This window comes from Scyliorhinus canicula, chromosome 22 (genome assembly GCF_902713615.1).
Source record: "Scyliorhinus canicula chromosome 22, sScyCan1.1, whole genome shotgun sequence".
Lineage (NCBI taxonomy): Eukaryota > Metazoa > Chordata > Chondrichthyes > Carcharhiniformes > Scyliorhinidae > Scyliorhinus > Scyliorhinus canicula.
The window spans coordinates 22,791,763-22,919,679 of NC_052167.1; the positions used below are offsets into that span (position 1 = coordinate 22,791,763).

The following is a 127,917-nucleotide window of genomic DNA, read 5'->3' on the forward strand; positions in this document are numbered from 1 at the left end:
AGTTCGGCACAACATCGTGGGCCGAAGGGCCTGTTCTGTGCTGTATTTCTCTATGTTCTATGTGTCAATCCCTAGATCTCTTCCTCTCCGCCTTTTAAAAACCCTCAGAAAAATAAACTCTTTAACCAAGCTCTCAGTCACCCCCCATAATTTATTTTTGGCTGTTTTGGAAGGAAAGTCGTCTTATGATAAAGACACAGGAAGTGACCATAGTCCCAGATGACCATAGGCTGCTTTCCTCTTTGAGGGGGAGAGCTGACTGGTGGTGATTTAACCTGAGGGTCACCACACCTCAGGCGAGGTTGTGAAGTCAGGGCCTTCATGGTCACCTCAGCTGGTACATAAGTCACTGTAATTCTGTAATAAAGGTATATCACCTTCCAATTAGGCACTTTACAACCTCCTCGGTGTCTTCGGGAATGAAAGAATCCCCAGGAACAAGCAAACCCCCGAGCCATAAACAAGGTGGACATTAAAGTCTGACTGTCTATCTATTCCCCTGATCATCTTATAAACCTCTATCAAGTCGCCCCTCATCCTTCTCACCAGTTTGACTTTTTATTTGCCAAGTGCTTGTCTGCATCTGATTTTCATGTTTATTTGTCCAGACAATCCTTTATTCTGCCATTAACACTTAGTCTTTGCTACAACCATTGGGCAGAGAGTCAGTTCTGAGAGAGTCATATTGGACCTTTGTTCCATGGCATCTTTGCCATTTAATATGTCCCGTCCTCTATCCTATCCGTAGAATTCCGACAGTGCAGAAGGCCATTCAGTCCATCGGGTCTGCACAGAAAGAGCACCTGGTCCACTCCCCTATCTTTTCCCCGTCACCCCCGCGGATTGATCGTGGCCAATCCACCTAACCTATACCCTTGGACGCGAAGGGGCAATTTAGCACGACCAATCCACTTAACCCGCACATCTTTGGACTGTGAGAGGCGGAGCACCCAGAGGAAACCCACGCAGACACGGGGTAGGGTGTGCAAACTCCAAACAGCCAGGTCACCCAAGGCCGGAATTGAACCCAGGTCCCTGGTGCCATGAGGCGGCACCGCTAACCGACCGCTGTGTCGCCCTGGCTTTCCCTTTTGTCTTACCCGCCCCTCCACATTTTTCATCAGCGTAAAGACCCATCATATTTATACCTATCTTCACTTCGGAAGAGCGATCTTCGACTTGACTGTTCCTCCCTCTGGCAACACATGTTGCCAGACCTGCTGAGTTTATCCGGCATTTACTCTTTTAATTGCGGTCAGCGCAGAATGTGGACATACGACAGACCAGGTGCTTAAAAATCAGAATAATCCTAATGTATCACACATCGGCCAAAGAAATTGGACGAGACTGTCTTTTGGAAGAGTCTTTATTGCGTTAGAAACTTTCCCGGAAACCGGTGAGGGAGCACATTCTGGTTGAAGACACTAAACCCAGAGTGTTTCACACTCCCCCACTCCAATCGGAACAATTGAGCGACTGAATCAGTCATTTCCTCAATATTCTTCACTCTGTCTCCGTCAGGAAATAAAGTTTCACGTTCTCAAACAGCTCCCATCAGTGGAGAATTCCTTTTTCTTTTACCTCGGCTGAGCTCAGCCCTTGAGACGCTGCAGCGTCAAAATATCATTTTCGATCGTATCGAATGGTGTATCAATGTCATATCTACACACAAAAGAGACCGAAAGGGTGATTGGTACCTGGGAGTCCAGAACAAGAAAATTAAAAACCAAACTGGTCGCACAAAATTCAGTGGAAATCTGGAACCTCTACCCACCTCCACGGAGAAACTGGTTGACAATGGGTGTTCAAAACTGAGGTTGCTGTTGGGTTAAGTCTGGTGGTGTTAAAGGGTTAAGGGCGGACGGGCAGGATCTCCAAGGGTCATGTGACCCATAGGGCCAATTGGACCGGAGCACGAGAATCCTGGGGCTGAGCGTGTGTTTTACTGTCAGGAGTTTTGGGTCGTGGAGTATGGTAGCCTTTATCTCACGCTCCGAAAATAATTATTTGCCTTTTAATAGAACCTATTATTCGTTCACCTACTTGGGGATCGTCAGTGTTTCTAGATACTGTACTCAAGATAGACTTTTGAAAATTCATTCATGGGGTGTGGGTGTCGCTGGTTAGGTCAGCATTTATCGCCCATCCCCAGTTGCCCTTCAGAAGGTGGTGACTTCTTGAGCCGCTGCAGTCCATGTGGTATAGGTACACCCACAGTGCTGTTAGGGAGGGAGTTCCAGGATATTGCCTCAGTGACAGTGAAGGAACGATCAATATATTTCCAAGTCAAGATGGTGGGTGATTGCAGGGGCAATGTGCAGGTGGCAAGGTATCTGCTGCCCTTGTCCTTCTTAGCGTCCAAGGTTACAGGTTAGGTGGATTGGCCACGATCAATCCACGATGGTTCCCAGGTATCTGCTGCTCTTGTCCTTCTAGATGGTGGAGGTCGTGGGTTTAGAAGGTGCTGCCTGAGGAAGTTTGGTGAGTTGCTGCAGTGCATCTTGTAGATGGTACACACAGCTGCCACTGTGCATTGGCGATGGAGGGTATGAATGTTTGTGGAAGGGGCGCCAATCAAGCGGGCTGCTTTGTCCTGGATGGCATCGAGCTTTTTGAGTGTTGTTGGAGCTGCACTCATCCAGGCAAGTGGAGAGTATTCCATCACACTCCTGACCTCTGCCTTGTAGATGGTGGACAGGCTTTGGGGAGTCTGGAGGTGAGTTAGTCACTGCGGGATTCACAGCCTCTGACCTGCTCTGGTAGCCACAGTATTAATATGGCTGTGTCCAGTTCAGTTTCTGATCAATTACAACCCCCAGGATATCGATATTAGGGTCTAGGAATGATGCAAATCAGCCATGATCTAATTGAATGGTGACATAGACTCAAGGGGGTGAATGGCTTCCTCCTGCCTCGGAAATGCATCACAACATAATCATAAGTAAGTGGCTTGAATTCTGAAGGAGTAACGGAGATTAGCCGATCTCTTACAATTTGCCAACACAGAGGATTCCTTTCCGTAAACCCTGTGACAATTGATGCTGGTAAATGGCGCCACCGAGTGGCCGTGTCACAGATATCAGTCTGGACGGTGAGTGGGGAAATAGAAACACACAATGTTCAACTGCAGGTGGGTAAGCATCAGGGCTGAGATTGGCCTCCCTTTCTGAACTAACATCCGTTTAAAGAGAAAGCACATGCATTTATATAGCACCGTTCATGAGCACAGGGCACCCCCCCCCCCCCCCAAGTATTTTCCAGCCAATTCTGAGGTTTAGCCACCGTTGCGATGCAGGAAACGCAGCAGCCAATTTGTACACAGCAGGATCCCACACACAGCCATGTGTTTTTCGGATTATGCTGGGTTGAGGGGTGGTTTGTTGGTCTGGGCACGAGGATGAACTCTTCGACTTGTTGAAATCGTGCCATGGGGTCTGAGAGGTCAGGTGGGGCCTCAGCTTAACATCTCCACAGAAAGACAGCATCGTTAACACTGCGGCACTGCCTGGGTACCGCACCGGAGTGTCTCAGTGTACCCTCCAGCAGTGAGTGTCACACCGTGACCCTGAGCGAGAGACCTGGTCGATTTTAATTTTCCCTCCACTGTTTCGGGGACCAGGGGCCAGTTTATTTGTGTCCACTGATACCAGATGAGTCAGCACAGATCAGGGGCTGGATTCTCCGCCGACGGGATGCGCCATTTTGCCGGCAGCCGGGGGGGGGGTTCCCCGATGCCGTGGGGCTGCCCCACAATGGGAAACCCCATTGACCAGCCGGCGAAACGGAGCATCCCACCGGCGGGCTGAAACAGAAATGTGGTGCGGCGGAGCAGGAAAACCCAGCCCTCGAAATCCAACGTGCAAATTTGTATTCTGCCCGGCTCCAGGCCGGTGCTACGCTGATTTACCATCTCCATTAATTACTACGATGAGGGGACCTTTTGTAATGCATCCAGGCTTGGTGACAATACAAAGTTAGCTGGGAAAGCTAAGCTGAGGGGAAGACAGAGAGGCTGTGAGGGGGAGACAGAGAGAGACTGAGAGAGGGAGACAGAGAGAGACTGAGAGGGGGAGACAGAGACTGTGAGGGGGCGACAGAGACTGTGAGGGGGAGACAGAGAGACCTGGAAAATATCCAGGCTTGTGTTGACAAGTGGCAAGTTACATTCGTGGCACACAAGTGCCAGTCAATGACCATCTCCTCCTACAAGGGACGATCTCACCATTGCCTCTTGACATTCAATGGCATTACCATCACCGAATCCCCCACAATCAACACTCTGAGGGTTACCATTGATCAGAAACTGAACTGGGCTAGCCACGTTAATACTGTGGCTACCAGGGCAGGTCAAAAGCTAGGAACCCTACGGTGAGTAACTCACTTCCTGACCCCCCAAAGTCTGGTCCACCATCTACAAGGCACAAGTCAGGAGTGTAATGGAATACTCTCCACTTGCCTGGATGAGCGCAGCTCCAACAACACTCAAAAAGCTCAACACCATCCAGGACAAAGCAGCCCTGCTTGATCGTCACCTGATTCACGAACGTTCATCCCCTCCACCACCGACAAACAATGGCAGTGCCGTTGGTGTACCTCCATCTCAGGGGCTGCAGCAGTTCAACAAGGCAGCTCACCACCACCTTCTGAAGGGCAATTAGGGATGGGCAAAAAAGTGCTGGCCAGGGCAGCACGGTGACGCAGTGGGTTAGCACTGCTGCCTCACGGCGCCGAGGTCCCAGGTTCGATCCCGGCTCTGGGTCACTGTCCGTGTAGAGTTTGTACATTCTCCCCGTGTTTGCGTGGGTTTTTCCCCCACCACCCAAAGATGTGCAGGGTAGGTGGATTGGCCACGCTAAATTGCTCCTTAATTGGAAAAAATAGAATTGGGTACTCTAAATTTAGGGAAAAAATGAAAAGGACGAGAGAGAGGCCGTAAGAAAACGTGGACAGTTTTAATGGTCAAGAACATGGCAGATGGAATTTAATGTGGAGAAATATGAATTGATCCACTTTGGGCGAACAAATTGAAAAGCAGAGTATTTTCTAATGGTGGTTGAGTGGAGAATTTGGTACTCAGCGGGCCCAGGTACAGCGAGCAATTAGGGAGGAAAATGACATGTCAGCTATCAATGCATAGATACATAGAAGATAGGAGCAGGAGGAGGCCTTTTGGCCCTTCGAGCCTGCTCCGCCATTCATCACGATCATGGCTGATCATTCAACTCAATAGCCTAATCCTGCTTTCTCCCCATAGCCTTTGATCCCATTCTCCCCAAGTGCAATATCCAGCTGCCTCTTTCATAGAATCTGCAGTACAGAAGGAGGCCATTCGGCCCAGCGAGTCTGCACCGGCTCTTGGAAAGAGCACCCTACCCAAGCCCACACCTCCACCCTATCCCCATAACCCAGTAACCCCACCCAACACTAAGGGCAATTTTGGATACTAAGGGCAATTTAGCATGGCCAATGTGCCTAACCTGCACATCTTTGGACTGTGGGAGGAAACCGGAGCACCCGGAGGAAACCCACGCACACATGGGGAGAACGTGCAGACTCCACACAGACAGTGACCCAAGCGGGGAATCGAACCTGGGACCCTGGAGCTGTGAAGCAATTGTGCTAACCACTATGCTACTGTGCTGCTCTTGAATACATTCAAAGTTTTAGCATCAACGGCTTCCTGTAGTAATGAATTCCACAGGCTCACCACTCTTCGGGTGAAGAAATGTCTCCTTATCTCTGTCCGAAATGGTTTACCCTGAATCCTCAGACTGTGACCCCTGGTTCTGGACACACCCATCATTGGCAACATCTTCCCTGCATCTACCATGTCTAGTCCTGTTAGAATTTTATAAGTCTCTAAGAGATCCCTCCTCATCCTTCTGAACTCCAGCGAGAACAATGCCAACCTAGTCAATCTCACCTCAGATGACAGTCCCACCATCCCTGGAATCAGTCTGGTAAACCTTCGCTGCACTCCCTCGAGAGCAAGAACATCCTTCCTCAGAGAAGGAGACCAAAATTGCGCACAATACTCCAGGTGTGGCCTCACCAAGGCCCTGTACAATTGCAGCAACACATCCCTGCTTCTATACTCGAAAGCTCTCGCAATGAAGGCCAACGAACCATTAGCCGTCTTTACCGCCTGCTGTACCTGCATGCTTACCTTCAGCGAATGGTGCACAAGGACACCCAGGTCCCGCTACACACTCCCCTCTCCTAATTTACAACCATTCAGGTAGTAATCTGCCTTCTTGTTTTTGCTTCCAAAGTGAATAACCTCACACTTATCAAAATTATACTGTATCTGTCATTGATTTGCCCACTCGCCCAACCTGTCCAGATCATGCTGTAGGATTTCTGCATCCTCGTCACAATTCACCCTCCCACCTAATTTGGTATCATCTGCAAACTTTGAGATGTTACATTTTGTTCCCTCATCCAAATCATTAATATATATTGTGAATAGCTGGGGTCCCACCACCGATCCCTGTGGTACCCTGTGGCTACTGCCTGCCAATTTGAAAAGGACCCATTAATCCCTACTCTTTGTTTCCTCTTGACCAACCAGTTTTCTATCCACCTCCATACATTTCCCCCAATCCCATGCCCTTTAATTTTGCTCAATAATCTCTTATGCGGGACTTTGTCAAACGCCTCCTAAAAGTCCAAATATACCACATCGACTGGCTCCCCCTTGTCGACTGTACCGGTTGCCTCTTCAAAGAATTCCAACAGATTTGTCAAGCATGATTTTCCCTTCATAAATCCATGCTGACTGACTGATCCTGCCACTGCTTTCTAAATGTTCCGCTATAAAGTCCTTGATAATGGATTCAAGCATTTTCCCCACTACCGATGTTAGGCTTACTGGTCTACAATTCCCTGCTTTCTCTCTACCCCCCTTTTTGAATATCGGAGTGATGTGAGCTACCCTCCAATCTGCAGGGGCAGTTCCAGAGTCTACAGAATCCCGGAAGATGATCACCAATGAATGAAAATCGCTTATTGTCACGAGTAGGCTTCAAATGAAGTTACTGAGGAAAGCCCCTAGTCGCCACATTCCGGCGCCTGTTCGGGGAGGCTGGTACGGGAATTGAACCGTGCTGCTGGCCTGCCTGGTCTGCTTTCAAAGCCAGCGATTTAGTCCAGTGCTAAACCAGCCCCTAAATGCATCAGCTATTACCAGAGCCACCTCCTTAAGCACTCTGGGATGCAGATTCTCAGGCCCTGGGGATTTATCCACCTTCAATTCCATCAGTTTTCCCAGCACAATTTCTCTACTAATGTTGATCTCCCTCAGTTCTTCCCTCTCACTAAACCTTTCATTCTCCAACATTTCTGGGATCTGATTTGTGTCCTCATTTGTGGAGACAGAACCAAAGTATGTATTTAATTGCTCAGCCATTTCATTGTCCCTTATTGTGCATTCCCCTGTTTCTGTCTCTAGTGGCCCTACATTTCTCTTTACCAATCTCTTTCTCTTCACATATCTGTAGAAACTCTTAGTTTCAGTCTTTATGTTCCCTGCAAGCTTCCTTTCGTACTGTACTTTCCCCTTCTTAATCAATCTCTTCGTCCTTCTTTGCTGAATTCTAAACTGCTCCCAATCTTCAGACCTATTATTTTTCTTGGCCAATCTGTATGCTTCTTCCTTGTATCGGATACTATTTCTAATTTCCTTTGTGAGCCATGGATTGTCCCTCTTACCCACTTTGCTTTGTGCCAGACAGGAATGAACAGTTGCTGTAGTTTCTCCATGCGTTCCTTGAATGTTTGCCATTGTCTATCCACTGTCATTCCTTTAAGTAACTCTCCCCAATCTATCAAGGCCAACTCACGCCTCATATCCTCATAGTTCCCTTTATTAAGATTCAGCACCCAAGTCTCCGAATCAACTACTTCACTCTCCATCTTGATAAAAAATTCTATCATGTTATGGTCGCTCATCCCTAAGAGGCCTTGTACAGCCAGATTGGCAATGATTCCCTTCTCACTTCACAGTACCCAGCCTAAGATGGCCTGCTCTCTAGTTGGTTCCTCCACATATTGGTCAAGAAAACCATCCTGTATACACTCCAGGAATTCCTCCGCTACGGCATTGTGACTAATTTGATTTGCCCAATCTATGTGAAGATTAAAATCACCCATGATCATCGATATTCCCTTATTACATGCAAAGGGATTGGCTATAAGAGGAAAGGATTTAGAGACCTGACCTGGAATACTGTCCATAGTTTTAGTGTCGTTTTCCAAGGAGGAATAAACTTGTCTGTGAAGGAGTGCAACAATAGTCACTGGATTGACTCCTCAGATAAGGGAATTGCCCCATGATGAGAGATTGAGTACACTTCTTGTCTTGAGTTTGGAAGAATGAGAGGCAATCTTGTGGAAATCTATTGAAATTCTTAAGGGCTTGGCAGGGTACTTATTCTGACTGAGAGAGGGCTCCACGTTCTGGGGCGATCACTCTCTCTCGGTTCCGAACGCATGATCCGTCAACTGAAGGGCTCGGCCATCTTTATGAGAAAAATCCTCACGCGGAGGGTTTGTGAAACTTTGGAATTCTCCACCTCAGAGGGCATGGAAGCCCAGGCGGTGAGTTTGTTGAAGGACGAGATCGATGGATCTTAGGACAATGAGGGATATAAGGAACATGGAGATCTGGCGGGAAGGTGGAGTTGAGCTGGAGATCTGCCATGATCGTACTGAATGACAGAAAAGGTCAGCGGTCCGAATGTTCTACTTCTGTTCCGATGTTCTTTTTTGTCATAAATTTAAAGTACCCAATTAATTTTTTCCAATTAAGGGGCAATTTAGCATGGCCAATCCATCTACCCTGCACATCAGGGCACACACAGGGCAGCAGGGTAGCATGGTGGTTAGCATAAATGCTTCACAGCTCCAGGGTCCCAGGTTCGATTCCTGGCTGGGTCACTGTCTGTGTGGAGTCTGCACGTCCTCCCCCTGTGTGCGTGGGTTTCCTCCGGGTGCTCCGGTTTCCTCCCACAGTCCAAAGATGTGCGGGTTAGGTGGATTGGCCATGCTAAATTGCCCGTAGTGTCCTATAGTAAGGTTAAGGGGGGGAGTTGTTGCGTATAGGGTATAGGGTGGATACGTGGGTTTGCGTAGAGTGATCATGGCTCAGCACAACATTGAGGGCCGAAGGGCCTGTTCTGTGCTGTACTGTTCTATGTTCTATCTTTGGGTTGTGGGGGTGAAACCCGCGCAAACACGGGGAGAATGTGCAAACTCCACTGTTCCGATGTTCTACGAGGCACTTGTACATTGAATAGATTTTCACGGTGGCGCAATGTTTAGCACTGCTGCTTCACGCGCCGAGGTCTCAGGTTCGATCCTGGCCCCGGGTCACTGTCTGTGTGGAGTTTGCACATTCTCCCCATGTCTGCATGGGTTTCGCCCCCACAACCCAAAGATGTGCAGGGTAGGTGGATTGGCCATGCTAAGTTACCCCTTAATCGGGGAAAAAAGAATTGGGCACTCTAAAAAAAAAAATTTTAAATTGAATATATTTTCAACCCTGATTTTTCTTTTCACAGAAATGGAGTTCATAGAATTCCATAGAGTTCCTACAGTGCAGAAGGAGGCCATTTGGCCCATCGACTGCACCGACCCTCTGAAAGGGCATCCTACCTAAGGTCAATCCCCCACCACCCCACCCAACCTTTGCACACTAAGGGGCAATTTAGCGTGACCAATCTACCTAACCTGCACATCTTTGGACTGTGGGAGGAAACCGGAGCACCCGGAGGAAATCCACGCAGACACGGGGAGAACGTGCAGACTCCGCACAGTGACCCAAGCCGGGAATCGAACCTGGGACCCTGGAACTCTGAGGCAGCAGTGCTAACCACTGTGCCACCATGTGGTGTCTTGGCTCCGTTACTTCAGCAGTTAGACTAAGTGTAAAATATCTCTGTTTCCCACTGACACTAACGTGTGTGCTTTACCTTCTCAATGGTTGTCCATCCACATCAACCAAGAACTTCTCAAAGTTCCAGCGAACATCACTCACTTTCAAGGGAGACCAGTGCAACCTCGCTCCGTCCCCAATCATCGGGTTCACAAAGGGGCATGAAACCTGTTGGAAAAAAAGAGAGAAGTTCCAATTTGACACTATGTGTGTGTGTGTGTGTGTACATAGTGTGTGTGTATGAGTGTGTGTGTGTGTTTGTGTGTGAATTTATATGTGTGTGCGCATGTTTTAGAACAGTACAGCACAGAACAGGCCCTTCGGCCCTCAATGTTGTGCCGAGCAATGATCACCCTACTCAAACCCACGTATCCACCCTATACCCGTAACCCAACACCCCCTCCCTCCCCCCCTCCCTCCCCTCCCCTCCCCCCCTCCTTCCCCCTCCTCCCTCCCCCTCCTCCCTCCCCCCCTTCTCCCTCCTCCCTCTCCCTTTCCCCCTCCCCCCCTGAGTGTGAGTGAGCGTGTCAGTGAATGAGTGTGTGTGAATGAGTGAGTGTGTGCGAGTGAGTGTGTAAGTGAATGAGTGTGTGCGTGTGTGTGTAAGTGAGAGAGAGAGTGTGAGTGAGTGTGTGTGTTGTGGAATTGTGCATGAGTGTGAATGAGTGTGTGCATGTGTGTGAGTGTCTGAGTGTGTGCATATGTGTGTGTGTCAGTGAGTGTTGTGTGTGAGTGTGTGAATGAGTGAGTGAGTTGTGTGTGTGAGTGTGTGTTGCGTAATTGTGCATGAGTATGAATGTGAGTGTGTAAGTGAGTGAGTGTGTGTGAGTGAATCTGTTTGTAAGTGTGTGTGAGTGAGTGTGTGTGTGTGTGAGTGAGTGTGTGAGTGTGCGTCTTTCACAATCTCAGGATGTGCCCATTTGCTTTCCAACCAATGGAGCAGTTCTGAAAGGTAGTCACTGCTGTGATGTAGGAGGGTCAACTTGTGCACAGCAAGCTCCCACTAACATCAGTGAGGTAACGGTCAGTTTAGTGATGCTGATTGAGGGAGAAACAAGACACCGAGGAGAGCTGCCCTCCTCTCCTTCAGGAGAGCGGCGGGGGATAACTCGGTCCTCCTGAGGGGGCAGTTTTAATGTCTCATTCGGAAGATGGCTCCTCTGACCGTGCAGCACCCCCTCAGCACAACGCTGACGTGTCAGCCTAGATTCTGTGTCCCTGGACCCGGGCCTTCTGACTCTGTGCTCCCCGTGCTCGGCTGTGGAGGGAAAGGGGGGTCACGATTTTCTTCCGGGGCACTCAGTTAAGTGTTTCTCGGCACCGAATTAGGACTGAGTGGCCCTGTGTGGGGAGAGTTTGAACAGGTGCAGTGTTGTAAGTAACTGAGGGAATCATGGCCTACTCTACACCTCCGAAAGACAGCCTCTGTGAGCTGCTTTGCTACAAGGTGGGTTTGTGTCACGTTAGCTTGGCATCCCAATGTAGGATGACTTCGCATGGCCATAGCACAAACATGCACGATTTTGTACACTTGGCAAGAACCCCGACAGGCCACGGGCTGCCTGAGGAGTGAGTTTAGGGAGAGACTTTCCTCCTTACTGGCGCCATCCTCAACAGTACGCATGGGGGAGCGAATGGAGACACGACGTGACTGCAACAAGGTGAGAGACCCCGATCATTAGTGATACTGAACATGGGGTGTCACGGTGGCAGTGGGGCAAGCACTGCTGCCTCACAGCGCCAGGGTCCCGGGGTCGATTCAGGCCTTGGGTGACCGTCCGTGTGGAGTTTGCACATTCTCCTGCGTGGGTTCCCTCCGGGTGCTCCGGTTTCCTCCCACAGTCCAGAAATATGCAGGTGAGGTGGATTGGCCAAAAGCAATTGCCCCTGAGCGAGCAGGGATGTGCAGGTTAGGTGGGGGTTGCGGGGATAGGGCAGGGGAGTGGGCCTCGGTAGGGTGCTATTTCAGAGGGTTGGTGCAGACTCAATGGGCTGAATGGCCTCCTTCTGCACTGTCGGGATCCCATCATTCTATCCTATGACTCTTGATGTCTCATTAATTATCCACAACATGGCGCCGACCATCACTGAGAAAACTCGGAGAGTAACCGTCAGGAAGTTGTTCCATACCTCCTGACCCTCTGTGGCTCAGCAACAACAACTTTTATTTACATGGACCTTTAAAGGCCCCAAGGCTTTTGACGGGAATATTACAGAGCAAGGTCTGACACCGACGCCCTACTGGGCAATATTGGAGAGGAAGCGCAAAAGTCTGGTCAAAGACATAGGTTTTAAGAAGCATCTTTGTGGTGAATGTAACTCCGTAATTCACACTGTATTGTATATACATGAGACCATGCATTGATAAGCGCAGCTGCGTTGCCCGACCACTAGGGTGAGCAGCGCTGGGAATGCTTAGGAGTTTGTACAGGGCTCCACCCTTGGCTCCGCCCACGACTCCTCCCCCTGGACTGCTGTATAAATACCAATGCTCAGAGCCAGTCGTTCAGTTCATCGAGAGTTCAACGTGGAACAGGCTGGCTCTGTTGTAAGTAGATTAAAACCACTGTTCATATCTTAAAGCACGTGTCTAGTGAATTGATGGTTCCATCAATCTTAAAGAAGGAAAACAAGAATGGAATGGTCACCAGCAGTGAGGTGTTTTTTTAATGTATTCGTTCACAGGACGTGGGTTTCTGTGCCTCTCTCTCTTGGGGCAGCTGACAGTGATTTTGACAATCAATGATAGCTTTCTGAGATGAGGTTCATACTTCGATTTTAACTCATTGAATTTAAATTCCCCCAGCTGTGGTGAGATTTCAGCCCACGTCACCAGATCATTAACCCGGGTCTCTGGATTAATGATCTCTGGCCTCACTAAAATTGGCTCTCATAAAGCCAGAATTAGAGGGAGGCAGAGGTCCGTGGATCTGGAGGAGATCACAGAGATCGGGAGGGACGAGGCCATGGAGGGATTTGAAAACATGGATGAGAATTTAAAAATCGAGAGTGTTTTTTAAAATAAATTTTAGAGCACCCAATTCATTTTTTCCAATTAAGGGGCAATTTAGCGTAGCCAATCCACCTAGCCTGCACATCTTTGGGTTGTGGGGGCGAAACCCAAGCAGACACGGGGAGAATGTGCAAACTCCACACGGACAGTGACCCAGAGCCGGGATCGAACCCGGGTCATCAGCGCCATAGGCAGCAATGCTAACCACTGCGCCGCCGTGCTGCCCTATTGAGAGCCTGTTTGACAGGGAGCCGGTATCAGTGAAAACGGGGGAAATGAGACTCTGTGTTTCACCTTCTGTTTCCTTGTTCGCCCCCCCCCCCCTCCCCCTCCTTGGCAGGGGACAGGGTTGCGGAGTTTGTGAAGATTCCCGAATGGGAGAGATATCTGCAGTATTGGCAGTGAATATTCTTTGTGAATAGCTTGTTTTCTGGAGTTACTCTCTCCCTTGAAGATTGATACGGCTTTGATACCCACATTTCCAAGCTTTGTACAGTCCATGTGCTTCAATCTCACGTTCCATCATGGCTTGATGGACCAACTAATCCATTCCTGCCTCTCATTTAAAAAAAATAAATTTAGAGTACCGAATTAAAGAAGATGAACCACAGAGTCCCTTCCGATAACGCCGTCCCATTTCCCCCGTCCCAATCCATCTACCCTGCACATCTTTTTGGGTTGTGGGGGTGAGACCTACACAGATACGGGGAGAATGTGCAAACTCCACACGGACAGTGAGCTGGGGTCGGAATCGAACCCGGGTCCTCAGCGCCATGACGCAGCAGTGCTAACCACTGCACCACGGTGCCGTCCCATTCCTGCCTGTCATTAATGTACATTTTAACACGTAGAAAACATGCTCACAGAGAGATCACCAAGCGTCGAGCGTAAGCAACACTGATCACGAGAAACATACAGGGTGCATGGTCAATGATACTGACGATCATGAAATGGCCGACTGTTCCTAACTCCGACGCAACGTCCAGGGCGAAGTCTCGATCAGACTGACCTTCAGAAATGTGTAGAGAGGATGCTCTTTTTCCCCGTTCACTTCGATCTTGCCAAATACAGGGAACCGAGGGACAAAGTCCCCGCCTGGACGGACAAACTTGAGGACATTCAGAGTTTCATGGTCTTTCTCTAAGGAGAAATATTTCAGCACAAAGGTGATGCTTTAGGTGGAACGTCAACAGCTGAAGGCAAAGGCTTTCAATGACCGATAAGATGATGTGTTAAAAGTACGTGTTCAAAGTACAAGACACCTTGGTTAGAAGCTGAAATGTGATTCTGGTATTGGGTTGCGCTAAGCAGTCCTTACGCATGGTGGTTAGCATAAATGCTTCACAGCTCCAGGGTCCCAGGTTCGATTCCCGGCTGGGTCACTGTCTGTGTGGAGTCTGCACGTCCTCCCCCTGTGTGCGTGGGTTTCCTCCGAGTGCTCCGGTTTCCTCCCACAGTCCAAAGATGTGCGGGTTAGGTGGATTGGCCATGCTAAATTGCCCGTAGTGTCCTAATAAAAGTAAGGTTTGGGGGGGGGGGGGGTGTTGTGGGGTTACGGGTATGGGGTGGATACGTGGGTTTGAGTAGGGTGATCATGGCTCGGCACAACATTGAGGGCCGAAGGGCCTGTTCTGTGCTGTACTGTTCTATGTTCTATGAGTGCTCTTATCTCACCAATCTGCTCATTATAAAGCCAATAATGTTGAGCACAATGCATGATCGTTGCTGAAACGGAACTGCAAGACTAAGAGACTAAATGTTAAATGAGCTCAGGTCACTCGGAGATGAATTGTGAGACTCTGCGGACTAGAATAGTCTTGCCGACTTCTGTCTGGCGGTGGGAAGCACCCAGAAATTATGGGCTGGATTCTCCGGTTACACCAGCCGCATATTTCTCGGTAGCACTGGAGGCGGGATTCTCTACTCCCAGATTTCCCCACACCGGGGTCCACTGCCGCCGGGAACAGAGAATTCCGGCCTTTAAGGACTGAACTGAATTTGCCCGCCACATAACCTTTACAATACTGTATATCTAAGGATTTGAAAATGTTGTGTGGAGTATTTACTGCCGTTGCAATTCCATGTTGGGATGAGGCCATTGCTGGCATTTATTACCCATCCCTAGTTACCCTGGGAAGGTGATGGGACACCTCGAACCACTGAAAGTGCTTTTTAGTGAACCTTGTAGTCTTGAGTATGTTAACAGCAAGTCTTAATGAACAACTCATAACTATACACATATAAGCGATAGAGGGCATGAGGTTAACTTAGTCTCTACACGTCTCTGTCCATCTCTAGGCTGACCCCTGGGCTCTGGATCCTGTGCTTTCTTACCTCATTTTGTGAGGCGGTTCTCTGCTCAGTCTCACGTTAACCCTTTGTGCACAAGACCCCACGATTACAGCTTAGATGCGGATGAGTGACTTAATCGGCCATTTCAGAGGGCAGTTATGAGTCAGCCCCCTCGATGCGGGACTGGAGTCACATATCGGCCAGTCTGGGTAAGGGGGGGCGGGGGTTTCTTCCGAATGAACGCTCGACCTCAGCACATTCCCCTGCTCTATCCCCGTCACCCCCGCCCAGCTTTTGGACACTGAGGGGCAATTTATCATGGCCAATCCGCCTCGCCTGCACATCTTTGGACTGCGGGAGGAAACCGGAGCGCCCGGAGGAAACCCACGCAGACACGGGGAGAACGTGCAGACTCCGTGCAGACAGTCACCCAAGATCGGAATCGAACCCGGGTCCCTGGCGCTGTGAGGCAGCAGTGCCAACCACTGCGCCGCCGTGACGTCCCAGTAGATGGATGGAATGTTAAAAAGAATAGAGAGGGGGTGTGATGCACTATCAATTACGACGAGACGAGAGTAGAGAGTAATCGAGGCTTTATTAAGCAGAGATGTGTAGCCTCCTGCAGCTGCTGCCGAAATGGCTGCAGCTCGGTGAGCACACACATTTATACTCCGCCTACTGGGCGGAGCCAGCAGGCAGGGTCAGTACCCCCCGTACCTGTAGTACAGGAGCCTTACCGTATCACCTCTCATATATGTATTATACAAACAGTGGTGACTACCACAGGGTGTGTAAGATGGAGGAAAAATATCTTTTGATCCTGGTTTTTATCTCCGGTTAGGTGCAAGCGGACCTGCCGGAATTTCCCAGCTTCCTCTGTTCCTGCTCCAGATTCCAGCTTCATTTTAGATTTATGCCCCAATCTGATTGCTGCATGGTTGCTCTTCCTGGGAATATATTTGTTCAAAACTCAATGCAGTTTCTCAAATGGCACATGCGAGACTGAACCAATTCACTGTATGAGATGTCCAACAACATTAAAAAAAAATTTGCAATTATGTAGCACCTAACGGTTGGACATCTCGAAGTGCTTCGCAGCCAATTAGGTGCTTCGCAAGTTAGTTGTTGTAATACTAAAAAAGCAACAGCCAATTTGTGCACAGCGAGATTGCCTGCTTTTGTGATGTGGATTGAGGGATGAATGTTGGCCCGGACATCAGGGAGCACTCCCCTGCTCGTCTTCAATATAGTATCACGGTGCCTTTCACATCCCTGTGGTCGGCAGATGGGGGTCTCAATTTAACTTCTCAATGAAAAGACAGCACCTCCGACAGTGCAGCACTCCCTCAGTACTGACCCTCCGACAGTGCAGCACTCACTCAGTACTGACCCTCTGACAGTGCAGCACTCCCTCAGTACTGACCCTCTGACAGTGCAGCACTCCCTCAGTACTGACCCTCTGAGAGTGCAGCACTCCCTCAGTACTGACCCTCTGACAGTGCGGCACTCCCTCAGTACTGACCCTCTGACAGTGCAGCACTCCCTCAGTACTGACTCTCTGACAGTGCAGTACTCCCTCAGTACTGACCCACTGACAGTGCTGCACTCCCTCAGTACTGGCCCTCGAACAGTGCAGCACTCCCTCAGTACTGACCCTCTGACAGTACAGTACTCACTCAGTACTGACCCTCTGACAGTACAGTACTCACTCAGTACTGACGCTGTGTCAGTGCAGCACTCCCTCAGTACTGACTCTCTGACAGTGCAGTACTCCTTCAGTACTGACCCTCTGACAGTGCAGCACTCCCTGAATACTGACCCTCTGACAGTGCAGTACTCCCTCAGTACTGACCCTCTGACAGTGCAGCACTCCCTCAGTACTGACCCTCTGAGAGTGCAGCACTCTCTCAGTACTGACCCTCCAACAGTGCAGTACTCCCTCAGTACTGACCCTCCCACAGTGCAGCATTCCCTCAGTACTGATCTTCTGACAGTGCAGCACTCCCTCAGTACTGACCCTCCGACAGTGCAGCACTCCCTCAGTACTGACCCTCTGACAGTGCAGCACTCCCTCAGAACTGACCCTCTGACAGTGTAGTACTCCCTCAGTACTGACCCTCTGACAGTACAGTACTCACTCAGTACTGACGCTATGTCAGTGCAGCACTCCCTCAGTGCTGACCCTCTGACAGTGCAGCACTCCCTCAGTGCTGACCCTCTGACAGTGCAGCACTCCCTCAGTACTGACCCGTACTGACCCTCTGACTGTGCAGCACTCCCTCAGTACTGACCCTCTGACAGTGCAGCACTCCCTCAGTGCTGACCCTCTGACAGTGCAGCACTCCCTCAGTACTGACCCTCTGACAGTGCAGCACTCCCTCAGTGCTGACCCTCTGACAGTGCGGCACTCCCTCAGTACTGACCCTCTGACAGTGCAGCACTCCCTCAATACTGACCCTCCGACAGTGCAGCACTCCCTCAGTACTGACCCTCTGACAGTGCGGCACTCCCTCAATACTGACCCTCTGACAGTGCAGCACTCCCTCAGTACTGACCCTCTGACAGTGCAGCACTCCCTCAGTACTGACCCTCTGACAGTGCAGCACTCCCTCAATACTGACCCTCCGACAGTGCAGCACTCCCTCAGTACTGACCCTCTGACAGTGCGGCACTCCCTCAATACTGACCCTCTGACAGTGCAGCACTCCCTCAGTACTGACCCTCTGACAGTGCGGCACTCCCTCAGTACTGACCCTCTGACAGTGCAGAACTCCCTCAGTACTGACCCTCTGACAGTGCGGCACTCCCTCAGTACTGACCCTCGAACAGTGCAGCACTCCCTCAATACTGACCCTCTGACAGTGCAGTGCTCCCTCCGTACTGCACAGGAGTCTCAACCTCGATTAACCACCAAGTTACCAATGCATGCTACCTATTCTAAAACGTTATTACCTGCTCTTATGATATTTAGCTGTGTTTCTGTGGTGAAAATTACCATTGAACTTTCCTATGTCAACAGTCACAACATGGCCGCAGGCTCTGACCACTTTGGTAGTATTTTGGCGCAAGTTGCCAGATACCTTCCTGGCGGCTAAGTCACTGGGGGAGGGGGGGGGGGACCTCAGATACATCAGCTGACTGCTGGCAGAGACATCGGCAATTCACAAATAAATACACGGACGTTGTGCCCACGTGGTATTGGAGAACGTGTTTTCCTTCTTACCTGGATCCTCTCGTCCAAACTGGTTACAGGGGAAAGCTAAAACAGTGAATGAGGAATGGCAGAGTTTATCCATCAGGGCATTCAGTTTGTGGAACTGTTGAATAAAGAGGAAGAGGAATAGAATCCGGAGTTAGAACTTGTCCAAACCTATCCAGATAAAATAGACCAAAGCTATGGCCTTGATGCCATAACAGTCCTAGATCCAGCTATATACTCATCTGTGTATCACTCATCCAAACATTACTTAACAGGTGAGGACATTCTCTTAGCGCCAATAGTTTGAAGAATAGACAGTTATGTAGTGTTAATGTCATAGAATCCCTACAGTGCAGAGGAAGGCCATTCGGCCCATCGAGTCTATAGCGATCCACCAAAAGAGCACCCTACCCAGGCCCACTCCCTCACCTGTCCCTGTTTCCCCACCTAACCTTTGGACACTAAGGGGCAATTTATCGTGGCTAATCCACCTAAGCTGCACATCTTTGGACAGGGAGGAAACCGGAGCACCCGGAAGAAACCCACGCCCACACGGGGAGAAGGTGCAATCTCCTCGCAGACCGACACCCGTGGCCGGAATTGAACCCGGGTCCCTGGCGCTGTGAGGCAGCAGTGCTAACCACCGTCCCGCCCGCTGTCACTGGGCTAGTGACCCAAAGGCCCAGGCTAACACCCTGGGGACATGAGTTCAAACCCCACCATGGCAGTTGGAGGAATTTAAATGGACTCAATAAGCCTGGAATATAAAGCTGGTGTCAGTAATGGCGATCATGAAACTTACCTGGTTCTCTGATATTTCGGGAAGGAAATCTGCCAACCTTACCTGGCCTGGCCTACATGGGACTCCAGACCCACAGCAGGGTAGTTGGCTCTGAAATGATCGAACAAACCTCTCAGTTCAAGGGCAATTAAGGATGGGTAACAAACGCGAGGCATCGCATAAAAGGATCAAAAATAACATTAGGTATTTGGATTCACTAAGAGAGATGCTCACTTGGAGAGATAGTGCAGGAATGATGGGCTGAATGGCCTCCTTGTCTGCTGTACAGATTCTGAAACCTCAGAATGTAGCTTTATTCCTAAACCTTGACTCAACGTTCTATTGAAGTAATGATCCTCAATACTGACCATTGGAGATGTTCCTTACCTGAGGTATCGTTGACCCTCAAAATGCGGCCACGTTGGTGACCAGCAGAATCTTCCCCCGATACTGTCGCAGAGACAGGGTTGCCCCGTCCAGCGTCCTCACTGTAAAATCATGCACCGAATCAGCTGGTTCTTCCTGGGCAGAAAGCGGCAGAGAAACGTCCAACAGAGACATCATCAGCAGTAAGAATAACTCCCCGGACGTTTCTGTCTCTCTCTCTCTCTCCCTCCCGCTCCTGTTCCCTGCCCCCTCCTGGACCACCATCCCCCACTTCCCCAGCGTCTGATTATTCTGCCTCAGTGACTCCATAGATCTGCTATTGTGCTGTGATTGACTGGGCTTCCTGCACACTCATCACTCTGTCAGATGTGTACATTTCAATGAACAATCTTTGGATCTTGTATAAACCTATTTATGCGAGTCGGCAAGAGAGAGATTGATTAAAAAAAAGAGAGGGAAAGAAAAACACAGTCAGGGACTTGCAGGTTAGAGGCTAGGAATCCTGTGGTAAGTAACTCACCTCTTGACTCCTCAAAGCCAGTCCACCATCTACAAGGCACAAGTCAGAAGTGTACAGGAATACTCTCCACTTGCCTGGATGACTGCAGCTCCAACAATACTCAAGAAGCTCGACACCATCCAGGGCAAAGCAGCCCCGCTTGCTTGCTCCCCCTTCCACAAACATTCACTCCCTCCAACTCCAATGAACAATGGCAGTCGTATGGACCATCTACAAGATGCACTGCAGTAACTTGCCAAGGTCCCTGAGTCAGCACCTTCCAAACCCACGGCCGCTACCATCTAGAAGGTCAAGGGTAGCAGATACCTGGGAATACCACCACCTGGAGGTTCCCCTCCAAGTCACTCACCACCCTGATTTGGAAATATATCGGCCGTTCCTTCACTGTCGCTGGGTCAAAATCCTGGAACTCTCTCCCTAACAGCACTGTGGGTGTACCTACACCTCAAGGACTGCAGCGGCTCAAGTATTCAGCACGGTGACGCAGTGGCTAGCACTGCTGCCTCACGGTGCCGAGGTCCCAGGTTCGATCCCGGCTCTGGGTCACTGACCGTGTGGAGTTTGCACATTCTCCCCGTGTTTGCGTGGGTTTCGCCCCCACAACCCAAAAGATGTGCAGGCTAGGTGAATTGGCCACGCTAAAGTGCCCCTTAATTGGAAAAAATGAATTGGGTAGATTCATAGATTCATAGAATTTACAGTGCAGAAGGCGGCCATTCGGCCCATCGAGTCTGCACCGGCTCTTGGAAAGAGCACTCTACCCAACCGCACACCTCCACCCTATCCCCATAACCCAGTTACCCCACCCAACACTAAGGGCAATTTATCACGGCCAATCCACCTGACCTGCACAACTTTGGACTGTGGGAGGAAACCGGAGCACCCGGAGGAAACCCACGCACATTAAATTTATACTCTAAATTTATTTATTTTTTTTAAATTCAGCCCACCACCACCTTCTCAAGGGCACTTAGAGATGGGCAGTAAATGCTGACCTAGCCAGCGACTTCATATCCCATAGATAAATAAAACATTTCCAAAGCACATCTTGGAAATGGCCAAAGCCTATACCACGTCCAATGAGCTACCTTGAAATGCAAACACTGCTGCCATGTCAGTAACTGTAGCAGGCGGATTGTGTGGCAATATCAGCCGCCAACTGCAAGAAGGTGAATGAGAGAAGCCGGTTCCGGCTTGCTGATGTTGCTCGCAGTGGGGAAGAGTTGGCAGCGACGAGAGAACTCCTTCCAACAATGCCACGGGACCCTTTACCATCCATCACAAACAGCCAGAGAGGGCACACCCCAAACCCGGCAAGGCGGCATCCTCGGGGCCTCACGATAGCATGGTGGTTAGCATCAATGCTACACAGCTCCAGGGTCCCAGGTTCGATTCTCGGCTGGGTCACTGTCTGTGTGGAGTCTGCACGTCCTCCCCGTGTGTGCGTGGGTTTCCTCCGGGTGCTCCGGTTTCCTCCCACAGTCCAAAGATGTGCGGGTTAGGTGGATTGGCCATGCTAAATTGCCCGTAGTGTAAGGTTAATGGGGGGATTGTATACGGGTTACGTGGGTTTAAGTAGGGTGATCATTGTTCGGCACAACATCGAGGGCCGAAGGGCCTGTTCTGTGCTGTACTGTTCTATGTTCTATGTCTAAGGGCCAGCATTCACCCGGTGCGTGACCTTTGTTGTCGGGGTCATCGATGTGAGGGTTGCATTGCCGGCCGATGAGAATCCCCTCCAGGTCAAATAGCCTGTAAACATTCAATTGCTCACAGTGGGGAAATAGCTGAGGCAACAGGCAGTTAATTGACGGGAATAAATCCCGTGCAAAGAATCAGAGTTGGGAACCCTCCCAAAACGGGAGTGACTTTGAGTTTATTTTCAACAGTCAACCATTAAGATGTGGACGATCAAAGACTTATGAGAAAAACACCGAAACAGCAAACCACTGACCTCCTCGTGGACAATAAGTTGCTGATGTGTTTTGGAATCGATTCATCTTGTTTAAAACAAAAAAAAAAAAATCATTAGAAACGCAAGTTTGCCTCCAGACCTGTTTCTACCTATCGAAGCGATTCATCTTGCCTTAGTCAGGATTTGCAGTCTGGGACAATAAAACCTGGAATCTGATGGTTTGTGAAGCTCGTGCACCCGTTTCCTGCTGAGTTTGCAGCTTCTGTGTCTCTGAAATCAACCATCGCTGTCAATTCACAGCGTGCCCCAGAATATTCCACCTCTTTTGTTCGTAGAAACTGCTGCCTTGGGCTTTCTCTCTGCTGCTCGCTCAGCACATTCACTGTCGGTTGGCATACATTTTACTCATTAGCTGTGCTTGCCCTCTCTCCCGATTGATGCGCTAACAATTGCACACAAAGGCACGAATCGGTACAAGAGAGGCTTTATTACCGTGAGATGTTATTCCCTCGACTGCAGCTGGTAGAATGGCAGCTCAGGAGAGCTCATGAATATTTATACTGCTCCCTGTGGGCGGAGCTAGCCAGCAAGGGCTTACCGACAAACCTGTAATACAGGTACTGTTGTACATCCCCTAATACAGGCACACACACATATATACAGTGGTAGATTACCACATTCACCCCCTGTTAAGAATGAGTCCGGCGGGGGTGAAGTGAAACTATTATACATAAGCAGTGATTTATTTACAGAGGGGGGGGGGGAGAAAAAAATCAAGTGTCCATCTTGCAATCCGGTGCCCGTCATAGGTTGAGTCTGTCCGGTGGTCTGACGGTTCGTTGAGAGCGACGCAGCAGCGGTGGCGACCTCTGCACAGGCGATGTCGGCGTCGACGGCATCGGCGGTGGCGGTGTTGGTGCTGGCCAGATGCTGGACGACTCCGGGAGCGTGCCACAATCTTCCATGTCCTCTCGTGTGGGCAGGGGAACGAGGGATGGACCTGGTGGGGCTGATTTGGGGGCGCCGGGGAAAGGGATGGTGGGGCGTGGGATCGGCACTCGAGGGAGCCAGGTCCCTGAGCGAGACAGTATCCTGGCGGCCGTCGGGGAACTCCACATAGGCATTCATAGAATTTACAGTGCAGAAGGAGGCCATTCGGCCCATCGAGTCTGCACCGGCTCTTGGAAAGAGCAACCCTACCCAAGGTCAACACCTCCACCCTATCCCCATAAACCAGTAACCCCACCCAACACTAAGGGCAATTTTGGACACTAAGGGGCAATTTAGCATAGCCAATCCGCCTAACCCGCACATCTTTGGACTATGGGAGGAAACCGGAGCACCCGGAGGAAACCCACGCACACACGGGGAGGATGTGCAGACTCCGCACAGACAGTGACCCAAAACGGAATCGAACCTGGGACCCTGGAGCTGTGAAGCATTTGTGCTATCCACAATGCTACCGTGCTGCCCTACCCATACTGGGGGTTCGCGTGGAGCAGGCGTACCCTGTCCACCAGAGGGTCTGCCTTGTGGGCACTGATATGCCTACGAAGTACAAAGAACAAAGGAATTTACAGCACAGGAACAGGCCCTTCGGCCCTCCCAGCCTGCACCAATCCAGATCCTTTATCTAAACCTGTCTCCTATTTTCCAAGGATCTACTTCCCTCTGTTGCCGCCCGTTCATATACCTGTCTAGATGCCTCTTAAATGATGCTATTGTGCCCGCCTCTACCACCTCCGCTGGTAAAGCACAAGTAGGACCGGCCCTGGAGCTGCGAGCCACATCGGGAGCGACACGCCGGATGTAGACTTCCTAGGGAAGGTAAAAACACGTTCATGGGGTGTGTTGTTAGTCGCGGTGCACAGCAGTGACCAAATGGAGTGGAGTGCATCAGGGAGGACCTGCTGCCAGCGAGCGGCTGGGAGGTTCCTGGACCGTAGGGCCAGCTGGACGGCCCTCCATACCGTCCCTTTCTCCCTCTCTACCTGCCCGTTTTCCCGGGGGTTGTAGCTGGTCGTCCTGCTGGAGGCGATACCCCTGCTGAGCAGGAACTGACGCAGCTCATCGCTCATGAACGAGGATCCCCTGTCGCTGTGGATGTAGTCGGGGAAACCGAACAGAGCGAATATGGAATCAAGGGCCTTGATGACGGTGGCAGACGTCATATCCAGGCATGGGATGGCGAAGGGGAACCTAGAGAATTCATCGACCACACTAAGGATGTAGGTGTTGCAGTCGGTGGAGGGAAGGGGCCCTTTGAAGTCCACGCTGAGGTGTTCAAAGGAGCGGGACGCTTTCACCAGGCGGGCGCGGTCTGGCCGGTAGAAGTGCGGCTTGCACTCCGCACAGATCTGGCAGTCTCTGGTGACTGTCCGTACTTCCTCGACGGAGTAGGGCAGATTGCGGGCTTTGATTAGGTAGTACAACCGAGTGACCCCCGGATGGCAAAGGCTCTCATGCAACGCACGGAGCTGGTTCACTTGTGCGCTGGCACATGTACCTCGGGAGAGGGAGTCTGTGGGCTCATTGAGCTTGCCGGGGCGATACAAAATCTCGTAATTATAGGTGGAGAGCTCGATTCTCCACCGCAAGATTTTGTCGTTTTTGATCTTGCCCCGCTGCGTGTTGTTGAACATGAAGGCTACCGACCGTTGGTCAGTGAGGAGGGTGAACCTCCTGCCGGCCAGGTAATGCCTCCAGTGCCGCACCGCTTCAACGATTGCCTGGGCCTCCTTTTCAACAGAGGAATGTCGAATTTCGGAGGCGTGGAGGGTCCGGGAAAAGAATGCCACGGGTCTGCCTGCCTGGTTTAGAGTGGCGGCAAGGGCGACATCTGAAGCGTCGCTCTCTACTTGGAAGGGCAGTGACTCGTCTACTGCGTGCATACCAGCCTTGGCTATGTCAGGGCGAATATGGGCGAAGGCCTATTGTGCCTCGGCCGTGAGGGGAAATTGCGTGGACGGGATCAGTGGGCGGGCCTTGTCCGCGTATTGCGGGACCCACTGGGCGTAGTAAGAAAAGAACCCCAGGCATCGTTTGAGAGCGGGGCAGTGGGGGAGGGGAAGCTCCATGAGGGGGCGCATGCGGTCGGGGTAGGGCCCCAGTAGTCCGTTTTGGACTACGTAGCCGAGGATGGCTAAGCGGTCTGTGCTGAACACGCACTTCTCCTTGTTATAAGTGAGGTTGAGGAGAGATGCGGTGTGGAGAAATTTGGCAAGGTTGGCGTCATGGCCCTGCTGGTCGTGGCTGCAGATGGTGACATTGTCTAAGTACAGAAACGTGGCCCGCAGTCCGTACCGGTCAACCATTCGGTCCATTTCTCGTTGAAATACCGAGACCCCGTTAGTGACGCCGAAGGGAACCCTAAGAAATTGATAGAGCCGACTGTTCGCCTCGAAGGCAGTGTAGGGACGGTCCGATTTACGGATGGGGAGCTGGTGGTCGGCGGATAATACCCTCCCGAAGCAGCCGCTGGACTTCGGACCTGATGAAGGTCTTGTCCTGGTTGCTGTACCGTCTGCTCCTGGTGGCGATGGGCTTGCAATCTGCAGTCAGATTGGCAAAGAGGGAGGGAGGGTCAACGTTGAGGGTCGTGAGGCCGCAAATGGTGAGTGGGGGTAGGGGTCCGCTGAATTTGAGGGTGAGGCTCTGGAGGTTACATTGGAAGTCCAGGCCCAGTAAAAGTGTCGCACAGAGGTTGGGGAGAACGTACAGGCGGAAACGGCTGAATTCCACTCCTTGCACAGTGAGTTTGACCAGACAGAAACCCCGGATCGGGACAGAGTGGGATCCGGACGCCAGGGAGATCCGCTGGTTGGCGGGATGGACCGCGAGGGAGCAGTGCCTTACCGTGTCCGGATGGATGAAGCTATCGGTGCTCCCGCAGTCAAGTAGGCAGTAGGTCGTGTGGCCGTTGATGAGCACCGTCGTTGAAGCGGTAGCCAGGTTGCGAGGACAGGATTGGTCGAGCGTCATGGAGGCGAGTAGCGGACGATCGACCGAAGAGTCCGAAGAGTAGCGGCAGCGACCCGGGTCCCGTGGTCCAGTCCCGAGGGGAGGACAAAATGGCGGTGTCCGAAGTACCTGCGGGGAAGAAGATGGCGGCGCCCATGCAGCGCACGTGGCGGGACGGGGCAAGATGGCGGCGGCCACTGGTCACACGTGGAGTCGGGGAGGAAGATGGCGGCGCCCATGGTGCGCACATTGCGGGGGCGGCGAAAGATGACGGCGACCATTGATCGCACGTGGACCTGGGGGAAGAAGATGGCGGCACCCACTGGTCGCACATGGCCCTGGGAGCAGCGGACGGCTGGGCCCATTGCGCGATCGGCTAGGGAGAGGGGGAGAGGTCAGGCGCAATTGCGGCAACTGTGCAGGGCTAACGCACTGCTGCAAAGTGGCCTTTCTTGCCACAGGATTTGCAGGCCGTGGCGCGGGCCGGGCAGCGCTGGCGGGGTTGCTTCTGCTGGCCGCAGAAGTAGCAGTGGGGGCCCCCAGGGTGCGCGGTGTGGCGAGCAGTGCAGGCATACTGCGTGGGAGCGGCCCCGATCGGGGGGGGTCGGTTGCGGGGTTCACGAGGGGTAGGATGGGTGGGCCGCGCGATAGGATGTGTGGGTGTGGTAGGATTGCACGTTACGGGAAGCGACCGTCATAGAGAGCGCTAAAGTCTAGATCGAGCGCGGCCCCTTCCAGCAGTCGTTGCCGGATGGGGTCCGATGAAATACCCGTCACAAAGGCATCTCGCATGAGGAGGTTGGAATGTTCCGTGGCTGTGACGGCCTGGCACTCGCAGTCCCGTACTAGAGGGATAAGGGCCCGCCAGAAGTCCTCAATCGACTCACCCGGTTGCTGGACGCGAGTGGAGTACATGCCTCGCAAACAGAGTGTTCGACGACTGGACGTAATTTTCTTTGAGCAGTTCCATAGCACGGGCGTAGTTCGGCGCGTCCTGTATCAGCGGGAACACGCTGGAGCTCAACCTTGAGTAGAGCAGTTGAACTTTCTGAGCTTCCGATGGTGTAGGGTCCGCTGAAGTGATGTAGGCCTCGAAGACAGCCAGCCAGTGGTTAAAGTCTTTCCTGGCATTCGGCGATTGCGGATCCAGCTGCAGGCGGTCGGGTTTAATTCGGATGTCCATGATGTGGGAAATCTCACGGTAATAAATTGATGCGCTAACAATTGCACACAAAGATACGAATCGGTACAAGAGAGGCTTTATTATCGTGAGATGTTATTCCCTCGACTGCAGCTGTAGAATGGCAGCTCAGGAGAGCTCATGAATATTTATACTGCTCCCTGTGGGCGGAGCTAGCCGGCAGGGGCTTACCGACAAACCTGTAATAGAGGTACTCTTGTACATCCCCTAATACAGGCACACACATATATATATATACAGTGGTGGATCACCACACCGATGTTCTAACCAGCAACATGTCACCCGGTAGCACTGCTTCACCTGTTGTGAGTTCAGATCCCACTCCAGAGTCTTGCGCAGAGGTGCGCAGTACTGAGGGAGTGCCGCGCTGCTAAAGGTGCTGCTTTTTGGATCAGATGGGGCAACACAGTAGCATGGTGGTTAGCATAAATGCTTCACAGCTCCAGGGTCCCAGGTTCGATTCCCGGCTGGGTCACTGTCTGTGTGGAGTCTGCACGTTCTCCCCGTGTCTGCGTGGGTTTCCTCCGGGTGCTCCGGTTTCCTCCCACAGTCCAAAGATGTGCGGGTTAGGTGGATTGGCCATGATAAATTGCCCGTAGTGTCCTTAAAAGTAAGGTTAAGGGGGGGGGGGGGGGGTTGTTGGGTTACGGGTATAGGGTGGATACGTGGGTTTGAGTAGGGTGATCATTGCTCGGCCCAACATCGAGGGCCGAAGGGCCTGTTCTGTGCTGTACTGTTCTATGTTCTATGTAGATGTTTGTTGAATCCGCAATAAGCAGAACGCACAGTCGAAGGCAGAAATTAAAGAACAGGTTTATTCCAATACTCCTCCACTCCCCTAAGGGTCTCCGTCCCCGACCTGCAGCTAGGCCGGGATTTTTATACAACTGGGGCTCTCCTGGTAAAGGGGTAACCCCACCCCCTTAAACGGGAAGTCCTGCCTGCCAAAGGGCCAGTTCATATTCCGGGGAGGTCATGGGAAATCGTATGGTCCTGATTCCTGGACCTCCATTGGGGTTATAACAATGTTAAACCCGGGGCCTCGTCTGTCCTCTCGGGCGCGTATAGAAGCTCCTGTGCCCTCTGTTCCGTAGACGGCCAGGGAAGTTCCGAGGTGTGTGTTTTGAGTACAGCCAAGGAGCTACATCTGAATCCGTCTAAACTTAGGAAATGGGACAGCCTGCCTACGCACAGCAAGACTCCACACGCAGCGATCTGACTTTGGTGGTGCTGGTGGAAGGGCATGAATGTTGGTTGAACGCAAGAGCGAGGAGGCTACGTTAAGTTGGTACAAAATACTGGTTCAGCCTTAACTGGAGTATTACATCCCAGCTCCGGGCACCACGCCTTTACAAAGATGGTAAGAAGTCTTACAACACCAGGTTAAAGTCCAACAGGTTTGTTTAAAACACGAGCTTTCGGAGCGCAGCTCCTTCCTCAGGTGAATGCTCATTCACCTGAGGAAGGAGCTGCGCTCCGAAAGCTAGTGTTTGAAACAAACCTGTTGGACTTTAACCTGGTGTTGTAAGACTTCTTACTGTGCCCACCCCAGTCCAACGCCGGCATCTTCACATCTTTACAAAGATGTGAAGGCGTTGGAAGAGAGCACAGTAAGACGTCTTACACTAGGTTAAAGTCCAACAGTTTGTTTCGAATCACTAGCTTTCGGAGCACAGCTCCTTCATTAGGTTGGAAGAGAGTGCAGAGAAGATTCACAGGAATGATTACAGGGATGAAGACCTTTGGTTATGTATGTGGAGTGGAGAAGTTCGGACTGTTTACCGTGGAGAAGAACATAGAATCCCTACAGTGCAGAAAGAGGCCATTCAGCCCATCGGGTCTGCACTGACCCTCTGAAAGAGCACCTTACATCCCCGCCCTATGCCTGTAACCCTGCCCAACCTTTTTGTTTGGTCACTAAGGGCAATTTATCACGGCCAATCCACCTAACAGCACATCTTTCGGGACTTGTGGGAGGAACCCGGAGCGCCCGGAGGAAGCCCACGCACACACGGGGAGAACGTGCAGACTCCGCACAGACACTGACCCAGCGGGGAATCGAACCTGGGACCCTGGCGCTGTGGGGCAGCAGGGTGAGAGGTGATGTGGGTGACAGATTTCCCCCCCCCAGGCCTGGGCCACACATACTGGGCGGTCCCTGGCGCTCAGACTCGGGGCTGCGGCTGTTCCACCGCGCGGCCACCAGAGAGCGCACCGACCCTGCAGGGGAGCCGGGGGCGGGGAAGCTGAGAGCGGTGACACCGAGCGGAAGTGATGGCGGGGGACCCGGGGCGCGGTGACACCGGGCGGAAGTGATGCCGGGGCGCGGAGCCACCGGGCGGAAGTGGTGGCGGGGTGAGTGTCATGGAGACAGGTGAGAGCAGCAGGTGAGGAGAAGCCAGCGCTGCACCGACTGACAGGACTGGGCCTGAGGGGGAGGAGGTGTCCCACCCCCTAAACCCTCTCCCTGGGGGGGCGGGGGGTGTCCCACCCTCTAAACCATCCCCGTGGGGCAGGTGTCCCACCCTCTAAACCATCCCCCTGGGGCAGGTGTCCCACCCTCTAAACCATCCCCCTGGGGCAGGTGTCCCACCCCCTAAACCCTCCCCCTGGGGCAGGTGTCCCACCCCCTAAACCCGTCCCCTGGGGGGGTGTCCCACCCCCTAAACCCTCCCCCTGGGGCAGGTGTCCCATCCCCTAAACCCTCCCCCTGGGAGGGGTGTCCCACCCCCTAAACCCTCCCCTTAGGGCAGGTGTCCCACCCCCTAAGTCAGGTGTCCCAACCCCGAAACCCTCCCCTTGGGGCAGGTGTCCCACCCCTTAAACCCTCCCCCTGGGTGGGGGGGGAGAGTAGGTGTCCCACCCCCTAAACCCTCCCCCTAAGGCAGGTGTCCCACCCCACGGTTAATAGAGATAGGGAAAAGGCCCGTTGATTCATCAAGCTGCCTACTCTCATGGTGGCAGGGTACCGTAATCCAGACATTTCTACCCTTCCTCCTCCACCTCCCCTCTTCCCGGAACCAGGTAGCCTGGGCAAGGTGTAAGTGCATGAGCAACAGGGAGAAGGGGAGAGGTTGTGTGGGGGTGGGGGGCGTGTCCATAAAACTCTCCTCGGATTTCACGCGTGAGAGATGTTAACAGTGAAGATTTTAAGCAGGCTTCCCACACGAGTGCCAGGATTAAACACCTTCCTCAACGGCGGATGCCAGGAATCTGAAAAGAACTCAGCGGGTCTGGCAGCGACTGTGGAGAGAGAAACAGGAGCGAAGGTTCCGGGTTCGCGAGACGTCTTCAGAGCTGAAGAGAGGGAGAAACGTGATTTTGGGCCACGGACAAACAAAGATTCTGTGGTCGGGGTGGGGGACTAAGCTTGTCACCGATGAAAATAAACCGAACGTGTGAACAACGAATGTTTTGCAAATCGTGTAGAGAGAAATGGACTTTTGATATCTGATCTATATTGTATTTCCGGAGAGACTGATTGTTTTTCATTTGTTCATGGTATGTGGCCATTACTGGAGAGGCAAGCTTTGTTGCCCATTCCTAATTGCCCTTGAGAGCAGGTCAGAGTCTTGGAATTGCTGTGCGTCTGGAGTCACGTGTAGGCCAGACCGGGTAAGGATGGCAGATTTCCTCCCCTACAGGGACATTAGTGAACCAGATGGGTTTTTACAACAATCGATGATAGTTTCACGGACGCCATTATTGAGACTAGCTCCACATTCAAGATTTTAATAACTGAATTTAAATTCCACCAGCTGCTGTGGAGGGACTAGAACCAGCAACCCCAGAACGTTAGCCTGGGCTGCTGGATTACTATAATCCAGTGACATTACCACTACGCCAGCATGCCCCAGCCTAACTATCAACATTTTAAACAAAAGCCCTTCCAGCTTTCTCAAACATCCCATGCTGCTGTCCCTCCTCCCTCTTAATCAGCTCAATTTATAAAGCAGATGGGCAGCAAGGTGGCCCAGTGGGTTAGCACCGCTGCCTCACGGCACTGAGGTCCCAGGTTCAATCCCGGCCCTGGGTCACTGTCCGTGTGGAGTTTGCACATTCTTCCCCGTGCTTGCGTAGGTTTCGCCTCCACAACCCAAAGATGTGCAGGGTAGGTGGATTGGCCACGCTAAACTGCCCCTTGATTGGACAAAATGAATTAGGCACTCTAAATTTATTTTAAAAAACATAAAGCTCATTGTTGTTTGTGGGATCTTGCTGTGTGTAATGTTGGCTGCTGTGAGTGGACTTTTGAAGCAGTAATTAATTGGTTGTGAAGGCCTTTGAGCCATCCCATGGACATGCTGTACATGAATGTAAGTGCTTCCTCGATTGGATTCCAGCCAGGAACCCGAGCTCAGTCTGGCCCTCCCTCCCTCCCTCCCTCTGCCTGTTTTCACTCTTCAGCTTCTTCTCTTTCTTTCGCCCTAGGTGCCAGCTTCTGGAGCTGCCCTGGGAGGATGTTCTGGTTCCCCACATCCTGTGCCACCTCCCACTGTGCCAGCTGGTCTGCCTACAGCGGGTCAGCAAACAGTTCCACACATTGATCCAGCTCTACCTGGCCAACTGCCACACTCTGGACACCTCGCAGGTAACTCGCCATGGGGCCATCACGCCTCCCTCCACAACCCATGGGGGGAGCGGTGGGAAGAAGCAAAATCAGTCGTAATTTTCAAAAAGGAATTGAAAAGGGAATAAAAAACTTGCAGGACCATGGCAAGGAGTGGTGGGGGACTGTATGGGGGGCTGTTTCACAGAGCTAGCATGGGTACAATGGGCCGAATCGTCTCCTTTTGTTGCTGTACGGCTCTCCAATTTCAGAACCAGGCCTGTGCTACTTGGGACGGGTGGGATATTCTCACTTGAAGACACGTCGGGCTTTTCTTGTCCCCGGTCATCCGCTCTTTGGTGTCTGGTGACAACTTTAGTCCTCCGGATGATTGGAGTCGAGGTGGAGGGGTCAAGGGTTAGAGTTCACAAGGTGAGAGTCTGCCTCTGTCAAGGTCCATGCGAGAGCGAGTCACCTCTGTTGTTAGTTTTGCTTCGGAGTGAGGGAATAGTGAGAGATGTTTTGACAGGCACACTTTCCCACTCTGGAGAACCCGTCAATCTCAGCTAGCCAGGGATTATTGTGTGAGACGACAGCCTGGACTGACTGAGCGATGCAGAACAGTCAACATCCAAACCATTGTGCTGCCCAACGCAAGAGCACTGTAACTGCAAATGATAACAGTCGGAGTGCAGAAGTTGAAAGAATTGCAAAGTAATTAATAGAAATAACAGATACCCAGGGAAATGTATACACTTAAGAATTGGCATTTGAATCATAGAATCATTACAGTGCAGAAGGAGGCCATTCGGCCCATCGAGTCTGCACCAACCCTCTGAAAGAGCACCCTACTTAGGCCCATCCCCCGTTTGACCCCAATAACCCATTAACCTAATCAATGGGTGGCACAGTCGCACAGTGGTTAGCACTGTTGCTTCACAACGCCAAGGACCTGGGTTCAATTCCCGGCTTGTGTCATTGTGCGGACTCTGCACGTTCTCCCCGTGTCTGCGTGGGTTTCCTCCGGGTGCTCCGGTTTCCTCCCACAAGTCCCGAAAGACGTACTGTTAGGTGAATTGGACATTCTGAATTCTCCCTCTGTGTTCTCGAACAGGCGACTAGGGGATTTTCACAGTAACTTCATTGCAGTGTTAATGTAAGCCTACTTGTGACACTAATAAAGATTATTATTATTACACATCTTTGGACACTGAGGGACAATTTATCATGACAAATCCACCTAACCTGCACATCTTTGGCCTGTAGGAGGAAACCGGAGGAAACCCACGGAGAAACGGGGAGAACGTGCAGACTGCGCATAGACAGTCAACCAAAGCTGGAATTTAACCCGGGTCCCTGGCGATGTGAGGCAGCAGTGCTAACCACTGTGCCGCCCTGTGGTTGTCTGTTAATTCTCTTGCACAACGGGGTGGCAGCCTTACCAAGGCAGCCTAGTGTTTTGCGTCTTACCGAGATGAAACAGCGCACGTTAACCCTTGTGAATACAAATGTTATTTGGAACTTGTAGCTTTAACTGTTAAAAAATGATTGAGCCTCTGCTTTCCACGGCTAGTTGTAGATGGGAGCAGGTGGAGAGTGCTGTGTGGGTATAAAAAGGCTGCCAATTGTGGATTGTGTGGCACCAGAGGGGGGAATGTCCTGGGTTTTACCGGTACTGCAGATGTGGCAAAAGGTGGCAGAGGGGATCTATAGCCATTCGAGGGGGAAGCTGGGTGCATACACGAGGGAGTAAACAGAAGGATATACCGATCGGGTGAGGTGAAGTGGTGTGGGAGGAGGGGGCTCATATGGTTGTTGCTAGCATTGATCACATGTCCATCACCGTGGCTAATCAGTGGCTAACTGGCGGGGTTGGGTCCAGAATGGAGTGCTCCATAGAGACAGGGAGGTGAGAAGTTTGAGCATTGGAGATGTTAATGCATGTTCTGTCCTCCTCTGATTTGATTTCAGGTCGGAGCTGTCGTTCCCCAACACGCCTTCTGCCGAATGCTGAGAGGCAACACGGTGCTGCACCACCTGCTTGTAGGGAGCTGCTCCGATTGGCTGACAGACAACGAGCTCTTGCCGGTGATTGGCCAGAACCATCACCTGGCGAAGGTTGACATCACAGGCTGCCGAGGCCTGAGCCGACAGTCGCTGGTGGCCTTGTCCCTCAGCTGCGCCAACCTGCAGCACCTCTCCCTCAGGCAGTGCGACTGGGTGGACCCCCTGTCCCTGCGCAGCCTGGCGGACCGCTGCGGCCGGCTGCTGTCAGTCGACCTGACCGCCTGCAAGCAGCTGAACGACGAAGCCGTCTGTTACCTGGTCCGCAAGTGCCGAAGGATCCAGTCACTTTCCCTGGCGGTCAACGCAAACCTCAGCGACAGCTCGGTGCAGGAGGTGGCGAGACAGTGCGCTGAGCTCGAACACTTGGATCTGACCGGCTGTCTCCGCCTCCGGAACGAGTGCATGAGGTAAAGAGCAAAGGGCTTCGACTGTCAAACATTCCTGCTCCCTTCTGGTTTTAAAACCTGTCCCTTATAAACGGTTTAGGGCCTGCAGGACACTCCTGCTGGGGATGGTGATGGAGTGGTTAAGTTACTGGACTGGGTATCTCACACTGGATTCATAATCAGGAGAAATTAATTCAAATCCTGTTTTGGCCATCCCAAACGAGTTTAAAACAATTTGGAAATTGTGTCGATACAGAGTGACCTGTGAAGCTGTTACATTGCCGTAAAAATCAAACTCGTTCACTATTGTCCCTCAGGGGAGGCAATCTGCCATTCTTCCCCGGTCTGACCTACATGTATAATAATAACATAAGAACATAAGAACTAGGAGCAGGAGTAGGCCATCTGGCCCCTCGAGCCTGCTCCGCCATTCAATTAGATCATGGCTGATCTTTTGTGGACTCAGCTCCACTTTCCGGCCTGAACACCATAACCCTTAATCCCTTTATTCTTCAAAAAACTATCTATCTTTACCTTAAAAACATGTAATGAAGGAGCCTCAACTGCTTCACTGGGCAAGGAATTCCATAGTTTAACAACCCTTTGGGTGAAGAAGTTCCTCCTAAACTCAGTCCTAAATCTACTTCCCCTTATTTTGAGGCTATGTCCCCTAGTTCTGCTGTCACCCGCCAGTGGAAACAACCTGCCCGCATCTATCCTATCTATTCCCTTCATAATTTTAAATGTTTTTATAAGATCCCCCCTCATCCTTCTAAATTCCAACGGGTACAGTCCAAGTCTACTCAACCTCTCCTCATAATCCAACCCCTTCAGCTCTGGGATTAACCTAGTGAATCTCCTCTGCACACCCTCCAGCACCAGTACGTCCTTTCTCAAGGAAGGAGACCAAAACTGAACACAATACTCCAGGTGTGGCCGCACTAACACCTTATACAATTGCAACATAACCTCCCTAGTCTTAAACTCCATCCCTCTAGCAATGAAGGACAAAATTCCATTTGCCTTCTTAATCACCTGTTGCACTTGTAAACCAACCTTCTGTGACTCATGCACTAGCACACCCAAGTCTCTCTGAACAGCGGCATGCTTTAATATTTTATCGTTTAAATAATAATCCCGTTTGCTGTTATTCCTACCAAAATGGATAACCTCACATTTGTCAACATTGTATTCCATCTGCCAGACCCTAGCCCATTCACTTAACCTATCCAAATCCCTCTGCAGACTTCCAGTATCCTCTGCACTTTTCGCTTTACCACTCATCTTAGTGTCATCTGCAAACTTGGACACATTGCCCTTGGTCTCCAACTCCAAATCATCTATGTAAATTGTGAACAATTGTGGGCCCAACACGGATCCCTGAGGGACACCACTAGCTACTGATTGCCAACCAGAGAAACACCCATTTATCCCAACTCTTTGCTTTCTATTAATTAACCAATCCTCTATCCATGCTACTACTTTACCCTTAATGCCATGCATCTTTATCTTATGCAGCAACCTTTTGTGTGGCACCTTGTCAAAGGCTTTCTGGAAATCCAGATATACCACATCCATCGGCTCCCCGTTATCTACTGCACTGGTAATGTCCTCAAAAAATTCCACTAAATTAGTTAGGCATGACTTGCCCTTTACGAACCCATGCTGCGTCTGCCCAATGGGACAATTTCTATCCAGATGCCTCGCAATTTCTTCCTTGATGATAGATTCCAGCATCTTCCCTATTACCGAAGTTAAACTCACTGGCCTATAATTTCCTGCTTTCTGCCTACCTCCTTTTTTAAACAGTGGCGTCACGTTTGCTAATTTCCAATACACCGGGACCACCCCAGAGTCTAGTGAATTTCGGTAAATTATCACTAGTGCATCTGCAATTTCCCTAGCCATCTCTTTTAGCACTCTGGGATGCATTCCATCAGGGCCAGGAGACCTGTCTACCTTTAGCCCCATTAGCTTGCCCATCACTCCCTCCTTAGTGATAACAATCCTCTCAAGGTCCTCACCTGTCGTAGCCTCATTTCTATCAGTCGCTGGCATGTTATTTGTGTCTTCCACTGTGAAGACCGACCCAAAAAACCTGTTCAGTTCCTCAGCCATTTCCTCATTTCCCATTATTAAAACTCCCTTCTCATCCTCTAAAGGACCAATATTTACCTTAGCCACTCTTTTTTGTCTTGTATATTTGTAAAAACTTTTACTGTCTGTTTTTATATTCTGAGCAAGTTTACTCTCATACTCTATCTTACTCTTCTTTATAGCTTTTTTAGTAGCTTTCTGTTGCCCCCTAAAGATTTCCCAGTCCTCTAATCTCCCAGCAATCTTTGCCACTTTATATGCTTTTTCCTTCAATTTGATACTCTCCCTTATTTCCTTAGATATCCACGGTCGATTTTCCCTCTTTCTTCCGTCCTTCCTTTTTGTTGGTATAAACCTTTGCTGAGCACTGTGAAAAATCGCTTGGAAGGTTCTCCACTGTTCCTCAACTGTTCCACCATAAAGTCTTCATTGTCTTATTTTCTTAAATTTAGAATGTCCAATTTGTTTTTCCATTTAAGGGGCAATTTAGCATGGCCAATCCACCTACCCTGTACATGAATGTAAAATGAAATGAAAATCGCTTATTGTCACAAGTAGGCTTCAAATGAAGTTACTGTGAAAAGCCCCTAGTCGCCACATTCCGGCGCCTGTTCGGAAAGGCTGTTACGGGAATCGAACCGTGCTGCTGGCCTGCTTGGTCTGCTTTCAAAGCCAGCGATTTAGCCCTGTGGTAAACAGCCCCAGCAGCATCTTTGGGTTGTGGAGGCAAAACCCACACAAACATGGGGAGAGTGTGTAAACTCCACACGGACAGTGTTCCAGAGCCAGGATCGAACCTGGGATCTCGGCGCCGTGAGGCAGCAAGGCTAACCCACTGCACCACCATTCTGCCCAGTAATCTTCATTGTCACAAGTGGGCTTACATTAACACTGCAATGAAGTTACTGTGAAAAACCCCTAGTCGCCACACACCGGCATCTGTTCGGGTATACAGAGGGAGAATTCAGAATGTCCAATCCACCTAACAGCACGTCTTTCGGGACTTGTGGGAGGAAACCGGAGCACCCGAAGGAAACCCACGCAGATACGGGGAGAACGTGCAGACTCCACACAGACAGTGACCCAACCCGGGACCCTGGAGCTATGAAGCAACAGTGCTAACCACTGTGTCACCATGTGACCCCAGTCCCACACCAGTGTCGTTGAGTCTCATCTGCTCTCTGAAATGGCCAACAAGCCACTCGGCTGTGTTAAACCGCTGCTTTCCCAGTCAAGCTAGCTTGAATACCCCATTATTTATTTTGAAATGAAGCTCAGCCTACACAATGGGTTCAGGATGAATGTCACGTGGTATTAAGGCGCTCGGAGTGTGGAGATTCCAGGCTTGATCCGATGGTGTCAGCCTGTATGGGGCAATGATAGGTCTCCTTATAATGTATGTGAAATAATTCATTGTTTGTCTTGTCCGTCATCCGCCCTCATTCCGAGGGTGGGCCGCACTGTGAACTATTTTTCTTCACTGATTTCTATTCTCTGTTGCCCTCACTGCCTCTCCCATAGAGAGGCCAGTCCACATTGTGTCATTATCCATCCACAGCACCGTGGCTCTTCCTTGTGCATTTTTTCCAGGTGTTTTGCCTTACCCCTCTCCCCAAACAACAATGAAAGTGATTAAATAGTTCTTGGCCCTGGGTCTGGAGAGCAAAAAGAGAAAAGCTCCCACTGATGCGGAAAGTTACCCAGTAACTCCCAGTGGAAATGGCTCCAGGGTGGTATCAGGCCCGATCGCAGTGCTTAGGGATTCCAGTCCCGTGGGAATTGTGTAGCATCACAAGGGGGCTCCTCCTAATCCTGCATAAATGAAGGCAAGGCAGATGTTTCCGCATGACATTTATTCAGTGTTTTCAGGATCCAGTAAAAGACACAAGTGCTTGCAAATGACTCGCGCTTAGATACGGGAAAGACTTTTCCTGTGTCTCTTTGTTACAGCAGTGACTGTGTTTCAGAAGAATCTCAGTGCCTGCCTTTTCTTTAGCGGTTTGTAGTTCACGTCAGCGACACGGTGGATCGTGCACGAGAAAAAGAACTCTCGAATCTTTTGTGTTTTCCAGGACAGTAGCAGAATATTGCACGAAGCTGCACTCGCTGAAAGTGAATCACTGTCACAACATCACTGAAGGGAGTTTGGAGGTTCTGCGCAAGAAGGGAGTGGACATTGACGTGCAGCCGCCCCTCCAGCGAGCACTTGTCCTCCTGCAGGATGTCGTGGGCTTTGCTCCATTTATCAACCTCCAGATTTGAACAGGACTCTTTGGGTGAACTGGTTCTTCGCCCCCCTTTCCACCCCACCCCACCCCCAACTCCCCAACACGCACACGACACTTATGGTGCTTATGTAAACTTAGATTAAAGTAGATGGTATAATACTTCAGCAGCAAACTGCTGATACTTTGTCAAACTTGCAACCATTCATAGCAATATTGGAATGAATCAAGACCAGTAACTGATAGGCCGAGTCCCTTTGTAAATGGTATTTGATATAGTGAGCTGATGAGAGTGGCTATGCTGTGCAGTGGTGGGGGCGAGGCAGTGTTACGATTGTGTACCCACATTGTCGATTCCTTTTCTTAAAGAAAAATTATTTTTATCCGGCCATGTATACTTTGAATATTAATCCTAAACTCACCAGAATCAAGAAATATTTCACTATTTAGACTTAGTTTTAAGTTTGTAAGAACTGACCCCGGGTAATATTCGATTAAATCCACACTGTACCTGCTCTGGGGTCACCGTTTCTGGATACACAGCCACTCGCAACGTTGGCTTAGCCCAGAAATGATGCAGATACAACACCAAGCAACTCCCCGAGACCAATTTTGTTATCATTTCTTTGAATGTCCTCAGAGAATCTATACAGGAGGCTGTCATTCGGCTCATTGTATGTATACTGGCCCAATTGAAAGAATTAGTGGCACTCTCACATGCTCCTGAGCCCACTGTCCTGCATTGTTCTTTTTCAAACCTGTATCCAATTCCCTAATGCATCTATACCCAGCACCCCTTCAGGTAGTGCTTTCGAGATCATGTAAAAAAGAAAAGAAATGCTTCTCAATCTCCTTCCTGGTTCTTTAAGATAATTATCTCCAATCTGTCTCCCCTAGTTACTAATAATAATTTCACATTTACTCTTTGAAGACCTCGCAATTTTGAATTAAATCTCCCCTAATTCCATCTGCTCGGAGAACAGTCCCAGCTTCTCTCGTCTCTCTCTGGTACCATTCTTGCCAGCCTTCCACCCCAGCCTCAGTGGAAGACCCAGCTCTGATTGGCAGACGTACATGCAGTGGCTTTGCCATGCCCGTCTCCCAGCTTAACATACGTATTGCCGAGTTATTTTAAACACTAAAGCGGCCAAACCTATTTATTTTATTTCTCTCAGTTTTCCGTCTCCACACAGGGGGTTGTGCGTCCAAACGCCGTTCCAGTACTTAGAAGGACCATCTAGGCTGGAACCTCAGTGCAATATTGAAGGGGTGCTACACGGTCAGTGATGCTGCCTTTCAGGTGAGACATTAACCTGAGACGTGATCTGGTGGACGTTAAAGATCCTATTTCAAAAGAGTAGGAACACCATCCCAGGCCTCCTTACCAATACGGGTAGGAAGAGTTCTTCAGGTGATCTGGCCAACCTTCGTTCCTCAAAGCTGGTCAACTGGTCATGGAAGGAACACTGATGTGTACAAATTGGCTGTTTCGTTTGGCAATAAATAATTGATTCGAAAAGAAGTGTAGTTGGCAATGAATCGCTCTGGAATAATGGGAAAATGAAAGAGGTATAAAGTTTTTATTTTCCTGCCTGAACAATTAAGCAGCGTTTAGAACTACTCGCCAACACCTTTCCCCGATCAAGTGCGCAGATTTGAACCCGTTATGGTTTTCTCAGCTGGGGTGATAGCATCAAGGCCACTGGGTGTCCTTGCTGTTTGCAGACTAGTATGGCTTGCTACTGGGCTGCGTTGGAAGGCCAACAGATAGTCGGGGCCTGGAGAAACATGTTACACCACACTGGGAAGGCTCTTTTGCTTGATGAACGTCAAACATTTCGAACAACAAACAGCAAAAATATTAAAACCCATTTTATTGTTCAGAAGCAACGTAGCAAATTTACAGAATGTAAACAGTAGTATCACAGGACGTAATATCTCACACACATTGCAAACAGCAGGGAACAGACTATTATAAAAACAAGGACGTTTAGTTTACATTACAGATTGCTTAAATTATTTCACAGACAAGTACAGTGATTTTAATAAAAGACCCTACCTCAGGCCTCAACTCATCCCCCTGAAGTTCAACATTGTGTACTTGGCTGACTTGATGTTATGAATCATCACATGCCACGTCGATGTCATTTAGTAGCATATATTAACCAAATTTCAGCTGGTGATGGACAACAGAGAAGTTAGTCGAGCCACATTTACAGAGGAAGCTTTCACCCTTGTTAGCTCGTGCATCGGTTAGGAGGCTAACAATATATTCAAACTTCCTTGCTACCATTATTTCACTGATCGTTACAAGTCTAGTAACAAACCAAAAACTTTAGCTCTATTAATACAAAATAAAATAATTTAAAAATTCCACCCGATAATTTTTTTTTCCTGATTGCAAAGTAGAAATCCAGTCTTTAAACGCGATGTGGCAAATAATTAATCCCGTTTGAGCCAACTCAAAGAAAGCTCAAAGTGACCACGTATGTACACAGTTTCAACTTGAGGCAATATTATAAAATGCTGTGATTTCCCTTTAAGGATCACAGCTGGTCACACAAATATCGGAGGACACTGTCAGTGCACAGAATATATTCAGTAGACCCACTGAAAAATGTTAATTACATTAAGTGGTCTGGCGATGCGTCTCCTGCTCGACCAGCGTGTAGACTTCGAGAGGGACAATCTATATTTTTTTTAAGTACTTACAGTTCAAACTCGCGCTAGAGGGATAAACTCGGAGTGGTGGGAGGGGTATTGTACAATTTACAGTGCTGGAGGCCATTCGGCCCATTGAATCTGCACCGGCCCTTGGAAAGAGCACCCTATTTAGGCCCACCTCATCCCTGTAACTACACCTAACCTTTTTGGACACTGAGGGACAATTTAGCGTGGCCCATCCACCTAACCTGCACATCTTTGGACAGTGGGAGGAAACCCACGCCAACAGGGGGAGAACATGCAGACTCCACACAGACAGTGATTAAGCTGCGGTGGTTAGCACTGCTGCCTCACAGCTCTGAGGTTAGATCCCGGCTCTGGGCCACTGTCCGTGTGGAGTTTGCACATTCTCCCCGTGTTTGCGTGGGTTTCGCCCCCACAACCCAAAAGATGTGCAGGGTAGGTGGATTGGCCAGGCTAAATTGCCCCATAATTGGAAAAAATGAATTGGGTACACTAAATTTACGTTTAAAAAATAGAAAGAAAAGACTAAGCTGGGAATCAAAAACAGACTACTGAATTTTTATTCTATTATAATTGCAAAGCCCTTAATCCATCTCATTGCTCGCTCCAAAAACAAATTGAAATGGAATCCAATTCATGGTCTCCACAAGAGACACACACAAGATCCAAATGACAAGAAAAGGCTAAGCACCTCATCCTGGGCTGGATGTTAGCCAGAAGGCCCAGAGGTTAACATTAAGACCACATTTAGATAATGTTCTGAAGCACGTCAGTGAATTCAGCTGTATAATATTACTGCATATTGGATGCTACAAGATGCAGTGCCTACAGACTGCAACAGCTCAGTGTACAGGCTAACAATACATAACAAAAAAATATTATTGCCGGGGGCGCATTCAAATCATGGTTTACAGTGGTAGTGTAGACCCCCTTCATCATCAGACAGGGTACGAGCATGTGCTTTGAACTCTCGCGACCACACGAGTGTCCAGTTCAGGAAGGAACTTGAGCTGTGTTGGGTGGTGGGTGAATCGAAGTTAACCAATACTGGGGCCCATGGATTGACCCGTGAAGCGCCCAATCGGCATCTCAGTGGAACCTGTATTTTCTGGAAGGTTTCAGATTGATGTAGGTTTTCTTAATCTCATCGCCTTCCGTTTTCTTCACTTCAGTGTACCGCTCACCCTTTGTGCTCACCACCTGGTTGTCTATGTATCGAATAAGCTTCTTGGGAGCCTGGTAGGGAGCAGAGGACACAGTTCCATCAATCATAAGTCAATCTGATTGTGCCCATTTATCACCACCTCAATTGTCGGCGATGGAAAATTTACATGGGTGAATTTGGGGTGTTGTGGCAGTGATTAAGACTGAATCCAGGGTCGAGACTAGAGCCAGCCTTATTTTACCTTAAGTGTAAGCTGGCCTGTCTAGAGTGTGTGCTTGGTGGGGCAAAGGTGAATCTTCAACTTGGCTGAATTGGTAATAAATCCCATTCACGTCCATTGTCTATTTGGGCAGCATGGTAGCACAAGTGGATAGCACTGTGGCTTCACAGCGCCAGGGTCCCAGGTTCGATTTCCCGCTGGGTCACTGTGCGGAGTCTGCACGTTCTCCCCGTGTCTGCGTGGGTTGTCTACATGGGTTTCCTACGGGTGCTCCGCTTAACTCCCACAGTCCAAAGACATGCAGGTTAGTTGGATTGGCCATGAAAAAATGCCCTTAGTGTCCAAAAAGGTTAGGAGGGGTTATTGGGTTATGGGGATAGGGTGGAAGTGAGGGCTTAATGTAGGTCGATGCAGACTCAATGGGCCGAATGGCACTGTGTTCTATGTTCAATGTACCCTTCCTGCTCAAACTTGACCACCTGGCAGAAAAAAAATAAAGCTGGTTAATGTTACCCGACCACCTTCAGTGCCGAATCTGGGGTAGGCCTGCAAAGACCTCAGGTTTGCATTGCTGAATAAAACAAGCATAGCAGGAAGATTGTGAAACTATTGACTGTTACTAAACACAGACGATGATAACTGCTCGTTTAACTTTCACTTCACCGTTAAGAGACTGCTCTATTCAGTGATTTGGACCACTGTCCAAGTTTGAATTCAGTCCAGATTAAGATGAGGGTCTTGTTACTGGCTATAATAATAATCTTTATTAGTGTCACAAGTAGACTTGCATTAATGCTGCAATGAAGTTACTGTGAAAATCCCCGAGTCGCCACATTCCGGCGCCTGTTCGAGAACACAGAGGGAGAATTCAGAATGTCCAATTCACCTAACAGCACATCTTTCAGGACTTGCGGGAGGAAACCGGATCACCCGGTTTGAGGGCAGCACGGTAGCATTGTGGATAGCACAATCACTTCACAGCTCCAGGGTCCCAGGTTCGATTCCAGCTTGGGTCACTGTCTGTGCGGAGTCTGCACATCCTCCCCGTGTGTGCGTGGGTTTCCTCCGGGTTCTCCGGTTTCCTCCCACAGTCACAAAGATGTGCAGGTTAGGTGGATTGGCCATGATAAATTGCCCTTAGTGACCAAAATTGCCCTTAGTGTTGGGTGGGGTTACTGGGTTGTGGGGATGGGGTGGAGGTGTTGACCTTGGGTAGGGTGATCTTTCCAAGAGCCGGTGCAGACTCGATGGGCCGAATGGCCTCCTTCTGCACTGTAAATTCTATGATTCACCCGGAGGAAACCCACGCAGGCACAGGGAGAACGTGCAGACTCCGCACAGATAGTGACCCAAGCCGGGAATTGAACCTGGGACCCTGGCGCAGTGAGGCAACACAACAACTGTGCTACCGTGCCGCCCACTACAGATGTCCTTAGTGATATTGGATCATTTAATTTGGGTTCAAGCCAGAAAGGCGCATAATGCTATCTGGAGGGCCAAGCTCAGTGAGAAATAAAAAACTGGCACTGTGGTTGGGGTCCTTATTGAAGGCAGAGGGGGCAAGGCATATTGTATCAGACTGACGTCACCCCAAGCTAATGATGCTTAATGGGTACAAGAAGCATCAGTCTGTTAACTGTACCTGAGCTTCGTATTTCACACTGTGCAGATCTGGCCATGTTACATCAGGCACGGGAAAAAGTACCAAACATGCCAGATTAACCAAATGTGGAAGGGTACCCGTTATAGCGCAGCGGGAACACTCGTGATCTCTGAACCTGGATTGTGGAGCGACTCCTGCTGTGCCATTTGCCAGGCCTCACCTTCCCGTGAGAAGGCTGGCTACCTTTGACCTTTCAGAATGGGCGATCACAGCTGATATCTAGTACTGGCTGATTCTCTCTCTTTCCCTTCCCCCCCGCCCCCCCGACAGCAGAGAGGAATGCCCCTGCAGGAAGCCTCGGCATCCTAAAAGGTCAGTTTCTGCAGTCGCCTAGTCATCTGCTCCGATCTTTGGAGCGGCGGGCCAGTTGTCACGGCACCCTGGGCTAGTGCGCGATCAATTCCAACCCCACTTGATCCAGTTTCGCAATGCAAGTGAAATTAGAAGTTATTTTAAAATACTCGAGCGCCTTGGCTGCAGTAACCAGGTCTGTGAACAGATATAACCTTTTATTAATTAACAGCATTATAATTAAACTGACAAAAATGTAACCAACTACTTAAAACCCCTTTACCAACTTACCCCCCTTTTCCAAGTCGGCCACTCTATATCTAAATATATAATATATATCACGCACACACACACTAGGTTGGCTTCCAGTTAAAGTCTTTCAGGAGTTCATGCTTTTGTTTCGATACTTATTCCTTCCATGCTTGAGATAGTTTCCCCTGGCAAGGCGTCTACTTTCTGTAGTTTCAAGATCATTTCAAATATATAGTAAAGATGTGCCAATAAAGCACTTCGAATCATAGAATCTCGACAGTGCAGGAGGCCATTTGGCCCATCGGGAAGGCACCTACCCCCTGAAAGAGCCCCATAACCCCACCTAACCTGTATGTCCTGGACACTAAGGGCAATTTAGCATTGGCCAATCTACCTCACCTGCACATCTTTGGGTTGTGGGAGGAAATTGATGCAGACGGGGGAAATGTGTAAAGTCCACACAGCCAGTTACCCAAGGCCAGAATTGAACCTAGGGCCCTGGCGCTGTGAGGCAGTGGTGCTTTTTAAAAATATATATAAATTTAGAATACCCAATTCATTTTTTCCAATTAAGGGGCAATTTAGCGTGGCCAATTCAACTACCCTGCACATCTTTTGGGTTGTGGGGACAAGACCCACGCAGACACGGGGAGAATGTGCAAACTCCACACAGACAGTAACCCAGAGCCGGGATTCGAACCTGGGACCTCGGCGCTGCGAGGCTGGAGTGCTAACCCACTGCGCCACCGTGCTGCCCTTTTGAGGAAGTAGTGCTAACCACCAGGTTGCCCCTTCAGCAGAGAGAGAGAGAGAGAGTTCCTTCTTCAACCACTTCTGCCTAGCTCACTCAGAGGCATCATGCAGGAACCAATCACTGACTGTGGTCAGTCAGAACACTGTCCCTGGCCGACCCACAGGTTGTCAACCAGCCAATCGAACCAACTTCCTCCAAAGCTGGTTTTAAAAATTCCCCCGGCGCCAACAAGTCTGTTTCTCCTCTCCAAAAATTAAAACCTATCCCTGATTAGTAGGCTGCCTCAGCTCAAGTCCACTGCTTAAAAGGCAAATTCCAATTATGCATCCATGGACCAAATGTAATTAAATAAATGGGAACAAAGGAAATAACAGGCAGGATTCTGACACAGTAAAGAGACCAACTGGGTCTGAAGAGAGCTCCCCCTTCTCTGTCTCACCCCACACACGTTATTTGGATTATTCCTAACAAACAGCACACAAGGAGGCCATTTGTACCTGCGCCCATTGCCCCAGCTTCTCAAAACTCCACATATCTCCTCAACCCAGGTAATCTTTCTATGCACCCTCTCCAAGGCCTCGACATTCTACCTAAAGTGTGGTGCCTAAAACTATACTCAATACACCAAAGATTTATAAAGGCATATTCTATTTATGATTTGGAGTTGGGGACCAAGGGCAATGTGTCCAAATTTGCAGACGACACTAAGATGAGTGGTAAAGCAAAAAGTGCAGAGGATACCGGAAGTCTACAGAGGGATTTGGATAGGTTAAGTGAATGGGCTAGGGTCTGGCAGATGGAATACAATGTTGACAAATGTTAGGTTATCCATTTTAGTAGGAATAACAGCAAAAGGGATTATTATTTAAATGATAAAATATTAAAGCATGCCGCTGTGCAGAGACCTGGGTGTGCATGGTTTTTGCATGAGTCGCAAAAAGTTGGTTAACAGGTGATTAAGAAAGCGAATGGAATTTTGTCCTTCATTGCTAGAGGGATGGAGTTTAAGACTAGGGAGCTTATGCTGCAATTGTATAAGGTGAGGCCACACCTGGAGTATTGTGTTCAGTTTTGGTCTCCTTACCCGAGAAAGGACGTACTGGCGCTGGAGGGTGTGCAGAGGAGATTTACTAGCTTAATCCCAGAACTGAAGGGGTTGGATTACGAGGAGAGGTTGAGTAGACTGGGACTGTACTCGTTGGAATTTAGAAGGATGAGGGGGGATCTTATAGAAACATATAAAATTATGAAGGGAATAGATAGGATAGATGCGGGCAGGTTGTTTCCACTGGCGGGTGAAAGCAGAACTAGGGGGCATAGCCTCAAAATAAGGGGAAATAGATTTAGGACTGAGTTTAGGAGGAACTTCTTCACCCAAAGGGTTGTGAATCTATGGAATTCCTTGCCCAGTGAAGCAGTTGAGGCTCCTTCATTAAATGTTTTTAAGATAAAGATAGATAAGGTGTTCGGGCCGGAAAGTGGAGATGAGTCCACAAAAGATCAGCCATGATCTCATTGAATGGAGGAGCAGGCTCGAGGGGTCATATGGCCTACTCCTATTCCTAGTTCTTATGCTCTTATAACTTCCTTGTTTTTGAATAGAGCATACATTAACACTGCAGAGGTTACTGTGAAAATTCCCTCGTTGCCACACTCCGGCGCCTGTTCGTAAACACGGAAGGAGAATTCAGAATGTCCAATTCACCTAACAAGCACATCTTTCGGGACTGGGGGAGGGGGGGGGGGGAAAGAGAAGAGGGATCGGAGCTATACTGCCCGAAAACATTCAATTGCAACCTTCAAAAGGGAATTCAGTATATACTTGAAAAGGAAAAATCTGCGGAGTCATGGGAGCGCCAGGCAAGTGGAGATAACACCGGCAAGATGGGTTGAATGGCCTTGACCTGCACTTTAGGATGGAGTGGGGTCATCGACGGATTTTGAAAGATACATCAGGTGGGCGGGGGGAATAAAGCTCAATGTGGGCAGTGCTGCCAATTCAATTCCGATACAATATTTATATTCTAGACAGCTTCTTACCTCTTTGGGTGCAATAGGCTTGTGCGTTTTGACATCGTCCTCATTATCCACCATCATATATCTGGAATCACACAGTAAAAAGCATGTTTTAAACAGGAAGAATATCACAGTATGCAGCAGTCTAGCAAGACATTCAAAACTTAGGATTTGTTTGATTGGTAGTGTGTATTTTCATAACTAAATATAAAATAACATTTTCCACATCAAATGTCTGGTTAAATTGTAACAAATATGGAATTTCTACAGTGCAGGGGGCGGCCATTCGGCCCATCAAGTCTGCACCGACCCTCTGAAAGACCACCCCACCCATTCCCCAACCCTAACCCCACCTAACCTGCACACCAAGGGGGAAATTTAGCACGGCCAATCCACCTAACCTGCACATCTTTGGACTGTGGGAGGAAACCGGAGCACCCGGAGGAAACCCACGCACACACGGGGAGAACGTGCAGATAGTCACACGAGGCCGAAATTGAACCCGGGCCTCTGGCGCTGTGAGGCAGCAGTGCTAACCACAGAATTAGAAAAGAGCTCTGATATTTGAGCCGTCTCCATCAATTGGGCTCAGATACTAAACTGCAAGAGTAAATTTTGACCACGTCGGTATGACAAGAGTCCTGAAATTGGGTTGCAGCTGTCAGTTCAATTGGAGACATGAAGATGCCCTGGAGAAACAAGTTCAGAAGCACGGGAGGGATTTAATATATTTTTGCAAACACTGGAAATTGTGAAACTAGAAATGGCTACAAAAGGGCAATTAGGGATGGGCATCAAATGCTGGCTTTGCCAGTGTCGCTCATCACCCATCAAATCATTGTTTCTTTTAAAATCCCACCATAACCCTCTCTGCTGCTGTAACATGTCAGAGCGTGTGTCCCCCGGCCCGCGTCTCAGCGTGTCCCCCCGGCCCGCGTCTCAGCGTGTCCCCCCGGCCCGCGTCTCAGCGTGTCCCCCCGGCCCGCGTCTCAGCGTGTCCCCCCGGCCCGCGTCTCAGCGTGTCCTCCGGCCCGCGTCTCAGCATGTCCCCCCGGCCCGCGTCTCAGCGTGTCCCCCCGGCCCGCGTCTCAGCGTGTCCCCCCGGCCCATGTCAGAGCGTGTCCCCGGCCCATGTCAGAGCGTGTCCCCGGCCCATGTCAGAGCGTGTCCCCCGGCCCATGTCAGAGCGTGTCCCCCGACCCATGTCAGAGCGTGTCCCCCGGCCCATGTCAGAGCGTGTCCCCGGCCCATGTCAGAGCGTGTCCCCCGGCCCATGTCAGAGCGTGTCCCCCGGCCCATATCAGAGCGTGTCCCCCGGCCCATGTCAGAGCGTGTCCCCCGGCCCATGTCAGAGCGTGTCCCCCGGCCCATGTCAGAGCGTGTCCCCCGGCCCGCGTCGCAGCGTGTCCCCCGGCCCGCGTCGCAGCGTTTCCCCCGGCCCGCGTCACAGCGTTTCCCCCGGCCCTCCTCACAGCGTTTCCCCCGGCCCTCCTCACAGCGTTTCCCCGGCCCATGTCAGAGCGTGTCCCCCGACCCATGTCAGAGCGTGTCCCCCGACCCATGTCAGAGCGTGTCCCCCGACCCATGTCAGAGCGTGTCCCCCGACCCATGTCAGAGCGTGTCCCCCGACCCATGTCAGAGCGTATCCCCCGGCCCGCGTCACAGCGTATCCCCCGGCCCACGTCCCAGCGTGTCCCCCGGCCCACGTCAGAGCGTGTCCCCCGGCCCACGTCAGAGCGTGTCCCCCGGCCCATGTTACAGCGTGTCCCCCGGCCCATGTTACAGCGTATCCCCCGGCCCACGTCCCAGCGTGTCCCCCGGCCCACGTCCCAGCGTGTCCCCCGGCCCACGTCAGAGCGTTTCCCCCAGGCCATGTTACAGCGTGTCCCCCGGCCCATGTCACAGCGTGTTCCCTGGCCCATGTCAGAGCGTGTCCCCACAGGCCATGTCAGAGCGTGTTCCCCGGCCCATGTTACAGCGTGTCCCCCAGCCCATGTCACAGCGTGTTCCCCGGCCCATGTTACAGCGTGTCCCCCAGCCCATGTCACAGCGTGTTCCCCGGCCCATGTCAGAGCGTGTTCCCTGGCCCATGTCACAGCGTGTCCCCACAGGCCATGTCACAGCGTGTCCCCCAGGCCATGTCAGAGTGTGTCTCCCAGCCCATGTCACAGCGTGTCCCCACAGGCCATGTTACAGCGTGTCCCCACAGGCCATGTTACAGCGTGTGTCCCCAGGCCATGTCAGAGTGTGTCTCCCAGCCCATGTCACAGCGTGTTCCCCAGCCCAACAACGGTGTTTGACCGGTCAGTCACTGTCCTCTGGAAAGGAGTAACGCCCTCCCTAGTTCTAAAAAAAAATTCTTCTAAACCTTGCTCGCTGTGTCTTTGCTTTTCCCGCTACGTAAACGTTGATCTTTTTAAGGTCCGCTTGGCATAAATGTTTTCCTTGTGGCCTATAAATGGTTTAGAGACGTGGCCTTGTACACAGGAAACGCTACAGAAATGTGATTGGTCGCATGTTCCCTTCCTCCCCAGCCAAAGAAAGGCATTGTGAGCTGTCCGCAGTCGGAATACTCACTTCTCCAGGATGCTGGCTTTGATCTTCTTATCCGTTTTCGGATTGGCTTCCTGAAAAGCAAACGCAAAGCATCGTACAGGTGAATGGAGTTTGCAGCATTGTTCATCACCCACCCCGTTGTTTCCACTGACTAATGGCTTATCTGGGGCCAGAGCGAAGCAGCTAAAGGATCGTTGTCAGTGATTCCGGAGTCCTGGATTACTTGGTCAGTACTGAGGCAGTCAGTGAGATTAACATCACTCAGAATTGTGAGTGTGGGCGTGGTGCGACAGGTGATGTGGAGGGGATTTGGGGTGGGGGTGGGGGGGCAGATAGCTGCCGTACACCTGGATACAAAGCAGGACACAGGACCAGTCACTTGGCTCAGTTTTAAACCACGGCACAGGCCTCGCTGCATTATGAAACATGGTGGTCAAGGAAGAAACAGCCAGATGTCCCCTGTTCGCATCACACATATAGACAGCACCCAGGCAAACAAAACATGACCCAAATATCAACTATGTTAGTGGGTCAAAGTTTCCACGTCACGTATAAATACAACCCTGAAGTTGAACTTATCAATCAGAGAATTTACATCGCAAACGGAGGCCATTTGGCCCATCGAGTCTGCACCAGCCCTTGGAAAAGCACCCCACTTAAGCCCACACCTCCACCCTATCCCAGTAACCCCACCTATGGGGTTACTTATGGAGAACCGTCATTCAACCACTACAAGTGTAGGACAAGTAGCGGCCCGGATATTCAGGTTGATGGCTGTCCCTCAACTTTTTTTTTAAAAATAATTTTTATTAAGATTTACACAAAATATAAACAAAACAATATTAACAAAACAACCATAGTAAAAACCAAAGAACAAAAACCAACCCCCCGCCCCCAGCAACTACAAAAACAAAACAGAAAACAACAAAAAGGAAAGTGATAACACCCGCCACATCCAACAAACCCATGTACACAATTCTCCCTCCCACTGAACCCATCCCCCCCCCCCCCCCCCCACCCCCCCGGGTTGCTGCTGCTGCCGGCCTATTTCCCTACCGTTGCGCCAGGAAGTCCAGAAAAGGCTGCCACCGCCTAAAGAACCCTTGCACCGACCCTCTCAGGGCGAATTTCACCCTCTCCAATTTGTGAACCCCGCCATGTCATTAACCCAGGCCTCCACGTTTGGGGGCCTCGCATCCTTCCACTCAAGCAAAATTCTACGCCGGGCTACTAGGAACGCAAAGGCCAGAACACCGGCCTCTTTCGCCTCCTGCACTCCCGGCTCCACTGCTAACCCAAATATCACGAGTCCCCAGCCTGGCTGCTGTCCCTCAACTTGAGGTGACATTGAGAGTTGCGGGTTTCTGCGAGGGATCTTCACGTGACTGAACAGGACGATTCTTGACCTGCAGATCCTTGGAATTCAAGAGTACAGAATTCACTTCCTCCCCTTTGCTGCGGATCTGCCTCAGCATTAAGACGCTGTGACTCAAGGTGTGACGCAGTTTGATGGACAAGTTGTCACCCTTCTGAACGATTGGCAGCAGGCTCCTCCCAGTTATCAATGTCAATGCTGCTGTGCTTCAAACAGAGAATCAGACCGTCTCTGAAGTGCTGTCTTTATCCTCCCTTGAAACGTTGGCCGTTTGAGATTCAGGAAACGGGACTTGGCGAGGGAGATAGCTTTCGGCCGTCCAGGCACCGTGTCCAGTCCATCAAAGTTGATCTTGCAGGAGTTTTGTCTGTGGAACTAGCTTCGGGAAGAACACTAGCCTTTGTTCGATGGCCCGCCCATTGAACGCAGAGGATGCGGCACGAGGAATTTCCCTAGCGCCCCTATGTGCCGCTGACGTTCAGTCCAAGTCTCAATGCAGTACATTGTGGTGATAACAAGCGGTCTGTGCGTTCAGACTTTTGTTGACTTGCGTGGGTCTTTGTTGTCAAATGCTGTAGTTCACAGAAGACAGTGATAGGGCAGCTGAGCCGGTGTGGGATCTCCTTGTCAATGACGACCTTTTGATAGGGCGGCTGGTGATGGTTTGGAAGTTCCCAACAGTCGCAATATATGTATATCAATGATTTGGATGTGGGGACCAAATATAATATTTCCAAGTTCAAGGATGACACAAAGATGGGTGGGAATGTGTGTTGTGAGTAAGATGCAAAGCATTTCAAGGGGATTGGGACAGACTTGGTTGTCAAGATCTTCCAGTCTCGTCTTCTGCCAGGATCTTGTAATCCCGCTAAAGTCAATGGACATTTAGGTTGACCCGTTACATCCCCCATGGCAGCGTTCCCTCGCTACTGCACCTTGCTGCAGTGCAGCTTTCCCTCGGTACTGCCCCTTGCTGCAGTGCAGCTTTCCCTCGGTACTGCCCCTTGCTGCAGTGCAGTGCTCCCTCAGTACTGCCCCCTGCTGCAGTGCAGCGCTTCCTCAGTACTGCCCCCTGCTGCAGTGCAGCGCTCCCTCAGTACTGCCCCTTGCTGCAGTGCAGCGCTCCCTCGGTACTGCCCCCTGCTGCAGTGCAGCGCTCCCTCGATACTGCCCCCTGCTGCAGTGCAGCGCTCCCTCGATACTGCCTCCTGCTGCACTGCAGCGCATCCTCGGTACTGCACCTTGCTGCAGTGCAGCGCTCCCTCGGTACTGCCCCTTGCTGCAGTGTAGTGCTCCCTCAGTACTGCCCCTTGCTGCAGTGCAGCGCTCCCTCGGTACTGTCCCTTGCTGCAGTGTAGCGCTCCCTCGCTACTGCAGTGCAGCGCTCCCTCAGTACTGTCCCTTGCTGCAGTGTAGTGCTCCCTCAGTACTGCCCCTTGCTGCAGTGCAGCGCTCCCTCAGCACTGCCCCTTGCTGCAGTGCAGCGCTCCCTCAGCACTGCCCCTTGCTGCAGTGCAGCGCTTCCTCAGTGCTGCTCCTTGCTGCAGTGCAGCGCTCCCTCAGCACTGTCCCTTGCTGCAGTGCAGCGCTCCCTCAGTACTGCCCCTTGCTGCAGTGCAACGCTCCCTCAGCACTGTCCCTTGCTGCAGTGCAGTGCTCCCTCAGCACTGTCCCTTGCTGCAGTGCAGTGCTCCCTCAGTACTGCCCCCTGCTGCAGTGCAGCGCTTCCTCAGTACTGCCCCCTGCTGCAGTGCAGCGCTCCCTCGGTACTGCCCCCTGCTGCAGTGCAGCGCTCCCTCGATACTGCCCCCTGCTGCAGTGCAGCGCTCCCTCGATACTGCCTCCTGCTGCACTGCAGCGCATCCTCGGTACTGCACCTTGCTGCAGTGCAGCGCTCCCTCGGTACTGCCCCTTGCTGCAGTGTAGTGCTCCCTCAGTACTGCCCCTTGCTGCAGTGCAGCGCTCCCTCGGTACTGTCCCTTGCTGCAGTGTAGCGCTCCCTCGCTACTGCAGTGCAGCGCTCCCTCAGTACTGTCCCTTGCTGCAGTGCAGCGCTCCCTCAGTACTGTCCCTTGCTGCAGTGCAGCGCTCCCTCGCTACTGCAGTGCAGCGCTCCCTCAGTACTGCCCCTTGCTGCAGTGCAGCGCTCCCTCAGCACTGCCCCTTGCTGCAGTGCAGCGCTTCCTCAGTGCTGCTCCTTGCTGCAGTGCAGCGCTCCCTCAGCACTGTCCCTTGCTGCAGTGCAGCGCTCCCTCAGTACTGCCCCTTGCTGCAGTGCAACGCTCCCTCAGCACTGTCCCTTGCTGCAGTGCAGTGCTCCCTCAGCACTGTCCCTTGCTGCAGTGTAGTGCTCCCTCAGTACTGTCCCTTGCTGCAGTGCAGCGCTCCCTCGCTACTGCAGTACAGCGCTCCCTCAGTACTGCCCCTTGCTGCAGTGCAGCGCTCCCTCAGCACTGCCCCTTGCTGCAGTGCAGCGCTTCCTCAGTGCTGCTCCTTGCTGCAGTGCAGCGCTCCCTCAGCACTGTCCCTTGCTGCAGTGCAGCGCTCCCTCAGTACTGCCCCTTGCTGCAGTGCAACGCTCCCTCAGCACTGTCCCTTGCTGCAGTGCAGTGCTCCCTCAGTACTGCCCCTTGCTGCAGTGCAACGCTCCCTCAGTGCTGCTCCTTGCTGCAGTGCAGCGCTCCCTCAGCACTCTCCCCTGCTGCAGTGCAGCGCTCCCTCGGCACTGCCCCCTGCTGCAGTGCAGCGCTCCCTCAGCTCTGTCCCTTGCTGCAGTGCAGCGCTCCCTCAGCACTGTCCCTTGCTGCAGTGCAGCGCTCCCTCAGCACTGTCCCTTGCTGCAGTGCAGCGCTCCCTCAGCACTGTCCCTTGCTGCAGTGCAGCGCTCCCTCAGTGCTGCCCCTTGCTGCAGTGCAGCGCTCCCTCGGCACTGCCCCCTGCTGCAGTGCAGCGCTCCCCCAGCACTGTCCCTTGCTGCAGTGCAGTGCTCCCTCAGTACTGCCCCTTGCTGCAGTGCAGCGCTCCCTCAGTACTGCCCCTTGCTGCAGTGCAGCGCTCCCTCAGCACTGTCCCTTGCTGCAGTGCAGCGCTCCCTCAGCACTGTCCCTTGCTGCAGTGCAGCGCTCCCTCAGTGCTGCCCCGTCATTATCAGATATACATATCGGTGAGATCATTTCCAGTTGAAAGCATTTTAAAAACATTGGGAGCAATGACTAAAATAGTAATTCAACATTAATTAGAATAACACCAGCACAGACATTGTTTCGATCTCTTGCTCGAACGCCTAGACCTACCTCCGGAGTCGCAGTGTTGTGTTGTTGCACTGCCCCCTCCATTATTAACTGCACAGCGTAATCCAAGTTGCCTTTAGTCAAAAACAGAACTTGGCGCACGACCGCCAGACTGCAGGAGGGAAACATCTCGACAAGCAGCTGGACTCCATCCTCCTCCGTGGCAAAACCTACCTAAAAACAACAGAAAAAGCCAAGCAAAGCACCACAATGTTAGATCCAGAACAGATGTAGCTCAGGAACATTGGCCAAGACATTCCTCAAAAAAAAAATCGTCAAATACCATCAAAAAAATCATTCCCGAGAGAAGAATATGGATAGGAGCGAGCTCCACTGAGTGACTGGGTCGCCACACTAAAACGTTAGGTTACCTAAACGATATAGATAGGAAGGTCAGAAGGTGGTGGGCTGTGATTGCAAGAATTCAACGAGTAATCAAGGCTGGCACTTATAGGACTGAGGGAAGAGCTGCCTTTCTAAAGAGAAATTAAACTTGCCCGACTTCCGAGGGGGATGTAAACGATCGAAAGGCATAGGAATTAAGAGCTGAAGTCAGGAATTCAGCCCCTCGAGCCTGCTGCACCATTCAATCAGATCATGGCTGAACTCTCCTGGTCTCAAAACCACCTCCCCACCTGTTCCCCGTATCCCTTCAACCCATTTTTAAAAATCAGAAATATATCCATCTCCCTCTTGAAGCCATTTAATGACTCAGACTCCACTGCACCATGGGGCAGAGAGTTCCACAAATTCATCACCCTCTACGAGAAGTAGTTCCTCCTCATCTCAGTTCTCAATCGACCGCCTCACAACCTATATCCGTGACCTCTTGTTCTAGATTTCCCCACTAAGGGGGGGGGGGACATTTGGTCTACATTTACTTTAGTAATCCCTTTTAGTATTTTATACACCTCGATCAGATTCCCTCTCATCCTTCTGAACTCCAGCGAGTATAATCTCTCCTCATACGTCAATCCCTTCATCCCCAGAATCAATCTGGTGAACCTCCTCTGAACTGCCTCCAATGCCACCACATCCTTCCTCAAATAAGGAGACCGAAACTGGACACAATACCCCACATGTGGTTTCACCAACAACCCTGTACAATTGCAACAATACTTCTTTACTTTTATACTCCACCACCCCATGGCACCCGAAGCAATGCTGAAGCTTGGAGGCAAATAGCGAGCTCAGTCAGGAATCTACCTGGAATATATCACGAGGGGGAAATCGCTCAACTTTATCCACAGCCCAAGCAGAATAACCGTTAAGCAAAGAACAAAATAAATGCCAACACAAAGTATCAACACAACGTTTTCCATCGTTTAGCGTGTGTAACTTCATTTGAATTTGATTCCTGCTGTTCCTAATTCAAGTACCAATCTGTTGTGAGGAGGTGAGAGGAGGGGGTCAATTGGCTCCTCTCTATTCAACCTCCTGGTTGGTTACAAAAAGGTTTGAGGTTCTTTTTCACGAGAATATGCCTTTTCCAAATCAGAATGTGTTTTAGCAAGAAAGGGCCAATCAAACAATTCTCGGAGTTCAGGAGAAAATTTATTAAACCCAGAGGAAAAATTAATAAAAACACAATGTCACACAGGTATCAAAAATAAGGGAATAGACAGTTAAAAGAACATATTGTTAAACATTTATGTATTGTTCTCTGCTTTACTTTACCCTCATGGTTTGATCCGTAGTGTTGATCCAAAGAACGAGTCTTGTTGACAAACAAAACTATTTTATTAACACTATTATCCCCAAGAATCAAACAGTCGATTAATAGCACAAACTATTCTTCTCTACATCTCACTCACTACCAGATTAAACTATTATCTATCTCTCTCTATCTTCACTCTTTAGCTAACTCCTCACTCCTGTTCCTACCACCTTCTCCAACCTTCTGTCCCACAAGGCTCAGCATCATCCCTTATATAGTTATGGGACTAGCTCCCTCTAGTGGCTGTCTGTAACCATTTCATTAACCCTCGCATCACCTTCATGTATGATAATACCACAGGTTAAGTGTCCTTTGATTGTCCTGGTGGCTCAGAATTTTATCAGTTGCAGCCGATTTGGATTTTACACAGAATTTACAGTGCAGAAGGAGGCCATTCGGCCCATCGAGTCTGCACCGGCTCTTGGAAAGAGCACCCTACCCCCTATCCAAGGTCAACGCCTCCACCCTATCCCCATTACCCAGTAACCCTACCCAACACTAAGGGCAATTTTGGACACCAAGGGCAATTTATCATGGCCAATCGACCTAACCCGCACATCTTTGGACTGTGGGAGGAAACCGGAGCACCCGGAGGAAACCCACGCACACACGGGGAGGATGTGCAGACTCCGCACAGACAGTGACCCAAGCCGGAATCGAACCTGGGACCCTGGAGCTGTGAAGCGATTGTGCTATCCACAGTGCTACCGTGCTGCCCTGTAGCTGGATTCTGGAGTGTGGTCGTATGTAGATGTTGCAATTATTGTGAGATCTCGGCTCACTGGCAGATTTCTAACCAAGTTTGCTTCCGACCCGATTTAATACACTTGTTTCAAAAGAGGGAGAGAGCCCAGCTTTCCGCCTGGTGCTTTTGCTGGAAACTGTCTTGCAATGTCTCTGTAGCGGCTGCTGCCTGGCCTGTGAAAATTCACCCAGTGTGTACTTCCAAGGGGTTTGGGATGAGACGGTCTGTGGCAGCCATTGTTTTAATATCCAGCCCCTTGCATTCTTTAGACAGTAACACATTCCGACTAGTCTCGAATAATAGCAAATGGCTCTCTCTTCACACTCCCCACGAGGGAGAGGTGTTTGGTTCATGACCCTTCACTTTGGAAAGTGGCCTTGCAATTTGTTGGTTTGTTCTGCCACATTTCAATTTGCAAAATTACTCGTCAGTTGAAAGCTGAAGTCATATTTTCAAAGACAAAGGGGCAGAGCCTCGTGACAATACCAAAAATAGATCAACCCTTATTCAACTCAAAACTCTTGAGTGACAAAAGATTCAATTCCAATTGACAGAACAACGCAATTGCCATTTTCTCAATTTGAGCTTCTTACAGCTAATGGCAACTAGGGACGGTAGAAAACCCGTTTTGATGGGGCCGACATTTACAAAATGTTCCTTTCTTGGATTATAAATAGTCAAGACTGCGTGACTGACATAATTTCCTCCAATTAAACATTGGGGAAATAAAAGCCACCGACTTCGGACTCCCTGCCATAAATTCTGCTCCTTATCCACCAAATCCCATTCCTCTCTCTCTGGCTGAACAAGACTGTTTGCAACCCTGGTGTCATACCTGTCCCGAAAATCAGTCCCTATCCCATATCCAGGCCATCAGTTCTCACTGACCTACAGTCTGGCGGTTAAGCAATGGCTCAATTGTAGAATTCTCCTCCTTGTTCTCAAATCTGCTCATTGACCCATCCCTCCTTATCTCTTTAGTCTCAAGCCCTACAACCCCCCCCCCCCCTCCCCTCCCCAAGATATCTGCGCTCCAACAATGCTGGCTTCTTCCACATCCCCAATTGCCATGCTCCAACATTGCTGGCCCAACACTTCAGCTGCTAGGGCCCCAAAGCTCAGGAATTCTCTGCATGATTCTCTCTCCTGCTTTAAGAAACATCTTAACCTGCCATTCGTCCAAAAATCTCCTTATGAGGCTTGGTGTTAAATTCTGTTTGATAAAACGTCCTGTTTTGCTACCTAGGAATGATACTGTGTTAAGAGGTGCTCCATGATTGCAGCCACTTGGTGTTTTTACTTCGGCATCACTATGCCAGTAGATGGAGCTATTGAACCACAAAACTATCTCATCACGGGTTCGCCTAGTGCAATGCAGTGGTTAGCACGGCTGCCCCTCAGCGCCAGAGACCCGGGTTCGATTCCAGCCTCGGGCGACTGTGTGTGGAGTTTGCACTTTTTACCCCCCGTGTCTGCATGAGATTCCTCCGGGTGCTCCAGTTTCCTCTTACAGTCTACAGATGTGCAGGTTAGGTGGGGTTACGGGGATAGGGTAGGGGGAGTGGGCCAAGGTAGGGTGCTCTTTCGGAGGCTCGGTGCAGACTGGATGGGCCGAATGGCCTCCTTCTGCACTGTAGGAGTTCTGTAGAACATCAGATTTTAAAAAAAAACATTTTTTAAAAATGCAGCATTTGTGTGTGAGATAAATAAACACATGCACACACCTTTCTAAAGAGCATTCTCCCGGCTTCCCTCGCAGTCCCACGAAAAGCCACGGTAAAAAATAGCCAGATCACCTATTCCGGATTATGAACCAGTGACCCAAAAGTAAAATGCTGCTGATGCTGGAACTGTGAAATAAACATAGAAAATGCTGGAATCGCTCAGCAGATCTGGTAGCAGGTGTGGCGAGCGGAACAGAGTTAGGGTTTCACGTCGATGAATTTGCATCAACCTGGAATGTTAACTGTTCCGCTCTCCACAGATGCTGACGTATCTGCCGAGTGTTTCCAGCATTTTCTGTTGTTGCTAACAACCAGTGACTCTGGCTGGAAGATGTGTGAACATGAAAGGGAGGACCAGGCTCAGCTATAATGCATTCAGTTGAACAGGATGCCAACAGACGCCGGCAACGTGAAATGCATTTGAATGGCTGATGGAATATCCTCTGAAGGGGATGCTCATTTTGCCTGTTACAAGATTCTGACACAGCTCCAGTTACGTGAATCAGTTGGGTTCGGTTACATTCTCTAAACTCTGGCATTAATCACACTGCAACGTAGTCAGGCCAGGTCGTTTATAATGTGTATAATGACAGAAATTCTCCAACCAGGAGTGCGGAGACCTGATCAACAGAGCAAGCTGCAATCATCATTGTTTGAGCAGAGTCCATATATAGCATGGGTAAGGCAAGAGATACAGGAGTCAGAAAAATCCGAGGGACTCCTTCCCCATCAAGTGCTTTCAGGAATAAGGATGCCTGCCCCTTTAAGAGCAAAATTTGCACCGTCTGTCTTTGACGATCTCCTTCTTGAACCACCTTATAATTAGAAGAATCGAGAGGACAGTGGCACAGTGGTTAACACTGCCGTTTTACGCCACTGAGGACCCAGATTCGATCCCCGTCCCGGGTCACTGTCCGTGTGGAATTTGCACGTTCTCCCCGTGTCTGCGTGGGTCTTAACCCACCCCCCCACAACCCAAAGTTGCGCAGTGTAGGTGGATTGGCCACGCTAAATTGCCCCAGTTGGAAAAAAAGAATTGGGTACTCGAAATTTATTTGAAAATAATTAGAAGCATCTCATCATAACATCCTGTTAAAAAAATCCACTGATCTTCTTCGCTAAGTTTATTATTCAGGTTATACATGGGGCAGAAACATACCAGATGCAGTTTTCCAGAGGTTATTTATAAGCCAGTTGATGCCATTTGAAAAGCTGGATATTTTAGTGCTACACGGTCAAAGGGCAATAAGCTCGGGTTCAACATAAAGGCCGGGCTGGAGCTGGTGCTTGTTCAATTCAACTCATCCAAGACCATAAGACAAAGGAGCAGAATTAGGCCATATAGCCCATCGGTTCTGCTCCACCATTCAATCATGGCTGATATGTTTCTCATCCCCATTCTCCTGCCTTATTCCCTGATCCCCTTATTAATCAAGAACCTATCTATCTCTGTCTTAAAGACACTCAGTGATTTGGCCTTCACAGCCTTCTGCAGCAAAGAGTTCCACAGATTCACCATCCTCTGGCTGAAGAAATTCTCCTCGTCTCTAGGGCAGCACGGTAGCATGGTGGTTAGCATAAATGCTTCACAGCGCCAGGGTCCCAGGTTCGGTTCCCGGCTGGGTCACTGTCGGTGCGGAGTCTGCACGTCCTCCCCCTGTGTGCGTGGGTTTCCCCCGGGTGCTCCGTTTTCCTCCCACAGTCCAAAGATGTGCGGGTTAGGTGGATTGGCCATGATAAATTGCCCGTAGTGTCCTAATAAAAGTAAGGTTAAGGGTGGGGTTGTTGGGTTACGGGTATAGGGTGGATACGTGGGTTTGAGTAGGGTGATCATGGCTCGGCACAACATCGAGGGCCGAAGGGCCTGTTCTGTGCTGTACTGTTCTATGTTCTCTGTTTTAAAGGATCGCCCTTTAATCTGAGATTGTGTCCTCTGGTTCTAGTCTCTTCTATCAGTGGAAACATCCTCTCCACATCCACTCTCAGGCCTATTTTTAAGGTTTCAGCCTTGGTGACACCAGCTCTTCACACAGTCCTCTCGTCCGACCCACGACTCTGACCATTTTGTTACTTCTTTACACCATCTGCTTCGGTGGCCTCCTGCAGCAGTTACCCGTTGGAGACAAAAGCCATGTTGCATCTCTTCACCCTCCCGTCTTACTGATATTAAATGTAGTCTCCCCCCCCCCCCCCCCCCCCCCCCCCCCCCCTCGCCGGTATTTGAAGCTCTCAGCAGTGGTGGTAATTGGCTTGGGTCATTACAAGCAGCTCCTTTCATAATCTGGAGAGCGGCCTAACCTTTGCGCTGGCTCCCTCTCCGGCCACCAAATTCTTTTCCGGCTCTGTTGATTCCGGCTCCTCCCGGTCGCTTCCCTGCTCCTCCGACGACGACGACGACTTGCTGGCTTGAGGGGAAGCCAGGGGAGGAAGATTTTCTGAAAAGATGCAAAGAAAAGTGTAATGAGATGGTACCATTCATTCGCCCACCTATTTTTTTTAAAATTTAGATTACCCAATTCATTCTTTAAGACAGAGATAGATAGGTTTTTGATCAATAAGGGAATCAGGGGTTATAGGGAGAAGGCAGGAGAATGGGGATGAGAAAAATATCAGCCATGATTGAATGGCGGACCAGACTCGATGGGGCGAGTGGCCTAATTCTGCTCCTGTGTCTCCTAGAGTGGTCAAGAAGGCATACAGCATGCTTGCCTTCATTGGACGGGGTATTAAGTACAAGAGTCGGCAGGTCATGTTACAATTGTATATGACTTTGGTTAGGCCACATTTGAAATACTGCGTGCAGTTCTGGTCACCATATTACCAGAAGGATGTGGATGCTTTAGAGAGGGTGCAGAGGAGGTTCACCAGGATGTTGCCTGGTGTGGAGGGTGCTAGCTATGAAGAAAGGTTGAGTAGATTAGGATTGTTTTCGTTGGAAAGACGGAGGTTGAGGGGGGACCTGATTGAGGTCGACAAAATTATGACAGGGGGGATAGCAACAAGCTTTTTCCAAGAGTGGGGGTGTCAATTACAAGGGATCACGATTTCAAGGTGAGAGGGGGAAAGTTTAAGGGAGATGTGCGTGGGAAGTTTTTTACGCAGAGGGTGGTGGGTGCCTGGAATGCATTGCCAGCGGAGGTAGAGGCGGGCACGATAGCATCATTTAAGATGCATCTGGACAGATACATGAACGGGCAGGGAACAGAGGGAAGTAGATCCTTGGAAAATAGGAGACAGGTTTAGATAAAGGATCTGGATCAGCGCAGGCTGGGAGGGTCGAAGGGCCTGTTCCTGTGCTGTAAATTTTCTTTGTTCTATGTCTTATTTTTTCCAATTAAGGGGCAATTCAGCATGGGCAAACCACCTACCCTGCACATGTTTGGGTTGTGGGGGCGAGACCCATGCAAACATGGGGAGAATGTGCAAACTCCACACGGACAGTGACCCAGAGCCGGGATCGAACCGGAGGCCTCGGCACCGTGAGGTTGCAGTGCTAACCACTGCGTCGCCGTGCTGCCCATCTGCCCACCTATTTAAGCCTTTCATTTGCACACATATTCAGGGGTGTGAACTAGGAACAGCCACACTGGCACACTCCCTCACAGGCTACACTGAATGTCTCAACCACAACAGGCAGGGAAACTACCAATCGCTGAGCAGCTAACATCACAAAGCCGACCAATAAGATCGTTAGAACTTATTTGTAAGAGTAGCCATCTTGACACTGACGTTGTCCCGAGGATGACCCCGCCCCCCGCCCACACCCCCCCACCTCGCAGGGTTTGTGGACACTTTATCCACAGGAAGGATTTACATGTAATTCACACAAATGTATGAAAGTAGGGAGATGAGAAAAAGGGTTAAATAGCTGAAGAGAAAAGCATTTAAATTGTCTCCCCCAAGACTAAAAACAGAAATAAATGTGTTCCCTGTCTCAGTAATCAACAAAGGTCTCGCCCATTATGTCCCCAGTCCCAGGGGCTTGGGGCGAGGCTGCATAATCCCTTCCCTTCCGATTTGGAGCGAAAGCAGTTAGGACAGAAGCACTCCGGCATTTAACCAGAAGCTCGGGGCTGGCCTTTGACATTCTCAGAATCTCAACATTAAAGACAGTAAAAATACTTGCATTTATATAGCACCTTTTATGATCCAGAGCAGAGTGGCGCAGCGGAAGCGTGCTGGGCCCATAACCCAGAGGTAGATGGCTCTAAACCATTCTCTGTTAGTTACTTTTAGGGGCTGGTTTAGCACACTGGGCTAAATCGCTGGCTTTTAAAGCTGACCAAGGCAGGCCAGCAGCACGGTTCGATTCCCGTACCAGCCTCCCCGAACAGTCGCCGGAATGTGGCGACGAGGGGCTTTTCACAGTAACTTCATTTGAAGCCTACTCGTGACAATAAGCGATTTTCATTTCATTTTCATCCTCGGACTTGCTGAAGTCCTTGGAAGCCATTTAATTACATTTGAAGCGGAGTCACTGATGTGATGTAGGACACGCAGTAATAATAATAATATTTATTAGTGTCACAAGTAGGTTTACATTAACACTGCAATGAAGTTACTGTGAAAAGCCCCTAGTCACCACATTCCGGCGCCTGTTCGTGTACACGGAGGAAGAATTCAGATTGTCCAATTCACCTATCAAGCACGTCTTTCGGGACTTGTGGGAGGAAACCGGAGCACCCGGAGGAAATGCAGACACTGGGAGAACATGCAGACTCCGCACCGACAGTGACCCAAGCCGGGAATCAAACCCGGGACCCTGGCAATGTGAAGCAGCAGTGATAACCACTGTGCTACCGCACCGCCTATCAGCAATTTGCAAACAGCATATCACAAGGGGTAGCTGAGGTGAATAGCAAAGATACAGAAGCTGGGTAAATACCTGAGGGAGAAATCACTACAAGGGTATATTGATAGGGTGAGATGACGTAGGGTGGGAGGAAGCATAAATGCCAGTACAGTCACTGGACTAGTGGGGCTGAATGCCCCACTGTCAACATCCTGGGGGATATCATTGATCAGAAACTGAACTGGACCCAGCCATATAAATACTGTGGCTACAAGAGCAGAGATTGGGAATCCTGGGGCAAGTAACTCACCTCCTGGCTCCCCAAAACCTGTCCACCATCTACAAGGCACAAGTCAGGAGTGTGATGGAATACTCTCCACTTGCCTGGATGAGTGCAGCTCCAACAACACTCAAGAAGCTCCACACCATCCAGGGCAAAGCAGCCCCGCTTGATTGGCACCCCATCCACAAACATCAACACCCTCCACCACCGACGCACAGTGGCAATCGTGTGTACCATCTGCAGGAATTCACCAAAGATCTTTCGACAGCACCTTCCAATCCCGCAACGTGTGTCATGTAGGAGGACAAGGGCAGCAGATGCGTGGGAACACCGCTAACAGCTGCAAATTCCCCTCCGAGTCACACGTCATTCAGACTTGGAAATATATCGGCCGTTCCTTCACTGTTCCTGGGTCAAAATCCTGAGACTCCCTCCCTAACAGCACAATGGGTGTACCTACACCACATGGACCTCAGCGGTTCGAGAACGTGGCTTAGCGCCACCTCCTCAAGGGACAGTCAGGGTTGGGCAATAGATGTTGGGCCCAGCCAGTGACGCCCATGTGCAGTGAATGAACATTACCTAGCAATAGCCCTTCTCCATCCTCCTAAAGGTTGAGGCGGTAGAGGGGAAGATATAAAGGAGGAAGAGAGGAGAAATTATCGCCCTCCTATTCCCTTCTGAGGAAGAGGCAGGCGAGCAACGGCCAATGCTCCCAAGGGAGAGGGTAGTTACCATCTCTCCCATTGCCCACGCATTCCCGTGACTGTCAGCAAGCTGTGGCTTTGTTGGATTCTGAGCTGGTCAATTTTGTGCAGAGGGACCCACGGACAATAATGAGGTTACTGACCAGCCATCCCGTTCTAGTGGAGAGCTCCTTTGCCGATGTGGAGACCGGTCTGACGTCAACTTTCTAAATAGTGTCCATTATATACAAAAACACCTTTGCCCAATTTGATACAATTGTCACGCACAAATCAGCTCTGTGTTTAAACCCACATGTTGATGTAAAACTTGGTCATGTAAGCATTGCTGAATGTAGGTCACCCAGAACTTACAAGATTGTTAAGTCGTGAGTAACGGGGATTTTAAAAATGTAGCCTTTTGAATACACCCACATTTGGCTTCATAAACATTCCTTTCATTTTTGCTGTCACAGGAAAAGCATTCATTTTAAATGTCACCATACTCTCACTTCCATACGAATCCATTCATGTGATAAAGCAGGCCATAAACATGACTGATGGTAAAACTGCTTTGAGTAATTACGGTTGGCGTTTACACCCCTGCGTACAAACCATGTTTACCACCGCCTTTCTGTCTGCCTCTCCTCCCCCGCCCTCTCTGCACGCACGCAAGCACCTGCCCTCACAGGAATGGGATCCAGAATATAACATCTCCCATTCTCCGGCACAGAGGCGCTGGTGTAATAGCGTCACCTTGTCACGATTAGCTGAACCCAGTCCAGGGATTGAAATCTTGAGCTTCTGGCCTGCTGAACTTAACCTGTATCACAGAATTTGTGTGATGCAGGAGGTCAGTTGGCCCATCACGTCGGCGCCAGCTCTCCAAACGAGCATCAACTTGCTGCCATTCTCCTGCCTTTTCCTCAAAGCCCTGCGCATTGTTTCTATCCCAGTCACCTTCTTGCTCGCTCCTGATCGTCTCGATCGAACCTGCCTCCACCGTACTCCCAGGCCGCGCATCCCAGACCCCAGCCACCCACCCTCTGTGTGAAAACACTTTCCCCTCGCATCACATTTGCTTCTTTTGCAAATCACTTTGCGCCCTCTCGTTGTCGATCCTTTTACGGGCGGGAACCGTTTCCCCCTGTCCACTCTGTCCACCCCCCCTCATGGTTTTGAACATCTCTATCAAATCTCTCCCCCACCCCCCCACCCCCCAACAACCAAGGGGAACAATCCCAACCTGTACAGTCACGTTTCTACGGCAACCCCATCCGACACCCTTGTCTTACCTTTGTTACGAGCTTCTATCAAACGCGCTGCCAAATCAAACATCATCTCGCAGATGGTGACACTGAAAAATAGAGGGGTCCTTTTTAATCTGCTGTCGGTTCAGAAAGGTACTAATTCTTCTTTGTGAACGACTTGCCCCGGTGATCACTTTTATCATCCAAATGGCTGAGCGATACACACAGCAGCAAGCCTCCCGGTTTGATCGCTGTGCAGACAAATGACGGCCAGGTATCAATAAACGTCACAGAATAAGCCAGTATAGACAAGGTGTGCAGGGGTACCAACTCAGAGTGGGGTAGCAACCAACCCCACCGGGAGACCAGGAACCGAAGAGCATCCTGACAGATGCCAAAAAGGAGGGTGAGTGAGACAAATTATAATGGAAAAACGTGGTGTTGCAGTACTGGTTGCTCTATATCATCTGCTCGGCAAAGGGATTAAAATTTAGGTCAATGGTCTAGATGAAGCCAAGACGACATCTTGTACAAAGACAGCAGAATTCGTTGCTCTGTCGGATGAATACATGCTTTCTGGAGACCTATTAGATCTGGAACCATTCCCCATCACGTCTGGATTGGACATAGTTGCTTTTAATCTCACCCAATCACAGACTTTGTCATCCTGAATATGTCAACAGTTCCCACCAATACCTTTGATTCGATCATGAATAAATTGTGAGTAGCAATCATCCCTAAATTATAGAATTTACAGTGCAGAAGGAGGCCATTCGGCCCATCGAGTGTGCACCGGCTCTTGGAAAGAGCACCCCACCCACGGTCAACACCTCCACCCTATCCCCATAACCCAGTAACCCCACCCAACACTAAGGGCAATTTTGGACACTCAGGGCAATTTATCCTGGCCAATCTACCTAACCTGCACATCTTTGGACTGTGGGAGGAAACCGGAGCACCCGGAGTAAACCCACGCAGACACGGGGAGGACGTGCAGACTCCGCACAGACAGTGACCCAAGCCGGAATCGAACCTGGGACCCTGGAGCTGTGAAGCGATTGTGCTATCCACAATGCTACCGTGCTGCCGTCAAGTCCTCCCACAAGTCCCGAAAGATGTGCTTGTCAGGTGAATTGTGCATTCTGAATTCTCCCTCTGTGTACCTGAACAGGCGCCGGAATGTGGCGACTAGGGGATTTTCACTATAACTTCATTGCAGTGTTAATGTAAGCCTACTTGTGACAATAAAGATTATTATTATTAATTGCAATCTTCTGTCTGCAAGGCAGTCACCCATTCTTCATTTGACACAAGGTATTTCTCTCAATTTCTCTCTCTCATTAGGTGTGTGGAACTGGACTAACGCTATCCACAAAGCTAGTCATTTTCTCAAAAAAGTACACCAGGTTCAAGAGACGTGACTGTCTTTTTTGGGAGCCGTGTTAAAGGGTGTTTTATAACCCCTTCCCCGTTTGGATTGTCCATCCTGGACAGGATGGACTACACCCCAGGGTCCTAAAAGAGATAGCTGAGGAAATTGTGGAGGCATTAGTGATGATTTTTCAGGAATCGCTGGAGGCAGGAAGGGTCCCAGAGGACTGGAAGGTGGCTAATGTAACACCGCTGTTTAAGAAGGGAGGGAGACAGAAGACGGGAAGTTATAGGCCGGTTAGCCTGACTTCGGTCATTGGTAAGATTTTAGAGTCTGTTATTAAAGATGAGATCGCGAAGCACTTGGAAGTGCATGGCAAAATAGGACTGAGTCAGCACGGCTTTGTCAAAGGGAGGTCGTGGCTGACAAATCTGTTAAGAGTTCTTTGAGGAGGTAACAAGCAAGTTAGATAAAGGAGAATCAGTGGACGTGATTTATTTAGATTTCCAGAAGGCCTTTGACAAGGTGTTGCATAGTAGACTGTTAAATAAGTTAAAAGCCCATGGTGTTAATGGTAAGATCCTGGCATGGATAGAGGATTGGCTGAGAAGGCAAAGAGTTGAGATAAAGAAGTCTTTTTCAGGATGACAGCCAGTGACTAGTGGTGTGCCTCAGGGGTCTGTGTTGGAACCACAACTTTTCACAATATACATTAATGATCTGGAAGAAGGTCCTGAAGGCACTGTTGCTAAGTTTGCAGATGGTACAAAGATCTGTAGAGGGACAGGTAGTATTGAGGAAGCAAGGGGGCTGCAGAAGGACTTGGACAAGCTAGGAGAGTGGGCAATGAAGTGGCAAATGAAATACAATGTGAAAAAGTGTGAGGTTATGCACTTTGGAAGGAGGAATCTAGCCATAGACTATTTTCTAAATGGGGAAATGCTTCGGAAAGCAGGAGCACAAAGGGACTTGGGAGTCTTTGTTCACGATTCTCTTAAGGTTAATGTGTAGGTTCAGTCAGCAGTTAAGAAGGCAAATGCAATGTTAGCATTCATGTCAAGAGGGCTTGAATACAAGATCAGTGATGTACTTCTGAGGCTGTATAAGGCTCTTGTCAGACCCTATTTGGAGTATTGTGAGCAGTTTTGGGCCCCATATCCAAGGAAGGATATGCTGGCCTTGGAAAGGGTCCAGAGGAGGCTCACATGAATGATCTCTGGAATGAAGAACTTGTCGTATGAGGAACATAGAACATAGAACGATACAGCGCAGTACAGGCCCTTCGGCCCTCGATGTTGCACCGACATGGAAAAAAATCTAAAGGCCATCTAACCTACACTATGCCCTTATCATCCATATGCTTATCCAATAAATTTTTAAATGCCCTCAATGTTGGCATGTTCACTACTGTTGCAGGTAGGGCATTCCACGGCCTCACCACTCTTTGCGTAAAAAACCCACCTCTGACCTCTGTCCTATATCTATTACCCCTCAATTTAAGGCTATGTCCCCTCGTGCTAGCCACCTCCATCCGCGGGAGAAGGCTCTCGCTGTCCACCCTATCTAACCCTCTGATCATTTTGTATGCCTCTATTAAGTCACCTCTTAACCTTCTTCTCTCTAACGAAAACAACCTCAAGTCCATCAGCCTTTCCTCATAAGATTTTCCCTCCATACCAGGCAACATCCTGGTAAATCTCCTCTGCACCCGTTCCAAAGCTTCCACGTCCTTCCTATAATGAGGCGACCAGAACTGTACGCAATACTCCAAATGCGGCCGTACTAGAGTTTTGTACAACTGCAACATGACCTCATGGCTCCGGAACTCAATCCCTCTACCAATAAAGGCCAACACACCATAGGCCTTCTTCACAACCCTATCAACCTGGGTGGCAACTTTCAGGGATCTATGTACATGGACACCGAGATCCCTCTGCTCATCCACACTACCAAGAATTTTACCATTAGCCAAATATTCCGCATTTCTGTTATTCTTTCCAAAGTGAATCACCTCACACTTCTCCACATTAAACTCCATTTGCCACCTCTCAGCCCAGCTCTGCAGCTTATCTATGTCCCTCTGTAACCTGCAACATCCTTCCGCACTGTCTACAACTCCACCGACTTTAGTGTCGTCTGCAAATTTACTCACCCATCCTTCTGCGCCCTCCTCTAGGTCATTTATAAAAATGACAAACAGCAACGGCCCCAGAACAGATCCTTGTGGTACGCCACTCGTAACTGAACTCCATTCTGAACATTTCCCATCAACTACCACTCTCTGTCTTCTTTCAACTAGCCAATTTCTGATCCACATCTCTAAATCACCCTCAATCCCCAGCCTCCGTATTTTCTGCAATAGACGACCGTGGGGAACCTTATCAAACGCTTTACTGAAATCCATATACACCACATCAACTGCTCTACCCTCGTCTACCTGTTCAGTCACCTTCTCAAAGAACTCGATAAGGTTTGTGAGGCATGACCTACCCTTCACAAAACCATGCTGACTGTCCCTAATCATATTATTCCTATCTAGATGATTATAAATCGTATCTTTTATAATCCTCTCCAAGACTTTACCCACCACAGACGTTAGGCTCACCGGCCTATAGTTACCGGGGTTATCTCTACTCCCCTTCTTGAACAAAGGGACCACATTTGCTATCCTCCAGTCCTCTGGCACTATTCCTGTAGCCAATGATGACCTAAAAATCAAAGCCAAAGGCTCAGCAATCTCTTCCCTGGCTTCCCAGAGAATCCTAGGATAAATCCCATCCGGCCCCGGGGACTTATCTATTTTCACCTTGTCCAGAATTGCCAACACTTCTTCCCTACGCACCTCAATGCCATCTATTCTAATAGCCTGGGTCTCAGCATTCTCCTCCACAATATTATCTTTTTCTTGAGTGAATACTGACGAAAAGTATTCATTTAGTATCTCGCTTATCTCCTCAGCCTCCACACACAACTTCCCACCACTGTCCTTGACTGGCCCTACTCTTACCCTAGTCATTCTATTATTCCTGACATACCTATAGAAAGCTTTTGGGTTTTCCTTGATCCTACCTGCCAAAGACTTCTCATGTCCCCTCCTTGCTCGTCTCAGCTCTCTCTTTAGATCCTTCCTCGCTTCCTTGTAAATATCAAGCGCCCCAACTGAAACTTCACGCCTCATCTTCACATAGGCCTCCTTCTTCCTCTTAACAAGAGATTCCACTTCTTTGGTAAACCACGGTTCCCTCGCTCGACCCCTTCCTCCCTGCCTGACTGGTACGTACTTATCAAGAACATGCAATAGCTGTTCCTTGAACAAGCTCCACATATCCAGTGTGCCCAACCCTTGCAGCCTACTTCTCCAACCAACACATCCTAAGTCATGTCTAATGGCATCATAATTGCCCTTCCCCCAGCTATAACTCCTGCCCTGCGGGGTATACTTATCCCTTTCCATCACTAACGTAAAGGTCACCGAATTGTGGTCACTGTTTCCAAAGTGCTCACCTACCTCCAGATCTAACACCTGGCCTGGTTCATTACCCAAAACCAAATCCAATGTGGCCTCGCCTCTTGTTGGCCTGTCAACATATTGTGTCAGGAAACCCTCCTGCACACATTGTACAAAGAATGACCCATCTAATGTACTCGAACTATATCTTTTCCAGTCAATATTTGGAAAGTTAAAGTCTCCCATAACAACTACCCTGTTACTTTCGCTCTTTTCCAGAATCATCTTCGCCATCCTTTCCTCTACATCCTACGTTTGAGGACTCTGGGTCTGTACTCGTTGGAGTTTAGAAGGATGAGAGGGAATCTTACTGAAATGTACAAGATACTGCGAGGCCTGGATAGAGTGGACGTGGAGAGGATGTTTCCACATATCGAAAACACTAGAACCAGAGGACACCATCTCAGATTAAAGGGACGATCCTTTAAAACAGAGATGAGAATTTCTTTCAGCCAGAGGGTGGTGAATCTGTGGAACTCTTTGCTGCAGAAGGCTGTGGAGGCCAATTCACCGAGTGTCTTTAAGACAGAGATACTGTAGCTAGGCACTTGAATAATAAGGGGATCAGGGGTTATGGAGAGAAGGCAGGAGAATGGGGATGAGAAAATATCCCTATGATTGAATGGCGGAGCAGACTCGATGGGCCAAGTGGCCTAATTCTGCTCCCAGGGGCTGGTTTAGCTCACTGGGCTAAATCGCTGGCTTTTAAAGCAGACCAAGCAGGCCAGCAGCACGGTTCGATTCCCGTACCAGCCTCCCCGGACAGGCGCCGGAATGTGGTGACTAGGGGCTTTTCACAGTAACTTCATTGAAGCCTACTCGTGACAATAAGCGATTTTCAATCTTTTTCAATGTCTTATGGTCATACATTGGGAGTATCTCCCAATGATCCATTCTAGTTACATGCCTATATGAAAAATGAAAAATCGCTTATTGTCACGAGTAGGCTTCAATGAAGTTACTGTGAAAAGCCCCTAGTCGCCACATTCCGGCGCCTGTCCGGGGAGGCTGGTACGGGAACTGAACGGTACCCTCGTACGGGTACGAGGCTGGTATGGTAACTGAAGTCAAACTGCCGGGCTTATAATTTACAGGTACAAACTTGCTGTTTGTTTTCAATATTGATCCACTGTTTCTCAGGCAAGGGTGCTGTACATTCTTAATGCTTCCCTCGCTGCTTGGTGGACAAAGGCATTATCTCTTCTGGTACGAGGGTAAATGTGCCAGAAGGTTAAAAAGTTGCATTTTGTTTCATGACGAGTTCATCATTCCAGCCAGTGGTCAGTGCAGGGCAAAAATAAATCCCTGTCTACAGTACTGTAGAGCGGCCATTGGAAAATGCCTGTCCACGGGATGGTTTTGGCTGTGAGGGTAAGTTGCCAAAACATGCTGCTGGCATATGAAGAACGAGCACGGTCATTCCAAATATCAAAACGTTAACATAGACATCGCCGCTTTACATCCCTGAGATCTTTCAGTATGAAATATTAGACAATTCAGCTTTTCATCCCATTAATACTACTACCATCTAGAAGGACAAGAGCAGCAGATACCTGGGAACACCACCATCTGGAGGTCCCCATCCAAGTCACTCACCATCCTGACTTGGAAATATATCGGCCGTTCCTTCACTGTCGCCGGGGCAAAATCCTGGAACTCCCTCCCTAACAGCACTGTGGGTGTACCTACATCTCAGGGACTGCAGCGAATTAAGGCGCCGGCTCATCACCACCTTTTCGCAAGGGCAACAAGGGATGGGCAATAAATATTGGCCTAACCCGCGAAACTCCCATCCCGTAAATTCACTTTGAAAAAAGAGGTTCTACAGGATTCCTCCCAAATGCCAGCATTTTTAGCACATCACCCAACTACCTGCAAGTGCAAGAAATTTCCCACCTGCTTATCTCTGCAAAGCCTGGGATGTAGGCCGCCATCATTTCCACAAACATTTCCACGTCGAAGTTCTCCTCGGATGAGTCTGAAGATCCAAGTTCCTCCAGTACACTGGTGATATAGGAGAGAATCACCTCATCCATCACGCTGTAGGGGCAGAAACACGACATTGACAGAATTGTCCTACCCCGACACAACAGGAAGTCCAAAATATTGTGGATAACTGAATATACAAGATATTTTCCAGTAACTTGACAGTGTTGTTCTGTCAGATCATTTGAACACCCTCACCTTGATTATAAAGTACAAGTGTCCGAAGCCTTTCAGACACTAACTTAATTCTGAGATTATAAAACTCACCAACAGCCATTGATTCCCTCACACTTGAAGCTAAATTATTTATTACATAGGTTTATAGTTTAAACATTTAAAAAAAAAATTTTTTTTTTTTAAAAAAGAGTACCCAATTTTTTTTTTCCCCAATTAAGGAGCAATTTAGCGTGGCCAATCCACCTAACCTGCACACCTTTGGGCTGTGGGGGTGAAACCCACGCACACACAGGAAGAATGTGCAAAACCCACACGGACAGTGACCCAGGGCTGAGATTTGAACCCGGGACCTCCCTGGAAAATAGAAAACCATTCAGATCTGGAGGATATCTCCTACCCTCATTCAGTGTCCGCAATCAAAAACAACTCCAGGACCAAGCAGTCCACTTGATCGGCACCCCACCCACCACCTTTAACATTCACTCCCTTCCCCACCGACGCATGGAAATTTGAATTCAATAAAACATCTGGAATTCAAATCTAATGATGACCATGAAACCGTTGTCGATTGTCGTAAAAACCCATCTGGTTCACTAATGTCCTTCAGGGCAGGAAATCTGCCACATGGTCTGGCCTACACGTGACTCCAGACCCACAGCAATGTGGTTGACTCTTAACTGTCCCCTCAAGGGGCAATTAAGGATGGGCAATAAACGCTGGCACAGCCAGCGGCGTCCATGTCCCAGGAACAAATACAAAAAAAAAGAGCGGTTAGCCATGTGATTGGAAGATAGTTGAAGCCTCTACCATCACCATCCACAGCTCCATACTGCAACACACACGTTGTTGCAGCAACTCAGTCTGAACCATAGTAAACACCATGTTCAGCAATAGCAATTAGCCAGTCGACAGGCACAAATCATCAACTGAAACTGGACGACACTTGACTCGAGTCTAAAGATCACAGGTTCAAGCTCCACTTGGGGGGGGGGGGTTTGAGCACATGGCTCAAGCTGACACTCCAGTGCAGTATTGATGGAGTGCCGCACTGTCACAGGTGACGTCCTTCAGATGAGACGCTAAACCCAGTCTTCCCTATTAGATCGCTGTCCAAAAAAAGTCCATGGCACTTTGCGAAGAGCAGGGGAGTTATCCTTACTCCCGACGTCTTCACTCACCTGACTTACAAAACATCACCTGGTCATTCTCACTGATGCCTGTGGGACCTCGCTCCGTGTGAATTGGCTGCTCTGTGTCCCTCTAATTTGCAACCGTAACTAACACTTCAGAAGGACATTGCCCAAGGTTGTGATTGCCCAAGGTTGTGATTGCCCAAGGTTGTGAAAGGTGAGAGATAAATCACCCACCTGAGGTCAGCATCGGGGACGTGCAAGTGAACAAACTGGAACAGAGAGTCTTGAATAATTTTCTCCAACGCCATGGTACCGACGCTCAAAAGGTAACAAGGTCCCACCTGCAGAAAGAAGGCCTGTCAATGGGTTTCACACTGAAAATGAAATGGTTAAAACCACAGAAGCCCCCATTTTAATGCAAATCGTCATCACTAAAGTAATGTTTTTCCTCTTTTAAATTCATTTATGGGATGTGGGTGTTGCTGGTTTGGCCCAGCATTTATTGCCCACCCCTAGTTGCAAAGAACAAGGAAAAGTACAGCACAGGAACAGGCCCTTTGGTCCTCCAAGCCTGCGCCCACCATGCTGCCCGTCTAAACTAAAATCTTCTACACTCCCGGGGTCCGTATCTATTCCCATTCTATTCATGTATTTGTCAAGATGCCCCGTAAACGTCACTATCGTCCCTGCTTCCACCACCTCCTCAGGCAGCGAGTTCCAGGCATCCACTACCCTCTGTGTAAAAAACTTGCCTCGCACATCTCCTCTAAAGCTTTCCCCTCGCACCTTAAACCTATGCCCCCTAGTAATTGACCCCTCTACCCTTTGAAAAAGTCTCTGACTATCCACTCTGTCTATGCCTCTCATAATTTTGTCGACCTCTATCGCCCTTCACCTCCTTCGTTCCAGTGAAAATAAACCAAGTTTATTCAAACTCTCCTCATAGCTAATTCCCTCCATACCAGGCAACATCCTGGTCAATTTCTTCTGCAACCTCTCTAAAGCCTCCACATCCTTCTGATAGTGTGGCGACTATACTCCAAGTGTGGCCTAACTAAGGTTCTATACAGCTGCAACATGACATGCCAATTCTTATACTCAATGCCCCAGCCAATGAAGGCAAGCATGCCGTCTGCCTTCTTGACTACCTTCTCCACCTGTGTTGCCCCTTTCAGTAACCTGTGGACCTGTACACCAAGATCTCTCTGACTGTCAATACTCTTGAGGGTTCTCTACCTGCATATTCCCTACCTGCATTAGACCTTCCAAAATGCATCACCTCACATTTGTCCGGATTAAATTCCATCTGCCATCTCGCCACCCAAGTCTCCAAACGATCTAAATCCTGCTGTATCCTCTGACAGTCCTCATCGCTATCCGCAATTCCACCAACCTTTGTGTCATCCGCAAGCTTACTAATCAGACCAGTTACATTTTCCTCCAAATCATTTACATTTATATATACTACAAACAGCAAAGGTCCCAGCACTGATCCCTGCAGTTGCCCTTCAGAAGGTGGTGGTGAACTGCCTTCTTGAACTGCTGCAGTCCCTGAAGTGTAGGCACGCCCACTGTGCTGTTAGGCAGTGGGGGGATGCCAGGATTTTGACCCAGCGATAGTGAAGGAGCGGCAACATATAAAAGTCAGGATGATGAGTGACTTGGAGGAGAACCTTTGTGGTGGGGTTCCCAGGTATATGCTGCCCTTGTTTGAGATAGTAATGATAGTGGGTCTGCAAGGTGCTGCCTAAGGAACCTTTGTGAGTTACTGCAGTGCATCTTGTAAATGGTGCACACAGCTGCTGCTGTTCGTCAGTAGAGGGATTGAGTGTTTGTGGAAGGGGAGTAATCAAGCGGGGCTGCTTTGTCCTGGATGGTGTCGAGCTTCTTGAGTGTTGTTGGAGCTGCACTCATCCAGGCAAGTGGAGAGTATTCCATCACACTCCTGACTTGTGGGTCTGCCAGCGGTGACTGGTTGGCACCCTGGAGTAAGATTACCCAGGACGAGAAATAGATTCCAATACCACTGTCCCACTGGGAAAGAAGGAGCTGGAATATACAATCACCAAGACCTTCATAAGTCGCTTGACTCAACCCCTCAGCTCATCCTTCGCTGAAACACTTTGTTGCTCGTTCTGGGCGAGTGTGTTTAACACTCAATTTGGCTCTGTTTCGATACTTAGCTCTGGAGTCGCCAGAGCTCCAGTAACGGTATCGTTAAGATACCGCCACAAGTTTCAAGGTCAAGTTCAAAGCAATAAAACCATACACCAATTAGTAAGTTCAAACAACTGAGTTTATTATAATACAATTATAATACTACTCATGCACACGCTAAGAGGATTAAACTATTCCTACCACTAAATGAACCAATACTTATCTCAAAGGGAACTGCCGGATCAGGGGACAAGGCCTCTTGCTCTGCTCTGGTCTGCAGACTTCAGGTTGGTACGGGTTAAAAAGGGGTCAGGAGTGTCTATCTCTGGTAGCGATCGTTGCGAGACACTTACTTGCTGGCAGCTGCTGTCCCAAACCTCTCCTCTCTCTCGTTCAAGGTCTTCTTTGGCAAAAGCTGGTCGAGATGGTGGTCCAGAGAGGAGGGCGGGTTAAGAAGAACAAACTAAGTGTGGGACCTGTCTTTTATAGGTCCTAGGGCTCCGCGCCCTTTTGGGCGGACCCTTTACCTCCTGGGAATCGATTGGGTCTCTTCCCAATCGATTTGTTTGAATCCCCCCAATACTGAGGCTATCTCTCGGCTACTGGGCGGGCCTTCAGGTGCTTTGTTTTCGAACCCCGCTGGTGCCGGGGTGCCTGGTTTCCCATACACTGTTGCAATCACTTCTCTATTTGTGTCCATTGTCCCTGGGATCGTTCCATTGCTATGTTAACTATCCCGGATATTGCCTCATTAGTATGCAGAATGTTCGTTTCGGTGCTGTCTGCTCTCTTAGCAGAATACACATTGGCTTTTTGCAGCCTGCTTGTGCTGCAAACATTGTCCATTGTTAAACCTGCAAGCTTTGCGTTCCTCCATTATGTATTTAGGGAATGGCCAACTCGGTGGCTACAACCTATTAGCTTTGCACTTCATGCTATCTCAGCTCACTCCTGACCAGCATCCCCAATTCTATCCTCGATGCTGGAGGTCATCTAAATCTCTGCTGTCCATATCCTAATTTGCGTCATTCTCCAAATGTTTGCTACCTACATTGGGCAGCACGGTAGCACAGTGGTTAGCACAATTGCCTCACAGCTCCAGGGTCCCAGGTTCGATTCCCTGCTTGGGTCACTGTCTGTGCGGAGTCTGCACGTTCTCCCCGTGTCTGCGTGGGTTTCCTCCGGGTGCTCCGGTTTCCTCCCACAGTCCAAAGATGTGTAGGTTAGGTGGACTGGCCATGCTAAATTGCCCTTAGTGTTGGGTGGGGTTGCTGAGTTATGGGGGATAGGGTGGAGGTGTTGACCTTGGGTAGGGTGCTCTTTCCAAGAGCCGGTGCAGACTCGATGGGCCAAATGGCCTCCTTCTGCACTGTAAATTCTATGAACGGCAAGCAACGTCTCAATTTGAAAATTCTCATCCCCGTTCTCAAATCCAACCATGACTTTGCCCCTCCCCATCTGCGAAATCTCCAACAACTCCCACCGCCCCCCCCCCCCCCCCCCCCCCCCCGAGATATCTGCTCTCCCTGATTTGAAGCACTACATCACTAGTGGTTGTGCCCACAGCTACCTGGGCCCAAAGCACTGGGACTCCTTCCCTAAACCGCTCAACCTCTCTTTAATTCTTTAAGATGCACCTCAAGATCTCTCTCTCGTTGACCTAATATCTCCCACATGGCTCGGTGCCCGACTCTGATGTTCTTAGGGGGCAACAGATGTTGATAAGTCTGCCAACTGTGAATAAATATATTCCTGGAGTTTTCATCACATGATTTCCCCCCTTGCTCTTGCCATTACTTGGCCAACACCTCCATGCCTTCCTAAGCCAATGGGAAGCAAAAACACTCATTAACCAATGGGATTATGTTTCACTATTAGCCAATGAGCCTTTTCTTCGTCACTTCCAACATTTTTATGTCTGGTAAAGAGAACCGTTCAAAGAAAAGTACAAAAAAATATATTTTTTAATGTCCCGATGGTTTCGCCCCAGGGTAGTGCACAGAATCGGAGAATCATAGAATCCCTACAGTGCAGAAGGAGGCCATTCGGCCCATAGAGTCTGCACCAGCCCATGGAAAGAGCATCCCAGCCCTATCCCCACAACCCTATAATCCCACCCAACCTTTGGACAGTAAGGGGGCAATTCTATCATGGCCAATTCACCTAACCCGCACATCTCCGGAGCACCCGGGAGGAAACCCACGCAGACACGGGGAGAACGTGCAAACTTCACACAGTCCACCCAAGTCTGGGATTGAACCCGAGTGCTTGGTGTTATGAGACAGCAGTGCTAACCACTGTGCCGCCGTAATATTCCAGATTTATTGGATACAAATTCAACCAGCTGCCCACATCTCCAAAGCATATGCCTGGTCCAGATTACTGATCCAGTGACATTACCATCACCACCCCCAGATAATCAATCCTACTCCAGTTAATCAATGAGTAGTTCCTACTCGGTGTCAGATTTATTTCTTCGGTTGAATTTCTTACAGGGGAATATGAGCGGGCAGCAGAGTACTCACATCTGATTGGTAACCACTTGCTGGATAATACATTAAGTCACCTGGTCCACCAATCAGATTGCTGGAAGCAGACAGACACAGGCTCAATTTACTTCTTATAAAACATAACTGCAATGCGCAAACAATCTCGGGTCACTGGACTTAGATCCATTGCTCATTGAGTATGTTCAAGGCCGAGATAGACAGATTTTTAATCTGAGGATATTGAGGGTTATGGAGATAAAGCGGGAAAGAGGAGTTGAGGATTATCACATCAGATCAGTCACAATCTCATTGAATGGCAGAGCAGACTCGATGGGCCGAATGGCCTACGTCTGCCCCTACGTCTGATGGTGTCAGGCTGGAAAAGACCCAGGGTTAATTCAGCTAGCTCCTGTGTCTCGGAAATAACAATGGGACAGCTCTCAATCCCACCCATTTGTCGTCTCCCCCCCCCCCCCCTTCTGCCCGCTGTTGAGTCCATGTCCACTTGTAAATTACGTGGCCATTTTTACACATATGGATGCCTCCCTCACCTACAGGCTGTAAAGATTTCAATTCCCCCTTCAATTTCTTCAGTCAGGTGTGGCTTAGTTGGTAATGTTTTCGCTTCTGAATCACAAGGTTCTGGGTTTGAGTCCCACGGCTGGGGTAGAGTACAAAAATCAAGGTTAACCCTCCCCTGAGGTGCTGTCATCGTACTGTTATGGGCCAGGGCTTAGAAACTCCAAAGTGTATTATGAAGTTCACCTGACCTATAACTTTTATGGTGAACTTGGCTAGGGTGAGCACAAAGCTTTTACTACAGTGTGATTCATCGGACTTCCTTGACATTTTAATCAAAACAAGGTTTATCCTAAGAATGTAGTTATATACGCAGCAAGAATTATCAATTATAAACATAAAGACACCACACAGCTACAGTAATCTATGTACATGACACTTAATGAATTCCCCCTTAGCTGTTCCAATTCAATAACAAAATCCAATTAAACCAAACCCCCTTTTCAAGAGCTTGGCCCGGCACACTGTATTCTAAAAACAGGGGAAAACACTGCTCTCTCCTTCTCCAGTCCAAAGCAGTCAAACTGAAACCCCTCTCACCTCACAGCCCAATGTGCTACAAGTCACACGATAAGAGACTAAACCTTTCTCAAAAGGGCCACTCACATGACAGTACCAAGATGTTTTGTAGAAGGTCCCCTGGCAAAGAAGGGGGCAGTTCTCCCAATACCTAACCTTCAATCTACATCACACAAAATAAAACAGATTCTCTGGTCATTATCACACTGATGTTGTGGTGTCTTTGTTGTGTTTATATTGGCTCCCGTGGGTTGCTACATTACAACAGCTGCTACACTTTGTTCGCTGCCAAGTGCGACATGAATGCAACATATGCATGTTGTTACAGAGGATTCTCCAGCTTTTCCATGCAATGAGACGCACAACTACGGTTCTGCATAGTTCAGTAATGATGGGTTTAGCTTCCAATTTCTCTATGATGAATAACATAACTAGCTGTCGAGGTTCATATAGGAGCAATGAGCAGACATTAGAGCACACCCCAGTCATGTATTAAACGCTGCCACTTAATGACAGATGTGCCCAGCCCCGCTAAATTATCAATTGTGTTTGTACATCCATCACTGCAGTCTTAAGGTCTACCTTATTCATTTCTTAAAATCGTACAGCCAGGACGTCACTGAACCCCTTGCACCTGTTGCATCTCTTGTTCTTTTAGCAATTATTTAAAATTGTCTCCTCTGGTCACCAACCCCACTGCTAGATGACAGTGTTGCTGATCTCCAGGAGTGTCCGTGGAGGAGTGTGCATCAGGCTGGTGAGGCACTGGTATCCCACAAGCGTTTTCCCCTACAGGGCATTGGCTACCATTCTTCTGTCAAGTCCATCATCACCCTTCTGTGGTTCGCACATGGAGAACTCATAGGTGTGGGAGCTGATGCTTAATTTGCATCATCAAAGGACACCCCCAAAAATCTTAGTCCTCTCTCTTTCCCTCCACCAGCCTGGGAGCCAGACAGTTGCAAGTTCGATTCCCACTCCAGAGGCTTGAGCTGAAACATTCAAACTGACACTCCAGTGCAGCACAGAGGGAGTGTTGCATTGTAAGAGGGGAGAGGCTAAATTGAGTCCCACTCTGCCCTCAGGGGTGGATGTAAAGATCCAATGGCTCTATTGCAAAGAGCAGTGAAACTCTAACCAGCATCTGGGCAAAGATTTGCCCCACTCCCTGTGGTGATATGAATCACTGTAAATACACAAGGAGTTATTGTAAATACACTAAGCCTAAGTAAACACTAGAGGGAGCACCAAGGAAATCATGCAGACATACAGCTAATGAACACATAGAATAGGACACGACCAATGGGCTGCAAGACACCCAGAGGTGATACTACCACAAGGGGGCATTACAAAGCCCATATATTAAACGAAAGGGCACACAATGTTCTTTCTCTTTCCACAGGCGACACTTAGAGAGGACAGGGGCAGATCAGAAGCATCACACCCACCACGTGGCTTAGAGTAGACTGGTTAGTTAGACTGAGTTACTACAGCAAGATTAGGAGAGTCGAACTCAAGTAGGAGAATTGTTAGCTGTTCAATAAATGTGTTAAACCTATCTCTGAAAGTCTGAACTTTCCTTTGACAGGGCATACATCAAGGAAGCAGCTTATGCTACATGAAGAAGCATAACACAACACTACTAACATGACAAGAGCTGTCGCAAACCCATTGCTGTTTGTGGGATCTTCCTATGTACCATCTAGTGGCCTCAATACAGCAGTATTTGCACAACATTGACTGTGAACTGCTCGGGGACCTCCTGAGGATGGGAAGGACGCTACTGAAATGTAAGTCTTTCTTCAAAAAAGAGCCAGAGGGGTGGGAGGGGACAGAGATATTCCAGCGGCTTTACACTATCATCGGTATCGAGCTCGCTGTCGGTCAGTGAAACCACCCTCCCATTCATAGAGAGGAAGAGCCAGAGCCCACGTCAGAGCCAGTCCCAGAGGCAGAGGCAGAGCCAGACCCAGAGGCAGAGCCAGACCCAGAGGCAGAGGCACAGCCAGTCCCAGGGGCAGAGCCAGTCCCAGAGGCACTCCCAGAGGCAGAGCCAGTGCCCAGAGGCAGAGCCAGTCCCAGAGGCACTCCCAGAGGCAGAGACACAGCCAGTCCCAGAGGCAGAGCCAGTGCCCAGAGGCAGAGCCAGTGCCCAGAGGCAGAGCCAGTGCCCAGAGGCAGAGCCAGTCCCAGAGGCAGAGGCACAGCCAGTGCCCAGAGTCAGTCCCAGAGGCAGAGCCAGTGCCCAGAGTCAGTCCCAGAGGCACAGCCAGTGCCCAGAGGCAGAGCCAGTGCCCAGAGTCAGTCCCAGAGGAACAGCCAGAGGCCAAGGGAGAGTTAGACCCAGAGATCTCACGTTGCCGTCACTTACTTAAACCGAACGGGATACCCGCTGCCGCCACCTGATCTCCAACCGGTCCCGGGCTGTGCGCATAGGCACTGACCCCGCCCACCGTGCACTGACCCCGCCCACCGTGCACTGACCCCGCCCATCGCACACTAACCCCGCCCATCGCGCACTGACCCCGCCCATCGCACACTAACCCCGCCCAGTGAGCACTGACAACCACCCATGGGGCACGGACCCCGCCCATCGCGCATTGGGCCCGCCCACCGCGCACGGACCCCGCCAATTGCGCACTGGCCCCGCCCACGGCACACTAACCCCGCCCATCGCGCACTGACCCCACCCATCGCGCACTAACCCCGCCCAGTGGGCACTGACCCCGCCCATCGCGCACTGAACCCGCCCATCGCGCACTGACCGCGCCCACCGCGCACTGAACCCGCCCATCGCGCACTGACCCCGCCCATCGCGCACGGACCCCGCCCACCGCGCACTGACCCCGCCCAGTGAGCACTGACCCCGCCCACCGCGCACTGACCCCGCCCAGTGAGCACTGACCCCGCCCACCGCACAGTTCCCGCCATTAGAGGCGTTGCCAGGCAGCGGGTAATCCCTGAGTAAGGCTTTCAGCAATGCTGAGCAGGATTGGGATGTTAACCTCCTGGCTCTGACCTGTGGCTGTGACCCGGGAAGCTTCAGCTTTAACTCACACTCCAGATTTTCCGGCCTGTGGGATTTTCCAATCTGGCCAGCAACACAATTTATTTTTAATTATTTTCCAATTAAGGGGCAATTTAGCGTGTTCAACCCACCTACCCTGCACATCTTTGGGCTGTGGGGGCGAAACCCACACAGACACGGGGAGAATGTGCAAACTCCACATGGACAGTGACCCAGAGCCGGGATCGAACCTGAACCTGGGACCTCGGCACCGTGAGGCTGCAGTGCTAACCCACTGCGCCACCCTTGTGAGAACCTCAAATGACCGTTGACTGGAAGATCCTGCCAGCGGCCACCGCGTGGGAGGCTGGAAAATCCCAGCCTGAAGCCTGAACCTCTCAGTCCGGTGCTGACGCAATCCTTCCCCTCTCAAAGACGGGCATTAAAAAGTCCTGTGCCACTATTTTAAAGAGGAACCGGGGAGTCAGCCTCGGTCTCCTGCCCAGTATTTTTCTCTCTGTCAACATTGCCGCTATCTGGCCCTCTTCCCATTACTGTTTGAGGAAGCTTGCTGCGTGGAGTGTGGCTGCCGTGCCTCCTACATTACAATGTTGACCACACTTCCAAGATGCTTGGAAGGGGGCCTCACGGTAGCATGGTGGTTAGCATCAATGCTTCACAGCTCCAGGGTCCCAGGTTCGATTCCCGGCTGGGTCACTGTCTGTGTGGAGTCTGCACGTCCTCCCCGTGTGCGCGTGGGTTTCCTCCGGGTGCTCCGGTTTCCTCCCACAGTCCAAAGATGTGCGGGTTAGGCGGATTGGCCATGCTAAATTGCCCGTAGTGTAAGGTTAATGGGGGGATTGTTGGGTTACGGGTATACCGGTTACGTGGGTTAAGTAGGGTGATCATTGCTCGGCACAACATCGAGGGCCGAAGGGCCTGTTCTGTGCTGTACTGTTCTATGTTCTATGTTCTATGCTCAGTAGGTTCTGAATCGCTTTGCGATCAAAGAGACCCAGGCTCAGGGAGCCTTCACATACCAGGAAGCATTGGTGGTGGCAGGCGGACCATCTCGGGACCTGCCAAGGAGGGAATAAATTGAGACCCAGGGCTGAAGTAAAGCGACATGAGGAAAACATTTTCGCGTGGTGAATGGCACTTCCTGAGAGCGTGATGGAGGCGGGTTCGATCACGGTGTTCGAAAGGGAATTAGACTGTTACCTAAAATGGAAGAATTGCAGGGTTACGGGGAGAAAGCAAGCGAGAGGCATTGGGTGGATTGTTCATTAAAGAGAGCTAGCACAGACAAGATGGGCAGAACGGCCTCCTCCAGTGCTATCACCATTCTATTTCTGTGGGATGTCCTGAGATTATAAAAAGTGTCCACTTGGGTAATCAGAAATACCAGTGTCGTGGAATTTTAAGTCTTTGGAGAGTGGGAAATGCGAAGTTTTAGATATCTCCCACTCAAAAGCTTTGCGTTCATGGGTTCAGGCATTTTGCTTTCCACAGAAATAATACTGAATGGTATTTCTTAATTCTTCTTTGTTACATTGGCAGCTAAAGTATGTCCCCTGGTGCAAAGACTGAAGGTGTAGCTGTTCAGAAAGGATGTCAGTGGGTTGTTGCTCGCTCAGTCACCAGAGGGCACTAAAATTATTCTATTTTTCAATGAAGCGATTCAGGATGAATAAAAGGGTTACTCAGTAGCTTGAAAGCTGGACTTTACATTTTGGACCATTTAAGGATTGGGAGTTATTAGTGTCCATTGACAGCTGCGCAGAATTGGACATGGGGATTCACAGCATTCCCGATTTTCAAGCCAACAAAATTGATCAATTGAAAATCCGGAGCACTGGGAATTTGGCGAACTGATCTCCTGACACGATTCTCCAACGTGCACTCCCGTCGAGTGAGGCTCTCAGCTGGCCGTTGTCCAAGACACGGAGATTTCCTTTATTCAGGGAGTTTATTGACTTTTTCAGTCTCACAGCTCAGCTCCCACTCAACCCAGTGTCCCAAATGTCCCCGAGAAAATGCTGGAAAATCTCAGCAGGTCTGGCAGCATCTGTAAGGAGAGAAAAGAGCTAACGTTTCAAGTGCAGATGACCCTTTGTCAAAGCGGGTGCGTTTGTCCCCTATTTCTCACGCTGCGTACTCCAGATCCTAACCACTTGCCGAGTAAGATTTTTTTCTCATGTTGCTTCTTTTGCCAGTCAACTATTGGTGTCCTCTGGCTCTTCATCATTCCAAATTGGGAATAGTTTCTCTACATCGCTTCTGTCCAGACCCCTCATAATTTTGAATACCTTCAGCAAACCTTCTCTCCACCTACTCTTCACAAAGGAGAAAAAAAACACAGATTCTCCAACTATCCAAGTAACAGTTCCCTCATCCCTGGATCCATTCTTATAAATATTTTCAGACTTTGGTCCATTTAATCAGATAGAGGTCTGTCACTCTGCACTCACTGCTTGATAAGACTATATCCCTTTAGTCCCTTATCAATAACATATTTTCCATAATGTGTAAGTGATGAATGTGAGAAAGTGTTATATTTTATATTTGTTGCAGTAATGCTATTAAATATGTGCACATCCACTATGTCTGCTAAAGCTGTGCTTATGGGGTTATAAAAGTGAGGTAATCCTTGATTTTTCAGAATGTTCTGCTGATAGATTTGAGAAACATTTACTTGCTTACAGATTTGGTGGCTAATGGAATATTGTTTTGGTTTGGAGGTCCCTGGGTGCAGATAATTTATGAGAGATATTGTATTTTGTCTTGAGTAACCAGGTGTGGGATATGTTGTGGGAGGAGGCAGAAGAAAGCCTTATGCTTTTGGTGTAGATTGTGTAATTAAGGGGAGGAGCCAAGTCTGTATGTAGTTTCTTTGCAATAGGATTTTAGTTTGCCAAGAAATGTTTTTCAGTTTGTCCCTGAAAGGTTCTCTTCCAATGGCTCTGCACAGAGAAAAGCAAATGAAGCTGATTGTTAACTTTATTTATAAGTGGCATTTGAACTATATCGGCTTGCTTAATTGGAATATATAGTGGTAGATGTAGGGAGTAAGTTAAAGATTTTCTTTTTACTTAAGAGCTGTTGTAACTGTTATTCTTGTAACTGTTGTAAAGTTGATTCTTTGTTGCTAACATGGTTAATTCTGTGTTTAAATTAAAGTTTTTTTAACATACCTATCGGTCAGTATTATCACTGCTGTGGTACAGTAACATTTCCCCACAGTTTTACAAAGTAAAAATAGTTAGGTTCTCATCCAGTATCCTACAGTAGCATCTATTGGCTAGGGAGGGGACTGTACCTCTCCATTCACTGACCAATGACACATTCCTTGTTATCCAGCCCCAATTCCGATACAGGCCTATCTTCCTCCATCACTCATCAAATATGCCATAGGTAATAACCAAAGTCACTTCTGCCCAATTTTTCAATAACTTGCCTAGTCTAATGACATACCCTACAGATAAGCAGGGAATCTGGGTTCCTATTCTAATCTATGGAAGTTAAATATTTTATAATTATAAGTTTATAAATTATTACATATTTATATAATATATTGTCTAATAGGGTGGCACAGTGGTCAGCACTGTTGCCTCACGGCACCGAGGACCCACTGTCCGTGTGGACAGTTTTTGCGTGGGTCTCACCCCCACAACCTAAAGATGTGCATAGTGGGTGGATTGGACACGTTAAATTGGGGGGGGGGGGGGTGGAATTGGGTACTCTAAATTTAAAATATATTGTCGAATAACGTCAATTCTTTCTTCTATATAAATAACCTTGATGGTACAATTTTAGAAATAATTTCATTGCAGTATTAATGTAAGCCTACTTGTGACACTACAGTAGATTATTATTCTAAAATGTCTAAATCTATGTATTGCCCATTTATAGCAAGAAAATTGGAATGGGACCCAACAAATTGACATGAGTGAGTGAGCAAGACCGTATATATAAAATAGCCTGTAAACTAAATGTGGGCAATGCCACAGTCAATACAGAACCCTCACCCAGGTACCAGTCCCACCCTTGCTCCCCGCAGATCCCATGTCTTCCCTATCCGATCAGGGATTTGGGGGAGAGTTGGCCACTCTGCAAAATGAGGCCAAATTCAAAAGATTTGGCTCAGCTGTATTGAAAAACTTTATTACGACATGCAAGCTAACGTCCCCTTCCACCAGAGCCATTTTAGTCTATAGATCTTATATGTTCCGTGGAATAGTCTGCCTTTAAGAAGCCAAACAGGAAGTGCAATTGAACAAGTGATACATTCAGTGGTTGTTCGGAAGGGGAGCAGCTGGTGAGAGCTCTGCGGAAAGATGCCAGATACAGGCTCCAGTACTTACTTTCGGAGGACCAGCCTCTTCTGGATGGCTGTCATCACCGGATCCTTTGGGTACTTCACTGTACGTCTGTTTGGAAATGCTGATGCCCTGCTTCCCAGCATTTCTCTCTTTGATGGGGACAAATGCTGCGGTCTGTTAGAGTTGGGGTAAAAATGTGCATGCCGTTGCACGCATTGACCCCAACCCCGAATCAGGGGAGGGGGGGGGGGGGGGTCTTGCGGGCGGCAAGAAAATAAATTAATCCGCGATCGTCCCTTGCTCTGTTCAAACAAGTGGCAGGCCATACGGGCAACATTTTCCGAGTTAGGAGGGATTCCGATGACAGGGTCAGGCAACGTGAGGTGACCCAGATATGTATCTGGGGTTGGCAGAGCATGTAAGGGAGTGGGTGGCGGGTGGCAGACCATGCCCCCGCTCTCCTTGCCAATGAATGAGGGGAAGGGTTGTGCGGGGATGGGGTGCGAGGGTGGGGGGGGGGGGGGGGGTGCATAGCTCTGGCTATGATTCAATGTTCTTTCACTGTAGCCCCAACTCCCAGACCCATATTCTACTGTTGTTGCGAGGTTTAGTTCTACTGCTGGTTCCACTATTTTCGCTCCTCGCTCAAATGGTGATTCATCCGCCACAACAACTGAAATTATTTTAATGCCATGAGGTACTTCATGAGGAAGCCTTGTATAGCAAAATACAATCCTTAAGTCATAAACAGTGACTTCAATAAAAATTCGATAAGAATTCAATAAAAATCTGGAATTAAAAGTCTAGTGATGATCGTGAAACCATTGTCGACTGTCGTATAAACCCCGTCTGGTTCACTAATGTCCTTTAAGGAAGGAAATCTGCCGTCCTGACCGGGTCTGGCCGATATGTGACTCCAGACCCACAGCAATGTGGTTGACTCTTAACTGCCCCTCAAGGACCATTAGGGATGGGCAATAAATGCTGGCACAGCCTGCGATGGCCACGTCCCATGAACAAATTTTTTTTTAAAATTAGAGGGCAGCACGGTGGCGCAATGGTCCCAGGTCCCAGGTTCGATCCCGGCTCTGGGTCACTGTCCATGTGGAGTTTGCACATTCTCCCCATGTTTGCGTAGGTTTCGCCCCCACAACCCAAAGATGTGCAGAGTAAGTAGATTGGCCACGCTAAATTGCCCCTTAATTGGAAGAAATTAATTGGGTACTCTAAATTTATTTTAAAAATATTAGGGCTGATGACCCAAAGCTTAGTTGAAGACTAAGGACCATTTTAAGGAGTGTCTTGAATGACGAGGTAGGAAGGGAGGCGCAGGAAGGACATCCCCGAGCTTAGCGCCGAGATAGCTGAAGGCTCGGTCTCCAAAGGTGCAGCGATTTAAAATCAAAGATGCTCAGGAGGCCTGAAATAGAGGAATAGAAGTAGATGTCTCGGAGGGGGTTTCAGGGATAGGAAGAGGTGAGGCCATGGAAGGATTGAAGTCGAGGGTGAGAATTTTAAAATCGGGGCATTGCTTGACCAGGAGCCCGTGTAGGTCAGCGAGCGCAGGGATGATGGGTGAACGGGACTTTGTGGGAGCAGGGACAAGGGACTGCAGAATTTGGGTCGACCTCGGATTAAGACAGAGTCGATTGTGAGAGGCAAGTCAGAAGAGTGTCGGAATGGTCAAGTCTGGAGTTAAGAGGCATCAATGAAGGTTTCATTTTGTTCCTGTGCTGCATTGTTCTTTCGGGTTTTGGCCACGGGTGGTATCATGACCGGTATAGGCTTGGAGGACCGAAGGGCCTGTTCCTGTGCTGTATCGTTCTTTGTTCATCACCAGATAAGATCAGGCAAGGATGAAGTCAGTCAGTGTGGTGAAGGCGGAAGGAGGCAGTTTAAGTCGGGGCACAGATATGCAGTTCGAAGCTCATTTCGAGGTCAAACATGACACCGAGGTTTCCAACAATCTTGGGCGGTTGCCAGGGAGCGGCATGAGTCGGGAGCCAGAGAATGGAGTTTGGAGTGCGGATGGAAGACAACGCCTTCAGTCTTCCCAATCTTTGATTGGAGGAAATTTCTGCTCATTCAGTAAGATGAGATGAGGGTGCGGGAGAAGGGGTTTAAGAAGAGTGCTGGCAGTTCTAAAAGAAGCCAGGGACTATGTTTGCAATCTGGAATGATCCTGGAATGTAAGCAGTTTGAACAGACGGGTGAAGGGCCTGAAGTTATGCTATGATTTCCAGCCAGATCTGGTGTTCGATGGCTAACCAGTCGTCTGCCACGCCCTTTCGAGCCCAGGAATTTGAAGTCAAGTTTCAGAGGAGATCGAGGTCTAGATTTCGTCCAGGTATTTTCCACAGCTGTCAGAGTAAGAAAAAGTCGGAAGCTGATCCTTATGACGTATTCCAAACCAGCACAGAAAAGTGGCCTTGATACACAGAGAACTCCAAAAATGTGAAGCCGGATTTGAGAGAAAATCTACATCCAGGTCTTTCCCAGAGCTCAAAAGGTAAGGTCAGGGAATGGGGTTCAATCTAACAGACAGGGGCTGTGTAAACTAATCATTAATTTTAAGTTTGGCCTAAAATGTTTCCACTGTTAGAACGTAGAGGAATTAGAGAGATAGCAGCTCAAGGCCCTGAATAGACATGCACAATGAGGCCTTTTCTTAGATGTTGCCCCCACAATTGCTGTTTGTATTTGTGAAACATCGCAAATAATCACGGACACCGGCCATTCAGCTCAACTGGTCCATGCAAGTGTTGCACATGACCCTCCTCTGACACTTATTATTCTGTCTCCATCTTCTCCAAGTACTTGACTAGCTCCACCTTAAATGCATCTTTGCCCTTTGCCTCAACTCTTCCTTGTGGAAACGCGTTTGATCTTCTTAGCACTGGCTGGATAAAGGCATTCTTCTGGAATTCCTCATGAGATTTTGTTTTTCTTCGCAGTTGCTGGTGTTTTGGCCGCAGAGTGTACCATACAAGAGTCTGGGTCCCTGGGGCAGCTTCTCCAAGTACCTGGTGGACCACTATCACCCCCACTTGTACATTGGGTAGGTCCTCGATGTATACTGTGCCCTCTGCCTCCCCACAACCCTCCCCACCACCCCCTCCCTCTCCTCCCCCAACAACCCTGAACCTCTGACAGTCTGGCTTTTGAAGACTGGATCCTTCTTGGTTCCCTTTGTGTTCATGTCTTGTACCTCGCTCTCTGTGCTAAGTGCATCTTGTGGAATTAGGGGTTGGGCAAGGGGCTGCTCTTGGAGCTGTTGCATTGTTGGTGGATAAATTCCTGAATCAGATGGAATCGGGATCAACAACCTGAATTAAATGGGAATTAACAGGAGCAAGGATTGTAATTTCAGTTTTGCCCCAGTTGCCCGTGGGCCTGTACGGCACACACAACCCAAAAGGTGACTCCAGGTGCTTTTTTCCCCCCCTTATTTCCGGAATCCTCCACACATGTGGACACATGCCAGGAACTTTCCTGGCTCTGTAGACAAAGAGACTTCCATGGAATGATGTGCCATTAAAAAGGTTTGAAGCGAGTAACATTGCCTGGCAACATGGTCATGCGACCTCCCTGGGAGGATATGGAGGTGACCAGTCTGCGTGGTAAGGGTACATCCACAGTGCTGTTAGGTGGTGTTGGTCCCATGCGCCTGCTGCCCATGGTTCTTCTAGGCCATGGAGATTGGGAGTTGCTGTTGATGAAGCCTTGGTGAATCGGTGTAATGCATCCAATACACACGCTGTAGCCAGGGTGCATCAGGTGGCAGAGGGAGTGGGTGTTGAAACGAAAGGGAAAATGCTGGAAAATCTCAGCAAGTCTGGCAGCATCTGTAGGGAGAAAAAAGAGATAACGTTTTGAGTCCGATGACTCTTTGTCAAAGCTAACAGACAGAGAAAGTGGGAAATATTTATACTGTGGAGTGAGAATGAAAGATGAGTCAGCCACAGAAACCCAGGGAAACTAGGGGCTAATGGCCACAGATACTAAGTGGAAAGAGTGCTAATGGCAGTCCCCAGAGAGAACAAAAGATGTGAAACGTCAAACAGCAGGGAAACTAACATCAGAGGATGTGGGGGGAGGAGAAGGGGTGAGTGGGTGTTGAAGCCAATTCAGCATTTTCATCTTGAACTGAACAGCTAGTTGAAATGATGAAGAGAGTTGTACAGGTCCTCGCTGCCAGAAATGGGTCCGAGTCAGCCACACGAATGGGCTGACCTGTGCTGTTGGCTCATGATCTTCAGGAGGCAGGAGAGCGTGAATGGAAACACTGAACTAGTCTACTCTCATTATGTTTTCAGATAAAGTTAGTGGGTATGTGTGTTTATTTCCAATCTTTTACAGATACTGGATTGCATGGGCTATTCACCTTGCTGAAGCACTGTACAGCATCAAACTCTGCAGGTGAGGCTGCTTTGTAACTGTTCTATTCCAGAGAGTCAATTGGTGAAGGATTGAACAGGAGCCAATCTTTACACAAACCTTTATATACAGAGTTACACAATACAAGCATGCATCTCCAAACCCATCAATCACAGTTTGAGTTTGCATCTATTTATAGGGGTGCAAGTGAATCCTCACCACCTGCGTACAATTCAACACAAGTAATGTACAATTAACAATATCTCTTGATTAACCCAACTTTATCAATATGTATTTAAGCTGTAAATTTGGTACTTGTGGAGCTGAAGGAGAACCACTATAGACTGGGACGTTTCCCATTCTGGGGGCAAAATATCGATAGCCAGTAGCCGTAGGTAAATAAAAATATGCATGCACATTTGATTTAATCAAGCCCATTCTCAGCAGAGAGTTACTGCTCTATTAACTTTTCCATCTCTCACTCCTGTGGCTTTTCTAAGTGAGAATGCCAGTTTGTGCATCAGGGACAATTTTGCATTGTGACCGGCAAAAGTGTTTCACATGGGAATCTAATATCGAGGGGCTGGAGGAGACATGTTATCCTTAAACTGGGCTGTATATGGACCAAGATCCCAGAGGCCCTTTCCCTGGCCTCTTACTGCACACTGCCTCAGTGAACAGGGCAGACGGACATGTTGCTGATTAGTGGCGATACCCATTAAAGTATGATCACGAGAAAGCATGTACAGGCAACTCTGGACCTGTGTCCCCCATTGTCAGTTACCACATGTAAGATAAGATGTGCGTAGCCATGTCCCTTCGCTATGCAGTGAGCTCAGCTGTCCGAGGCACAGGATTTGAGCATTGACTATTGGAGGACTACTCCACCCCAGGCAACCTTCCGCCAAGCAAGTGAGTATCCATAATCAATGCTGCCCTGTAAGTTAAGGAAATCACAAATGGTGGTGATGTGCTGGAGGAGCTCAAGTTTAAAAGATAGGAAGTTAGAATTACTTCTAGAGAAAGCCATTGTTGGATAAATGGTGCATGTCTAGATTGGGGACCGTGGCAACAGGAGTAGGGCATTGGCATAACTGATGAAATAGGCCACACATCAGTTAGATCGATGCTGATCTGCATCTCAACTCCATTTATCCATCAAGGTGGAGATCCTTTCCTAACAAAAACCCAGGTCAAACATATTTTACAGCCTAAATAAATATTCTGTTACTAATGCAGGTTGAGATGGGGTACTATACCCACAACTATATGCTTCCTCTATTACAGCAGTGACAAGCCTCCCGTAACAGCCTCCCGAACAGGCGCCGGAATGTGGCGACTAGGGGCTTTTCACAGTAACTTCATTTGAAGCCTACTCGTGACAATAAGCAATTTTCATTTCAATACATAAAGAATACTTTATTGGCTGGAACATATTTGACAATATTTGACTTTGGGAATTTCTGAGGCTAGACAAATGCAAGTTCCTTATCTTCTCAAATTGCCGTGACAGAGATTTTGTTTCCCCACAAGAATGGAAAGGTGGTGTCACTTTGTAATGTGACCTGGAGGCATTAAATCAAAATAAGATCAGGAATGTTCCACCTCTCACTAACCTCATTGTCAACTCCAGCGAGACCGATGATTTGAAGCAGATGGATTCTCTCCTGGGATTCCTGCATGATTAACGTGGGACAGAATCGACAAAGACCAGAATTTCCCGAACCTTGCCTTTGTTAGGGATTTTTACCAGCGCTCCTCTAGATGATTTACAAATGAGATTTTAAAAGTCATTCATTAAATTTGATCTTACGCTGTGACAATTCACCAATGACCTTTTCCCGAGCTGGGCTGATTGATGGTGTCGGATTTTCTGAAGCTGACGATGGTATTCCAGGAGCGACTTGGAGGTTAGGAGTTCAAATCCTACCATTGGCTAATTTCCGCAGTTGAACTGAATAGATCTGGTATTTAGTGGCGTCAAAAAACTGATTGTGTAAAGCTGCCAGATGATCTTGTAAAGGTTCTGCTGTGGCCTAATCTGCCCCATGGGATGAATATAATGCTTGGATGAACTGCCAGATGGAATTCATTTCCAAGAAAGCTGTGCGTTGAACATTTTGGTTAAATTACTTTCCCAAACTGTCCTGTGCTGGTAATTTTCCCTGGGCTGCAATAGCTGTGCTACAGTGGGCCCAGCCGTTCCTCGGTTATAGGAGGGGAAATCAGCCTGGGTTCCTGCTCCTGTCGTCCAGCTGGAAGTGACTATGTCTGAACATGGCATTAGACTTGCTCTGTGACTCCTTTCAGGGTACTAAAGCCCCCTGAGCTAGTGGACGATAGGCCACACCCTTGGAACCATACCCCACAAAAGGAACACCAAGGGGGAGAAAAATGGCAGAATAAGACTCAAGTAGTGGAGATCAGTGCGACCCTAGAGTTTCAAATCGCCCCTGTGCTCACTAACCTATATTGGCTTCCGGCCAGGTAACGCCTCAATTTTAAAACTCTCACCCTTGTTTTCAACTCTGTCCATATCCATCTCACTTATTTCTTCCAGCCCCCACCACTGTCTGAGAGACCTGCATTCATTCATTAAATCCCGGCCTCTTGACCAGCCTCGGTTTCAGTCGTTGTACCATTGCAAACTGTGCCTTCAGCTGCCTGGGCCCTGCTCTGGGATCCTTCCAAACACCTCTCTCTCTCTCTCACTCTCTCTCTCTCTCTCTCTCGGTTTCATCCTTGAAAACCTTCTTCTTTGGCCAAGCCTTTCATTAATTGTCTGATCCAATATCTCCTCGTGTGTAAAATTGGTGGAAAACTTTGTTAACACTCTCGTGAAGCACTTTGGGACGTTTCAATATATCAAGTTGCAAATTGTTGTAACTACAACCCTGACTTAATTACTGCCGACACACAGGGTTAGTGTGTAACAAGTTTCGTTCCATACAGCAATATCCTTGTTCCCTCTTTCGTGTGAAGAATTCCAAAAGTGGAAAACACTCAGTCCACCTCCTCAATTCCTTCATGGAAATCTGTGGCTCTGCCCCCTGGAGGAGCAAGTGAGCGTGTTCCTGCTTGGCCCGCCTGGACTGGGTCCTGCTGCAAGGTGGAGAGTGCGATGTACGAACATAACAGAGCCACTGTATCGGCCACTGGAACAGGAAGTCGGTGTAAAGTCTTCCACTGAAGGGGGTTCACATAAGCTGAGGCTAGTGCTACGATAGCAATCCCTCCAAGAATAACATCTAGCCTGGAGGCAAGTGTAGGCTATGACCTAATCTCTCCCCATGGGATGAACGTAATGCATGGAAGAACTACCAGCCAGAAGTCCTTTCCAGAAAACTGTGCTGAATATTTGTCTCCCAAACAGCCTTAGTTCTGAAGCATCGGTCTGTGGAAAGCAAAATTAATCCTTGCTGGATTGTATTTCAGTGGCCCTGTTCCCAGTGTAAATTGTGCTCCAGTAAATATTTGAAGGCATTATTATTTTCTTTATCACGATCTCTGCTCTGGCTGTTTGCATTATCCTGCTAAATATTGCTGAACCTGAAACACACAGCCAGCAACCTGGCTCCCCGATAATGGGCTCACAATAGAGTTGGGCACAATGTGGTCAGTCGCGTTTCTGTTGTAATAATGGTCAGTGATATATACTGTAAGTTTCTCCTAACTCTCTGTCTGATGAAAGAGCTCGGACTCCATGGCAAGGCCCAAGGGCGGGCGGGTAATCCGTGCCCACTGTAAAATGGGAGACAGGTTGGGGGAGGGTTTAATTATTTAACTGTGGTACGTGGGCTCATCAAATTTATTTGTCTACATGCAATGGGTAAGTAGAACACTTTGCCTTGCAGACATCCGGTGGCGGCGATGAGCGAGTAAGTCGCGCATTCGGTGGGTCTCACTCCAGCAGGATTTGTGGACCCGGTTTCCCGTTTTTTCGGGACTGTTGAGCGCTGGGATAGACGGCCACGGAGGTGCTGGTTAACGGGCAGAGTTGCATGGAACCACAGGAGAGCAGGAAGCAGCGAAAACGGGAAAGAAAAGGACAACGGCAAAGTGCAGGGGAAGCTGACCCGGGGGCAAAGATGGCGGACTTACGGACCTCTGACCCGGCGATCCAGTTAGCACTGGAAATATGCTGCAGGTTGATTAAAAAGCAGTTTTGATGCGGGGCGTGGCTAGCAATGACGACCTTTCCCGCGCTGGAGCGGGGCCAGGGAGGAGTGGCAAGGGGGGGGGGGAGGCCCCCCCCCGAGCCGGGGGGAGTCGGAGTGGGGCAGGAGCAGCCGGGTCAGCGTGAACCAGCTGACTTACGGGAGTACGATGGAGGGTACATCGCGGCTAGGAGGGGTCCTAGCCTGGGGGGGGGGGGGAGGGGGGTTAGGGAGGGACACCGGGTTGCTGCTGAAAAGACCAGAAACGGGAAGTGGAGGACTGGAGAGGTGGGGGGAGGGGGACATCGCCATGGGGAGCGGGTCAGAAGGGGAGGGTCGACCCGGGGCGAGCAGGGAACAGGACATGGCTAATCGGCAGGGGAAGGGGGCGGTCGTCCCGCGACCCGGCTGATCACTTGGACGTGAGGGGTTGAATGGGCCGGTCAAGAGATCAAGGGTATTCTCACACCTGAAGGGACTGAAGGCTGATGTAGCAATGTTACAGGAGACCCATTTGAAGGTAGTGGACCAGGTTCGCCTGAGAAGGGGGTGGGTGGGACAGGTGTTCCACTCTGGATTGGACGCAAAGAACCGGGGGGTGGCGATTCTGGTGGGAAAGAGGGTGTCGTTCGTGGCGGAGGAGGTGGTGGCAGATAAGGAGGGTAGGTATGTGATGGTGAAGGGTAAGCTGCAGGGGGAGAAAGTGGTGATGGTCACGTATATGCCCCGAACTGGATGACGCGGGTTTTATGAGGCGCCTATTGGGCCTCATTCCGGGACTGGAGGCGGGGGGCTTGATCATGGGGGGGGACTTTAACACAGTGCTGGACCCCGGGCTAGACAGATCGAGCGCAAGGACCAATAGGAGGCCGGCAGCGGCAGAAGTGCTGAGGGGGTACATGGAGCAGATGGGAGGAGTAGACCCATGGAGGTTGGTAGGCCGAGGGCGAGGGAGTATTCCTTTTTCTCCACGTCCATAGAGTGTACTCCAGAATCGATTTCTTCGTGTTGAGCAGGGGGCTGATCCCGAGGGTACGGGAAGCTGAGTACTCGGCCATTGCGATCTCTGATCATGCACCGCATTGGGTGGATGTGGAAATGGGGGAGGCGCGGGACCAGCGCCCGCTGTGGCGGCTGGATGTGGGGCTGTTAGCGGACGACGAGGTGTGTAAAAGGGTCCGGAAGAGCATTGAGAGCTATCTGGACTTGAATGACACGGGTGAGGTGCAGGTGGGGATGGTCTGGGAGGCCCTGAAGGCAGTGATCAGGGGAGAGCTGATCTCCATAAGGGCGCATAGAGAAAGAAAGGAGAGGCAGGAGAGGGAGAGGCTGGTGGGGGAGCTATTGGAAGTGGATAGGAGATATGCGGAGGCACCAGAGGAGGGGCTGCTGGAAGAACGGCGCAGCCTGCAGGTCAAGTTCGACCTGCTGACCACCAGGAAGGCAGAGACGCAGTGGAGAAGGGCACAGGGCGCGGTCTATGAGTATGGGGAAAAGGCGAGCAGGATGCTGGCACACCAGCTTCGCAAACGAGATGCGGCTAGGGAGATTGGGGGAGTGAAGGAGAGGGGCGGGAAGGTAGTGCAGAAGGGGCAAGAAGTGAACGGGGTCTTCAGGGATTTTTACAAGGAGTTGTATCGGTCTGAGCCGCCGACAAGGAGAGGGGGAATGGAGGACTTCCTAAACAAATTGAGGTTCCCAAGGGTCCAGGAGGGGCTGGTAGAAGGGCTGGGGGCGCCAATAGGGCTAGAGGAGCTAGTCAAGGGAATAGGTCAGATGCAAGCGGGAAGGCGCCGGGGCCAGATGGTTCCCGGTGGAATTCTATAAGAAAAATGTGGACTTGGTGGGACCGGTACTGGTACGAGCCTTAATGAGGCGCGAGAGGGGGGGGGTTCTGCCCCCGACAATGTCGCAGGCTCTGATCTCCCTGATATTGAAGCGGGATAAAGACCCCGTGCAGTGCGGGTCCTACAGGCCTATCTCGCTTCTGAACGTGGATGCCAAGTTGCTGGCAAAGATCCTGGCAGCTAGAATAGAGGATTGTGTGCCAGGGGTAATCCATGAGGACCAGACGGGGTTCGTGAAGGGGCGGCAGCTCACACGAACGTGCGGAGATTGCTGAATGTAATTATGATGCCGGCAGTGGAGGGGGAGGCTGAGATAGTGGTAGCGCTGGACCGCGGAGAAGGCATTCGATAGGGTGTGAGTGGGAGTACCTGTGGGAGACGTTGAAACGGTTTGGGTTTGGGGAAGGGTTTATTAAGTGGGTGAAGTTGCTCTACTCGGCCCCGACGGCGAGTGTAGTGACAAACGGGAGGAGGTCGGAGTATTTCGGGCTCCACCGAGGGACCAGCAGGGATGTCCCCTATCCCCCCTACTTTTCCGCACTGGCGATTGAACCGTTGGCGATGGCACTGAGGGGTTCAGGGGGGTGGAGAGGACTGACTAGGGGAGGGGAGGAACATCGAGTATCGCTGTATGCGGATGATCTACTGCTGTACGTGGCAGACCCAGAAGGGGGAATGCCGGAGATAATGGAACTATTAGCAGAGTTTGGGGACTTTTCGGGGTACAAATTAAATTTGGGCAAAAGCGAGGTTTTTGTGATACACCCGGGGGACCAGGGAGAGGGTATTGGGAGACTCCCCTTCAAGCGAGCAGGAAAGAGCTTTAGGTACTTAGGGGTGCAGGTGGCAAGGAACTGGGGGACCCTCCACAAGTTGAACTTTTCCAGGCTGGTGGAACAGATGGAGGAGGAGTTTAAGAGGTGGGACATGGTACCGTTGTCGCTGGCGGGGAGGGTGCAGTCAATCAAAATGACGGTCCTCCCAAGGTTCTTGTTTTTATTTCAGTGCTTGCCCATCTTCCTCCCTAGGGCCTTCTTCAAAAGGTGACGAGTAGCATCATGAGCTACGTGTGGGCGCATGGCACCCCAAGGGTGAGGAGGGTCTTTTTGGAGCGGAGTAGGGACAGTGGAGGGCTGGCACTACCCAATCTTTCGGGGTACTACTGGGCGGCAAATGTGTCAATGGTGCGCAAGTGGATGATGGAAGGGGAGGGGGCAGCTTGGAAACGAATGGAGAGGGCGTCCTGTGGCAACACAAGCCTGGGGGCCCTAGTAACGGCACCATGGCCGCTCCCCCCCACGAGGTACACCACGAGCCCGGTGGTGGCGGCCACCCTCAAGATATGGGGGCAGTGGAGGCGACATAGGGGGGAAATGGGAGGTCTGTTGGCGGCGCCAATAAGAGGGAACCATAGATTCATCCCGGGGAACATCGACGGGGGATTTCAGAGCTGGTACAGGGTGGGCATACGGCAGCTGAAGGACCTGTTTATAGAGGGGAGGTTTGCGAGCCTGGGAGGGCTGGAGGAGAAGTTTGAGCTCCCCCCGGGAAACATGTTCAGATATCTACAAGTGAAGGCATTTGCTAGGCGGCAGGTGGAGGGGTTTCCCCTGCTCCCAGTAAGGGGGCGAGTGATAGGGTGCTCTCGGGGGTCTGGGTCGGAGGGGGGAAGATATCAGACATCTACAAGATAATGCAGGAGGCGGAAGAAGCATCAGGGGAGGAGCTGAAAGCCAGTGGGAAGGGGAGCTGGGAGAGCAGATAGAAGACGGGACTTGGCGGATGCACTGGAGAAGGTCAATTCTTCCTCCTCGTGTGCGAGGCTTAGCCTCATTCAATTTAAGGTGCTGCATAGAGCTCACATGACGGGGACAAGGATGAGCCGGTTCTTTGGGGTGAGGACAGGTGTGTCAGAGGTCTGGGGAAGCCCAGCGAACCATGTGCATATGTTCTGGGCATGTCCGGTGCTGGAAGGGTTCTGGAAGGGGGTGGCAGGACGGTGTCGAAGGTGGTGGGGTCCAGGGTCAAACCAGGATGGGGGCTTGCGATCTTTGGGGTCGGGTAGAACCGGGGGTACAGGAGGCTAGGGAGGCCGGAATACTGGCCTTTGCGTCCCTAGTGGCTCGACGAAGGATATTAATTCAATGAAGGACGTGAGGCCTCCAAGCGTTGAAACTTGGATTAATGATATGGCTAGCTATATTCAGCTAGAAAGGATCAAATTTGCCCTGAGAGGGTCGGTACAGGGATTCGCCAGGCGGTGCAACCGTTCCTTGACTTTTTAGATCCAGAGATAGACGTTCGGGGTCGTGGCAGCAGCAACCCGGGGGGGGGGGGGGGGGGGGGGGGGGGGGGGGGGGGGGGGGGGGGGAGGGGGGGGGGAGGGGAGGGTGAGGGAGGGGGAGGGGGGGGGGGGGGGGGGAGGGGGAGGGGGGAGGGGGGGGGCAGCAAGGGTCGGTGGGGGGACACGCACGACTGTAACGCGGGCAAGCCTGCTCGCTTCTCATGTCTGAAACTGTAGGCTGCCTTGGTTGTTAAGTTGCCGGGGGGGGGGGGGGGGGGGGGGGGAGGACTGGTGGGCGCGCGAGAGGGCGGGCGAGGGAGGACATTTGCCTAGAGGGATTGTGTTGTAAATAATTTAAAAATTAGTAGGGGTAAATGTCTGTATGGAAAAACTCTTTCAATAAAATTATTTAAAAAAAAAAAAAAAAAAAAAAAAAAAAAAAAAAAAAGCAGTTTTGAAGCGGGATAACTTGGAGCCACTTCAGAAGGCAGTGGCTCAATTGAATCAGAGATTGGATGCCCAGGACAAAAATGTTAAGGAGCTGGGGGAAGCGGTGGAGGAGCAGGCGGACACGCAGACGATTGCTGCGCTAGAAGTCAATGGGTTGAAGGAGAGACAGAGGCGACGGCTGGACAGAGTAGAGGAGCTGGAAAATAGAGCCCGCAGACAAAATCTGAGGATCATTGGCCTCCATGAGGGGGCTGAGGGAGCTGATGCCGCAGCTTTTGTGGCTGACCTGTTGCTGCAGCTGATGGGGGCTGACGCCTTTCTGCGACCGCCGGAGCTGGAGGAGGCACATAGAGTAGGTTCCACAGGTTCACGGATAAGGAGCGGGTGCTGCAGTGGGCAAAGAGCGCTAAGAGCAGCACGTGGAATAACAGTGTTCTTCGCATTTATCAGGACCTAAGCCAGGAGGTGGCCAGGCGTCGAGCAGCCTTTAAACAAATTAAGGAGGTTTTATTTAAAAAGCACGTGAAGTCTGGTCTTCTCTTCCCGGCTCGTCTTTGGGTCACGCATCAGGGCCAACATCACTACTTCTCCGATCCCGAAGAAGCAATGGACTTCGCGAGGGATCAGGGGCTGGTCCCGCAAAAAGGACCCCCGGTCTCAAGCTAGAGTCCAAGAGTTATTGTCTGGGGGGTGCCTACTGTGCCTGGACTAACGGTCGACTGCTTACTGCTTTAAAGGTGCTTTGTGTTGTATTTTTGGCAGCTTTTGCCTACAGGGTGTGCGGGGGGGGGGGGGATGTGATCCCCCCCCCCCCTCGCTTTCTTTTACCTTTTGTCGTGCTCTTTGTGTTTGTTGGAGCCTTCACTGTAACATAAAGGTGGCCGGTAAGCAATGGGGATTAAAGTTTTTGGTTGTGGGTTTTTATGTTTGTTTTGAGTTGTGGGTGTTATACAGGTACTGTGTTACTGCGTTGTTACTTTATTAATGCTCAGAAAGGGACGTGTGTTAACACTTATCTGTTTACACAGCTGGAACTGTATTACACCTGGAGCAGCCTCACTTTGCTGTTTGGTGTCCCCCATCTCGTTTGACCTTTCCCATTATAGTGAGACTGTTCCAGTAGGTCAGATCGGGGGATGGTGTATTGATGAGTGGGGAGATGAGGTTGGGGAAACAATGGGAGCGAGGCAACGTGGGCGGCGGAGGGATGAGTCATCGGGCTAGCAGGTTGGCTAGTCAAAGGAGTCAGATGGGGGGTTGGGGGGGGGGGGGGGGGGGGGGGGGTTCCTCAACCAGGCTGAACACCCTGGAATATCAGAGGACTAAACGAGCCAGCCAAAAGGGCACGTGTGTTCGCGTACTTGCGGGCTCTAAGGGCAGACGTAATTATGCTGCAGGAGACACATTTGAAAGTGTCTGACCAGACTAGGCTAAGGAAGGGCTGGATTAGCCAGGTCTTCCACTCGGCCTTGGATTCTAAGTCCAGGGGGGTAGCAATTATGATCAATAAGCGGGTTCAATTTGAGGCGGAGGGCATAATCGCAGACGGCGGGGGCAGATGCCTTCTGGTAAGGGGCAAGCTGGAGGGGAGGAGAGTGGTGCTGGTCAATATGTATGCTCCGAATTGGGAGGACGCTGACTTTATTAAAAGAGTGCTGGGGAAAATCCCAGAGTTTATCACGTAAGTTGATAATGGGGAGAGGGAGCCAGACAGCCGACAGGAAGGGGATATTCGTTTTACTCACATGTTCCTTAAACGTAACCCAGAGCTTTGCAGGATACAGCATTCCAAACCTTTTTGTAGAGGGCTGCCTTTACCTTGATGAATCCTGCACGCCTCTTGGCCAGCTCCGTTCCCAAGTCCTGGTAAATGCGCACCTCGCAGTTCTCCCATCTGCTGCTCCTCTCCGCCTTGGCCCATCGCAGCACATGTCCCTGTCAGCAAGCCGGTTGAAAGCGGACCACCAAGGCCCTCGATCGGTCGCCCGTCCTGGGTTTCCTTGCGGGGGCTCTATGTGCCCCCATCCAACTCCAGGGTTGAGGGAAGGCCTCCGGTCCCATCAGCATACCCGTCACGTATGCGCCCACATCCGACCCCTCGCAGCCCTCGGGTGAGGCCAATGATCCTTAAATTCTGCCTCCTGGCTCTGTTCCCCAGCTCTTCAAGCTGCTCCTGCATCCTCCTCTGACGGGCGTTCAGCTCCTCCACCTCGTGCTCCAGCTCCGTTACCGTGCCCCGCCTAGCTGGAGAGCTTTGCCTCGACCTCCCTGAGCGCCTTCCCTTGGACTGTCTGTGTCTCGAACATTCGGTCCATCACCTCTCTCATCGGGTCCAGCATGTCCCTCCTCAGCTCGGCGAAGCAGTTCTTGAAGAACTCCATCTGCTCCTCCCTTGGCCAGTGAGGCCTCCGCTCCTCGCGTCCCCGCCATCCGCCATGCTTGGTCGACCCAGCCTGGGGTCCCCGCTGCTCACGATTCGACCTCCTTGCCGCTTCCACTCGACCCACTTTCTAGCTACAGCTGCCCCTACCCCGGAAAGGAAGCCTCTTCCCTAATCAGTTCTCTCGCTGACTATTAAAGCGGAGCAAGGACCCGGAAGGCCTGCTGTTCATTACAGGCCAATCTCGCTGATTTATGTGGACGCCAAGGCTCCTCCTGGCCAAGGTGCCTGGCAATTAGAATTGAGGACTGTGTAACCAGAGGTGACTTGGGGATGACCAAACAGGGTTTGTTTTTTTTTAAATACTTTTTATTGAAGAAATTTTTCAGGAGTAGCAAAACATTTTTAACCCCCCTACATGTTGATATATCAAGAACACAAGTTCAGAAACCCCCCTATCTTAACAAGAATCCCCCCCCACCCCCTTCACCCTCTGCGCGCCCCCCCATCCCCGCCCTACCCGCAAGGCGCGCCCCCCCCCCCCGCCTCTCCCCCCCCCCCCCCCCCCCCCCCCCCCCCCACCCCCCCACCCCCCCCCCCCCCCCCCCCCCCCCCCACCCCTCCCGCCGACGAACCGGCCGCCAGACCATCTTGTCGTTTCTGGCAGTGTCCTCGGGCAGGCCTTGCCCGTGACACCACCGATACCGTGTTTCCTTCGTTGTTATCCCCCCCCCCCCCCCCCCCCCCCCCCCCCTCCCTCCCGCCCTCCCCTCCCCTCCCGGGTTGCTGCTGTCACGACCCCAGTTTCTATCTCTGATCTAAGAGGTCCAGGAAGGGTTGCCATCGCCTGAAAAACCCCTGCACCGACCCTCTCAGGGCGAATTTGATTCTTTCCAATTGGATGAAGTTTGCCATGTCGTTTAACCAGGTGTTAACACTTGGAGGCCTTGCGTCCCTCCACTGAATCAAGATCCTCCTCCGAGCCACCAAGGACGCAAAGGCTAATATTCCAGCCTCCCTCGCCTCCTGTACCCCCGGCTCCGCCCCAACCCCCAAGATCGCAAGTCCCCATCCTGGCTTGACCCTGGACCCCACCACTCTCGACACTGTCCCTGCCACCCCCTTCCAGAACTCCTCCAGTGCCGGACATGCCCAAAACATGTGTGCATGATTCGCAGGGCTTCCCGAACATCTGACACACCTGTCTTCACCCCCGAAAAACCGACTCATCCTTGTCCCCGTCATGTGGGCTCTATGCAGTACCTTAAATTGAATAAGACTCAGTCTCGCACATGACGACGACGAGTTGACCCTCTCTAGGGCGTCTGCCCATGTCCCATCCTCTATCTGTTCCCCCAGCTCTACCTCCCACTTGTCTTTCAACTCCACTACTGGTACCTCCTCCACCTCCTGCATAATCTTATAAATGTCCGAGATCTTCCCCTCCCCGACCCAGACCCCTGATAGCACCCTATCACTCGCCCCCCTGTCGGGAAGCACGGGAAACCCCTCTACCTGTCGTCTGGCAAATGCCTTCACTTGGAGGTACCTGAACGTGTTCCCCGGGGGGAGCCCGAATTTCTCCTCCAGCTCTCCCAAGCTCGCAAACCTCCCCTCTATAAACAAGTCCTTCAGTTGCCTAATGCCCACCCTCTGCCAGCTCAGAAATCCCCCTCCTGTATTTCCCGGTGCAAATCTGTGGTTCCCTCTTAGTGGTGCCCTTATCAAACCCCCCACTTCCCCCCTGTGTCGCCTCCACTGCCCCCAGATCTTGAGGGTGGCCGCCACCACCGGGCTCGTGGTATACCTCGCGGGAGGGAGCGGCCATGGTGCCGTTACCAGTGCCCCTAAGCTTATGTTGCCACAGGACGCCCTCTCCATACGCTTCCAAGCTGCCCCCTCCCCTTCCATCATCCACTTTCGTACCGTCGATGCATTTGCCGCCCAGTAATATCCTGAAAGATTGGGTAACGCCAGCCCTCCACTATCCCTACTCCGCTCCAAAAAGACCCTTCTAACTCTAGGGGTGCCATGTGCCCACACGTACCCCATGATACTACTCGTTACCTTCTTGAAAAAGGCCCTAGGGAGGAAGATGGGCAGACACTGGAACAAAAACAAGAACCTCGGGAGGACCGTCATTTTAACTGACTGCACCCTCCCTGCCAGCGACAGCGGCACCATGTCCAACCTCTTAAACTCCTCCTCCATCTGTTCCCACCAGCCTAGAAAAGTTCAGCTTGTGGAGGGTCCCCCAGTTCTTTGCCACCTGCACCCCCAAGTACCTGAAACTTTTTACTGCTCTTTTGAAGGGGAGCCTCCCATTCCCTCCCCCTGGTCTCCCGAGTGTATTACAAAGACCTCACTTTTCCCCAGATTTAATTTTATATCCCGAAAAGTCCCCGAACTCGCTAGTATTTCCATAACCTCCAGCATTCCCCCCCTCCGGGTCTGCCACATACAGCAACAGGTCATCCGCATTAGAGCGGAGACCCGATGCTTCCTCCCCTCCCCTCGTCCGTCCCCTCCACCCCCCCTGAACCCCTCAGTGCCATTGCTAACGGTTCAATCGCTAATGCAAAGAGTAAGGGGGATAGGGGACATCCCCTGCCTAGTACCTCGATGGAGCCCAAAATATTCTGACCTCCTCCGTTGTTACCACACTCGCCATCGGGGCCGAATAGAGCAGCCTTTACCCACTTGATAAATCCCTCCCCAAACCCAAACCTTTCCAACGTCTCCCACAAGTATTCCCACTCCACCCTATCGAATGCCTTCTCCGCGTCTAGCGCTACCACTATCTCCGCCTCCCCCCTCCACTGCCGGCCATCATGATCACGTTTTAACAATCTCCGGCCATTTGTGTTAAGTTGGCGTCCCTTCACGAACCCCGTCTGGTCTTCATGGATTACCCCTGGCACACAATCCTCTATCCTGGTTGCCAGGACCTTTGCTAACAGCTTGGCATCTACATTTAAGAGGGAGATAGGCCTGTAGGACCCGCACTGGACCGGGTCCTTGTCCCGCTTCAAAATCAAGGAGATCAGGGCATGCGACATTGTTGGGGCAAACCCCCCCCTCGCGCGCCTCATTAAAGGCTCTCACCAGCACTGGACCCACCAAGTCCACAAATTTCCTGTAAAACTCCACCGGGAACCCATCCGGCCCCGGCGCCTTCCCCGCCTGCATCTGGCCTATCCCTTTTAATTAGCTCCTGCAGCTCTATCGGCGCCCCCAACCCTTCTACCAGCTCCTCCTGTACCTTTGGGAACCTCAATTTGTCGAGAAGTTCTCCATTCCCCCTCTCCTCTTCGGCGGTTTCGACCTATACAATTCCCTGTAGAAGTCCCTGAAGACCCTATTCACCCTCTTGCCCCTTCTGCACTACGTCCCCACCCCTCTCTCTCACTCCCCCAATCTCTCTGGCTGCATCTCGCTTACGAAGCTGGTGTGCCAGCATCCTGCTCGCCTTTTCCCCGTACTCATACGCCGCACCCTGCGCCCTTCTCCACTGCGTCTCCGCCTTCCTAGTGGTCAGTAGGTCGAACCTGGCCTGTAAACTGCGCCGCTCCCTCAATAGCCCCTCCTCTCGTGCCGCCGCATATTTCCTATCTACTTCTAGGAGCTCCCCCACAGCCTCTCCCTTTCCTGCCTCTCCTTCCAAACAGGGTTTGTTAAAGGCAGACAGCTGACAGCCAACTTGAGAAGATTGCTTAATGTGATTATGATGCCACCGACGGGCAAGGAGGTAGAGGTAATGGTGGCAATGGACGCTGAGAAGGCCTTTGACCAGGTGGAGTGGGACTCTTTGTGGGAGGTACTCGGACGGTTCGGGTTTGGGGAGGGACTGGTTAATTGGGTCAGACTACTGTACCAGGCCCCAAAAGCTAGTGTAAGGGCGAACAGGACAATGTCAGACTATTTCAAACTACATGTAGTCTATTTCAGACTACATCACAGGACCAGACTGGGATGCCCGCTCTCCCCGTTGCTGTTTGCGCTGGCCATAGAGCTGTTGGCGATTGCCCTGAGAGCCGCTAAGGGGTGGAAGGGAATGACTGTGGTGGGGGGGGGGGGTGGCACAAGGTATCTCTCTCTATGCGGACGACCTGCTCCCGTACGTGTCGGACCCACTGGCGGGATGGACAATATACTGGAAACATTGAGAAAGTTTGGCCGGTTCTCGGAGTACAAATTAAATATGACCAAGAGTGAGATGTTTGTAGTGCAGGCCAAGGGGCCAGGAGAATAGGCTGAAGGAGCTGCATTTAGGCTGGTTGGGGAAAGTTTCCGATTACTTGGGGATACAGGTGGCACGAGACTGGGCAGGTTACATAAGTTAAATTTGACTAGAGTGGTGGAACAAATTAAGAGGGGGTTTCGGAGATGGGATGCACTCCCGCTATCACTTGCGGGGAGGGTGCAGACGGTAAAGATGACAATCCTCTCAAGATTCCTGTTTATTTTTCAGTGCCTCCCGATCTTTATCCCGCGGTCCTTCTTCAAAAGGACCAGCAAAATTATTATGAGCTTTGTCTGGGCGGGAAAATCCCCACGGGTGAAGAAGGCGACGCTTGAGAGGAGCCACAGTGAGGGGGGACTGGCGTTGCCGAATTTGATCAACTATTACTGGGCGGCTAACATAGCCATGGCAACGAAATGGATGATGGGTATGGGGTCTATTTGGAGCGGGTGGAGGCGGGCTTCGTGAAGGGGCACCAGCCTGGCAGCTCTGGTCATGGCTCCCCTACTGCTTTTCGCCGGCCAGGTACTCCACCATCCCGGTTAGTGGGGGTGGCCTGCGGATATGGGGCCAGTGGAGGAAACATATGGGGGAAGTGGGTGCGTCGGTCTGGGCTCCAATATGTGATAACCATCGATTCTCCCCCGGGAACATGGATAGTGGGTTTCGAACATGGCGGCGGGCGGGGGTGAGGAGGGTGGGCCATATTGTTCCTCGAGGGGGAGCTTTGCGAGCATGAGATCTTTGGAGGAGAAATTTGGACTGGTATGGGGAAATGACTTCAAGTACTTACAAGTGCGGGGACTTTTATACGCAGACAGGTCCCATCCTTCCCACGCCTCCTGCCAATAGGGATCCAGGACAGAATAGGTTCTAGAGGAGAAGGAGGAGAGGGTAGAGTCTCGGATATTTACAAGGTGCTCATGAAGGGGGAAGAGTCCCAGATGGAGGAACTGAAACTCAAATGGGAGGAGGAACTCAGCGGGGAGATGGAGGATGGGGTATGGGCGGAAGCCCTGAGTAGGGTAAACTCAACCGCAACATGTGCCAGGCTCAGCCTGATTCAGTTTAAGGTCGTTCACCGGGCCCACATGACGGTGGCTCAGATGAGCAAATTCTTTGGGTAGAGGATAAATGCGCTAGATGCGCGGGAGGACCAGCGAACCATGTTCACATGTTTTGGCCATGCCCTAAGCTTAGTGGGTACTGGGAGGGATTTGCAGGTGTCATGTCCCAGGTACTGAAAACAAGGGTGGTGATGAGTCCAGAGGTGGAAGATCTGGGAGTCTAGGAGGAGAAAGAGGCCGACGTTCTGGTCTTTGCTTCCCTGATAGCCCGGCGATGAATACTGCTGGCATGGGGGGACTCAAAACCCCCGAAGACCGAACTATCGCTTTCGGACATGTCGAGTTTTCTGGGTCTGGAAAAAATCAAGTTCGCCTTGAGGGGATCTGTACTGGGGTTCGCCCGAAGGTGGCAACCATCGTCGACTTCTTCGCGGGAGATTGAACGTCAGCGGAGGGGGGGGGATTAGAGTAGAATAGGAGGGATAAATATGCGGGTAGCGTTTATGGGAGAGGACCGGTTATGTGCACTATGGTTTGGTTGAAGTGTCGCTTTTCCGTTGATATTTGCACATTTCTGTAACCTGTAACTGTTTACAATGCCAAAAAACACCTCAATAAAATTGTTTGTTTAAAAAAAACACTTTGCCTTGCATCAACATAGATAGTTTATTGTCTCCGTCCCCGGATATCTGTTACAAACTTCTTTCCGATTCCCTTCTAGTCAAGATATCTCAGCAACCCTATTATAACCACGTAACCAGGGCCTCTCTGGGAGCAATTCCAACAGAGATCTTCTAGGATGTCAGAAGTAGTAACGCTGAGACTCATTTAGTGGGGGTTGCTGCTCTGACGGACACTAACTTTGCCTTTTCTGTCTCTACCCACACAGTGACAAAGGCATCACAAACGTAGGCGTCCAATCCAAGTGGGCGTTTCAGACATTTTTGTTTGGCATCACCTCCCTCTGGCATCTGTTGTCCTACGAACCAGGGCGGAAGAAAAAGTGAATAAACAACAAAGGCACCTTCCTCATCCTAAAACGATGGCACCATTCAGCACCATGGGCATCGTGGGTCCTCCTATCAAGGGATTGCTGCAACATCATGAAAAATGTGGTTTTCTTAGTGATATCTCAGGCGACGATGTCAAAAGCAGGATTACACATACAAACAGTTCATCATCGTTTTTCCCACGATACAAGACTAACAATCTCGTTGATCTTTTAGAAAGAAGTGATTGCAAAATTATTACTTTCCTTTAACCTTATCATTGTATTTAAGAAACCACAAAATCTTTCTTCTACTATGATCTCCTTCTGTTCAAAAAAAATGTATCAGTTTCGGACACAGTTTAATCACAGTGATTTTTGATGGGGACACGGTGCTGTACTTGGTTGGACCACAGACCTGAGTTCAAATCTCAGCGCTGACGTGAAAGTTTCCTTTGTTGTTCATGTGTTTTGACTCGCTTCCCACTAAATGCACCAATATTAATCACCTCAACTGCTCCCATGTGGCAGCAAATTCCACATCCTCCCCACTCTCTGGGTAGACACGTTTCTCCTGAATTCCCTATTGGATTTATTGGTGATTATTTTATATTAATGAGGGAGGTCTTGTGGCGCAATGGTAGCATCCCTACCTCTGGGCCAGAAGCTCCCAGTTCAAGTCCCGCTTCACGACTTGATGATCAGGGAAGGTGTGTTCCTAACCTAGCCAAACAGGTTGGTTATCAGCCTCTAAATCCTTCCAGTATGCCTGGTGGCAGGCAGTAAGAGTGAGAGAGATTCCTGCTTAGAAACTCTCAGTTCCACTATTATTGTGAATCTTCTTTGAACCTTTTCCTGTGTCTCTTTAGCCCTTTCTTAATATGAAAATTTGTACTCTTAAGTCCTGCTTATTTCTCTTCCAAACTGTTGGAAGTGCTATATTACATGAAATCATTATCACTTTTTCCAAGTTATAATTATGTGCTATACTGTGCTGCTATCCTACCTGCACACAAGTTGCTGATGTTCATGGTGACAACTTGTACCGCGTCAAAGATCAGCAAAATGCTTGCAGGGGAATTTTACTCGAGTGGATTTCAAACATTGCCTTGCTGCGTTTCTCACTGGGAGATCATGACAACATCCAAACCTGATCCTGACACACAAGAGAACCATGCAAAGAGGTCAGGGTGGGGACCATTGCTGATTTAATCTCCAAGCATGGAGCTTGTAGATGATTGAATTTGGTGTTCTCTTCACTGTCATTATTATTGCTGGAGCTCCTTAAAATTGTTAACACGTCTTTGAACTTTACGTACAATTTTACCGTGATCATTCACGGTAGCCACTTAGAATCACAGAAATTGCAGTGCAGAAGGATCCATTCAGCACATCGAATCTACACCAGCCCTTGAAAGAGCACACTAGTTAATAATAATAATCGTTTATTGTCACGAGTAGGCTTCAATGAAGTTACTGTGAAAAGCCCCTAGTCGCCACATTCCAGCGCCTGTTCGGGGAGGCTGGTACAGGAATTGAACCCGCGCTGCTGGCCTTGTTCTGCATTACAAGCCAGCTGTTTCACCCACTGTGCTAAACCAGCCCACGCCTCCACCCTAACCCAGTAACCCCACTTAACCTCTGGACACCTAACCTGCACATCTTCCGACTGTGTGAGGAAACCGGAGCACCCGGAGGCAGCCATGGGGAGAAAGTGAAAACTCCACGCGGTCACCCGAGGCTAGAATTGAACGCGGGTCCCTGGAGCTGTGAGGCAGCAGTGCTAACCATTGTGCCACTTTTCCTTCTAATCCTCAAGGTGTGATTAATGCTTGGGTACATGCCCCATGCATTGTCCAGTATCTTAACTAAATGGGAATTATTCATGGAGGAGCCTACAGTAGAGTCTAGATTTTTCAATCAGTGTTATTTTAATGCTGGTGGGACTATGGATTAAAATCTAGGTCTCGGTGTCAACAGCTATTCAGTTCAATAGCGACTCATTCAAATCTAATCATAGTTTCATAGAATTTACAGTGCAGAAGGAGGCCATTCGGCCCATCGATTCTGCACTGGCTCTTAGAAAGAGCACGCTACCCAAGCCCACACCTCCACCCTATCCTCATAACCCAGTAACCCCACCCAACACTAAGGGCAATTTTGGAAACTAAGGGCAATTTAGCATGGCCAATCCACCTAACCTGCACATCTTTGGACTGTGGGAGGAAACCGGAGCACCCGGAGGAAACTCACGCACACACGGGGAGAACGTGCAGACTCCGCACAGATAGTGACCCAAGCCGGGATTCGATCCTGGGACCCTGGAGCTGTGAAGCAATTGTGCTAACCGCTACGCTACCGTGCTGCCAATTTTCACTTAAGGTCCAAAGCCAAGTGCTTGACCAAGACATTGATGGAGGTAGCCCCAATATACTATAAACCATATAATGTGGGTCAAACCAGTTAATGTTCCTTTTAATTGTATTTTTTACAAAGTCAAGAATTAATCTTCGCCAATGGGCTTTTCTGGGGATGGGGTGGGTGGATGAGGCACGTGTTCGAGCAGGAAGATACGATATGTAAAGCTTTGCCACTGGTTTTCTGCAGAGACACGGGGATCTGAAGGTCAGGAGCTCGTTGTCAAGCAGAAGAAATGTCTTCTTCAAGGACTAGCTCTTTCAGTGTACGTTGCATTCATCATCATAAAGAGGAATCACAGTCTCATCTGACAGGGGCAGGGTTGACTTTAGTTAGATCAGAGTTGTAAGCCATCTTCTCAACCTGCAAAATAGTTTTGGACCTTGCTAAGTCCAGGTATTTATTTTTCTTCAGACCGCCAAATACATTTTTAACGGTAGGTTTACTAAAGAGAAGGAGACTGATGAAGAGGTATAGGCAAGTGAGAGATGTTACAAATTAAAAGGTGGGAAGTTATATTTAACGATGAAAAAGACACAAGGATTCTAAGCGTTGTATGTGAGAATCAATGTGTGCTGTGAAAGTGGAGATGATCGATGTAGCAGAGACCGAACTCATCCAGGTAATCAAGAGGCCAATCAGTTTATCAGCGGCTGGGAAATGTGGCAATCTGCAGTTGGAATGACTAATTTTCCTCATCCATGTTTGCAATCAGTAGCAGCCAACATAGATTTCAGAAAGGAAGGTCACTCCTGCCAAACCTAGTGGGGATGAGGAACGCGTTGGATGTGGTGTACAGGGACATTCTGAAAACCTTTGACAAGACCTCACTCAGGATACTATTGCCATCTTCCAATGGATCGCCAAAGTGATCATTGGGTGCTGTTATGGGACCATTTTTGGACATTAATGATCAGGACCGAGGGCTAGAGGGAGTGGTACCAAAATATGATACCTAGTAATTAATTAACAAAGGAAACTGCAATAAGATGGTGAAATGGGCAAACAAAGCGTCAAATGGAATTTGAAAGTATTTTGGTAAAAGTGATATTTGGACCTTGAAAGAGGGAAGCCTGTTCATAAGGCATTATCAATAAGCATTCATGCACTGTGGGCTTAAATCCATGAGGAACCATATCGACACTGTTGAAAACCACCCCACACAATCTCCACAGACCATTGAGACACCCAGACCGCTACGCAAGAATCTAGACCCCAAGCCTCAAAAGGACACCATTGACATGTATTCAGTGTGAACATTTATTATCTAACACAATATCTGTCAGAGTTACACAGACTTGTTGCCTTTACATGAGGAAAGATAATCATTTAGAATAAAAACCACCTCTTCATCGATGCAATAATTTCTTTTTTTTTAAAATAATTTTTATTGAAAGAGTTTTTCCATACAAACATTTACCCCTACTAAGTTTTAAATTATTTACAGCACAATCCCTCTAGGCAAATGTCCCTCCCTCGCCCGCCCTCTCGCGCGCACCAGTCCTCCCCCCCCCCCCCCCCAGGCAACCTTAACAAACAAGGCAGCCTACAGTTTCAGACATGAGCAGCGAGCAGACTTGCCCGCGTTACAGTCGTGCATGTCCCCCCACGACCATTGCTGCCCCCCCCTCCCATCCGCCCTCCCCCCCCCTCCCTCCCCCCCTCTCCCCCCCCTCCCTCCCCCCCCCCCCCCCCTTCCGCCCCTCCCGGGTTGCTGCTGCCACGACCCCGAACGTCTATCTCTGATCTAAAAAGTCAAGGAAAGGTTGCCACCGCCTGGAGAATCCCTGTACCGACCCTCTCAGGGCAAATTTGATCCTTTCTAGCTGAATATAGCTAGCCATATCGTTAATCCAAGTTTCAACGCTTGGAGGCCTCGCGTCCTTCCATTGAATTAATATCCTTCGTCGAGCCACTAGGGACGCAAAGGCCAGTATTCCGGCCTCCCTAGCCTCCTGTACCCCCGGTTCTACCCCGACCCCAAAGATCGCAAGCCCCCATCCTGGTTTGACCCTGGACCCCACCACCTTCGACACCGTCCTTGCCACCCCCTTCCAGAACCCTTCCAGCACCGGACATGCCCAGAACATATGCACATGGTTCGCTGGGCTTCCCAGACATCTGACACACCTGTCCTCACCCCCAAAGAACCGGCTCATCCTTGTCCCCGTCATGTGAGCTCTATGCAGCACCTTAAATTGAATGAGGCTCAGCCTCGCACACGAGGAGGAAGAATTGACCTTCTCCAGTGCATCCGCCCACGTCCCGTCTTCTATCTGCTCTCCCAGCTCCCCTTCCCACTTGGCTTTCAGCTCCTCCCCTGATGCTTCTTCCGCCTCCTGCATTATCTTGTAGATGTCTGATATCTTCCCCCCTCCGACCCAGACCCCCGAGAGCACCCTATCACTCGCCCCCTTACTGGGGAGCAGGGGAAACCCCTCCACCTGCCGCCTAGCAAATGCCTTCACTTGTAAATATCTGAACATGTTTCCCGGGGGGAGCTCAAACTTCTCCTCCAGCCCTCCCAGGCTCGCAAACCTCCCCTCTATAAACAGGTCCTTCAGCTGCCGTATGCCCACCCTGTACCAGCTCTGAAATCCCCCGTCGATGTTCCCCGGGATGAATCTATGGTTCCCTCTTATTGGCGCCGCCAACAGACCTCCCATTTCCCCCCTATGTCGCCTCCACTGCCCCCATATCTTGAGGGTGGCCGCCACCACCGGGCTCGTGGTGTACCTCGTGGGGGGGAGCGGCCATGGTGCCGTTACTAGGGCCCCCAGGCTTGTGTTGCCACAGGACGCCCTCTCCATTCGTTTCCAAGCTGCCCCCTCCCCTTCCATCATCCACTTGCGCACCATTGACACATTTGCCGCCCAGTAGTACCCCGAAAGATTGGGTAGTGCCAGCCCTCCACTGTCCCTACTCCGCTCCAAAAAGACCCTCCTCACCCTTGGGGTGCCATGCGCCCACACGTAGCTCATGATGCTACTCGTCACCTTTTTGAAGAAGGCCCTAGGGAGGAAGATGGGCAAGCACTGAAATAAAAACAAGAACCTTGGGAGGACCGTCATTTTGATTGACTGCACCCTCCCCGCCAGCGACAACGGTACCATGTCCCACCTCTTAAATTCCTCCTCCATCTGTTCCACCAGCCTGGAAAAGTTCAACTTGTGGAGGGTCCCCCAGTTCCTTGCCACCTGCACCCCTAAGTACCTAAAGCTCTTTCCTGCTCGCTTGAAGGGGAGTCTCCCAATACCCTCTCCCTGGTCCCCCGGGTGTATCACAAAAACCTCGCTTTTGCCCAAATTTAGTTTGTACCCCGAAAAGTCCCCAAACTCTGCTAATAGTTCCATTATCTCCGGCATTCCCCCTTCTGGGTCTGCCACGTACAGCAGTAGATCATCCGCATACAGCGATACTCGATGTTCCTCCCCTCCCCTAGTCAGTCCTCTCCACCCCCCTGAACCCCTCAGTGCCATCGCCAACGGTTCAATCGCCAGTGCGAAAAGTAGGGGGGATAGGGGACATCCCTGCCTGGTCCCTCGGTGGAGCCCGAAATACTCCGACCTCCTCCCGTTTGTCACTACACTCGCCGTCGGGGCCGAGTAGAGCAACTTCACCCACTTAATAAACCCTTCCCCAAACCCAAACCGTTCCAACGTCTCCCACAGGTACTCCCACTCCACCCTATCGAATGCCTTCTCCGCGTCCAGCGCTACCACTATCTCAGCCTCCCCCTCCACTGCCGGCATCATAATTACATTCAGCAATCTCCGCACGTTCGTGTTGAGCTGCCGCCCCTTCACGAACCCCGTCTGGTCCTCATGGATTACCCCTGGCACACAATCCTCTATTCTAGCTGCCAGGATCTTTGCCAGCAACTTGGCATCCACGTTCAGAAGTGAGATAGGCCTGTAGGACCCGCACTGCACGAGGTCTTTATCCCGCTTCAATATCAGGGAGATCAGAGCCTGCGACATTGTCGGGGGCAGAACCCCCCCCTCTCGCGCCTCATTAAAGGCTCGTACCAGTACCGGTCCCACCAAGTCCACATTTTTCTTATAGAATTCCACCGGAAACCCATCTGGCCCCGGCGCCTTCCCCGCTTGCATCTGACCTATTCCCTTGACTAGCTCCTCTAGCCCTATTGGCGCCCCCAGCCCTTCTACCAGATGCAATAATTTCTAATAAACACTACTTTAGAACAGAGCTGTTGGACCAATTGACCGCTCCTGAACCTGATCCAGCTCTTGCAGCCCAGGCAACTCACTCCTGTGTGCGTTTATATCAGGGGTTAGGTTTCCCCCATTTTGTGCGTTTGAAGATTTGGAATGATTGTTCCTCGTGCTGTTGCCTCATCAGTACAGAACCCTAAATCAGAACACTGGGCTTTGTTGGTATCAGGAGTTGTGCTATTGATATAAATGAATAGAGGGTAGCATGGTGGTTAGCATAAATGCTTCACAGCTCCAGGGTCCCAGGTTCGATTCCCGGCTGGGTCACTGTCTGTGTGGAGTCTGTACGTCCTCCTCCTGTGTGCGTGGGTTTCCTCCGGGTGCTCCGGTTTCCTCCCACAGTCCAAAGATGTGTGGGTTAGGTGGATTGGCCATGCTAAATTGCCCGTAGTGTCCTAATAAAAGTAAGGTTAAGGGGGGGGGGTTGTTGGGTTACGGGTATAGGGTGGATACGTGGGTTGAGTAGGGTGATCATGGCTCGGCACAACATTGAGGGCCGAAGGGCCTGTTCTGTGCTGTACTGTTCTATGTTCTATGTTCTAATAGGGATCAGGATTTTAAACTTAATACGTGGCCCACATAGACAATTTTCCACTATCATTAACAGAGTCTTTTTTGCCTCACTCCAGAACATTGAGCCATGTATTAAGGGAATTCATTGTCTCCCTGAGAGGAAAGGGTCTCTTGCCTCCACTCAACGATCGTTGTGGTCCCCACCCAGTGCCCATATATACATTTTCCGGGGGCGCTGAATAGCAGTCCTGATTAAGAAGCTTTGTTGAGTTTCCCCTCTCTATGGCAAGCACAGTGGCGCAGTGGTTAGAACTGCTGCCTCACGGCGTCAAGGTGCCAGGTTCGATCCCGGCTCTGCGTCACTGTCCGTGTGGAGTTTGCACATTCTCCCCGTGTTTGCATGGGTTTTGCCCCCACAACCCGCAAATGTGCAGGCTAGGTGCACTGGCCACGCTAAATTGTCCCTTAATTGGAAAAAATTAATTGGGTACTCTAAATTTTAAAAAAATGTTTCCCCTCTCTACTCCAGAGGCATTGAGGCAAACTGCATCTCCTCTTGTTGAACAATCACCCGACTCGACACAGATCCAGCTGAACGTCTTTCAGTTCTGTGAAACGCCCTGCTGTGACAGGTTATACACTGAGGCACCCCGGGGCCTAATTTGTTAAGATCGACGGCCAGGCCTGTCCTGACAGGTATGGAGCCATCTGTGGGAACACTACTGGAGTTTTGCTAATGATAGCCTTTAAACTAAAACATGAAAGATTCATCGTTATCTCCTCTAAGATGGCCACATAAGAGGGGCTTTTGACCTAGAACGTTCTAGAATATGACGATTGCCTCTTGCTGTTAGTGCTACAACTTTTATACGGATTGTGGTCATGTTCATTCATTCAGAAATCATTAAGTTGGAGAAAATTGCTCTGTATCCCATCAAAGTAGAAATTGGTGATGATCGTAAACCATTTTACTTCACAAGGGCAGCACGGTAGCATTGTGGATAGCACAATCGCTTCACAGCTCCAGGGTCCCAAGTTCAATTCCGGCTTGGGTCACTGTCGTGCGGAGTCTGCACATCCTCCCTGTCTGTGCGTGGGTTTCCTCCGGGTGCTCCGGTTTCCTCCCACAGTCCAAAGATGTGCAGGTTAGGTGGATTGGCCATGCTAAATTGCCCTGAGTGTCCAAAATTGCCCTTAGTGTTGGGTGGGGTTACTGGGTTATGGGGATAGGGTGGAGGTGTTAACCTTGGGTAGGGTGCTCTTTCCAGGAGCCGGTGCAGACTCGATGGGCCGAATGGCCTCCTTCTGCATTGTAAATTCTATGTAAAATTCTAGTTCAAATGAAATGGAGTTTTGATTAAAGATTGATTCACTTTATTTCTTCCAATTATAAAGTTAGACTGATAGGCTTCTTCATTACAATTTGATCTTTGTCCACTCCTGGATTACCAGCTGGTGTCCTGACCCTTCAGGATTGACTTAGAATTGAAGTATAATCTCGGGCATTAAATAAGATGTGCGTTTTTTAAAGAACTTTCTTTGAATATTTGTGCTCAGTCGTTGTAAAAATATTGGAGATTGGAGGGCGGAAAATGCTGTTTGACTGATGTCAGGAATCATCCAATTGGAAGATCCAATTTGGGCAGCACGGTAGCATGGTGGTTAGCATAAATGCTTCACAGCTCCAGGGTCCTAGGTTCGATTCCGGCTTGGGTCACTGTCTGTGCGGAGTCTGCACGTCCTCCCCATGTGTGTGTGGGTTTCCTCCGGGTGCTCCGGTTTCCTCCCACAGTCCAAAGGTGTGCAGGTTAGGTGGATTGGCCATGCTAAATTGCCCGTAGTGTCCTAATAAAAGTAAGGTTAAGGGGGGGGGGGTTGTTGGGTTACGGGTATAGGGTGGATACGTGGGTTGAGTAGGGTGATCATGGCTCGGCACAACATTGAGGGCCGAAGGGCCTGTTCTGTGCTGTACTGTTCTATGTTCTATGTTCTAATAGGGATCAGGATTTTAAACTTAATACGTGGCCCACATAGACAATTTTCCACTATCATTAACAGAGTCTTTTTTGCCTCACTCCAGAACATTGAGCCATGTATTAAGGGAATTCATTGTCTCCCTGAGAGGAAAGGGTCTCTTGCCTCCACTCAACGATCGTTGTGGTCCCCACCCAGTGCCCATATATACATTTTCCGGGGGCGCTGAATAGCAGTCCTGATTAAGAAGCTTTGTTGAGTTTCCCCTCTCTATGGCAAGCACAGTGGCGCAGTGGTTAGAACTGCTGCCTCACGCCGTCAAGGTGCCAGGTTCGATCCCGGCTCTGCGTCACTGTCCGTGTGGAGTTTGCACATTCTCCCCGTGTTTGCATGGGTTTTGCCCCCACAACCCGCAAATGTGCAGGCTAGGTGCACTGGCCACGCTAAATTGTCCCTTAATTGGAAAAAATTAATTGGGTACTCTAAATTTTAAAAAAATGTTTCCCCTCTCTACTCCAGAGGCATTGAGACAAACTGCATCTCCTCTTGTTGAACAATCACCCGACTCGACACAGATCCAGCTGAACGTCTTTCAGTTCTGTGAAACGCCCTGCTGTGGCAGGTTATACACTGAGGCACCCCGGGGCCTAATTTGTTAAGATCGACGGCCAGGCCTGTCCTGACAGGTATGGAGCCATCTGTGGGAACACTACTGGAGTTTTGCTAATGATAGCCTTTAAACTAAAACATGAAAGATTCATCGTTATCTCCTCTAAGATGGCCACATAAGAGGGGCTTTTGACCTAGAACGTTCTAGAATATGACGATTGCCTCTTGCTGTTAGTGCTACAACTTTTATACGGATTGTGGTCATGTTCATTCATTCAGAAATCATTAAGTTGGAGAAAATTGCTCTGTATCCCATCAAAGTAGAAATTGGTGATGATTGTAAACCATTTTACTTCACAAGGGCAGCACGGTAGCATTGTGGATAGCACAATCGCTTCACAGCTCCAGGGTCCCAAGTTCGATTCCGGCTTGGGTCACTGTCTGTGCGGAGTCTGCACATCCTCCCTGTCTGTGCGTGGGTTTCCTCCGGGTGCTCCGGTTTCCTCCCACAGTCCAAAGATGTGCAGGTTCGGTGGATTGGCCATGATAAATTGCCCTGAGTGTCCAAAATTGCCCTTAGTGTTGGGTGGGGTTACTGGGTTATGGGGATAGGGTGGAGGTGTTAACCTTGGGTAGGGTGCTCTTTCCAGGAGCCGGTGCAGAATCGATGGGCCGAATGGCCTCCTTCTGCATTGTAAATTCTATGTAAAATTCTAGTTCAAATGAAATGGAGTTTTGATTAAAGATTGATTCACTTTATTTCTTCCAATTATAAAGTTAGACTGATAGGCTTCTTCATTACAATTTGATCTTTGTCCACTCCTGGATTACCAGCTGGTGTCCTGACCCTTCAGGATTGACTTAGAATTGAAGAATAATCTCGGGCATTAAATAAGATGTGCGTTTTTAAAAGAACTTTCTTTGAATATTTGTGCTCAGTCGTTGTAAAAATATTGGAGATTGGAGGGCGGGAAATGCTGTTTGACTGATGTCAGGAATCATCCAATTGGAAGATCCAATTTGGGCAGCACGGTAGCATGGTGGTTAGCATAAATGCTTCACAGCTCCAGGGTCCTAGGTTCGATTCCGGCTTGGGTCACTGTCTGTGCGGAGTCTGCACGTCCTCCCCGTGTGTGCGTGGGTTTCCTCCGGGTGCTCCGGTTTCCTCCCACAGTCCAAAAATGTGCGGGTTAGGTGGATTGGCCATGCTAAATTGCCCGTAGTGTCCTAATAAAAGTAAGGTTAAGGGGGGGGTTGTTGGGTTACGGGTATAGGGTGGATACGTGGGTTGAGTAGGGTGATCATGGCTCGGCACAACATTGAGGGCCGAAGGGCCTGTTCTGTGCTGTACTGTTCTATGTTCTATGTTCTAATAGGGATCAGGATTTTAAACTTAATACGTGGCCCACATAGACAATTTTCCACTATCATTAACAGAGTCTTTTTTACCTCACTCCAGAAAATTGAGCCATGTATTAAGGGAATTCATTGTCTCACTGAGAGGAAAGGGTCTCTTGCCTCCACTCAACGATCGTTGTGGTCCCCACCCAGTGCCCATATATACATTTTCCGGGGGCGCTGAATAGCAGTCCTGATTAAGAAGCTTTGTTGAGTTTCCCCTCTCTATGGCAAGCACAGTGGCGCAGTGGTTAGAACTGCTGCCTCACGGCGTCAAGGGGCCAGGTTCGATCCCGGCTCTGCGTCACTGTCCGTGTGGAGTTTGCACATTCTCCCCGTGTTTGCATGGGTTTTGCCCCCACAACCCGAAAATGTGCAGAGTAGGTGGATTGGCCATGCTAAATTGTCCCTTAATTGGAAAAAATTAATTGGGTACTCTAAATTTTATAAAAAATGTTTCCCCTCTCTACTCCAGAGGCATTGAGGCAAACTGCATCTCCTCTTGTTGAACAATCACCCGACTCGACACAGATCCAGCTGAACGTCTTTCAGTTCTGTGAAACGCCCTGCTGTGACAGGTTATACACTGAGGCACCCCGGGGCCTAATTTGTTAAGATCGACGGCCAGGCCTGTCCTGACAGGTATGGAGCCATCTGTGGGAACACTACTGGAGTTTTGCTAATGATAGCCTTTAAACTAAAACATGAAAGATTCATTGTTATCTCCTCTAAGATGGCCACATAAGAGGGGCTTTTGACCTAGAACGTTCTAGAATATGACGATTGCCTCTTGCTGTTAGTGCTACAACTTTTATACGGATTGTGGTCATGTTCATTCATTCAGAAATCATTAAGTTGGAGAAAATTGCTCTGTATCCCATCAAAGTAGAAATTGGTGATGATCGTAAACCATTTTACTTCACAAGGGCAGCACGGTAGCATTGTGGATAGCACAATCGCTTCACAGCTCCAGGGTCCCAAGTTCGATTCCGGCTTGGGTCACTGTCTGTGCGGAGTCTGCACATCCTCCCTGTCTGTGCGTGGGTTTCCTCCGGGTGCTCCGGTTTCCTCCCACAGTCCAAAGATGTGCAGGTTCGGTGGATTGGCCATGATAAATTGCCCTGAGTGTCCAAAATTGCCCTTAGTGTTGGGTGGGGTTACTGGGTTATGGGGATAGGGTGGAGGTGTTAACCTTGGGTAGGGTGCTCTTTCCAGGAGCCGGTGCAGACTCGATGGGCCGAATGGCCTCCTTCTGCATTGTAAATTCTATGTAAAATTCTAGTTCAAATGAAATGGAGTTTTGATTAAAGATTGATTCACTTTATTTCTTCCAATTATAAAGTTAGACTGATAGGCTTCTTCATTACAATTTGATCTTTGTCCACTCCTGGATTACCAGCTGGTGTCCTGACCCTTCAGGATTGACTTAGAATTGAAGAATAATCTCGGGCATTAAATAAGATGTGCGTTTTTAAAAGAACTTTCTTTGAATATTTGTGCTCAGTCGTTGTAAAAATATTGGAGATTGGAGGGCGGGAAATGCTGTTTGACTGATGTCAGGAATCATCCAATTGGAAGATCCAATTTGGGCAGCACGGTAGCATGGTGGTTAGCATAAATGCTTCACAGCTCCAGGGTCCTAGGTTCGATTCCGGCTTGGGTCACTGTCTGTGCGGAGTCTGCACGTCCTCCCCGTGTGTGCGTGGGTTTCCTCCGGGTGCTCCGGTTTCCTCCCACAGTCCAAAGATGTGCAGGTTAGGTGGATTGGCCATGCTAAATTGCCCGTAGTGTCTTTAAAAGTAAGGTTAGGGGGGGGGGGGGTTGTTGGGTTACGGGTATAGGGTGGATACGTGGGCTGAGTAGGGTGATCATGGCTCGGCACAACATTGAGGGCCGAAGGGCCTGTTCTGTGCTGTACTGTTCTATGTTCTATGTTCTAATAGGGATCAGGATTTTAAACTTAATACGTGGCCCACATAGACAATTTTCCACTATCATTAACAGAGTCTTTTTTGCCTCACTCCAGAACATTGAGCCATGTATTAAGGGAATTCATTGTCTCCCTGAGAGGAAAGGGTCTCTTGCCAACACTCAACGATCGTTGTGGTCCCCACCCAGTGCCCATATATACATTTTCCGGGGGCGCTGAATAGCAGTCCTGATTAAGAAGCTTTGTTGAGTTTCCCCTCTCTATGGCAAGCACAGTGGCGCAGTGGTTAGAACTGCTGCCTCACGGCGTCAAGGTGCCAGGTTCGATCCCGGCTCTGCGTCACTGTCCGTGTGGAGTTTGCACATTCTCCCCGTGTTTGCATGGGTTTTGCCCCCACAACCCGAAAATGTGCAGGCTAGGTGCATTGGCCACGCTAAATTGTCCCTTAATTGGAAAAAATTAATTGGGTACCTTAATTTAAAAAAAATGTTTCCCCTCTCTACTCCAGAGGCATTGAGGCAAACTGCATCTCCTCTTGTTGAACAATCACCCGACTCGACACAGATCCAGCTGAACGTCTTTCAGTTCTATGAAACGCCCTGCTGTGACAGGTTATACACTGAGGCACCCCGGGGCCTAATTTGTTAAGATCGACGGCCAGGCCTGTCCTGACAGGTATGGAGCCATCTGTGGGAACACTACTGGAGTTTTGCTAATGATAGCCTTTAAACTAAAACATGAAAGATTCATCGTTATCTCCTCTAAGATGGCCACATAAGAGGGGCTTTTGACCTAGAACGTTCTAGAATATGACGATTGCCTCTTGCTGTTAGTGCTACAACTTTTATACGGATTGTGGTCATGTTCATTCATTCAGAAATCATTAAGTTGGAGAAAATTGCTCTGTATCCCATCAAAGTAGAAATTGGTGATGATCGTAAACCATTTTACTTCACAAGGGCAGCACGGTAGCATTGTGGATAGCACAATCGCTTCACAGCTCCAGGGTCCCAAGTTCGATTCCGGCTTGGGTCACTGTCTGTGCGGAGTCTGCACATCCTCCCTGTCTGTGCGTGGGTTTCCTCCGGGTGCTCCGGTTTCCTCCCACAGTCCAAAGATGTGCAGGTTCGGTGGATTGGCCATGATAAATTGCCCTGAGTGTCCAAAATTGCCCTTAGTGTTGGGTGGGGTTACTGGGTTATGGGGATAGGGTGGAGGTGTTAACCTTGGGTAGGGTGCTCTTTCCAGGAGCCGGTGCAGACTCGATGGGCCGAATGGCCTCCTTCTGCATTGTAAATTCTATGTAAAATTCTAGTTCAAATGAAATGGAGTTTTGATTAAAGATTGATTCACTTTATTTCTTCCAATTATAAAGTTAGACTGATAGGCTTCTTCATTACAATTTGATCTTTGTCCACTCCTGGATTACCAGCTGGTGTCCTGACCCTTCAGGATTGACTTAGAATTGAAGAATAATCTCGGGCATTAAATAAGATGTGCGTTTTTAAAAGAACTTTCTTTGAATATTTGTGCTCAGTCGTTGTAAAAATATTGGAGATTGGAGGGCGGGAAATGCTGTTTGACTGATGTCAGGAATCATCCAATTGGAAGATCCAATTTGGGCAGCACGGTAGCATGGTGGTTAGCATAAATGCTTCACAGCTCCAGGGTCCTAGGTTCGATTCCGGCTTGGGTCACTGTCTGTGCGGAGTCTGCACGTCCTCCCCGTGTGTGCGTGGGTTTCCTCCGGGTGCTCCGGTTTCCTCCCACAGTCCAAAGATGTGCAGGTTAGGTGGATTGGCCATGCTAAATTGCCCGTAGTGTCTTTAAAAGTAAGGTTAAGGGGGGGGTTGTTGGGTTATGGGTATAGGTTGGATACGTGGGTTTGAGTAGGGTGATCGTTGCTCGGCACAACATCGAAGGCCGAAGGGCCTGTTCTGTGCTGTACTATTCTATGTTCTAGTCTGTCTTGGTTTTCAATCATCGCGGGAACAACAGTGCTCTGACAGGAAGGATATATCATGTGACCCGGGGGGGGCCTGTTTAACTCATTGTTCGTGACGCAGAGCGAGGCCAACAGCGTGGCTTCAATTCCCGCACCGGCTGAGGTTATTCATGAAGGCCCCTCCTTCTCAACCTTGCCCCTCGCCTATGGTCCTCTGGAACTAAAGTGACTTTACTATCACGTGACTAGAGTTTAGAAGAATATCAGGAGATCAAATCGAGGTGTACAAGATGCTAAAAGGTATGGATAAAGTAGACGTGGAGCGGAGGCATCCTCTTGCGGGGCATTCTAAAACGAGAGGTCATAATGTTACAATAAGAGGTAGCAAATTTAAAACAGATTTGAGGAGAAACCACTCCCAAAGGGTGAATCTGGAAATCGCTACCCTGGAGTGCGGTGGATTCAGGGACAGTGAGTAAATTTAAGGAGGAGTTAGACAGATTTTTATTTGGTAATGGGTTGAAGGGTTATGGAGGACGGGCCGGACGGTGGAGTTGAGGCCGTGATGGGATCAGCTGAGGGTGGCGCAGTGGGTTAGCCCTGCTGCCTCAGGGTGCCAAGGTCCCAGGTTTGATCCCAGCTCTGGGTCACTGTCCGTGTGGAGTTTGCACATTCTCCCCGTGTTTGCGTGGGTTTCGCCCCCAGAACCCAAAGATGTGCAGGGTAGGTGGATTGGCCCTTGGTTGGAAAAAATCAATTGGGTACTCTAAATTAAAAAAAAAAAAATGATGGATCAGCCATGATCACATTGAGGGTGTTTAGGCTCGGGAGGCTAACTTGCCTACTCACGCTCCGAGGCCATGGGTTCTAGGGAGGAGATGCTCTGGCTGATTTTGCAATCCAGCTCTTGGTCTGTAGCACTGCAGGTAACAGATGAGGAACATATCATCCATGATGGAATGATGGAGCAGTCTGGATGGGTTGAATGGCCTAATTCTGCTTCTATAGGGGCTGGTTTAGCTCACTCAGCTAAATCGCTGGCTTTTAAAGCAGACCAAGCAGGCCAGCAGCACGGTTCGATTCCCGTACCAGCCTCCCCGGACAGGCGCCGGAATGTGGCGACTAGGGGCTTTTCACAGTAACTTCATTGAAGCCTACTCGTGACAATAAGCGATTTTCATTTTCATTTCATTTCATATATCTTATGAACCAATGGCAGCCATGTGGGACCGGGTAGTTGGAGGTGGAAGCTCATGCCATGAAACTCAAGAAGTAATACTGGTGCCCATGTTGTGCCTGTTTTCAACGCATGGTTGACAATTACCCTTTACAGTGAGTCACAAGCCATTTTATTGCTCAGTTTCTGGCTACTTCGAAGGCCTGAAGAGAGAGGGTCACCAACAAATAACCTTTTAGTTAATGAAAGTACTTTCCGAGACCCTTCCAAGTCACCCTTATTTCTAAACAGTTATCTTTTTTTCGCAGTGTACATGGGCATATTTTTATTTTTCACCATACCGGCTTATTTTGTGTGCAACAGAACAAGAGAAGGATTTGTGACAACACAAAACGTCTGGAGGCCGAAGACCCTGAATCCCGAGCCAATTTGGCTTCAAATTCCACACTTGGCCAAGGGTTTATTCATGCTCATTACCATTCCCTCAGTTTGAAAGGTCTGTTTTTAATTTTATTTTTCCATTAGCCTGTTAGAGTGTTCTTTTAAACAGGAAATACTGGTGACATCATCGATCAGCATTGCTAGTTAATGGGACTGGATTAAGGGGCAACTACAGCCACCCTGGAGTACACAACCTGAGCTTGAAACTTAATAAAAGTAACCTGAGAGTCTACCTGGCTGGAGTCTTACGATAACAGACCACAGAGGAGAAACGGAAAGTGCTGGAAACGCTCAGCACATTTGGCAGCCTCTGGAGAAAGGAAAAATATTAACATTGTAAGGAATAGCCTTTCAGGAGAACCTCCTCAGCGAGGTTTTAGTCTTGGATGATTGGTATCGAGCTCGCCGCTTGAGAGTCAGAATGTTGGGAGTTCACATCCCACTCCTGACAATTAATCTCAGCTCACACTTCTGCATAGAATTGAGGGAGTGCCGCTCCGGCGCTGCCTTTCGAAATGGGGTGTCTAACCGAGGCCCCAATGCCCTCTCAGATGGAAAGGCCAGTGGGAAAGTTCTACAGTCTCCTTCACCCAGCTTTGGAAAACAGGTTGGCTTTGTCTCAATGCTATTTGTGGCACCTTGGCTGCCATGTTCCTACATTACAACAGGGACCACACTTCAAAAGTACCATGGGCCTTTGTTCCTCCCAAGTTTGTGAAAGTCACTATACAAATGAAATTCTTTTCTTTCTTGAAAGCGATGGCGCCAGAATCATTCATGGATTCTCTTCTTTTCCGCAGAAGCTGTTGGACCTATTCAGTGGTCTGTTTCGGGTTCACGTTTCCAGCTTTTGTGATATTGTGGGGGGTGTTTTTGCAACTGAGATCCCTTTTTTACATTGAAACCCCACCACAAGCGAGAGACAGGTGACCTTGGTGTGAAGTAGTTGCACGTCAGAGCATGCTGCCTGTGCAACAAACTCATTTCTTCACCCAAAGAGTGGTGAGCCTGTGGAATTCATTACCACAGGAAGTTATTGATGCTAAAACATTGAATATATTCAAGAGGTGCCTAGATAGAGCACTTGGGGAGAATGGGATCAAAGGCTAGGGGAGAAAGCAGGATTAGGCTATTGAGTTGGATGATCAGCCATGATCGTGATAAATGGCGGAGCAGGCTCGAAGGGACAAAAGGCCTCCTCCTGCTCCTATCTTCTATGTATCTATGTATAAGCCCAGTGTTTAGACACATGTTAATTTGGTTATGTGTTACCATGCTGTAATGTTCCCTCTCGCTGCCCTTCATGTGTAAATGATCTCTGGAAAGCTAATGGGGATAATTGTAACTTTGGCCAGTGGTGTAACACAGTTACACATCAGTCACACATTACACATCCGTTTTCTCAATGGAAAGCAAATTCAAGTGTGATGTACATCGGGATGCTAATTCACATCTCTTACACCACTGACCCAGCCAACGTTCTGTCTTGTGAGGTGATGGTCTGCACTGTGATGGCCAACTGTGTGTCAAACATCATGTGGTGTATCTGACATGGCAAGTCTTTGAGACATTTGCTGTACAGTGGGTTGAGAAGATAGAGGATTCTTTAGCCTCTGTTTTCGCTGGTCTCTCCTCATTCAGCTGTACTTTTTGCTTCTCCTATCCTCTTCTGATGACCTTCCAGTCAGGATACGGAGATCACAGCTATTGGTGACTGGATTCCCAGCTGTCAGTGTCAATGTCCGCCATCTTCATGTCTCACTTGCACGTTGTAGCTGAGATATGGGCATCCAGCAGGTCGTAACCCAGTGGCCAGTTCACCCTACAGAAGGTCTTTGGGTACACAGCTGTCAACCGTCTAATGAATGTGGCGCGGACATTGCTCCAGGAGTTGGTGACCTTGACCTGCCAAGCGATGCAAAGAATACATCCAAGATGGTGAAGGTGAAACTGTTAAGCCTTTTCTCCTGCCAAGTATATGTTGTCCAGGTCTCGACATTGTGGAGAAATGCACTGAAGACACAGCTTGGTAGCCTTGAAGTTTGATGTTTTCAGTCAGGTTGCTATTGTTCCACACACTCTTACTCAGCTTGTGCGTAACAGCTGAGCATTTGCGATGTGCATGTCGATTTCTGCAGCAAGTGACAGATTGCTGGTGACTGTGGAGCCTAGATATGGGAATCTCAACAACATCCAGCATTACATTGTCAATGTCAATTGATTATGGTATGGCAACATCCTGGAG

General features: G+C 49.8%; 4 protein-coding genes across 11 annotated transcripts; 2 read left to right on the forward strand and 2 right to left on the reverse strand.

The window, feature by feature from the left end:
• Positions 1–1,348: 1,348 nt before the first annotated feature.
• Positions 1,349–19,856, reverse strand: gpx9 (glutathione peroxidase 9). Of its 3 annotated transcripts, none has more exons than XM_038783218.1 (6): positions 19,607–19,856; positions 19,283–19,330; positions 18,463–18,556; positions 13,957–14,087; positions 9,972–10,102; positions 1,349–1,662 (listed from the first exon to the last, which is right to left on the reverse strand). In XM_038783218.1, the coding sequence occupies exons 3-6, from the start codon at positions 18,533–18,535 to the stop codon at positions 1,593–1,595; spliced, it is 405 nt and encodes a 134-aa protein (XP_038639146.1). In that variant the 5' UTR covers positions 18,536–18,556; positions 19,283–19,330; positions 19,607–19,856; the 3' UTR covers positions 1,349–1,592. The 3 variants fall into 3 exon arrangements, with proteins under 3 accessions (XP_038639146.1, XP_038639147.1, XP_038639145.1); XM_038783219.1 differs by having other exon boundaries at positions 19,241–19,330; XM_038783217.1 differs by lacking the exon at positions 19,283–19,330 and having other exon boundaries at positions 19,607–19,854.
• A 9,624-nt stretch (positions 19,857–29,480) lies between these two features.
• On the forward strand, positions 29,481–50,129 carry fbxl15 (F-box and leucine-rich repeat protein 15). Of its 3 annotated transcripts, XM_038782686.1 has the most exons (5): positions 29,481–29,576; positions 31,634–31,793; positions 33,723–34,225; positions 38,374–38,577; positions 50,110–50,129. In XM_038782686.1, the coding sequence occupies exons 1-4, from the start codon at positions 29,518–29,520 to the stop codon at positions 38,561–38,563; spliced, it is 912 nt and encodes a 303-aa protein (XP_038638614.1). In that variant the 5' UTR covers positions 29,481–29,517; the 3' UTR covers positions 38,564–38,577; positions 50,110–50,129. The 3 variants fall into 3 exon arrangements, with proteins under 3 accessions (XP_038638614.1, XP_038638612.1, XP_038638615.1); XM_038782684.1 differs by lacking the exon at positions 50,110–50,129 and having other exon boundaries at positions 38,374–40,048; XM_038782687.1 differs by lacking the exon at positions 50,110–50,129 and having other exon boundaries at positions 29,488–29,589; positions 38,374–40,048.
• On the reverse strand, positions 41,771–82,377 carry cuedc2 (CUE domain containing 2). The gene is made up of 9 exons (XM_038782688.1): positions 82,282–82,377; positions 74,401–74,507; positions 72,767–72,910; positions 66,036–66,097; positions 61,281–61,417; positions 54,800–54,970; positions 50,153–50,202; positions 47,600–47,660; positions 41,771–42,450 (listed from the first exon to the last, which is right to left on the reverse strand). Exons 2-9 carry the CDS (start codon positions 74,472–74,474, stop codon positions 42,304–42,306), a joined length of 846 nt encoding a protein of 281 aa, XP_038638616.1. The 5' UTR covers positions 74,475–74,507; positions 82,282–82,377; the 3' UTR covers positions 41,771–42,303.
• Positions 82,378–87,177: 4,800 nt separating this feature from the next.
• tmem254 (transmembrane protein 254) lies at positions 87,178–109,373 on the forward strand. 4 transcript variants are annotated; one of them, XM_038782689.1, is made up of 4 exons: positions 87,178–87,341; positions 90,194–90,297; positions 91,599–91,658; positions 108,934–109,373. In XM_038782689.1, the coding sequence occupies exons 1-4, from the start codon at positions 87,255–87,257 to the stop codon at positions 109,049–109,051; spliced, it is 369 nt and encodes a 122-aa protein (XP_038638617.1). In that variant the 5' UTR covers positions 87,178–87,254; the 3' UTR covers positions 109,052–109,373. The 4 variants fall into 4 exon arrangements, with proteins under 4 accessions (XP_038638617.1, XP_038638618.1, XP_038638620.1 ...); XM_038782691.1 differs by having other exon boundaries at positions 87,185–87,331; positions 108,934–108,996; XM_038782690.1 differs by lacking the exon at positions 91,599–91,658.
• Positions 109,374–127,917: the final 18,544 nt, after the last annotated feature.

Excerpts from the sequence above, each read along its gene's own strand:
- gpx9 (XM_038783218.1), bottom strand. The coding sequence starts at position 18,535 with ATGGATAAACTCTGCCATTCCTCATTCACTGTTTTAGCTTTCCCCTGT. Across the intron at positions 10,103-13,956 it reads CTCTCTACACATTTCTGAAG|GTTTCATGCCCCTTTGTGAA; the intron begins GTCAGTCTGATC and ends TTTTTCCAACAG. Across the intron at positions 1,663-9,971 it reads GATGGACAACCATTGAGAAG|ATATGACATTGATACACCAT; the intron begins GTAAAGCACACA and ends TTTTGTGTGTAG.
- fbxl15 (XM_038782686.1), top strand. The coding sequence starts at position 29,518 with ATGCCGGGGCGCGGAGCCACCGGGCGGAAGTGGTGGCGGGGTGAGTGT. Across the intron at positions 29,577-31,633 it reads GGTGAGTGTCATGGAGACAG|GTGCCAGCTTCTGGAGCTGC; the intron begins GTGAGAGCAGCA and ends CTTTCGCCCTAG. Across the intron at positions 34,226-38,373 it reads CTCCGGAACGAGTGCATGAG|GACAGTAGCAGAATATTGCA; the intron begins GTAAAGAGCAAA and ends TGTGTTTTCCAG.
- cuedc2 (XM_038782688.1), bottom strand. The coding sequence starts at position 74,474 with ATGGCGTTGGAGAAAATTATTCAAGACTCTCTGTTCCAGTTTGTTCAC. Across the intron at positions 72,911-74,400 it reads GTCCCCGATGCTGACCTCAG|CGTGATGGATGAGGTGATTC; the intron begins GTGGGTGATTTA and ends CTGCCCCTACAG. Across the intron at positions 54,971-61,280 it reads GAGAGGGAGCCAGCGCAAAG|GTAGGTTTTGCCACGGAGGA; the intron begins GTTAGGCCGCTC and ends TGTTGTTTTTAG.
- tmem254 (XM_038782689.1), top strand. The coding sequence starts at position 87,255 with ATGCCAGATACAGGCTCCAGTACTTACTTTCGGAGGACCAGCCTCTTC. Across the intron at positions 87,342-90,193 it reads GATCCTTTGGGTACTTCACT|TTGCTGGTGTTTTGGCCGCA; the intron begins GTACGTCTGTTT and ends TTTTCTTCGCAG. Across the intron at positions 90,298-91,598 it reads CACCCCCACTTGTACATTGG|ATACTGGATTGCATGGGCTA; the intron begins GTAGGTCCTCGA and ends AATCTTTTACAG.